The sequence below is a fragment of the Triplophysa dalaica genome, chromosome 24 (genome assembly GCF_015846415.1).
Source record: "Triplophysa dalaica isolate WHDGS20190420 chromosome 24, ASM1584641v1, whole genome shotgun sequence".
Taxonomy (NCBI): domain Eukaryota; kingdom Metazoa; phylum Chordata; class Actinopteri; order Cypriniformes; family Nemacheilidae; genus Triplophysa; species Triplophysa dalaica.
The window spans coordinates 11,376,840-11,498,735 of NC_079565.1; the positions used below are offsets into that span (position 1 = coordinate 11,376,840).

At 36.9% G+C, this 121,896-nt stretch overlaps 6 protein-coding genes and 1 long non-coding RNA gene across 9 annotated transcripts in view; 3 read left to right on the forward strand and 4 right to left on the reverse strand.

Moving 5' to 3' along the window:
* igf2b (insulin-like growth factor 2b) overlaps positions 1-3,643 on the reverse strand; it is a 6,665-nt gene extending 3,022 nt beyond the window's left edge. The window contains exons 1-3 of the mRNA XM_056740127.1: positions 3,471-3,643; positions 2,362-2,512; positions 559-737 (exon numbers count right to left, since the gene is read on the reverse strand). Coding sequence (XP_056596105.1) covers positions 559-737; positions 2,362-2,512; positions 3,471-3,536 — 396 coding nt within the window. The 5' untranslated portion in view covers positions 3,537-3,643. The remainder of the gene's footprint in view (positions 1-558; positions 738-2,361; positions 2,513-3,470) is intronic.
* A 2,140-nt stretch (positions 3,644-5,783) lies between these two features.
* th (tyrosine hydroxylase) lies at positions 5,784-13,068 on the reverse strand. 2 transcript variants are annotated; one of them, XM_056739793.1, is made up of 13 exons: positions 12,955-13,068; positions 11,736-11,939; positions 11,044-11,218; positions 10,857-10,945; positions 10,561-10,628; positions 10,422-10,472; positions 10,192-10,337; positions 8,147-8,282; positions 7,838-7,907; positions 7,701-7,757; positions 7,515-7,610; positions 7,261-7,394; positions 5,784-6,584 (listed from the first exon to the last, which is right to left on the reverse strand). In XM_056739793.1, the coding sequence occupies exons 1-13, from the start codon at positions 13,036-13,038 to the stop codon at positions 6,425-6,427; spliced, it is 1,470 nt and encodes a 489-aa protein (XP_056595771.1). In that variant the 5' UTR covers positions 13,039-13,068; the 3' UTR covers positions 5,784-6,424. The 2 variants fall into 2 exon arrangements, with proteins under 2 accessions (XP_056595771.1, XP_056595772.1); XM_056739794.1 differs by lacking the exon at positions 12,955-13,068 and adding an exon at positions 12,031-12,165.
* A 14,774-nt stretch (positions 13,069-27,842) lies between these two features.
* Positions 27,843-47,411, forward strand: si:dkeyp-19e1.3 (USP6 N-terminal-like protein). The gene is made up of 14 exons (XM_056740011.1): positions 27,843-27,971; positions 35,889-35,962; positions 37,252-37,337; positions 37,640-37,679; positions 38,217-38,297; positions 38,660-38,767; positions 39,096-39,205; positions 41,449-41,497; positions 42,947-43,067; positions 43,154-43,248; positions 43,338-43,403; positions 43,802-43,901; positions 44,033-44,185; positions 45,443-47,411. Exons 2-14 carry the CDS (start codon positions 35,897-35,899, stop codon positions 46,552-46,554), a joined length of 2,187 nt encoding a protein of 728 aa, XP_056595989.1. The 5' UTR covers positions 27,843-27,971; positions 35,889-35,896; the 3' UTR covers positions 46,555-47,411.
* uevld (UEV and lactate/malate dehyrogenase domains) lies at positions 47,384-51,571 on the reverse strand. The gene is made up of 12 exons (XM_056740012.1): positions 51,278-51,571; positions 51,022-51,106; positions 50,821-50,886; positions 50,568-50,731; positions 50,303-50,444; positions 50,136-50,224; positions 49,937-50,042; positions 49,680-49,850; positions 49,025-49,198; positions 48,455-48,542; positions 48,218-48,341; positions 47,384-48,101 (listed from the first exon to the last, which is right to left on the reverse strand). The coding sequence occupies exons 1-12, from the start codon at positions 51,314-51,316 to the stop codon at positions 47,937-47,939; spliced, it is 1,413 nt and encodes a 470-aa protein (XP_056595990.1). The 5' UTR covers positions 51,317-51,571; the 3' UTR covers positions 47,384-47,936.
* A 1,503-nt stretch (positions 51,572-53,074) lies between these two features.
* LOC130414204 (FYVE, RhoGEF and PH domain-containing protein 6-like) lies at positions 53,075-73,154 on the forward strand. 2 transcript variants are annotated; one of them, XM_056739987.1, is made up of 21 exons: positions 53,075-53,298; positions 53,969-55,781; positions 56,786-56,873; positions 59,318-59,379; positions 59,691-59,721; positions 60,839-60,894; positions 61,165-61,321; positions 61,502-61,589; positions 62,086-62,136; positions 62,247-62,305; positions 62,392-62,463; positions 62,661-62,729; positions 62,946-63,029; positions 64,198-64,274; positions 64,516-64,603; positions 65,353-65,499; positions 68,205-68,313; positions 68,677-68,774; positions 71,003-71,131; positions 72,567-72,709; positions 72,821-73,154. In XM_056739987.1, the coding sequence occupies exons 2-21, from the start codon at positions 55,108-55,110 to the stop codon at positions 72,855-72,857; spliced, it is 2,319 nt and encodes a 772-aa protein (XP_056595965.1). In that variant the 5' UTR covers positions 53,075-53,298; positions 53,969-55,107; the 3' UTR covers positions 72,858-73,154. The 2 variants fall into 2 exon arrangements, with proteins under 2 accessions (XP_056595965.1, XP_056595964.1); XM_056739986.1 differs by having other exon boundaries at positions 53,076-53,298; positions 60,743-60,894.
* Positions 73,155-73,374: 220 nt separating this feature from the next.
* On the forward strand, positions 73,375-79,254 carry hic1l (hypermethylated in cancer 1 like). Its single transcript, XM_056740546.1, has 2 exons — positions 73,375-73,478; positions 75,958-79,254. The coding sequence occupies exon 2, from the start codon at positions 75,989-75,991 to the stop codon at positions 77,375-77,377; it is 1,389 nt and encodes a 462-aa protein (XP_056596524.1). The 5' UTR covers positions 73,375-73,478; positions 75,958-75,988; the 3' UTR covers positions 77,378-79,254.
* Positions 79,255-85,708: 6,454 nt separating this feature from the next.
* On the reverse strand, positions 85,709-121,605 carry LOC130414584 (uncharacterized). Its single transcript, XR_008905627.1, has 3 exons — positions 121,413-121,605; positions 93,693-93,795; positions 85,709-86,123 (listed from the first exon to the last, which is right to left on the reverse strand). It is a non-coding gene; the product is annotated as an uncharacterized LOC130414584 (long non-coding RNA).
* Positions 121,606-121,896: the final 291 nt, after the last annotated feature.

The following is a 121,896-nucleotide window of genomic DNA, read 5'->3' on the forward strand; positions in this document are numbered from 1 at the left end:
CTCAAGACTGTGAACTCACAAAGATACATCTTCAAATAGACTGGCTCTTGCTCATTTTGCTCATCAACCTTGGAAGTTGCAAGTTCAACACGGCTCAGTGTTATCCAACAATTCCAATTATTAAGTAGCTATGCAAGGACATATATTTGAAAAGAATACTATAGTGTGATCTTAAACTTCGGGAGAAAACAATGACAACAAAACAAAACCTTGAAAAGGAACTCAAAATAGAGAACAACCAAACTGAAGATAAAGACCCAAGTGTCCAGTTACATAATCAACATCCAGGTCTCTCTGGTTGATTTTGTAACCCAACCTTATGCTGTAAATCTACAGTAAAATTTGAAACCAACAGATGACCTCTCGCTCGAATAATTTTCCACTTGATCAGCAGTTTTGGAGCGGTACTTACTTACTACATTCAACATCCTTAGGTCTGTTTTCGTTAAACCCGCATACTGGGATACGTGTGTTCAGCAGAAACTGTACAAGATGTTCAAGATGGTGAGCTTGATAAAGTGCTGGAAAGCCATTGTTTGTTTCCCAAAGCCGACATACCTGTTTTAATGCCGGCATCACTGAGATGACCTGTGGAGACGATGCTGAAACGTCCCTCTCCGACTTGGCGGGTTTGGCGCAGTACTGTTGAAGCAGAGCAAGGTTACAGCTGCTAAAACAGCACTCCTCCACAATCCCACGACGTGGTGCATGGCGGTTGTTCGACCTGCTGGGTTGACCTGCAGGCACAATCATGAATGTCATGAGTAGTCTATTGGCGACATGGCTTTAATTACCTTCCGGATAAATAGGGCGCTATGTTGTAATACAACAAACAATGCTTATGTGACATGTTAAACAAAGCAAGACGAACGGGTTAAAGATGTTTGTGCTCTAGCTTGTGTGTTTATCCCACATGTATACTAAACATGCTGTTGTAAACTTGGTTTATTGATGGCTTGTACGACAAATAGAGTGATATTTTCTTATTTGTAAATCGTTTTGGATGTAAACTTAAAGAGATCTGGATTTTCATGCAGACCTGCTGGGAAATCTATTCAAAGCTGAAACCTGGTAGCAGATTGTTGGTGGTCCAAGTTGGAAGACCATCATGGACCAACAACAAACCAAGTGGTCGACCTGCAACGGACCAACTTTGAGTATGTAATAACTCCTTTAGACAAGCCAGAAATCATCTAGCATGCTGTTTCCTAAACTGGGTTTCCCAGCAAGGAGTTGCCATCAACCAAGCAAACCTATTGAACAAAACCAGCAAACAAGTCAATGTAAATCAAGCTACACTGCCTTGAATCCATTGTCAAAGCGAGATTTGATTATCAATTCATTGTTTTTGGACCGGGGTACATCTGCGGAGTAAAATTATGCCAAAATCGCTGGCACAAAATGGAGTCTGTTTATTTGATTTCTCATCTGAGCTGACATTGTTATGCCGTCTAATAGAGCCGTCCGAACTTTAGTTTCGAAGAATTCACCAGGAACTCAGGGAACAGAGTAGAACCGAGGGCTAAACTCTTTGCGTTTGTTTGTTTGGATGAGTGAGTGAGAGATAAAAACGCTGCATATCATTTGACCTTGTCCTTTGCCAGCTCAGCAAAGATGGGATGGAAGATACCGGACACACACTGAAAAAAGGAAGGAACGATTGATTTTCAGTCAAATATTATGTGGGCGGTTCAAACTTTTCACAGCTGTGTTGATCTAAAAAAAAAGGTTCCTGATTGTAGGATGGTTAACATTAAACCGGAGTAGATCTTGTGGATGGAGGGAGGAAAATCTTTGCTGGCCCAAATTGGATAATGATCGTTCTGGGCAGTTAGGCTTCTGCGGCCAAAAGAGCACAAAGGACCTGTCTGTTTGTCCATGCTGGCTTGACGAAGACCACAAATATTTTGAAAGTTGAGTTTTTGACCCCTCAATGCATCCAGTAGGTGCACATCCAACAGTCGTATCTAGTGCAATACTACAATCAAGCATTGACGACCTCTGCATTGAAGTATTGGTTACGCTAAACTGATAATGAAGCTGTCTCAATCCATCCAGCCGTGTAAACAACTTTTTTTCAATTGAGTGTAGCCTGGGAACATTTCTGGGGAGGTGAATGGAATGCCACTTGGGTACTATTAATTTCACTGGAGGAATGTGCAAGTAAACAACCAGGCCATTGTGGCTCGGCTAGCATCCTTTTCAAATGCAATCGCAGATATAGCGCACAGTCAGCACAATTTGCCGAGACGTCGTAATGTGTGACCTCACCAGGCACATCAACATTCTCAAAGCAATACGCAGCTGAACAGGTGTGCATGCCAAAGCAAAGAAAATACAGAGATATGGAAATGTACATACTGAAATAGAAGCCTCTGTCTTCGCAGACAAACTGTAAGGCGTCCACCAGCTCTCCGCCACATAATGTTTCGGCTGAAGCCACATCGAAGGCAGACAGGGTTAAAAACAAGATGCATATGGGCATCCGTATGGACCAGTACATCTTTATGACCTGAGGAGATGAGAACATCCATTTTAGTGCATAATACACATTATGAAAAGACTGTTTGAATTATTTCTATTAGTTTCAAATCATGCTTTATGCTCTTAAGAGATATTGATCGATAAACCCATGATTGACACACATTCTGATTAAATGTATACTGTAAATGTACTGCAAATTGCATTTGATCAAAAGATCTGCCAAAGTCAAACATGCACATAAAATACATTTCTAAGATGTAGTAAATGCACAGTATCTTGAACACGAGTGCATTATAGGCATCTATAAATATCGGTTTAATATCATGTCAAACTTTATAGTATGTGCAGATCGTTACCGGCGAGAACGTACATTTTAAATGAATGTATTAATTAAATAATACTTCGAATGAGCAATGCCAAAATAAAAATAAAAACATATTTTGTTTATGCATTTTTTTTACCAGACATCATTATTAAATCTAAATATCTGTTTATCATCTCAAAAGCTATGCATTTACCAGTGAAGTCTCTGTTATTGTGCTGCATGCATCGACTTTTTAATTACACGCTTAAAGTAAGACGGACTTGCTTATCCATGCCGAAAAAAAGCTTTTATCAGCTGTGTCCCACTCTTACACAACGTTCAACAAGTTGCAAGATTCCGCTATCTCATTTCTCTTAACTCAGCATATATTTTTCCTTAAATCCCGCTCGTTTAAAGTGATGTCGCCCCCTTGCGCAAGTTCTCTCCTGCGCGCATCAACCAAAAGCGAAGTGTCAAAAAACATCTCAATTGCGTTATCACAACTGGTCGTGCAAGACAAGACCGCATGATGTGTTATCTAAAAATCTCTATCCATTTTCCATCCGCGTCTAATTTTCTTAGTCTACATTTGTAAAACGTTTCCCCATGCATGCCTTAACAAATGCATTCTGTTCAAGTCTGAAAAAACCCCCCAAAAAACATATCCCAAATAGCATTTTACCTTATTTAAGAAACTGTCTGTTCTCAAGCAGGTGTGGCAAAAAGATTGTTTTAGTTTGTCCTCCATGACAGTTTAGATGTTTAGAAAGTAATACTGTGTAGTTGTATTTGGTTGAGAATTTGCAGCTTGGATTAGTTTCTCCAGTCGGTGTTAGGATGTTGTGTGGAGCTGTCCCAAAATCAGGCGACAGGCAAAAGTTCTCTGAGAGAAGTATTATATACCCAAACCCGCCCCTTAAGAGCCCCCCCCCCCCCCTCAGCCACCCCCTGCTGGCCATCTAGTGTGCATGTCTCTAGAAGTGGTCAGAGAACCTCCAGCTGTAACTCGACCGGTGCTACATTTATTCGAAACACAGCAGAATTGCAGAGCAAACAAAGCAAAATGACCATTTACGTCACATTTCAGTTTCATATGAAGCATATGCAACATTCAAGATGTTTGAAATACATTTTGGGAAAAAAAACGATTTTAAATGAATACACTGCTACTAATAAATCTCGAAAAATCAAATGTGGATCATATTTGTATGAAACTAATTCTTAATATTTTTTTAAATACAACAATGCATATATAAAGAACAGTGAAAAATATAAATATATGATCGTTGTGTTATTGGCTTATTAAATCACTATTATTTATTAACGATTATTTTAATATATATTAGTATATTATTTTAATATCAAACCAGACAATACATAAATACATAAATGTTTCAGAAAAGACTGACGTCAACAATATCCCATTATTTCGCTACTGGGGTCCACAGGAGGATAGGCCATGTAAAAGTTTACGATGGAAAGTGCCCGGATGACTAGGGGTGAACATGAAACGCTTTCTGGCGGCATTTCCTCCTCTATGCACCTGCCTTATCGATCCTCACGCGCATAGTGGCTGTAATGATGATAATTCACTTTGCAGGCTGAGCCATTCAGAGTACTGAGAGGATATTGAACAATTAGCTGCACTTGAATTGGACTTAAATTGGTTTGATTGAATTACTTGGAAATGTCATCCATCACCTGGCAAGCAATGCGGGCCATTATTTGATGCAGATGTTATTTTTCATGGGCACCAGTCTCCACCACATCTGACATAGAGGGCCAAAAAGTCTGCTCGTCTCTTACTAAAACAACTTTTAAAACGCTTCGATAACTATTTATAATAAGTAACACACACACGTGCATCTCTACATGGCAAATATGCTTATTCTGGTTTCGTTACAATTACAGAAAACATATTTCACAGAAAGTCAAGAGAAAATGACATTAAAATGATGTAGGGAAATCTTCAATGAAAATCTAGTTTATTAGCTTTTATTTTTTAAGGTATTGTACGTAACCTTAACATCCCCAAACTGGATGAAAAAAGTACTTGTTTCATATCGCTGTGAAATGGCGCCCCTGCTGATGTAAAAAGGAATGACGCTAAAATGAAAAAAGGACCTACTGGCATGAATTATCAATGCACTCTGTTACTGGAAGCACCATTATAAAGACATTAAACCTCTCTTCCTCTGTCTCCTATTATCCATCAGATGAGGGAAGCAGGAAACCCAAAAGATCTGTTGGGTGCTGCAATAAATCACTCCTCCATGCAGTAAGGACCATTTTCATCCAGTCACAGCCACCCAGAATAATGGAAAGAACTGTTTGTGATATAGGACCAGCCTGTCCAGCACAAATCATTATCCACTTTCAGAGGCACCGTGCAGGTCAGTCTCTGCCTGTGGCATCAATAAAGGGGTCAGGTGAGGTTAATATGACAAGATAAGTGTTAGGTCGATACGGACGCTCAACAATATCTTGCTTCACTAAAACATTGTCCAATCAACTACAAATGCAATAAGCAAATACACAGATAGCTTTTGCTTTCCCTCTGAATTTGTTATTTTATGTGTTTAAATGCGTCACTACAATGATATTTTAGACACCTACTGATTTAGTGTATGATAGGGTCTATCCTTGTGGGATTGAACCTCCACTTTTGTCAGATGTGTTTAGTGGTTTCTTAAATAATCAGATGGAAGTTTTTTTTCTTCAAAAAATTCTAACCATAACCTCATGACATCATCACAGCAAAAGACCAGCCATTGTGCTGTCTATGGCTATTATAGTATACTGGATGTGCTCACTCAATAAACGTTTGGGCATTACCTTACATGTACTACTGTACACTTATACTACCATCTGGTGGTCAATTTATTATAAGGCCCATTTCAGACACTTGATCTGGTCAAAAAGTCCAACTATTCATTTAACACCTCCAGATTTGTTTTATTTTTTTCTTCTTACAGAAAGAGTCAAACTGTCCAATGCATAGATCTTGATGTCTTTCTACATATATTATGAAGTGTCCAGTACACAGTCTTCTCTCTTTGAGCTTTATTTAGGATTATAGAAATTATATTTCCACAATTATGTCACTTTTTGCAAAGATTTGGCTATTCAGACATTCATATTTCGTGTTTTCTAAAGAAACATGAACGTAAAGAGGCACCGATCAGTAGGCCCAGTGTTTACGAATGATGCAACGTTGATCAGAAGTAATAAATGATAAAATATTTAAAATCTGTAGGAGAATATTATTTATCACATTATATCACCATATTTTATGAATATATTTGAGATTCTAATACATTCTGAATTTGCACTGATTATATATTCAATGATATTCTGTACATATGTAATTCAGTGAACTACTTCATCCGGCTATATCTCATTTATAACTTTTGGCTTTAATAACTAGAATCACTTTACACTATTGTGTAAATTTATTATTGACAGACTTTCTGGTGAGTGATTCATTATGGTTTTGCAGTCACGATAAATCGCGAGGTTTGAGGTTGGCACATGACTTCTGTAGCAGCAGATGTAAAAGACGCACAGCATGAGACTGTCAAATACAGTATGTAGCACAGAGAAACAGAAGACACTGATTGGCTCATCATGACTGAATCAAGCCAACACATTAAGGGCGTCCGTGAGGACCTTCAGCTCATCTTTGATGGTCTCCAGCCCCAGCTTGACCTTTAGGGGGTTATCCAGCACCTCTATACTGTTGGTGTACGGGTCAAACCGCACAGAAAACGGCCTCTTGATCCGGGTAACATATGTTCTGTTTAACACACAAGTGTTATTTTCAATGAGAGTTATTGTAGTACAAATGAAGGTTTTTATTGTTTACTAAAACTATTAAAATATTTGTGTTAACTGAAATCAAATAAAATATCAGCCTAAATATTATTTGAAAAACAACCTGAATGGAAATTATTTACATATTAGTAAATACAGTAAAGTAGCATTTAATCAACTTTAATGAATAAGTTTAAATTAAGCTTAATTATTTATTAAAAAGAATATACTTAATATTAAAACTATTATTAATTTCAAAATTATTAACTTTAACTTTAAATAAATAAAAATTTTACTAAAATTTAAATAAATTAACATATCAAACAACAAATATATAATAAAGAGAAAATAAATAAATAATACAATGAATTGAAATAAGAATGAAATTATAAAAATGAAACTAAAATATACATAAAAATAAAAGCTAATTAAAAATAGTAATTACTAATTAGTGCTTAACTACAATAAAACTACAATAGCTCTAATTTTTTAACAGCAAAAAGTTTACATTGACATTTTAGTTTAAATAAACTGTAAATATCAAACATATTTATATAATAGATTTTATATCATAATTATAATAAAGTCTTTTTTTGTTTCTTTACGTAACAAAATATTTACTAATACATAACAATTGGTCAAACCTACTAGCAACTAACCTCAGTTTCTCTGTGGCGTCACAGAAGCTCTCAGACACAAAATAGATGGGTTGGTAATTTTGGTCTTGGTATGGCTGAACAGCTACAATGTCCGGATCGAACTCTCGTCTCTCTGGCTCGTCTGAGAGGGAATGCTAGGGCAACAGATCGCATTAATATCATTTTCATAATCAAAACTTTATTGCAGACTCGAGGTCAAATTTAAAGCAGTGGATATAGGCTGAAATCCACTTTCATAAACAACAGGCACCTACCACCAGCTCCCCGTAAGAAGAGAGCAAGCCTGCTCCGTACGCTTTGATTTTTCCTCCCTGCTTACACAGTCCAAACTCCACCGTGAACCAATACAGCTTAAAAAAACACACAAAGAGAAAGACTTTCAGTGTTATGTAGCTCGACTGCAGGATTAGTATGAAATACATGAGATGCTTTGTACTTACTGTTGACAGTTTTTCAATATCTTCATCAGAGGCTCCAAGTGATGCCAGACCAATATTCTGGGACACAACAGGAAGATTTCAAGACTTAAAGCGTTGTATAAAATATGGAGGAAATGTGCAAAATAAGTATATTTTACCTGGGAAAACTGTGCAAATGTTTTATCTGCCAGTATGGGTACGTGGCCAAGAAGTTCATGGACACAATCCCTGTTAAGAGAAACATTATGAATCAAAAAGTTTGCACAACATTACATTTACTGTATTATTTTTCATGAGCTAAAAAAGGCAACAATTAAACCTAAATTTTGTTTTGAATACTATAAAAATGTCTCTACAGACAGACAGAAGTCACTTCAGGTGTCACACATTTGTTTGTGATAGTGTAAACAGCAATTAAGGAGGAGTGGTTTACTATATTTCTGCCAATCGAGTTAGAAGTTTCTTACGGTTCAGGCGAGTGCATGGGGGAGGAGGCGTGCCGTATGTACTGCGTACACTGAAACACACGGAAGGCCAGACTAGCCAGAAAGTCTCGTGCAGAGAGAAGACCTGCCACCGGTCTCAGCTGAAATCCAGTGCGCTCTGCATGAATGAAAGCGAGAGAGAGAGAAAGAGAGAAAGAGAGAGTAAAAGTGATGTATATAAGACACCATTCAGCTTTATTAGTTTTTATATCGTAATATGTGAGTCGGATGGTAAGTTGTGGCATTCAGTGATCAAACATGTCTAATTAATAATAAGTTGTCCAAATGAGGTCCACAACATAGCATATAACTCACAAAAATAAAGTTTTGATATATTGGCATTCGGAAATGTACAAAATTTCTTCATGGAACAGGACAATCTATCATTTTGATCCATACAATGTGTTTTTGGCTATTATTAAAAATGTTCCCATACTACTACAGACTGTTTTTTTTGGTCCAGGTTCACATATGTGTATGTGAGATGGTTCTGGATGTGTAAGACGTGTAAGATGGTTCTTTGTCGATGTCAACGCTGTATAACTGAACACTTATTAGGAACACCTGTTTTATTTCCTCGTGTATGTCTAATGAATTTATCTCTGATAAATTGATTGAATGATTCATTTGATTGATTTAGTAGACATGCAGTACACAGGATAATGCAAAATCAGATCAAATTTGACATCTCCTAAAAATGTCTTCTTAATGGATTTGTAAACTGCCCTCCAGTGGATTACACTGGAATTTCAAAACAATCATCCAGCTGTGTTAGGTTGCTCGGAACAGATTTTTTTCTGTCTGGGGTTGTTTTATAATAATAAATGTATATCATGTATATGTAGAATATTATTTTACACTAGTCTCTATCTTAACATCTTTACAAATGTTGCTAATGGGTTCTAAATGGTTGGCAGCATTCTAACAACGCTGGTCCAGAACAACTTCCTGTTTCATTTTTATTAACTACAAGAACATTTGAACAAAATACAACCCTCACAACATTTAGAACGATTTAAAATGCTCAACGAATATCTTTAAAATTGTATATTATATGCACCTGGACCAAAAACACAGTCTTAAGAGTGATTTAGATTTGAAAGCCAAATAGATTGATGTATGGTTTGTTAGTACATGATTGTATTTGGCCGATATACAACTATTTGAAAATCTAGAATCTGAGGGGGCAAAAAAATCAAAATTTTGAGAAACTGCCTTTAAAGTTGTTTAACTGAAGTCCATAGCATAGCATATAACTCACAAAAATTAAGATTTATATATTTACAGTACGAAATTTTGTAAAATATCTTCATGAAACATTGATTAATGATTTTTGACATAAAAGAAAAATGGATAATTTTGACCCATAGAATGTATTTTTGGCTATTACTTAAAATGTTCCCATGCTCCTAAAGACTGGTTTTGTGGTCCAGGTTCACATATTTGTAAGATCTGGACCAGTGGTCTATAAGTAGTCTCATGCAGGAGGTCTGTATTCCACAGTAGCTTTTATTGGCCAAGGACATCACAAGAGGCCATCGGACTGACGTAAAAAGCAACCAATCACAATTTGGCTTTAATTCCAGGCAGACCGAAAACGACACACCTATTTTTTAAGTTTTAAGTTTTTATCTACCAGATGTTAAACCAACCATCTGAAACTAGTTTATGGCGGTTGCTAGTGTACGCTGAGAAATGTATACAGCAGAGCATTGCTAGTTGGTTTCTAGGGTGTTGCTATGCAGCTGCTTACCGGCCCTCCGCCAAGGTTCTATAATAAATACAGGATCAGTTACACTGTTGCTGTTTTATCCAAATCCAATCCATTCAAATCACATGTTGAATAAGATAAATTTACATTACAGTACATCCATTCATCTGGCCATCTAAAGTGATTTACAATATCTTCAATCTATACATTTTGTGTTCCCTGAATGAACACCATCATCTGTTGCGCTCCTCACATAATGATCTTTCAGTTAAGCTGCACGTTTAAGGTTCTGCTGATGATACAATCTGTTTCATACCTTTTAAGAAGCGGGACACATCCTCAAGCTGAGGGATGTTATCGGGGCTGTAGCCACAGTGTTTCTCTAGTAAATGGAAAGCCTCTAAATGTTCACTACAGGCGTGGGTCGTGTACAGATCTCTGAGGGTGGAGTAAACCTCACGCCTGTATGGACACACATTTCGGCGCAGGTGAGGTCTGATAACATTAAAGTAATGTATACGTTATATATAATAGAACTGAACTCACCATGTCCCGATTTCTTCTTCTGTGTATTCAACTCTAGGAATCGGCTCTCGGCTGGGAAGAGACAGGTGTCAATCAAAAATCTAAAGGTATATCCAATGTCCAGAAAAGCAAAGGTCAAATTGTACGGTTGTAAACATACTGTTTGAATTTGAAGGCAATGTCTCCAATCATCTTCCGCCGCTTTCTGTAAACGGGGTCAGTGAACCCCTGCAAAAAAATATTAGAAAGAATGATAAACCTTGTTGATCCTTTCCTAGTATAATATTATTTAGATTGCATGTTTGATATCTTAAAGGAGATCTAAGCCTCTGAGCATACATGTTTTTTTGGTTTGGGGCTAAATAATAAGTACATGCCTTTACGACAGAATGCAATTTCAGCAAAAAATAATTCCAATATTTTTCTATTCTTACAAGGAGCAGCTAATCCGCTTACCGGATGATCCTGATCTAAATCAGGGTCAAATTTGGTGACAAGGTGATGGCATCTATCCAGTTCAGCAATTTTTCTGGGAAACCAGAGAACTGAATAAAGAAAAATATATAAAACACAGCAAACTGTAAATTACTCTTAAAACAGAATAGGAGAATTATTAAGTAGTCCAATGGCTCCACAGATGTACATTTAACTTCTTTGGTGGTTTTGACGTCCTCTGCGCTTCTCTTTAGGGAGCTGACCAGTGTACTGACATCTGACAGATGGACTTCACATTGAACATAATATTCCAGCTCCTCTAATCCGTCCTTTGGCTTTCGACTGGGTCTTGTCTCAAGATGGTGGATCTTGGCTTCAAAGGTCTATGGTGAACAAAAATAAAATCTTTTTTTTAAATATTATGTATGTTTCATATATTATGTTGTATAGTCATATATGTTGTTCATTGTTTATTCTTATTAGTTAATTGTGCGTAAATTAATGTTAACAGATACAACATTAGAATTTAAATATAAAATTAACATGAACTAATAAATGGTGTAGATGTATTGTTATCTCTTAGTTCAATTAAGTTCAAACTAATAAATGTATTGGGAGAGTTGATATGATATAAGAAAGTAAAGTAAAAGTAATGATGTGCTTCTATCATCATTTTTGCAACAATTCTATAAAATTGATTTAACTTTCAGCTACATAAATAATTTATAACATATAAGTATTTTAAATTGAATACATGGCATATAAAGTAAAATGTTGTGTAACTCATGCAACAACTTAAGAAAAAGTATAATTGTTAATGCATTACATATTGGAGTAATATGTAACAATTATAAAATAAATAAAGGGTATTTTTTAATGAAAAAAACTCATCTGGCTTGCCTCAAAAACCTTCAGAGTGCGGGACAGCGCTGGACTCTTTGTGCTCCTCAAAGAAAAGAATAGACTGAGCAAAGCCTTTCCATCGCTCTCCTCAAACACGATCTGCTCGCTTTGTCCCGCCGCCTCCGCCGCTGCGGCCGCCGCTTCACGATCTTTACGCGCATCCTCTATCAAACTCTGTCGCCTGCCCACAAACTTTTGTGACTGCAGAAGTATAAAACAAGAGCACACGTAGTTTGACGAGGTGTGCTGTCTTCTATTGTAGGATGTAAGGTAATAACTTAGCCCTGCTTACCTTTTGGACATCGGATGGATTTGATTTACATCTCCAAAGGCGCATAAGAACGTCAATGCAGTGTATGTAAACCTGTCGTATAACTTAGACTCAGTCATATGAACTGTTGTGCAGCCGTTTTCTAAGTGCTTTTTATACCGTTTGGGTTCCAAGCATTGCGAAATGCGTGCGTAAAACGGGAACTACGTGTTATGCGGCTGGCAGGCGACACAATGTGCAAAACAATTCTGGTATAAATATTTAATAAATTACATTATTCCCTCAGATTACACTGAGAATGATATAATATATGGATTAATACATTTTTAATGCTGTTTTGCATGCGCCTATCCACTAAAGTTTTTCTGTTTCCTGTATTTTTCCCCTCGTCCAAACTTGTGACTTCAAGGACTATAATCTTAAATGAATACACGTTTATATTACTTATGTTTCTCACATCAAGTGGCATCAGCAAAGAAGGACCTGGAACTAACTTTTGACTTTTTCAAGGTGATTTGAGTTGAGGGTTCAAGTTACCCTTGAGTTAACATAGATCTCCTGTACATGTATTATTTATCAAATTACTATATGGATCTTTAAGATTGACAAAGTGTCCAACTTTCATTAGCAGTACGTATCAATTGCATTGTTGTTTTAAACCTAAATGTCTATTAAACTAATCTTAGTGTCTTTTAAAGCAAATCCAATGCATTCAAGGATTTTAAAATATTAAAAATAAAAAATAAAGAGTCGGCAAACTTTCCTTTTCCTGTTTTGGCACATTTGTATGGATTATTTGATGGTATCCAAACCCAATTAATCTTAGTAGGAACAAAATCATTAAAGTATTTCTTATTATCATAACATGTATTCACATTGCCAACGATGCTATTTAAAATGATTAACTCTTCTCCGTAGTTATAGATACGAGAAGAAAAATCTTACCGTGATGGAGTCGGAGCGCTCGAGTTCAGACGCGGCTCTTCTGATGCTCTTTGTGGATGATGTGGAGCTGCTTGAGTTCTGCATATTCAGATGATAATCGCAGTCTAAAGTCTCTTGTGGTCTCTTGGGATTCCGAGCCAATTTCTTCCATCTCCTTCTTTCTCTGTTATTTATACAGACACTTTCTCTTTGCTGACGTCAAACCGATCCCCTCCTTTTCCACCGTCAAACGTCTTGAAGCCTCTCGCATTCGTTCATAATTTGATTCAGTTCTTGCCGCGTAACTGTCTGTTCACATTTAAAACGCGTGCGTCTCGCCACTTGCCTCCTGTTTGTGTGTGAATGTTACACAGTTTGTTTCAACCACACAATTGATTTGCTTTATCACAAATGGCACGTCCCTCGCAAAAACAACTTTTAAAAGTAGGCCTAATATAAATAAATAAAAGGTTCCTTGTTGTTAGTGTAATGGTTTGTTAGATTTCTTTATCTCAAAGAAACATTAAAAAAACAACATTTTGCAGTTATAACTTTAGTAAAAGTGATAGATAGTTGTATTGCCATAGTTGTAATATCATGGGTAGATTACATTGAGAAAATGTGTGATTTGTGTATAAAACCCTATAGTTAATTTATAAATCACCCTTATTTGATTGTTCCCTTTGATTTTTAAGGGGAATTTTACCTGTGCGGGTCTAAATGTTGCACTAAACATTCAGTGGAAGTTATTTAATATGAAGTGACTTATAGTACAGTAATCAAACGTTTCTCTATTGTGCCCTGTGGTCATGATGAAAGAGCAGAATTATGAGTCATCCCGTATAGGCTTGAACCTCTGACTTTTGTTTTAGCAACCCCCTAAACATCACCTGACCACCCTGAGGGTCTGACAGCCAACAAGAGGTGAGTTAGAGATAGTTCACCCAAAAAGGAAAATCCTTTCATGAATTATTTAATCTCTGGTTGTTCCAAACCTGTAAAATTTCTTTGTTTGGTTGAACACAGAAAGATATTTGGACGGATCTTTGTAACCGAACAGTTCTTCGACCCCATTGACAACCATAGGAAAAATTACAATGGCATTCAAAGTGAGCTGTCCTGCATTCTTAAAAAATATCTTCTTTTGTGTTCAAGAGAACAAAAAAATGCAAAGCAATTTTTACTACTAGGAAATGGGGTCCAAGAACTGTTTGGTTATAAGCATCCTTCCAAATATCCTTCATCAGAACAAAGAAACGTAGGCTATAGGGATATAGAAACCACTCGAAGGTTGGTAAATGATGACAGAATTTTTATTTTTGGGTGAACTACCTTAAAGTCGGATACAATTTATTTAGCAATAGAGTTGTGTGAGTTGACTTCATGAATGTTTTATCTATCAAAAACGAACTCACAGTCCAAACATGAATTCCTTTTCAAAGATTCTCAACCAATAAAGATCTAGAATCAAAGATTCTTAATATTTCTCTAACATTTGATCAATTTTATGCGTTTTTGAACATCCACCTAACCCATTTTTTTAATAATTATAATTATCACATTATAAGTACATATCCGGTTCCTAAGTGTTGGTAATTGCCTATTGATTTCTTCATTGAGATCATTGATTTTTTAAGTTGTCAAACTGACAGGCAAGGCCACAGATGGCCTATGAGTATATATAGAGTAGGTGAGTGAACAGGTGTTTCACATCATAGCTTTTTCCACTGATCATTTTGAACGCTGTATAGACCAATCAGCATTCAGAACTGGAACTATTCATCCTTGTAACACTGCTAACTCACAACATTATGAGCATTTCACATTTCCACATCATTATTAGTTATTAATTCATATTAATTTGAATAAAATATGAATTATTAAATGAAGTCCATTTTTTCAATTCTATATATCTTTGTTTTCACAACATTGGCATAAGACTGTGGTTGGTCTATTATGACATCGAAATTGCCATCCGAACTGAAAACATTTAGGTCACACATGTAACATCTGTAAGGCCAAAAGGATGCAATATGCTCAGAGCTTAATACGATGATTTTATTTCAAACCACAGAAAACAAAAGTCTGCTGTGAAAAATGTGGTCTCTTCATCAGCTTGTTTAGAACTGAATTGCCGTCAAATCCCTACCTGAGCATCAAATGTTCCCTCCAGCCGTAAACGGTTTGATGTGTAAGACAATTAAAGTCATAATGTGAGATGCCTAAGGGGTCATGGATGTTAAAAAAAGATTACCAGCAATCTAAGCGTGTACAACTGGTCGGGCACAGAGGGGTTGCGTCTCCAGTAGGCTTGGTGGAAATGCTAAAGAGTGCTTTCGTACCCTCAGGGCTGTGAACCGAAATAGTGTCTGTCACAGGGAGGGGCAGACAACAGCAAAAGATAAAACAAACTGACAATAAAGAAAAGCTTTTTTTTAGGATGCAGATGAAATCTGACTGAACCTGTGATCTCTAATGGTTTCTCTATGGCAGATATTTTAAAGAACGATGGTAACCAAACAACATTGACCCCAACTGACACTTTTTCTCTAAATGGGTTTTAAAACCAATTGTATGTCAATCAACGTAGAGGTTTATAGGTTGTGGACTGCTAAGTACACATCAAAGAACAAAATTGGACATGAAAGATAATTATTCCATGTAATATCAAGCTAAAATGTCAGAATCAATGGTTGCTTATGAACCACCTGATGCTCTGACTCATCATGCGCTGCCTCTTTCTCACGTTCTCCACACCACAAATTGATCTTTTTGTTCTAAATGTCGTCCCGAACTGGATGGCATCGTTCGGCTATTCATCGTACTCTGTTTGTACGTTTCTCTCCCTTTTCTGTAAGTTACCGAGAAACCCACACCGGTACGAGGACAACAATTATCACAATTACGTATTGATTGGACGGTAGCCTCCTCCCGTATGGACCCGCGGCATAATTGTTAGACTTCAGACAGAGTAATTGCGGCACGCTCACAGCTGGCCGACTATTCTTCGTCCCCCACAATTCTTTATTCTTTCCTGCTTTTGCCCGTTTTCTTCATTGCATGTTACCTTTCATCTCGACGGGGGTCGTTAGATGCACAAATTGAGAGCAACAGCAAATAAATATTGCATTAAATGTAATCAACTATATTGCTTAATAACCATGACAATGAATGTTTTTAATCTAATGCTGAGACAATGGCGTACGAATGTGACACGTGTAGGGTAGTATATCAGCTCGGTGAGACCCAGAGGCGACATATTGTGTGGTGGTTTGTCTTGTTCACTGAGGAAGCAGAAATGTATGTGAAAACTATCAATTTGATGATTGTTGTTGGTATTCATTCATTCTTCTATACTCTATAGGAGAATATGTCTATTGCAAACTGATCCATCATACAGCATCATGCATTTTGCATTTATGCATTTATGGATTTATGGTAAAGGCAAACCTAAAACAAGGAATATTTGTGGAAATAAGAACGGAATTTCCATGCAAATGTCAACCTTAAGATGAAAAAATCGAAGTTTTTTGTATGCTGATGGGTCAGATTTCTATATTAGGTGGTTTGAATACCCATGTGAAGTTTTTGTTTGTTTGTTTTTGTCTTAAAGCTTAGTTTTCCATGTTTAGGTATGTCACATCTATAACAATCCATATTCCTCTTAAATAAGCACATTAAATTGGAATATATATTAAGTGGTCTGTGAAAAGCAATCCCTTCTCCATTTGTTGTATATTTTTGCTTCTGGGTTGCACATTTTAATTCACAGACATCCTGAAGTATGTCGTTTATCACAAACGCGCATCCTTTTTTGTCACATCCAAATGCATATTTTTCTCTCTTTTAAAATAGAAAACATGTGCAAAGACTGATATCTTTTGACACCTGGACTCTATCATTAGGGGTTTGTTGAAATATAATCTGATTAATCAATGTACTGGTAATAAATACATTCTGTGAGAATTTATATTTTTAATTTTGACAGAAAATGTCACATCCATAACTCTGGAGTTGCCCAGGAGCAGCACTGTAGAAACTGGGATCATTAAGTCATAGCAACATATATTTTTATTGTCACTTTAACTGTAAAAGTTAACAAATGTAATCTTATTTTTATAAGTAACAGAAACTTGTTGTATATATAAAATTGAGATCACTTGTACAGCCAATGACTATACTACCAATTTTAATCAAACAAGAATCTTTTCTACAATGAGGAATTATGTTGCATTAACCCAAAAGGTGTTTTATGTGTAAGAGGACTTTGTTGTTCATCTGTTCATCTGATGATGTTTAAATGAAAGCACACACAAAAAAATTATGTGTTAAAGAATGTTATTGTGCATGTACAGTTTGGCTATTGTACTGTGTATTATAAATATTAAGAGATGAATACAGAGAGTGGTTTTTAAACATTAATCGTTAGTCTCACAATGAGAAAAAAGTGAAAATGTAATTCCCAGCTCCTAGTAACTCTATACAACATGTATGGACAATATAACAGGTGTGTGACGTTTCTGCATATTTCAACATATTTGATGAGGGCATATTAATATAAATATAAATTTATGAAATACTTTCCATTTTACTTACTAGTATGACATTTTTAAAACAATGGCATCTCTTGTTTCCCACATCTGATGACAAAAGCCGTATCTACCTTGTGTTCCACTAATCGCTATTGCCCGTTGTAGTGTGCATGTAATTACGCGTTGGCATAATTGCGCTTTGATGTGTCAAAATACAGCTGGCAAGCAAAATGGCGAATCATTTAAAGTGCACCTCCGTCACTTTTTGCACATGTCATTTTTCTAAAATGGTTTGAGCTGTGAATGTGCTTGTGTCGTGACCGTCTAAATCTGCAGAGGGACCTTGAGGTCCACATTTGGTGTTCATGTCTCGTGACATTGAATACTCTGTTTATACTGTTGAGTTTATTGAGTAATGAATCACTCCTCATGTTGTGGCAAACATGTAAGATATTCTTATAATTTGTGGAAAAATAAAAAAAGGGTTCTGATTCCAGTTTTGTACTAGGAATTGGTCTAAATGTTTAGGTCACACAATTATTGGGTCTGGACTGATTTGGTTTTGAGATTCAGTTCATTGTTTCACAAATCAATAAAGATCAAAGAAGTGTCAACAGTTGCCAGCTCACTAAAGCTGCAGGTTATCAGTAAATGACAACTTTTATTCAAGAAAATAGAAACAAGTTTTATGGAGGAAACAAATTAGTTTTGTACAGTGTCTTTGGAAAATAAAAAAGACACATACTGAGAATATTTTAAGTGGCATTATTGACAAAAATGACTGGTTATAAAGTTTGTATCACCAAATTGAAGTAGAAACTCAATAATTCTAAAACGTGGTATATAGTAATCTGTATTTTGTAATTCTCTAAAACCTATCAATTTAAACCTCGATTACAGGTGTACATGTTTCTATTTTTGTGATTCAATTGCTGCCCATTTTGTTCACAGCCAGTTAAGAAGATTATACTTGAGTTGACTTCAGAAGGGGTGGTTAAAAACATTTAGAAATAAATGTACCATCCACTAGTTGAGATTCATAGGTCTACCAGAAAACGAACAGCATGTCCATGGCCTCATTATAGGGACAGTTCACGCAAAAAAGAAAATTGTGTCATGAATTACTTACGCTGTAGTCATTCCAAACCTATATTTCTTTGTTCGGTTAATCACAAAGAAAGACATTTATATCAATGTTAGCAACTGACAGTTCGGAGGCACCATTGACTACCATAGTAGGAAAAATTGAAAAGGTAGTCACAGGTGTCCCAGAACTGTTTGCTTTCCTAAATTCCACAAAATATCTTCTTTTGTGTTTAACACAACAAAACAATTTCACAACAGAGGAGGCATAAGAACCGTCAGTTGCTAACATTCGTCCAAATATCTTTCTTTGTGGTCAACTGAAAAAAAGAATTTATACAGATTTGCAAACAACTAGATGGTGAGCAATTCATGACAGAATTTTCATTTTCGGGTGTACTATATACCTTCAACATATTCAAATATGCCTGCCTAATAGTAAGTCAAACTAATAGCAATATGAAATCAATTCGATTTGTTACCTTTCAGAGATCATGTTTTTGATTGGCACCACATGCCTTTAGTAAACAAAAAAAAAAATTGTCATGTGTGATATAAATTTATTTTGAAGGATGTACGGTGCATGTGTCCTGAAAAGATACAGCATGTGTTCCTGATCACATATGACATTGGGCTTCCAAACAAGCAGCCATGAAGACACCAGTCTGATCAGCAGTGACAAATACAGAAAACACTGAAGGCAAAAAGGAAATCCCTTTAAATAAATATCATGATATAATACAATACACTGCCCTTCTGTTTATAAAGAAAACATAATAGAGGTTACTTATTGAGCAAAATACACCTGCTATTTTTATGACTTGGTACAATGACGATGTACTATGACAATGACGGTGGGGTTGTTGTGAAAACAAAATAATTTGATCTTAATATTTTCTAATGGTTTGACATCACTCCATGAAATCATTTAACCTTTTTGGAGAATAGAAAAATACTTTTGTTTTCATTACTCAATCAAAGCTATGACTTGTCTATACCCATTCAGTGTATAGACCTTGTTTGGCTCTTAGTAGTAGTCTAGTACATTTATGTTGTAACCAAAGCTCTCACCTGAGGGCATTTATCGGTACAGCAGCTCTATACCCCCTATCAGTCCAGAACCTTCTCAGTGTTTGAGCGTATTATTGAATTTACCTTTCGTAATGGCACCATGTGTAGCCCCTGCCGCAGGCTACGACAAAACTAGATGTGATAATTACGAAAGCTCTAACCCCACAGACGCACCTCCTAATTAAACTCTGACATTTGCTTGCCAGCGTTTTCCTGTGCCTTATCTCCATCCTTTCGCTCCTGCGTGGTACTCAAAATCGTAATACCCTTTCTACATTTTCACGAGCCGTATTAATGTTTGATCATTCACAGACACAAGACAGAATAAATTTTACGGTCCAGTTTCACCCTCGAGTCATGAATTGACAGACATTAGCTGAAACCACACATTTTTACCCTTCAAACAACATTTGTGTTCCTGCTGAAGATTAAGGGACAGTGACAACCTAATTTTGTAGCATGTGCACATCTGAGACACCACAAAATAGATTGTCAGGTGTGCATCTCTTCACAACAAACAACTGAGCAATAACCATTGATAACGCAAGTGTTTGGTAGAATATGGACGTGAGTGAAAGTTTAATAAAATACTGCATGACTAAATCAAGTCTCCGACCAGAAAGACTTATCTTATAATTGAACCGGCCTGTCTGTAATCAGTTAGTGGTGTAAAGTCACGCATTGTGTGCAAAACAACTAGCTAAAATCGATTAACATGAGTTGGTGGTTGCTATGGTGTTTGATAGAGCTTTCCATGTTGCTAGGTCACTGCATATTTACTCACACTGTAAAAAGATATTAACATAATTTTACTATTTTTTTTTTTTTTTATAAAAAACAAATTGTGTAAAAAATATCACATAACAGAAACAGACAGAAATTTTGCAAGTCGGATGTAAAATAATGTGAAAAAACGTGTAATTTTACTTTACCAAAAACATTTGCTTTGTTTTTCTTGCGCTCTAGCTGGCAGAATTGTACCTTTTTTTAATAAGTTGATCTGTTATGATTTAGCTAGTAATGTCTGTTTTGATGAGAACCAACCCTGTAAAAACTATTTGCAGCCTAACATTTTACAGTTTTTACTGTAGGTCAGTTAAGCCCACCCTCATATACAGTATAGTTATAATATTAAGTTAAGCATTGAAGTTGCATTGGATACGTTTTGCGTCTATATCACCATCCCTGTTTAAACATGAAATTACATGTTGTAAAAATTATTTTCTGCCTTAAATTTGCAAGCAGAAATCCATCTGCCTTTCCAAGTCATCCCTACTTGCTTTTGGGCAGTGGTGAGTTGCTATAACTTAATAGTTGAATGGTTGAAATTAATGTAATCTGAGAACTTAATTTGATGAGTTAAGATAATGTAGGAACAGTACAAATTATTTGTTAGCACAAGTTGACTGTAAAAAGTGTAGGCGGCAAAGAATTATTTTGAGTTTTTGTCATCAAAACTGACATTAACAGCAAAATCGTGACAGTTGAAGTGAAAGCTTATCTTTGCGAATGAGTATCAGGTGAGCGTTTTGAAAACCTATTTTTTTGTAGCCAACTTCCTGAAAAATATTTTTGTTCGTTTTTAACCCAAAAAGTTATGAAAGGCAAAAAAGTGTCTTCAGCATGTATATCACTAACAAGTTACACATCAGAAATATTGATCAGACTTCAGCTCACACCTACTAAAAGGACACTACGTCTTCAAGGTAACATGGGCTCTTCCTTTTTGCATTCGTACATTTTTGAGTGACTGAGAAATTGTGAGAAATGACAAGGTAAGAGAGATCAATTCCACAGCAGAGTGGTGTTTACATGTGCTGATAAAAGGCTTTTCTGTCATGGAATGTGTGAAACAAACCAAGACAAATAAGACGTTATGTCTGAAATTGCTTATCGGAGCAGATGCGAGTAAATTGCCTTTGAAACGTTGCGTGACCGCGGAGCTGACGGCATCATAAGGCCGGATCGATGCCATTTCGGTAAACATAGGAGGCCACGGTTGTGACGCGGGAGCGATGTGCGTGGTCGCGCACATTGGCGACGTCCACTTCCTCTTGATAATGAGCGCAGCTGTGGCACAAGTCAATGACAGCCCCATAAACTCTCACAAGTGGCTTGGCCGCTCATCAAGTCTCCTGGGCAAGCCATCACGGCAGAGTTAGGGTAAAGAGGACCTAATGGAGACCAGGGGATGCGTGGACAGACGGTCTGTGTGTGTCAATAATACGGCCTCTCATGTCGGACCTCTTCAGTCCGACTCAATTCCACCATTAGATGTACAAACAGTGAATTTACAGGGCGGGGGACAATTGTCAGACTGCTTCGATTTTCACATCCGTCAATTTCAGTTGAGTAAACATAAATTGAGCAGACAGTCAGTGCCCCCCTCCCATTTGTTTATGCACAGAGAATTGGAGGATAGTGGGTATGTTAGGACACACGTGTGCCCGGTGCTATCTCAGTCTCATCTCTGAGCAATAAAGTGGAGGGTCACGCAGACATCAGTGCTGCAGGGCGTTTGCAGCCTTTATCACATCAAGGAGTCAATGGAGCCAAATGTATTTATGTGATGTGAGAGACGTTCTTACTGCGAACCTTCTGCCCTGACCCTAGTAACCTGCCATTTCATAGAACGTCCTGCATGTTGTACACTCTGCATCGTACCCACGTGAATTATCATACAGACTAGTTTTATAAATGGTTAGATACATGAAAACAAACTATCCGTTAGCGTTAACCTGAATAATAGTTGCTTCTGAATTTTAACCAGAATTACTTAAGCCAGAGTTTTTAACTCCAGTCCTTATTTTTGAGTTTTTGTGAGCAGGGGGGCCATTGAATATTGTTGAATATAGTGGGGGGCCTTGGAGTCAAAAAAGGTTGCAAACCTTACATAATGAATGTAAGAACATAATAAATGTTTTTATTAGTTTAGAATTAGCTATTTCTGTCTAAATACAATGCGGATCCTCTTACAATTCACCATGTAGTTCCTAGAGTAAGGACAAACTGCTCTACAGAGCAAGTTTCGTAAATACATGATCTCCTTTGACAAATAAGCGAAAACACAACATCTTTGTCCTTTGCAACCACCACAGTGTTACAAAAGAGACGGATGGAGCGAGCCGTTGGTTACAATTCGCAACCTCACCACTAGATGGTGCTAAAACTTTCTTAACTTTCTAGTTAGTTCAGTGGTGGAGTGATACAAACGGTGAAGCGGTTTTCATGGTGATAATAATGCATGGCTCATAGCCAATCAGATTTGAGAACCAGAGAGAACTGTTTTAAAATTGCAGTAAGCACTTGGTTTGGTATCTGTTTAAAATACTCTATGAACTGCTTTCTCACACACGCACATACACACCTATCACTATGCTTCATAAGACATTTATCATCAATGGAATAGTTTGGATTATTTTAATGATAGATGTTGTGCGCTTTAACGTTTTTGAAACAATATGAATATTTTTTTATTGTTATTATTTGAATTCAGCTGAAGTAAGAAGTCATGGACATGTAATATGACATGAGGGTTAGTAAATTATGAGGGAAAAATTCAGATAACTATTTCTTTAAATTGTCTCAATCTTTACCATCAAACATAACCTATAACAATAGCTTCGTCGTAATATTTATTGTAATTTATTGCATTGTAATTGGTTTTCTCTCTTGCATTTTTTTTGTTCTGCAACCAGTCAAAGGCTAAACCGTAAAAGCTGATACCGGCTGCTCAACCTCCTGCTGGGGGACAAATTAAGATGCTAAGTGCTGTTATCAACCATCGCCACATGTTTCGGCAAAAAAACTAAAATGGGTTGTTTCACACAAATTATGCGTTTTGCTAATGTCTGATCAAGCAGATGTTTGCGACATGGCATGCTCGGCCACGTGTGATGCACGGGGCAAAGGAAAGACACACAGAGTGATGTGGGCTTCGCCACCGCCTGCCTTACTAAAGGGCCCATTGCCTGTTGCAGGTGTCTTCTATTGTATGACTGCCAAACACCCTGCAAATCATGCCTTCTTGCTTGGAAATTACAGCCTTCAGAGCAAACAGGCTTGTTTCTGTGGGAATGGATCCTCTGTCAACGATGAGCAGCAAGGAGGACATGTACCACTGGAGGTTTTATAGATCGTCATGTCAAAAAGAGATCGAAACGTGACATTATCATTTGAATCATCTGCGTTTTAATGTAATAGTTCTTGATGTAAATGGTAGCTCTTTTATTGTGACGTTGATGAGGCAAAAATGATACAGGTTATGGCTCATGTGTGCCATTCTGTAGGAAATGCAGTTTATCACTTTAGACACACAGACAAAATGCAAATGAAATGATGCTGTTATAGTGAACTGGAAAAAACGCAAAACATGGAAAACAACAAATATTACTGCATACATTACTATTATTTTACTTTATTCATATAACATTTGATATCAGACACAGACTTTTTCAATCACATTCTAAGATTTGCTTTGTATTTTAACACGGTTCTTGGGGAAAATTGAAAATCTGAGAATTAAGTATCTAGAAAATATATTGTTTGTTGTGTATTAAATCAACTGAAATCACCAAATTCCCAAAAAGGTTGTTTTAATAACAATAACTTTATATAAGCTAATGTGTTGATGTAGATCTTTATCAACAAAACACTGGTTATCATTTCTTCTATAAAATATTCTTTAAATATTATGTACAATGTTCAAAATTTAAAATGTAAAGTGTTTAGTTTAACAACTGAAAATGTGAATAATTCTCTTGCATAAAAGAGAAACCTCTGAGAACTAAAACAGTCATGGGGGTTGGATAAACATTACTTTTACACAATCATGTTTGATTTAACATGTAACCATATAAATGTCACTGTGTGGATGTTACCAGCTGCCAGAGATGCCACACTCTACCCCTCAGGGTATAGAGCGTGTCACTTCCTGTCCAGGGCTGGGCGAGCCTCTGTCTGACAGGCAACAGAGAGAAAGACCACAACAGCTTAGTCTTACTGTACATTCATAATCATCATCATTCTCAACAGAACAGAAAAACATTTTTACTGTCATAGTTGAGAAAAAAATAAAGCAGCTCTTCACCAGCTATTCAAAAATAAAAATTAAATATTGAATTATATTAAGAGATTTTATAAATGATATACAATAAAAATTATATAAATTCATTACAGACACTTCTGTTAATGCTAAAACACAACTCAATGCACTGCAAAAGGCAAGGCAAGGCAAGATTATTTATATAGCACATTTCATACACAAGTGCAATTCAAAGTGCTTTACATAAAATAATTGACAGAAAGAAATAAAATGTATCTTTAAAATGCAAATGATTTAAGATCACAAAAACTTTAGATTTTTAAGAAACAGTAAAAGTTTCTTAAAACTTTTACAAAAGGCAAAATACAGGTGAAACTGGAAATTTATATTACAGTTTTTCTTGATTGCTTAAAAACTTTTCTTGAAATGTTTAGTTAAACAATGAGAAACATCTGAGAACTATAACGGTCATGGGGGTGGGATAAACATTACTTTTGTCACATCACTTCCTGTCCACGGCTGGGCGGAGCCTCTGTCTGACGAGCAACAGAGATAAAAACCACAACACCTTGATATATTGAGTTGTTTTGGAATACGGTTGATCTTATGATTTTTATGATATTTTTTCCAAGCAAAATAAACTACAAGTTTGTCTTCTAGCAATTCTTTTATATTAAATGATTACCTTTTGTCACAGTAAAACTGTGTTTATACAAAGAAGATGCATGCAGTAGTGTTTTGAAATAAACATCCACATTTGTCCGAAATAGAAAGCTGTACTTTAAAATGAAAAATATCCAGACAAATTATTAAAATTGACATTTCAGGCTGTGGTTTAGTCAACAATACTCGACAACAGTTGTATCTCAGCTGAAAACATTTACCAGATAAACGAATTCTCATGGCTATTTATAATCCTCTTTGTGACACTTCAGTTTTCAAGTTTCCTTTATATTTATTTTATTTTTAAATCTACATATAATTAAAATATATTTGTTTAACATTTTGATTCGGTTATATTCTGTATATTTATGTTCTCTTGTGTGGTTGTATTTTGCTCAAACCTTTAGTGTTAAAATAATGGAAACAGGAGTTATTTTAGCCCAGTGATGGATCAGCATTGTCTGCAATAATTAGAAATTGATAGACAGGCTCAATTATCAAGAAACAAGGGATTAGTAAAATAAACACACAGCTGTGTTTAGATGGCCAGATGTTTATTACTTTCGATTATTGTCTTATTTATTGTTTGATGTACACATTTGTTCATGCCATTGATTCAGTGTAAATAACCCCAGCATCGACTTGAATGAATTCTAACCTGCTGTTGTCTGCATATGTGTTTATAAGTGAAACAATCCCTCCTGTGGTGCCACCAGGGGTGCCGCCAGAAATTCTGGGCCCTATGGAAACCAAAATTTCTGGGCCCCCTACATTTTTTACAGATAAAATTTAACCCAATAAACATGCCCTGTATACTTATGAAAAAGATAATTAGCAAATTGCATAGTTAAAATGTTTAGGATGAGTACAAAGCCTACAAAAACAAGAAAAAATATAGAAATATGTACTTGTTTACATAAAAGGGAGAACATTTATTATCTCAATTGCATTTGCAAGCACAACAGAACATTATGTACACATATTGACATATACTTTACATGAACAAGCTTTAGCTGGGTCAAACTGCTCAATCAGGAAACACCAGCTACAGTAGAGACACGTTTTATTCAATTTTATATTCTTTTTTTCTGGGGCATTTTATTCATATTAAGAACGTCAAGTTTGACAGCATCTATCGTAGCAGCAGCACTGTCACTTCACAGAACACACGACACGGCAAACTAATTTTGTCGTTTTAGAAGCGTGTAGATTACTTTTTGTTTTGGAAAGTTATCATCATGTGGCGAATACAGTAGATAAGACGTGTTTAGAGGCTAAAATCTTCGCGAAGTTTCGCGCTCAGGCTCACCTTGTTCGGCTGATTAAGACGGGGACGTGGGGGAAGGAGGACGTGGGTGTGCAGCAGCCGCTGATTCTGTGTTCATAATTCAGTAAATATTTTACTAAGCTAGCTAGATAAAAGCAGGTCATGTAGCAACAAAAATAAGTTTTGGAATACAGGAATAGGTCAAGCTACCTTTCTTTTTGAAAAACTGTGTGACATACTGTCGACTTTGGCGTTCTCTGTCTTCTCTTTCCTTCCTTTCTTTCCGTATTTGATGCCCTGACTTTTGATGTGACATGCCTGCGTGTGTCACTGTCTGCACTGCATCATAACAAGTCTAATAAGCAAGAGACGTCACACTAGCGATCGTAGCTCGGACAGCGCAGGTGGAATGAACCATTGTGAGAGGGAGCAGGGAGGGGTGTGACTGAAAGAGTAATTACATTATTTGTTTTTTAAATATTAAATCTATGGTCAAAACGGACAAAATACACATTTAGTGCACGAGGGCCCCTAGCACATTTAATGTAGGCCTATGTATTAAAAAGAGAAAAGAAATAGGAAAATAAAAAGGGGGTCTGCTCTTCTGGGCCCTGAATCAGGCTGGGCCCTTAGAATCGTCCTAACCTTCCACCCCTTTACGGCGCCCATGGGTGCCACATGGAAGAGCATCATCATGACATGCATCACCATACCCACACAAAAGATCATTTTTTTCTCTCCTTAAAATTGACTATTTGTTAAGAATATGTATACGTTTAGTTGAATTATATTTTTAAACCCATATAAATCTCAAACTATACCTATATCAGGAGGTCATATGTAAATATGCTCTTAAAGTAAACGGAAAGAGGCGCGGCCATGACCACTAGAGTGCGCAATACGATCATTCACCCATCGCCTTATAAACAGTGACGTTTACATCTCAAATTATAATACAAGAGAAATGGTCAAATGTGCAACTAAGTGGCTGAAAAAAAACTGTTGTTTTGTTTTGTTGTGACAACAACGTTATAATGATTTCCAAATAGAGAGGCGTCAGAAAGTTGTAAAATTTTAAGTCAAATCTTCTGAATCTGTAGCTGATTGTATACATCTCGCGATTCATACATAAAACATATTTAGTTGTGAATTATTTTATAAATACATTTTTTTTATAAGCTCATTCAACTCGCTCTGAACCGCAGCTGCACGTCAATCTTCCAACGTACCCAAGCATGCGCGTCGCGCGCTCTCGTGCGTAGGTTTGATCAGTCAGAGCGACGTTGAGCTGGAGTCCTGTTAGTCAATAAGCGGCAAACTATGAACACAGAGATTATTTAGTAACAGCCCGTGCAACGCAAAGCGTCCGTTTGGACAGGTGAGACCTTTTATTATGTTTTAATGCTGTTTTATTGTTGTTTTGTTTATTAGTGTCGGGTTTGGCCGCCCGTTGATGTTACTGTGGTGGAGCGCGTGCTTGAAAACAACTTTCATGTCTCGGAAGATGAAGTGATCTTTCATAAATAACAAAGTCACTTTTAAAGCGAAATAACTTGCTTTCAAGAGCAAGTTTTGAATTTATATTTAACCGGGTATTACTTTAGACGTCAAGGTTGATATCAAACAAGCATCATCTGACTTTGTGAAGTTATAAAACGTGATTGCACTAAAACTTCAAATAGGCTACTTACACATAAACAGCAGATTTTGTATAAGATTATGTCTTTGTACGCTGGTTTGATATTAATGTTATTTTTGTACTGGAAGAATATTTATATTATATTCCATAGTGTTTGTAAACCGTACTAAAGAATAGTGTTTCTAAACTTTAGTATCGTACATTTATTTAGTATAGTGTTGCAGTATACTAGACCCTTAGAGACCCACAGAGACCATTATACTGTAGTTTCCATTAAAACCAATACAATATTAGCAAATCTGATCATTTCTGGTCATATTAATACTCATGTCAATTATGCTAGACTCAAGTTTTCACTTTAAATGTTATAAATGACTGTCCATTCTCATGAGATGGGCCCTCGTGTTAAAATCTTGAACTTGAGAAGTAGCTACAGGATGCAGTGTGGTGACCCGTCTACTTCCTCACCTTGTTTCAGAGAGTGGGGTGTGGCCCACAATGCTTTCCACTTCAGCTGCTTGTGTTTTTATATAATATCAAACTCTACGCCTCTCAAAGGCTCATATCTGATGTGTGTATCTGATGTGTGGTGATGCCAGAAGTCGGTGGATTATATTTCAGTATAGAGAATTGTTTTAAAACGCATTTAACTGGGGAAGTGGACCAGTGGAATTAATGTGCTGTGTGAAACCCTTTCAGATGAACCACAATCGCACCAGCTGCTTCACACGTGTGTCACGTGTGTCTCAGTCATCGCAGACACGTTGATAGACTTGAAGTCTATACGGCCAAAATAACTTTCTGCAGGTTATTTTTACTTTTTTTTTTTAAATAAAAAATAGACAAAACATTCAACTTTTAAGTTACTTAAAGGCATAGAAAAATAAAAGCATACAGAAAAATTTGTATTGGATACAGTTTGGTCTGTTATTAATATTTCTTGATTTGATCTTTTGTAATATTCGGTAGCCATTCTCTTGGGCCTTGATTCAATGTGTTGTATGCACATTTTTGCCAAGCCTCCTTAAACATTTCCTAAAGCTGAGGTTCATTTACACTTGAACTACAGTTACACAGCTGTGCAACAAGATTGCATAGTTTAAAATAAATCTTGAATAATATATTTAAATATAATATAAATATATTGATAGAGGATTGGATGTCTCTGATATTTGCAGTACGTGCGATACTCTGTTTAATCATCCATGGAAAAACTGACATGTTGTAGCGTGTCATCTAATAATAGGTTGACACTTTCAGATGCTTTTTTTTGGTGTTGTTGTATCTAGAACTGTGTGGTTGTGGTGTTAGTCTCTTTTTTACGTTTTGTTTTTGTATTATCAGATCTTTTGATTAGAGTTTTTTATCTCCAAAAATCCCTGACTGATTCAAGTTAACACCTTCATTCTTCTGAATGTACTCTGCTAAGATATCTGCTATAGTTTAATGTTAAGACGATGTTTTACCCTAAAATAAAAATGATGTCATTTTTTTAAGTCAATGTCTATGTATATTGTAATGGAACACTAAAAGTGACTTGAAGCATTATCTCATCGCTCTTTTCAATTCAGCCATGTCTGTTGTGTTATGTTCATAGGTTTTCAAACATGCAGGTATAAAAACAAGATCGTCTTTTTTTGGGTCAATTGTTCCTTGCATATTTCTAAAACATCCGTGCAAGTTTGATGGAAAAACATTCCGGAAGGGTAGTTGGTGATCTGCCAGTATTCATTTAAGTGGAGATGATGATAAAGCTGTGAAAAGGTTGTGACATTAAGAGCCTTTAAAGCCTGCAAAAACACCTCTGTCCTTTCCGCTAGTATCTAGAGTAAAAAAGTGCATTGGAGTTTTCCCCTGGGAATTGTCCAGAAGAGCATTAGGTTCATGGGAAATGGGCTGTGCTAATATAAGACAATATTACTATTGTTGTTGATTTGCTCGAATTAGGCAAGAAACAATGAGCAGGTTTCTCATTGTTTTTACCGCCCATTTGACATTTAGTTGAGTCACAAAAATATACCTTTTTGTGTAGATTTTTTAAAGGCTGTGCTGGGTTGATATATCGTGCAATTTTTGTGCTCCGTTTCTAAAAGGATTGCGGTTGACAGCGCAACATTGGAATTGTGATTCTGAGATTTTCTCTAGCAGTATCGCCCGGTTGGCGTTACAGACGTCAATAATTACCCTTTCTTTAAAAATGTCTTTAAGCGATATCCGTTGAACTCCCAATCTCCTTGGAAGCAGTCTTATTCAGTTTAGTCATTTTGTTTCTGCCAGACAAGTTAATGCAACCAAACCATACAATGACCCAATAAGAAATAACAGATTCAAAAAACTCCTATACAACCGTGTCATTTACATTAGTAATACCTTAAAATAATAAAAAAACAAACGTTGTCGGATCATTTTACAAATGGAATCGGTATTGACATCTAAATAAAATTTCTTATCAATCTCTGTTTTCAGGTATTTATACTCATCCACGAGCTCAATATGCCTTTCACGGATATAATCAAGTCTATAATAATTTAAAGTCTATAATCATGTCTTTGGTCTTTCAAGCTATGTTCAAGTATATATTACACTTTGGACACCATGAGACAAAATCCACAGGTCCATGAGATTTCTTTTCATTGACTAGTAGGCTCACAATAACGGTGTCAACGGCAAAACTTCTGTGTATACCTATCATCAAATGTGCTCTTACAAATATAATGCACTGCAGAGGGCAAGAACACACCCCTGAGGAGAACCCCTAGAAGAACATAACGTGCAGGATAACAAGCCATTAACTCGAACACACTGGCTCTATTATATTATAAAAATGAATTTACCATCTCACCAAATTAAAATCCAAGTTAAACAATTAAATAAGCTTTTCTGCCAGCACATTTGGCCTAATTGTATTAAACGCAGATGAGAAATCAATTGAAGTCAGCTGTGCCCTTGCTTTAGGAGTCTCCACATGTTGCGGCTACTAGATGAACAAGAGTAGTAACAGAATCTTCCCCAGCACCCCCTGCTCTATACGCAAACTGGCATGGATCTAGTTTGTCTTCTACATGCTTTTAGATCTCCACTCTTACAATTTTCTCAAATGTTTTCATCACCAAAGAGGTGAGGGGTAATGGTCTAAAATCATTTAAAACCTTTGGGGCCCTATGTTTTGCCACAGGAACAGCTGTGGAATGTTTCCAAATTTGTGGGACAGTCTGCAATCTAAGAGACATCTGTTTAAATATTCTACTTAATTGCTGACTACATGCTTACAACACCTCGCCAGTTATCTGGTCCTGGGCTTTTCTTTTCTTTTGACCTTTTAAGAAACCTAGCCACTGTTGGAGCATCAATATTAAATACTGTATAACTGTGAAGAATCATAGTCTCCAATCCATTGTCATCATCCACCTTATATCTCAGATAAAAAATTGTTAGCTAGACACGCATGTACCCATTTAAAGATAACATAGTATTGTTACTTTCCTGTAGACCTGTCATTAGTCTCATCATGCTATCCCACAATGCCCTATTTTGTCCTTGTCATTATGCTTTTCCTTTGCAATGGCTGCTCTTACTTCCTTCTTAATAATAGAAGCAACTATATCAGCACATTTACAAACTACCCTTTTTACTTAAAGGAATAGTTCACCCAGAAATTCAAATTTGCTGTTTATTTACACCCCCAGGTCATACGAGATTGTGGCATTTTTTTCTTGAGTACAAACATAAAGAAGATTGTTTGGTAAATCGGCTGCCCTCTCTGCTTCATATAATGGGAGTCTAAGAGCGAGCTTTTGACTTGACCGTTAACAAGTTAGCAAAACCCTAATAGCAGTATAGCAACCAAAAAGCCTTAGCAACTGCCCTTGTAACCATATGAGCATCACTCATGTTTCCTTTAGTACATGTGTAGGGATGCACCGATATGTACATCTTGGCCGATTATGATAACCGTTCATTCTTGAACATTGGAAGGCGATAACCGATATATTGGTCGATGTACAGTACCTAAATATTTTATATACATTTTTCTGAGACTGAATTTTTTTTTCCTCCCTGAACATCATGTATCAAGCCTATTTTACGTTAATTCAAGATTCTTAAACTTTTAAAGGGGTGAAATGACACTGCTAAACCGAATATCATGGTTTGTTTTGGATGTAATGTAATGTGTATACACGATTTAAGGTTAAAAAACGCTGTATTTTCCACAAACCGTGCATGTTTGTTTCTCCTCTTTGGCAGGAACAAATTTGTTCCCGTCTCTCTGAGCTCATTGCTCTGAAAAGCGAGGTGTGCTATGATTGGCCAGTTAACCAGTGCATAGTGATTGGTCGAATGCTGCAAGAGTGAAAGGGAAATGTAACGCTTCTTACCATATTCGGAACATCATGTTTCAAGAAATTGTACTGACTGACAGGTGATAAAATGTCATTGTGCTCAAATCTGATAAGGAAAATGAAAATGATCAAGCTGATATATCCACTTTCCAGCAAGACTTGAGCAGGAAATAAAGGATTGGTAAGGTTTTATAAAAAAAATATTACGTCAAATGCTACCATGGACTGACATAGATTTGTGGGGGTGTGATTACACGAGGCGTTTCAGGCAGGTCTGGGTGAGCATTCGCTTTTAGAATTGAATGCATCTTTTGTTCCGACACATTTATTTTAGCAATTTTACGTGTTTATTAAATGAATTGGCAACTTATAACAGACCAAAGACACAGAAAAACGCCTATTCGCGCCATATGACACCTTTAATCTTTTCTGGTATAATGGATATTTATAAATTAAATAATGTTTATTCAATAAATTTTAGATGTTCTCCTAGATCAACTCAGAAAGAGGTTTTTAACAGCCACACGTCTATAAGGTCTCAAGACAGAAAGCATGCAGACAGCAGTCGGCTTTACACAATATGCTTTAGTTCCTATAATTTACATAAAATTGCATAAAAATCTACATACTACATCAAGAATGTTAGCTAATAGCAGTAAGTGAATAAACATGACAGAAAGACTTTAACTAATTTTAACTGTGAGCAACCTAACAAGTGGTTTAACCAAAGGAAATGATAAATAATAAATCAGAAAAAAAATTCTTTATCAATTCGGGATAACATTAAAAATGACTATTTATCGGCCTATGCCCCAAAATGTATCGTGCATCCTTATATATGTGTTACTAGTATTATTTTGTTTGATGCATCACATTTCTTCAGTTGTGTTTCAACTTGAAGGTGAGATTTCCTTTTTTTAACAACATGATCAGAGTTCTCTTCGTCCAACAGGAAGCACAAGCTGGATGTGAAACTTTGAAACTTCTGTCATTTATTTTCTTCACACCAGCCTTTAATCAGCAGCATTTTCCATTCATACTCTATATCTTCTCAGCTTTGTGTATTACCCAAGTCAGATGCCGCTGTTCTGGTTATCGGCTACTGCAAGAGATAACAGTTGAACTGACCACAGATCAGTGTGTAAAGGTCTCTCTCCATCAGCACCTTTTCATTGCCCGGCTGCTGCTGACCTGTGATTATTAGAAGCACCCTGCTAACAACAGCCTGTGGTGTATGGCACACCTGTATTCCTCTGACTCAACATCACAGGGCATTTTCTGCCAGAATCATGGCTGTAGTATTGGCAGTTACTTGTATTATGGTTTTGATGTTGTTGATGTACTTGTGCTGTAAAAAAATTTTTTATTAAGTAAGTATTATCTAAATATTGCATGTCGCAATGGTTTGCGATAATTAACTGATTTAATTACGTTTTACTGTAAAGCAATGGTTCTCAACTCTGGCCCGAGAGATCCATTCTCCTGCCGAGTTTAGCCCCAACTCTGATAAAACACCTGAAGAATCTAATCAGCCACTTCAGGAACAGATGCACTCAATTGAATGTGGGGCTGCGCAGATTATTTGGCATATCGCATTTAAGTACAGCATTTATTCCTAAAGCCGCTGATTAGCTTGTTGTTGTTTTTTTTAAGTTTGTATGGAGCCCTGATAATTCAAATAGACTTCTGTGTTTCTCTGGGCTGCCTCCGTGCGCGAAGTCATGGCGTTCGGCTGCTATTTTTAACCAAACCAAATAAAATAATAATCTTGTCCAAAAAGTACTAACACTTACACGACACTATGACCCTATGACATCATAAATGTGCAAATTAGTTTGTGGCATCACTAACGTCACAGGTCTGTCAAAATCCTATGGGAAACGCTTGGAGAGAATAGGCACTTGAATGTTAGTGTCGGTGTGCACAAGTGCATGCATGTGCTGTGAGATGAGGAAGATCAACAACCGAAAGTAATTAAAACGTTATGTTGGTTGTATAATTTAATTTTATTCACAAACTAAAAGCATATTTTAAAGCCTTGTATCTACTTATGTAAAGCAAAACGAAATAGTTTCACTTCAATTGGACGTGGAGCTTCTCTGGTTGGTTTGCTGAAAATTGCACCACAGGTCTTGAGTAAAACCTCAGAGACGAATGGCTGTATTGCACTTTAGTTTAGATCTGCGGTTGACCAATGGGTTTATTGTTCCGTGAGAAAATTAGAAGCCAAGCTTTATTTGTGCAGTGATGATGCATTAATATCATAATACATTGTCTTAGACAAAAATGTTTATCTTGGTTTAGGGTGAAGGACAGTGTTGTATGGATTTTAGGGTTACCAATTTGCAAGAAAACAATGCGTCTTATACTGTGTGAGCAAAATAAATGATATTGCAATACAAATAAAAAACAAATTGTGGATCCAGGTATTTTGCCTTGTTTGGTTTGGTTTTAGTCAAAGTTTTGTTTCAGGTTATATAGTTTTATAAACTACACACCGGAAAGAAAACTGTTGGTCTGTTGGTCACTTTCAATTTGGAGCAACACCAGGAAAGACCACAGTTTAGAGACTACAGGTCAAAGATCTAGTCAAAATGCAAAGGATTTTATCATCAGTTACTTTTTCCATTTTTAAATATTTTTATTTCAGTCATTTTGTTTTTAGTTTGCAATTTTTTACATCAACCACCACATCAACGTATTAAACTTTGAAAGGGAGTTTGAAAGGGAAACTTTGGCTCTAGTGTTTTCAGTTGGACAGGTGTGTAAACAGTGGACATGTTTCTCAGCTGAGCAGTTGTCTGGTGAACTGTCGACTCTTGTGTTCTGCACCTGTCGACAGTGAATGTAAACCACAGACGTCTTTAGTTTTTCACACATGCCAACAGCATTAACTATAGCAGTCCTGCAAAAACTATTTCTGGGATCACCGCAAATGTTGTTGTCAAGTGCGGTGATGATGTTATTCACATGGCTGTTTGATACTTTATGAGCTGTTAACAAAAGTCAGTTTCAAGTTTCTCCAGGTTTTTCCAGTTTAAAATGGCCCAATTCCCAACACTACAGGGAGGATCTCGATCTATACATGCTATAACTTCAATCCTGCTTTAATTCTTGAGCCAGACAAAATGTTTGCTTGACAAAGAGCTGAAGTATTAGCCGACATAACCGCACACATGATTGTGACTATGACAAAAGAGCAACCTCACTTCAACCTCCAACCTCACGGCTGGAAGTCTGTAGTAAAGCTCAGACAGAATGGATGAATGTTATAATGATATTTGAATGTTAAGAAGTAAACTTGGTTCTTTTGCAGATTTTGAAATGAAGAAGGACTTTGATACACTTATATCCGAAGAACGGTCTGAGATCATCTCTAATTATGAGAAGGCAAGTCACATCCTTTCAAATTCACTTTGGTACCATGTACTTTTTTTAAAGCTATTGATCTAAATTGTGATCCTTGGTTTAGTCAATGCTCACACAAGAGGAAACTGGATAAGAAAAGATTGAAAACACATGACACGCCATTACAGTGTCCAAATCAATTTTTGACCACTACAGCAGTGATTCCCGACCCTGTTACTGTAGGACAACCAATAGTTTGGATATTCCTCAAACCAAACACACTTGACTTGGATTATAAGAAGACACCAAGATGTTAAATAGTAGTGTCAGATAAGGTAAAATGTGTACTGTTTGAGATCTTCCAGTAACACTGCTGGAAACCATTGCCCCAAAGTGAGGTATTGTTGTGTACAGAAGAACAATAGTGATAGGTCGTGGTTTGACCTGCTTAGGGTTGAAACCAACAACCTTTTGAACATTGTCCTGGATATTTAACCACTAGGCCACACTACCCAAAAACAGGGGAGTTCATTTTTGGAGTGAAACGGCTTTCCAGATAGATCTAGAAAAGAGTGTGTTATGGAAGTGCTGCTACTTCAGCATGATTCAGAAAAATATGCCTGTCGTGGTTCAGTAAAGTGTTTAGACAGACCACAGCTGGACGTCTCGCACATATTGCTGCTAAACGGACATTGACTGCATGATAGGAATTCTCAACGCTCTTCAAATATCTTGAGATTAGTTTGTTGAGCGTCTAGAGATAAGGTGTTTAGAATAGACAATGACATATATCTGACTGGGGAAAGAGTAGATTGGAGACTTCTAATGCTGTGTTCACACCAAATGCAAGCATCGTGGTCCTGCTCTCTATTAGTCGTGGGAATAGTTTAAAATTTTTGTACGAGTGGCACAAAAACATTGTGCGACATGGAGTGTCTTTACCCGTCCATACGTGTCAAAAGTAGATGTCAATGAGCTCTGGGAATTCTTGCTTAAGTTGAATTTTTTACGGCACCTGTTTGGCAAAGCCCTGCGCGTATATAATTGAATCATGCAAATTGCTCAATCCAAGTTTGGTGTGAACGCAACAAACACAGCGTAGTACCACTAATATTTCTAAAGTTTGTTTTGGACATTAAAATTGTTCTCTTTGAAGTTTTCTTTTTATTATGTCTCCTTCAAATTTGACCCCAAAACCAATTTAGTCAATATTGACTTTTAACGAACAGTTCTTAAAAAATATTCTTTGTCAAAGTACACATCCCCTCTGGGTTGATTGGGTCCGTTGCCTTTGCTCCAGTTACTCAATTTGTTTGTTGGGCCGCTTACAGGGCAGGCAGAAGGGAGTTCGCATCAAGGACTGGGAGGATGACGAATACAACATCTGCAAGGTCACGGACCGCTTCGGTTTCCTGCAGTAAGTCATGCCGTGTTTTCTCCTGTCCCGTAACATCTGCAGGGATATTTTACCACATGGTATGTAGTGTTTACCATAGCAGGATAATGACCTCTGACCCTTGTCGAGGAAGTTGCTTGGGCTAACTTTGTTGTCTGAGCCCTGAAGAATGTAAATTTTCACGTTTGTGTTGCACAATACATAGAGCACTAACTGTGACCTCCAGAACAGTGTTATAAGTGCTACAATAATATTTCATAAAATATTTATTGAAGCTTTAAATGTCTGTACAAATCTGACTTTTTTGGTTATTGTCTTTGCAGTGAAGAGGAGCTCCCATCACCAACTGCAGTGGAGGAGAAGGTGATATTACAATATCCCTGTAAAATCTTTCATACAACTATATAAGATGAAACATGTTTTTGTTACTCGTTTAATGTTTGTGGGCCTATTGTACCCACAGCATTATGGTAATCTTGAGTCCTTACAGAATAGTATCGCACCGTTGCATCCCCCCTTTAAAATAAAACGTGTCTGTTAACATTACATGAGCTAATTACAATATTTCCAATGGTTAATGAATGCTGGAAAATTATATTGCTCATGTATAGTCCATGCCCTGCGATGGGTTGGCACTCCATCCAGGGTGTATCCTGCCTTGATGCCCGATGACTCCTGAGATAGGCGCAGGCTCCCCGTGACCCGAGGTAGTTCGGATAAGCGGTAGAAAATGGAATGGAATGGAATGTATAGTCCATGTTACCTCAAAAAATCGCATTGAATTGTTTGTCTATGGCACTCGTTCAATAATATTTTTTAACATTTAAAATATTTATTACTAACCAAAGCATGAAAAAAAGTTGTATAACAGACCAAAATCTCAACCTGCTCTTTCTTTAGTTTAAACTCCAGGAGCTTGAAAGAGTGCAGAAATGGGTGAAGATGGTGAAAAAGTGGGATAAGTACCACAGCAGCGAAAAGGTAGTTGCAAGATAAATAATTTTATGACTTATGTTTGCACATTTGTTAAATTCTGTATTAAAGGTGCCATAAGCTGATCCTGAAATCTGCTGTACGACCAAACAAACATGGTGTCAATACTTTACATGTTACTTTACAAAAATGTTTGATTATGGAACATTAAATTATCTTTTATCATACTGCTGTTGACACTTTTGTAGAGAACCAAAAGCCATTGTATTACAGTCACAGTGCTTAAAATCTTTGAATGGACTAAAGTGACTCATTGCTTTCGTAAACAGAACCCGTCGAACAGTCTCCACACATCCACACAAATAATTTCCACAATCAGTTTGTTTCCTCTTCCCTTGGGTGTTTTGCAGATGATGAAGCGCGTGTACAAGGGGATTCCCTTGCAGCTGCGTGGTCAAGCCTGGGCTCTCATGCTGGAGGTGGACCAGGTGAAACAGGCCAACTACAAGAAGTATGAGGTAGGAGCTTTGGCAGGATAGTCTGTGTGTTTGGGTTTCATGAGGTCCTTGTGATTAAATAGTCACTGATTTATGTGGAGCCATTCAAAGGCTTTTTTGTTTGGGTTTTGGTTTGTCGTGTGTGATTAGCCAGACGTGTTTTGTCTCCGATCTGCCCTTTTGCTTGTAAACATGTTTTATTGCATAGGAAAGTTGTTGTTTGTTAAGCTAATATTAGCTTATATTAGGATATGTTGGTATACAAACAGATGTTATCATATAAATTATGGTGATAGTGTCTTTTTTTAACTCTCAATGTCTTTCATTTATTTTGCTTATGTTTGTACAGACAATGAAGGAACAAGCCAAAAAGTACTCAACAGAAATCAAGCAGATAGATCTTGATGTCAACCGAACGTTTAGGAACCATATCATGTTCATGAAACGTTTTGGCGTCAAGTAAGCATCATACACACACGCACAACAGCATGATCTGGAATTTGCTAGGTTGCTTTGTCTAAATTTTTATCTTTAGCTTCTCATATCTTGTTTTATCTTAGTTTAACTTATTTGGCGTTTTTTCAACATAAAAGGGATAGCTCATCCAAAAATTAAAAACCTGTCATCATTTACTCATTGGTTTGAAACCTATATAAATGAACACAGAGAAAGATATTTGGAAGAATGTTAGCAATATTCTGTTCTGGGACATCATCCACAACCATAGAAGAAAACAATATTGTATTGTTTTTGTTCTGTTAAATACATAATGAGATATTGCTAAGAATTTTGGAAAACAAAGAAATCTCAGGCATTTTTGAATACCGTTTAATTCTTCCTACTATTATAGTCAATGATGTCCCGGAACTGAAAGTGACTAACATTCTTCCGAATATCTTTCTTTGTGTTTATTTGAACAGAGTTATTGATACAGGTATGAAATAACATGAGTGTGAGTACATTTTTTTTTTTTTGTTGCGATAGATCTGGACTGATTTGCAGAGACCTTGCAAGCCCAAAACAAGAGTTACTTCCCCTTTGTCATTTTTGTTTAACTTCCTGTTGCTGTGCGTGGCCTCAGAGGAAATGACAGAGCCGGTGACTCGTTACAATTATGCCCAGAATAAGAATATACTTTGATGTTATGCACAACAGCTGAAGCTCAGCCACAGTGAACGTTTCCTTTTATGCCGGACAATTGTTAAGACCACTTGGGATCGTATATCCTATAATGCACAACTGTCAAAAACAAAATTTTCTTGCCTTATTTGGTCAGACAGGAATCTATCATGGCACTTTGCAGAAGCCTAGCGCAGGTTCACTTCTAGTTTTCAGAAATACTCATTGTTTCACTTTAGCAGATGATTCAAACTGAAATGGTCTTTAGACTTCACCATCGTGCATGAAAGTTGACTAGAGTGCACAGAGAGGCATCATGCTCATGAGGTTTGCATTGGCGGCACACACACTATCGACAATTTTATAGTATTCAGGGTTACCCAGTGGATGGAATTTCTGGGTTATGACATTTTTATTAGCGCTGATCGACCAAGAAGAGGATGTTGGGCGGAAGTGTGTTTTAACACATCTCCTGTTTGTTTGTGTTATTTGTAACCGTTTCTACAACACACGCTATTCATAATGTGACTTTCCTCTGGACAGTACCCCGCAAACTCACACCAAATCCTTCCAAATCTTCAGACACTTTGAATTATTAACGTACATCTCCTCTGGATGTGATTTCTTATGCATAAGTAGTCAGTTGTTTAGTCTTTTGAGTTGAATGAATGCTGTATTTTTATAAGCTCAAAACATAGATGGGCCAATCCAATAAGGTAATAAAGAAGATGATTTAGTATTTGTGTTGGTTTCATGCAGTACATTTTTAGAACCTTTTTTTATTGTGGGATTCAGACTTTTTTAATAAAGAGAGTTAGAGCTTTTTAGAGCAAAATAGATATCTCCGTAAATTCCAAGTAATATCAAACAGACTGCAGTTGGGTTGTTTTGATTTAGTTAGTACTCATTTTTATGTTTAAATAACTCAGTTTTCTCAGTTTTTTTGCAAATTAACTATTTTTATTATTAAATTATTAAATATTAAATTATGTGTTCATAAGGTAAAAATGCTATAAGATGGTACGCATCCTAATATAAGTAATCATTAAATATATATGCTTCCCAAACAAGACTTTACTATTGAAAACATATCCAAACATATTTTCTGAGTTTATCTTATTTTTGTACAAAATTAATTTGGAAATCAGCTTTTCCAGCTGAACCAACATACTTGTGTATCAATGAAATGATCAAAGTATCAGATTTTTTGAAGAGATACTCACATTGACACACAGTCTGGAAGGTCATATGATGTTATCTTTGTGGTATCTCTTCCCGTTATGTATTTCTAATGTGACATGATGACAAAATGGTTGCCTTAATGTTGGTTATACCACAGCGACAATGATCTGAAGGACAGTTTATGAAATTCAGACTTTCAATGAAACTGTTTTGATACTTATTATGGTTTTGATTTTAGCACCACAAAAATATTAACATATCAAGATTCTGAATATTAAAGCTCACTATAACGGAGGCAATAAAAAAATCACATTTGTAATTGACGTCCTATGTTGGTCTCTTTCTGACGTTGAAATCTGTAAGACCGCAGTTTTGACCTAAATGTTTCTGTCTCTTTACAGACAGCAGGCCCTGTTTCATGTGCTGGCCGCTTATTCAGTCTACAACACGGTGAGTGAGCGACAGACTCTCAATGTTGTGTGAACTTGTTATATAACTCAGTACATCATGTGCTGGCCGAATCAGGATGGGGGGGAGATGTCAGACGGTGTCCCACCCTCTTAACACAGTCTACAGGCACAAACAACTATGAATGTAGCGCTATCTAAATGGAGACTTCCTATTGACTTCTATTGTTGTTTAGTGAAGCTAAATATAATGACTTCTGTATAGATTAAGTCAAATGCAAAATTGGCCATGTGTTTCAATGAATGAGGACAGGCTGCGTGCCAATTTGTATACGGCCTGCATTAGGGGTGTCACCATACAAGGTAGCAGTGTCGAAAATAACCATGATGAAAAGGAACACGATTGTAATTGTGGTGTTTAATAATTCATTTTCAGGGATGTTTTTACATCAAAGTATATAGTTCGGTCAGAAACACGTAAACTATCTAACCATCTAACTTCACAAAGACTAGATTGAAATGAGACCAGAATGTGCTTTGGAGACTCACAGGTCCAGACACAGTGATTCTGTGGTACTGCCCACAGGCTGTGAGTGACCGGGGTCTTACAACAATAACAGGCTGTTTGATGGCTGTAAATAAGATAACATGCTCTTTAAATGAGTCATTAGATGCTTTGCCAGATATCCTTTATATTTAATATCAAACCCATGGAGAGAATGGTCAGCGAAGAGTGTTTTCATGCATACGTTTTTGATGGGTTTGAACATAAATGCACAAGTCCCATTGGTTGTTCAAAAGAGGAGCATGTCATTCTCACCGAGATCAGAAAAAGCGCCACTGTTTCCTTCCTGTCGTGCCCACCAGAAAGTGGGTCAACTGGACGACATGCGAGGAAGAAAAAAACGATGTGAGTTTTACCAAAAGCACTATATTTAAAGGTCAAGCGTGTAGTTTTTTGGAGGATCAAATGACAGAAATGCTATATTATGTCTTCAGAGGTGTATAAAGACCTTACATAATGAAGCGTTTTGTTTGTATTACCTAAGAATGAGCTATTTCTATCTACATACACCACGGGTCCCCTTACATGGAATTCACTATGTTGTATCTACAGAAGCCCTAAAGGGACAAACTACTCTACAGAGCGTGTTTTGTAAATATGTTATCTTTAAATACGTAAACAAGTGAAAACATGACGACATCTTAGTCCCGTGTCGATGCAGTGATATGAAAGAGAGGTTTGGAGCGAGCTGTTGGTTGCAGTTTGCACCCTCACTGGTAGATGGTGTTAAATCTCCACATCGCTCCTTTAACCAGAAACTGTATTTGTAGTATTGTTAACAATCATTTTAGCAGAAACGTTTCAAGGATGGATGAAACATCAGTGACACATCAGCCAGCTTTTATTTATTAAGTCGATTTCCGCATTGGTAACTAATATGTTAATCAAACACTCACTTTGAGCTTCTGGTTTATGTGGTTTGTGTAGGAAGTGAGCTACTGTCAGGGCATGAGCCAGATCGCCGCTATTCTGCTCATGTACATGAATGAGGAAGATGCATTCTGGGCATTATCACAGCTGTTAACCAATCGAAAACACGCCATGCACGGTATGGATCAATACGTTTTTGATTTTTGACATGCTTGTAAGTTTATGAAACATCTATGACATGTCCCCCGTTTTGGTCTGGAACAGGGTTCTTCATCCCTGGGTTACCCAAACTGCACCGTTTCCAGAATCATCATGACCAAATACTTTCCAAGCTCCTTCCAAAACTAAAGAAACACATGGTGAGTTTGTGTTTTTAACCTCAGCTGTTTTTGTAGTAATGTAACGTAAGCACATATTTTCTCAGTTTGAAATGTCATCCTCCCCGCAGGAGAAAGAGCAGATGTCCACTCCTTTCTACTCAACCAAATGGTTCCTCCAGTGTTTTATTGACAGGGTGAGTTTTCAAAAGACTCATATTTTCTATGAACAATAAAAGTCAATGGGGGTCAATATTGTGGTTACCAATCTTCTTCAAAATATCTTCTTTTGTGTCCTGGAGAAGATAGTCCTACAGGTTTGGAATGACATAAAGGAAAAATAATGATGTCAGAATTTTTATTTTAGGCTGAACTATCCCTTACTTTCTTGCTAAATGTAAATGTGAAAATCCAGTATTCAGGGCACAGGATTACATCATTCCCCCACATTTTCTTTCCTTGAAAAAGTAATACGTCTGGGCTGAACTCCATGGAGAATGTCACAGCGATGTTTTATTGATGTCAGTGCCCTCCTTGAGCTGCTTGCATTTGATGTCTGCAAAATTTATAAATCTGTTGTATTTCTACCACATAGACACCCTTTACGCTTACCCTGCGTCTATGGGACATCTACATACTAGAGGGAGAGAAAATTCTCACTGCCATGGCCTATACTATCCTCAAACTGCACAAAAGTAAGTGATATTTCCATTGTGATGTGCTGCAGTTGGTAACTGAGCATTTGAGGGTCCAGGTCCTACAAGGGTCAATCCAATGGCTTGAGTATGATATTCAAATGAGTAATGCTCCATTATACCCCTATCAGAGCATCTTTTCAAGATGTCTTTGGAGGAACTGAGGGAGCTTCTTCAGGAGAAGATTTCTTCATCCTTCAACATGAGCGATGATTTGGTCATAGAGCACCTACAGTCATCCATGGCAGAACTCCGCAGAATGAAGCTTGACCTTCCCCCTCCAGGTACAGTAGATATCATATGTGATGTAATATACTGTTGTTATTCACATTCACACTTGGGGTGCTTTTGTTGTTGTTGAGTGTACTCTGTGCAAATTTTGACAATTAGAAACACGAGTACACTCTTAAAAAAAAGTTTCCAATTAAAATATTTCAGCCTTATGCCATGAGAAGGACGCATCTTAAAGCTGCAATCCATAACTTTTGTTGTTAAAAATAGAAATCAGTTATTAAAAAGCAATGTGGAGATTTAAGTGGCGAGGTTGTGAATTGCAGTTACTAGCTCGCTCCACCCCTCACCCCTGCCAATTTAAGGACTACAGTAGCTGACACAGGACAAAAATGTCATCATGTTTTGCCGAAGGAGATAACGTTTTTACAAAACAGCAGTTTGTCCGTTTAGGGCTACTGTAGAAACAACATGGCAAATTCCAAGCAAGTTGGGCTTGTGGTGTAAGTAGATAGAAGTAGCTCATTCTAAGGAAAAAAAATAACGCTTCATCATGTATGGTCCTTATACACCTCTGAAGACAATATAGCATTTCTTTCAGTAGATCCTCCAAAAAACCACACACTGGAGCTTTAAATATAGTGCATTTGGCAAAACTAAATGCAAAAATTAGAGACTGGACCTTTAAGCAAGCACATAATACATTTTTCTGTATCCTACGCCGAAACTTAAATTGCAATTTTACATAATTTGACTTAAACGCATGTAAAGAACAGTACATAAAATGGCGATAGAGAGGCAAAAGTTATGTATTGCAGCTTTAACCCTCTTGTTATGTTTGGAGTGTCAAATTGACTAAAAAGAACTTTGCTATCTTCTGAAAAGTATCCTGATTGTATTTTTAAAGGTTAAATCTTGAAAATAATAGTTAACATTCTTAGTGATTTTATTTTTGTTTATTTATGTTCCCATGCCTTCTGGAACTGGAGCTCGAAAGATGTGAAGTTTAAGAATTTAAAGAACTGTATAAGTAAAATATTTACAAATTGTCCTAATATTTTTTATTTTAATATATTTGGTAGGTAAATCGTAAGTCAGTGTAACAGAAGGGTTAAGAGCTCATGATCTGTTTCTTTAGAAAAGCAATTAATGCATCAAGTCTTAAACCCTATATGGTTTGACACACTTGTCTAAAATGCCCTACACAAAATGTATTAACCATGGTTTTTGCCATGAAATGTAGATATAAACCATTTTTGGAGTGCCTTCTGTGTTAAGCTAGAGAATAACATCAATGTCTGTTATCCTAGCCAAAGGAGATGAGTTCCCAAAGATCACACTGGGTGAGGAGCGTCCCATAATCCTGTGTCCAGTGAACCAAACTGAGTGCGTGTCTTTACCAGCAGCCACACAGAACAACCAAACCACAACCAAACCACACAAAGAAGACACCTCCTCCTTCAACCAAAGCAATGATGAACACATTCCCTCCATTACATTACCATCTCCTGTACCAGTGCACACACAATCCTCTTCCAACCCTTCACCCTGTCAAGCTACACCTGAGGACTCGGTGGACAACATGAAGACCCAAGACAACGTCCCTGAACGCAGGGCAACTCTTCAGCTCCCAGAACCAGCACCTTCAAGGGACACTCTCTTATTGAAGAATGTATGTGCCAGAAGGCCTCTGTCGGTGGTGTCTGATGAGTGGCCACCTCCGTACCAGGCACTGATGACAGAGTCTTCAAGTGTCCACTCCCTGAACCTTCCGGACTTGCCTCCACCACCTCTTCCCTGCGCTGAAGAAGCGCTTGGGTTTTTACCTCTAGATGAAGAAATTCCATTATGCCTTCCCCCACCACCGCCAATAGGCCAACCTCTCAATCGCATTTTGGAAGATCCATCGGCGTGCCCCTCACCGTACAGATCCCACCGGCAGCTGAGCAAGTTTCCAGTGAACCTCTACGTTCCTCCACCCACGGGTGACCGGCGACCCTCCAACACCTCGCATTATGACAACATCTGGGATGATGTGGATCATTCTGTGGAGAGGATCACTCCATTGCCACAAGACTTGGGTCTTAAGAACCCTACCCTTCTCCGTACTCCAGAAGACACTTCCTCTCTTCCTCTACCGCCTCCGTCGAAGTTCTTCTACACCCCAGACTCTTCTCCCATACAACCACCTCCTCCTTGCATTGAAGATTCAGACAATTGGGTCTCTCCAGACTGTGTTGTAGTCCCAAAGCCAGCGGCCAGCTTTACAGTAAGGCCCTTTCTCACACCTTCAGTTCAATCCCATCAGGTTGAGAGCGGACATTCACGCCCCCCGAGACTACCACCAATAAAATTACCCACAATGCTTTCCCAAGAACACACGGATTCAGATTTTTACAGAATACACGTCCCAAATCACTAGCTGACGGACACTTTTCTTTTATGGACATTTGTCAAGCAAGTCATTCTGTACATTTTGCACATAAGAATAGTCGAGCTTGTGGGATATGTTTTTGTAACCTTTAGGATATATATATTGCAGTGGAGCTTGGATGTGTTTCAGCGTGTCTCAAATTTGTTGCATTTCCGTTTTTTCAACGCAAGAGCTCTAAAGGGACTGAATGTTGGTAAATGGTTACTGTTCCTCACCGTGTCACTCATTTCAGAGGACCAACATTAACCTATGATTGTTTTTAAATGTTGAGCAAAGGCGAGTGGAATCGACTTCAAAATCGGTTTAAGTTTGCTAGTCAGATGTTGTCAATGTTATTTTTAAACTTGTTTGAAGTGAATGGACATCATTTTTAAAATACAAGATGCTTTGTTGTACCACATTTGGGAACTCAAGGTGACCCAAGACCTACTTTAAAGGGGTCCCAGAGTTGCTACAGAAGAAACTCCCTCATCCTGTTGTAGATTTTGAGCTCTAGTGCCACCTTGTGGAAAATGTAAAGCACAGCATGGTCAACAATTTTCATGGAAAGGTTACTTGCCACATACCAGTGAATTTTAAAAAATGAAGAAAATTTAATTGAAGGTGATGTTACAGCTTTATAGTGTGATGATTGTAAATAGGGCTGTTTTGCACTGCTGTTTGTATTAAGAGACAATATTATTTAATTGCTTTTATAGAGTGTGGTTTATACCCAATTTTAAATTTGATGTTTATTTGAGAATTGATTTTATTTCAATAACACCTGCTTAAAGAAAACCTGTATGCTCATCATTGAAAAGTCACAAGACGCTACAAATAAAGTGGCATGTTCAGTTTAATATTTACATTATTGCCATTTCTTGCACATAAAATATGTCACAGTGAAGTATTGCTTTAAAAATCACAATGTACATTCAATTTGCAAAACAGCACACATGTCCTTTAGGTGCTCATTCAATATTAATATTACTCAGGCAAATCGGTCATGTGGATTGGAAAATTGTCAATAAATTATATTAGAGACATAACTGCATTTGCATAGTTTATAAACAATATCTTTAAAGCGCTGTATAACAATCAATTGCATATTGCTTGAGGATACATAGAAGAGCATATAATAAACAAACATGTGTGCCAGGACATGTCACATATAGTACACATACAGAAAGTGCTATTGCTGTCGGGTGGAAGAATTTCACTTCACAGTACTCGCTGAAGATTCGGGGTCAGTGCAAGGATGATGACATTTACCTTCAATACGCCACCCCTCTAAATGTAACAAAAAAGGGTATATCCCAGAGCTGCAAGCCTGCAAAGAACATGGGTAAGCACTTGTGAAGGTGAATTTCCAGGCTGTTCAGGTCCTGAACCTACAATCTGAGCTGCATAAAAAGGTTGATCTGAGACGCCACGCTCTCCCTCAGCCTCGATTCGTCCTCTGAACCCACAGGCACGCCTGCTAATCTGGTTGAGCCATTTTCTCCGAGGACACATGGCAAGCTGAGGAACACCTTGGACCCGATTCCACCCCATCCCTGAATGAATGCAGATTGATTTAAGACGAGGAAACATGCTACTGTGAAGATGTTTGCAATAAAATGGTTTCAGAAATTGTTTTTTAGTTACTAAGTAGACAATCTAAGCAGCAAACCTCGGCCAGTGTCGTGACTGAGTGTATTTTCTTCTGGTCTGTTATGATGCTGTGAGTGATGTCAGCAATGGACAATCCAACTGACCATGACCTCTGACCTCGGCCCTTCAACATCTCTAACGCCCTGTGAACATAATATAAACATACTTCATAATTGTAATCTAAATGTAACAGTATGGATTAACGGTACAGCATCATTAATACAGTATGTATGCATATTTATACTAAAATGAATACCTGTCCATCAAGGGTTTGGTGGAGTTGGACACTGGGGTTAATGATTGCAGCTGGTCAATCCCTGGACCCACATTACCCCACACGGCCACTGATATACAACATACAATAATCAATGTATTATTGAAAACCAATTGGTAAGTAATGATTACAGAATCCAGTCAACTAGAATTTTCTTCCTGCACTGCATTAGTGAAAATGAATAGCTAGAATGCACTAAAAGGCTGGAAAAATGTAAAAACTAGACATACACTTGCAGACTTTTTGAACGTTTGCATAGAAAACAATACATGATCAAATCTGCAGACTAGCGCATACTCTGTGCAACAACTCCAGACTGAAAATCAGGGCAAAAATCTTGTAGTGTATTCCTGCTATAAGTTTCTTTGTATAAAAGTGTCGGCTAAATTCATAAATATGCATTTGATAAAACACCAAAAATGGCATAAACGAAGAATTGAATGAATGAATGTACAGAACAGTATATATGCCAATTATTAACTAGTTAGTCCTAATCCACAGACCTATGAATTGTAAATATAAAAGATGCCAGGCAAGTGTTGATCGACTCACCTTTGTTCTCCGAAAGCTCTCCGATGACCCAGGCCTGCATGCCTGTGTTGTTGGCCAACAGTGAAATGTTAATGATTTGAGACAGACGTTCCGAGTCGAGATTACAGCCCACCCCGATGACTTGAGTTGGCAACAGATGACTCTGTCTCCATGCCACATGTGTCATAATGTCCACTGTTTTAAAAGACATCAAACAAATGGTCAGCAAAATAAGACAATCATTATCACCATATGGTCAAAAAAGGTCATACGGTCATTTTGACCCCCATTGCATGAACACGAAACCTCATTTCTCAAATCTATCTTTTGTGTCTCAGAGAAGAACGTGTCATTTACAGGTTTTCGTCCACATGATGGAGAATAAATTAAGACATTTTTATTTTGCTTTTATTAGAGCAGAGCAGAAAAGCAAAGAAATGTTTAAAATGTGTTAGAGAAATAGTTAATAGGATATTATAAAGACTAGAAAGATTCAAATATAAACGATTCTGGAAACTATCCATAGCAAAAAAAGCAGATAAACCCTGTGGAGTTTTATTTGGGTTTTTTTGCAACCTTCTGGAGGCCCCGGACCCCATCTGAAAACCCCGGTCCAGAAAACACACTTCCCCTTAAAGCCCTGGTCACCGGTCACTGATACTTTTTATTTGCTTACCTGGTTGAGAAGCGATAAGCAGCACAGCTTTTGGACTCAGCTGGGCAAGCCGATGGATCATCCCACGATACAAGTCCACATTAGTCTGAACCACACTCGCATACGACTGCTCATCACTCCAGGCGTTCGCTGTGACGATCACCACCTTTGAACCCTCCGAGGCGGACAGGTCTATGAAAGAGGGGCCACACGCACACACACTCAGCATCTGAGGTATCATTTATTGAAGTGTTAATGAATGTAATCATGAAAAGCACCTTTTGAAACCTCAACCTTTGGTAAACTGAAAATCTCTAAATCAATCGCGCCACCTTTGGTAGAACTCTCAGGGACGTCAATCAAAACCAGTTTGTCCACACTGCTCTATGATGAAAAGTATGACATGCCAGCTTAGTTTAAAAATGCGCTCGCTTAAAAGCTATTTTTGCTCTTCAAACAAACGAAACAAATACTTACTTTTGCCATAATACTCAACACGGCGGCTACTCCTAAATCTCCCCCACCAATCACAGAGACTTTAACCGCTTGATCAGATCGATGCCCACCTATAAGAAAAGGTCATAAATTACAATTAAATAATAATAATTGATTTTAAACAACTGAGGACAGCATCCCAGACAAACCTTCATCAACTGTGAGATTCGACACATAGGCCAGTAGATCATTGGGATTTTCAAAGTGTCCAGAGGATTTGGCGCCCAAAGGAGGATCTTCTTCGAATTTAGCGATCATCTCCGCTAGAAGCCCATTTAAAGATGACTTGGGCTACAGTGACATTAATTTCCATCATTATAGATCAGCAAATTATCTCAGTGATGTCACAAAAACTGCAGCTTGGCATCATCTTCTTTGAAACTACTCCATTGACTGAATTTGAAGTTCTCTTACATGATCCCAGTTGTGCAGACCCGGCAGGTGAATTCTTCCCTTTGAATCGACATGTTTACCCTCCCGTATGACCATGCTGGAGGTTGGTCTCAGGAAGCAGATGGGCGGCGTGAAGGGAAAAGAATCCACCAGCCAAAGCAGGATGGGCAGGTTATATAAGCGCCCTGTAAATACAGTATCATCAACATATTGACACATTGTTTAAATCAACATATAGTTTGGACTGGCAAGTATAACAGTACTGTACTCTCACCTTGGTATCTGACTGGGATGTTTCCAACAACCTTGAGCAGATCCTTCTGTGAACTGTCACTAAATGCTGAATCGGAAGATGAAGTAATGACTCAGCAGATTAAAATGTATATATTTGATTGGATCAAATATCCTGAATTAAGTATTATTTTAAATATGGAAAATGTTAAATACATCACAATAAATGATAAGAATGACTCACTGTATGTCCCATATAAAACTTTTATATCAGGGTGAAGGCGAGACACTTTCTGCAGCTCCTCAATGGCGACATCGCGAAATTTATACTAGACAAGTAACATGGTCAAATAAAAGAAGACATTTAAAGTTAAAGTTGATCAGTGGCATCATTTCTCATTCAATGACTGAACATTCAAACAGGTTTAGCCAGTGTCTACGCCTGAACATTTTAACGATATATGACTGAATCATTAAGAAAGCTTATTAAGAAAACCAACCTTGAAAAGGATTTTCTTAACGGATTCGGAGAAGTCCATGATCTGTGTTTAAAAACAGCAAGACAGGGGTAAGAAAACACCGATGTCTTCAATCTCAACAAAGCAATAACGACACAGAACTTCCGCACATATGGTGAAAGTCCCTTTAAGGGAAGTCATTCCACTCGGTGGCTATATTTGTAATGTCTCCCGGCACCTATACAAGTATTTTTACTTGAATAAGGGAAGTCTGCTTTCGCTACAATTTTGATAAATTGCCAAAAACAACATATTTTAACGTAACATAATGAAACCTGATATAAAGTGCTACATACTTTTGTTTCTTAAATTCAACTACAAAACGCCTTTCCGTGTTGCTGCCGCTACTGCGCAGGAGTAAAGGTTCGCGTGTTAGTCTTTGGCGATTTTTGATTGGCTGCTTTACCTTGAAGGCGGGACTTCTTTCGCTTTCTTTCCTAATTCATAGTAACAGAAGTGCGGCGTCTTGTTAGTCTCGACAATCTTTGATACATTTCAGGTGATTTCAGCAACGGAAAGCCGGTAGGAAGCGTTTTATTAAAAGTGTATGTCCAAAAATAATTTCTCTTTTATATAATAAATACAAAGAAAATGGTCTACATACATTTTTAAGTTATCACTTTTTAAAGCTATCAAATATTCAGATGGATTTTTATGCAAAAACTGTCTAAGGACTGCTTGTTGTGGCTTTTATTAAAGGTATAATAAATGTATAGTCAAAAAATCAAATACTATTTACTAAATAAAATTGTATCTTATATGAATGAATCTATCAACTAAAAATGGCATTTTATTTTTTATAATCAATTTTTTTTGTAGCTTTTTAGTACTGTTTACACATGCAGAATGAAGCAGTCAGTCAGCTTAACAACAGTTCATTTATATAGAAAATCATAATAATAAATAAAATAATAATATTATTAATATTAATAATACAAATAATAATAAAATGTAATAGTGAAGAGTGAATGGCAGAAATATGCAAAGCCTAAAAACGCATTTCTATGTAAAAAAATCATATTTTCTTACACATTGCTTATTTAGATATTCCCTTAAAATAACATTTTTAATTATTTCCCCTTTTGTTTTTACTATTTTAATGGGAGTTCTGGAAGGGTTATGTATGGGTTAGACATTTCTTTTTATTAATAAATTGTCTTCCATGATCCACATTTGCAATCATTTTAGAATAATTTAATAAAAAAGTATAGAATAATACAACAATAATCCAACATAATACAAAACTAAACATAGTTCCCAATAGGACTATGATCAAATATATCATTTTTAAATAATCTCTCTCTCGCTTGCTCGCTTTATAATAATATTAACTTTTTATTTGTATTTAAGGTACTGTCAAGTAGCATTCAAATATCCAGGAGGATTCTCAAATAAGATCCCGTCGAATAAAATAACTTTCTCAGAATGTTTTCTTCTTTCCTACACACGGGGGCGCAGTTGATCCACATATATGGCTACAAAATGTAAACGCAAGCTCGTAACAGAGTTTGTGTTTCCTGCTTTCTAAAATCCACTAAAGTTAGTTTAAGTTTAATTATTCATCAGTCAAATAAAGAGATCAATCGGAATATAGTTTAGTTTGAAACTGTATTTAATGTGTGAATGGTCAGTCAGTGGTTTAGTTTGTTTACCTGCACGCATTCAGTCGAGTGCATGAGGTAAAACAATGTTCTCTCTATTTATATTTATATTTATTTATAATGTTTTTTTAAGTCTGATCCACACACATAAGGGATTACTGTAAACAGGCAGTGCTTGGGATTGTGTATGTGCGCGCGCTGACGTGTGTTTCAGTATAACCCGCCCTCTCCTTGTCTGTAGTTTGATCACAACCTTTCTTTAAACCGCACTGATAATATCAGCTTGAAAATGGCTTTAAAGTTAAGAAAACATGTACTGGAAAATACACGCACAAAGGGGAACTTGTGTTGGTCACGTATGCCTTATGAATAAGTAAACATCACAGACGATGAAGAGGACAGGTGAGTCATTTTTATGTTTTTTAAAGAAGACACAACAATCTAGCACAACCTTTCAGTATATGTAACTAATATAAGCTGGTATTTATTTCAAATGTGATTTTAATGAAGTCGTTTGACAATTTGTGTCAATGATATCACAAAAATCTAACTTATTTTCTTATCTGTTGTCATTTGCTTTTGAAGCTCAGTGTGATGCATGTCTGGTATGCAAATATGTATTTTATTCAGAACAGACATATTGGATAAGTTTTGGTTTAGTGATGTGGTGTTTTGTTAAATTTGGGGACTTTCAGTGCAATTTTTATCTACTTCTAAATATTGAAGATGAAAATTGCAGACTCTTTGAAGTCTTTGATGAATTGAAAACCCGCTTGTTTTTTGTATTTTTAAAAATGTGTTTTTTCTGAGGTTCATATTTATCCCAAACATTAACAACATTACTTTTCAGCAAATATAAAATACAAAAACTACAAATGAAATGTACTTTTATGAAAAACATTTAACATGGTTAAATCTTTAATAATATCTATTTACACCAAACAGCATCGCATTCCCACAGTAAAGGGAAGTTGACATATTGTTGTCATTTTTACATTATTTGAATACAAATGCTCCTATCCTCAGCTTCCTATTTTTCTTCTTATCTCTCGACATCCTTTTTGTCTCCTAGTGAGCTGTCAGAAACCACCTCTGGCCCCAAAGCCGAGCATGAAGCCAGCATCGTTGCAAACACATCTTGCTTCAAGATTCGTTTATCAGCGTACCTCACTGGCTGGCGAGAATAAAGTGAAACCTGCTATGGCACCCAAGCCGGGCCTCTCGAAAATTCCCTCTCCTGCATTTAACTCCAAGTCCAAGCTTGAACCCCAAGCTCACTTTCAACCAAAGCCCGACCGGAACATTGGACTTCTTAATTTTAGGCATGAAGCGCAAGCGGAGAACAACAAGTGGGATTACGTCATTCCTATTTGTGTTTGCAATCATGGGAATTGTGCGGATTGCGTAGCGCCAAAGGACGGAAACCAAAAAGTTTTTCAACTCGAAAGATCGTCTGATACATATAAGGAAATTTCTGGAAATGTCTCTTCCAATAAACCTCAGACAATAAACCGGATTCAGAACACAAATCCTTTAAAGACAAATCAGAGCATTATTCTCAATGAAAAAAGTGACTGTGAGGCCCAAATGCCCTCGAAACATCAGAAAAACATTATTTCTGGTATTATTGCATCTGTTGAAAGTATTCCAGAACACAATGAATGTCAGCAAATCTCAAGTAATGTTGTACACCACAGTCAAATGCCAGACCAAATCCATGCTGTCTCCATGCCTCCAAGGAAAAACGCACCTGTAACTTTGCAGCGTAAAGTTAAGACCGAAAAACCCAACGTTGCCCTTCGGGAGTCAACAGGACTTACCAGAACTGAGCTAACTGTCCTTCCTGTCGATGTTAACAATTCAGATCTGTCTATGAGAGAAAATACAAACAGGTTAACCATTAACACTGATGGACATTATAGGGCACTCAACGGTACCCAAAACGAAATCCGGATTCGCCCTGTACCCACCCCCCGAAAAAAGATCCCTCGGATACAACAAAATAAAAACCAGGACACGTGGCAAAGCGTAGATGAACAGTAGACTGAAATAAAATCACAAAATCTGGATTCATGTGTCGATGCTTCTGCGAACTCAACATACAAACAATATCCCATATGGAGGAGGATAGTCCTAAAACCCAGACCTGAAATCTCTGGACAAGGTGGAACTACGGAAGTTTCAGTAGATGTACTTCTTAAAAAGACTAAGATGTTCAGATCTCCACAGTGTAAAATCAAAAATGAAGATTGCTTTGATATAACAGATCCAGAGCAAAAACCCCAACCTGCTTCTGAAGATAACAGCGAGTTGGCCAAACAGAGTCAACCGAACAGGAAGGCCGTCTTGAATCTCAAACCCAAATCCAAGTCTTTATCCTCGGTTGACATGAGTAGACCAGACGGTCTGAAGAAACCCTCCTTGCTACGGATCATGGACCTTGACATTAGTGTTAAAAAAGTGCCCAGGCTTGTCCAAAATGAGCACCTTGATTTTACCGGAGTTAAGAACGAACAGTCGGTGGACACTGAGTGTTATTTGGAAGAAACTCAAAATCAGCTCTGCTCTGAAGGACTGACATCACTGCACAACGGTCACAGTGACCGACTGAATATGAAAGGAGTAGGACATTTTAAAAACATTGGAATTGAGCAAAGTGTTGACGGAGACGACCTTGAGATTGATGCTAAACATGTTTATGATCACGTATATGAAGAAATCGTAGAATATGAAAACCTGCCTCCTTTCAGCACTTCAAACGTAGAGGTTGCCAATAATTTTCAAAACCAGACGTTCATGTGTGAGGACGACGGGCTTTATGAATATCCAGATGTTTACACCGAAGAGCCCACAAATGCTAAAGAGCGCCAGGATATTCTTCAAAGGTACTCTAACTTTATATTTATAGTCAAGGAAGTAAACAAGTATTAAATGTAGACTTAACTCTGGTCATAGATTTGGATTTGAGCGTTTTACAAGTATCATTTTGCTGATAGTTCACCCAAAAATAAAAACTTTCATTACTTGTTCACCCTTGTGTCATTCACAACTTGTTTATGAGTCTTCTGTGTAACACATAATATGTTATTTTGAGAAGTGTCTCAGTGGTTTTGTGGTCATATTATGGAAGTCAATTGGGGTCAATGTTGTTTGGTAACCGACATTCTTTGAAATGTATTTCTTGTGTTCTGCAGAAAAACTCATACAGGTTTAACAATGACATGAGGGTGAATACAAATAAAATAATTTTCATTTCTAAGTGAACTATCCCTTAAAATATAATGTTGAAAACGAAACATTTTGAACACTTTCTACTTGACAAACTTTATGGAACCACTAAACAATACCTAAACGTTATATTTTGTTCTCAAATGCGATTAAATGATTAGTAAATGTGACTTAAATAAGCAAATAAGAAGCAACTTAAATAAGCAAATAGTTTTTAAGCTGAGACTGTACTGATGTTACTGAAATATGTTGAACAGCTGTTGTTTTGTTCACTTTGTTGGTTTAACCGCAGTTTTTATAAACCTTCAGGCTTATTATAAGAAGCACAGAGAAAACACTGGATCAGAGCCTAATACATTTTTTTAAAACTTTGCGACACACTCGTTTGACAAAGAATTGAAAGCAATTCTGAACGTATAATAAAATACGTATAGTATAGTTCTACAATTGACTTGCATTTGATTTACATTACCATCTGGATCATTGGAGTTATTGATTTTGGAATATGGCATTTAAGGATGTAAAACGCTCATGACAACCTTTCATTTTCCATGAGATGCCTCCATGTGTCATGTCAGAAATATGCTTGAAGAAATGCAAGGCGACACACATTCAGATGAAGATGAAAGCAGCTCCGTGAGATCCTTATGTGTCATTTCAGAAATATGCTTGAAGAAATGCATGGCGACACACATTCAGATGAAGATGAATGCAGCTCGGAGGAAGATGAAGAGAACATCAACAATACAGTGAGAAGGGTGTATTTTTGGGGGGGATATTTGTCATGCTTAAATGATTCGGATCATCAAACTACTTTTGATATTACACAAAGAAAACCAGAGTAAATTCAAAATGCGGTTTTAAATGATGGTCTTATTTATTTAGGTAAATAACAATCCTACATTTCTGACCTTATGTGAAAAAGTATTTGCCCCCTAAACCTAAAAACTAGTTGTGCCACCCTTGGCGACAACGACTGCAAACAAGCTTTTGCGAAAGCTCGCAATGAGTCTTTCACATCGGTGTGGAAGAATTTTGGCCCACTCTTCTTAGCAGAATCGTTTTAATTCAGCCACATTGGAGGGTCTTGGAGTATGAACAGCCTTTTTAACTCTTTCACCGCCATTGACGAGTGATCTAGTCAATAAAAAAAACGCTTCCCCGCCAAAGACGAGTTTTTACGGCAATCAGTGTTGGTACTGTTTTACAGCAGGTGGCGCTATTACACACCTTTGGGAAAAAGTACAGAATCCCAGAACCTAGAACGTATATGTTTTAGCATTTTTTAATGATTGTTCTGAGTGTAATCTGGGCGGAATCTTTGACAAAAAAACGTTAATTATCTCAGCTGTTTAATCAGATGCATTTTTGAAGAAACCGACCCTCATCTACGAGTGATAAAAAACGAACAAATGAAGATAGAAGATTACGGTTTCTTTTGTTTGACACATTGACATATTGTTTGTCCATATATTCTTTACAGAAAATTGACTGTGAGCCATTAAAGTTGGGTGAAAAGGTTCAAAAACGCTGTCGCAGGCTGGCAACTTTTTTAATAGGCTGGCGGCGAATGAGTTAAAGTCATGCCACAGCATTTCAATTGGATTTAAGTCCAGCCTTTAACTAGGCCACACCAAAACCTTTATTTTGATTTTTTTAGCCATTCAGAGGTGGAATTGCTGCTGTGTTTTGGATCATTGTCCTGCTGCGTCACCCAAGTGCGTTTAAGCTTCACAAACCGATGGCCGGACATTCTCTTTTAGGATTTTCTGGTAGAGTGCAGAATTCATGGTTCCATCAATTATGGCCAGTCGTCCAGGTCCTGAAGCTGCAAAGCAGCCCCAGACCATCAGACTACCTCCATCATGTTTGACTGTTAGTATGATGTTCTTTTTATGAATACTGTGTTAGTTATACGCCAGATTGAACGGGAAGCACACCTTCCAAAAAGTTCAAACTTCGTGTCATCAGTCCACAGAATATTCACCCAAAAGTTTTGGGGATCATGAAAATTTTTTTTAGCAAATGTGAGACGAGCCTTTGTGTTCATTTTGGTCAGCAGTGGTTTTCGCCTTGGAACTCTCCCAAGGATGCCATTTTTGCACAGTCTCTTTCTTAGTGTAGAATCATGAAAACTCACCATAACTGAAGCAAGATAGGCCTGCAGATCTTTAGATGTTGTTCTGGGATCTTTTATGTCCTCCTGGACGAGTCGTCGTTGTGCTCTTGGAGTAATTTTGTTAGGCCGGCAACACCTGGGATGGTTAACCACTGTTCCATGCTTTCTCCAATTGTGGATAATGGCTCTCACTGTGTGAGCTCTTCATACTTTCTGACATAAAGACAAAAAAAATTGGCTTGTCGTGTAGCTGGTGCGCGAGGTTAAAGTGTGCGAGCAGATGCGCCCAGTCTTTGCTCTCTCGAAAACTGCCGTTTAAAATTGAATCTGCCATGGCACGAACGCAACTGGTTCTTAAAGGGGATGGGAGATGATACTTTTAGGTTTACTGCAGGTTTTCCCCAAAACACACCCGTGACTCATTAAGAGAATAGGGCAACCCGTTTAGACCATGCACCTGCCGCGCTGACCGTTTTCCCATCCTTTATCTAGCAAAAGTGTTTTCAAACACGCCCTAAGCGCACTTAGGCTCTGCGCTTTAGAACATGTGCTTGGATCGTTAAAATGGAACCCTCAGTCTGTTCACATTAGAAAAAATGCTAAATTACATTATGGGTTGTTTTTTATTACATTTTAATGAATATATATACATATATATATATACAATTATATATATAATATAATGCTACTATCCCCTGTTATGCGGTCAGTAAAAAATTTGACTTTGTTTGTTCAAGAATAAATTGTGTGTATACTATCATACATATGCAAGTTCCAGTAATGTGGGCGGGTAGTTGACAGAAGGGGGTTTAACATATTCAAATTTTCTCGTTCCAATAAAAACAGAAAGTGTTGCAACCGTTCCCACTCTCCCCTGCAATAATGCAGCATGAATACAAAGTTATTAAAGCAACTTTTGATTTGAAATAGATTTGAATAAAATACAAATGCTTACCACTTGGACACCATATTTGACCATGACTGTGTATCCCATGAATTCTTTTTCAAAATTGTAACACCTTCAATGTTTTGTTAAAAACAAAGAAATATATGTTAATGTTTAAATCTCTTTAGATTAACTCCGAGAAGACCAAGGCTTCGCACATTGTCAATGAAATATTGTCTTCAGAGAAAATGTAAGTTACAGTTTAATATTTAAAATATTCTCATCAGTCATTCCACACATGTATGCTTTCTTCTTTCTGTAAAACACAAAAGGAGAGTTTTGAAGAATCTTTGATCAAATTTGATCAAATGTGTCTGGATGACTTGTGCATTATACAATCAATTATTATGATATGTCAAACGATGCCGTATTTGGGGTTGTAAAGGTAGAAGCATATGGGTTTGGTAAAATTGATGAATTACAACAGCAGTTAATAATGGTTTTGACTATTTCTGTAATCTGTGTTCTCTTTAAATGTTTGGTATGTATATTTGTTTGCAGATTTGTAAATGTCCTGAAGCTGCTGCATATTGTAAGTGTTCCGCATATCTTGTTTAACTGATTTACCGTCAGTCACATTAAGTAGATGTTACATAATATCCTACATAATGCCTGGACTATGCGCTTGTTTACAGTAATATGAGTAAATCACAGTCACATGGGCTCTTTCCAAATCTGCTCCTTATGCTTCGCTTGCTTCACATGCAGCACAAAAAAAATATTTACTGCCATTCATAATTTCTTTCTGGCGGTTTTCATTAAGTGTAAAAATGGAATCACCACAAGTGACAAAGCAATCTGTATAGCTACCTTTTCTGTTCTTTAAAGATACAACTAACTGTTTTTTATTTTCCAGTGAAGTATGAAAAATCTGTGGTTATGACTATGTTACCCTAATTCATAACTGTAAGCCTAAAGCAGTCAAAACAATTTCACAAGAAATGTCAGTTTGATGCCAATTGTAATGATAAGTACGTAGAGTAATCTGCAATGTTATGTGTCCAATGTTTTGGCGATGTTGAAGCAAAAGATAAGAATTACAGCTATAAATAATGTAGTTTAATAGCAAAGTAGTAAGATATAACAAGCGTCGAGGAAAGAGTATAATGTAGTAGTCTAGTTTAAGAGTCTGACAAACTTTTTAGATCAGGTTCAAGATGACAAAGTTTCAAAGTGCAAGAACGCAGTATAAAATGTTTTTAAAATATGTAATACAGCTTTGTGTAAGGACAAGACTGAAATTTGCTTTATTGTGCGTCATGGTGTGAAATCAACTACAATGCCACACATTTAACGGAAGATTTTCAGTCTGTTTCTTGCACAGCACTACTGTTTAGCTTTAGAAGACTTGCAGATCACTTTTATGGTGGTTTGTCATAATTTTGGAGCTTGACAGGCATAGCTGAAAAAATTGCATTCACTTTTTATGAAATTAAGAATGTGAAATTGGTATTCATTGGAATGTAAAAATTCAAACAGGGTGAGTAAATGATGACAGAATTTCCTCTTTAAGATCTTGCTTGCTCATAGTTTTCTTAACCTGTATGCCGCAGGACTTTCGTGAAGCAGTACTGAAAGCACCCTGTCAGGCGGGTAAAGTCGTGATTGACGAGCGAGTCCTGAAGCAGATCTTGTGTTCTTTGCCGCAGCTTTACCAGTTAAATCGTGACCTGCTGAAAGAGCTGGAAGAACGAGTCGCTCACTGGTAAAGCAACTACAACCTCCATACCTTCATATTCACATTTAACAATGGAAAGTCACGAACTTTGAACTTTTAGGTCCGACTTAATTTGATGGACAACATCGTACTTAACACGTAAAATTGCCCCAAATGTATGTAGAAAATTAGGCCACATAACAATATTGAAATGTCATTCTGAGTTTAGAAACTTTCTTCTTGAAACAAAGGGATGAAATCTAACCAATCACCTTTAATTTTTTATAGAAATCGCAATGATATTTTCTTGTCCAACAGGGACGAGCATCGTGCCGTAGCGGACATCTTTGTGAAAAGAGGACCGTATCTCAAGATGTACTCTACTTATATTCGCGAGTTCGACAAGAATGTGACTCTTCTGGAAGAGCACTGCCGCAAGAACGCAGCCTTTGCCAAAGTCGTCCGGGAATTCGAGGTAGCCAAATAAAACCACTCCGACCTGTTTTTTCTGTTTCGTTTCTAATAGTTGCCTAGTTTTTCTAGTTTGTGTGGACCATTGTAAAGATGTGAATAGTATCTCTGTTTGTTTTCTTTTTGCATTCTTTAAGTGCTGACAAAAATTACCCTCGGGCATCTTTTTGACTTTCTTATACAGAGCGACGCACGCTGTGCAAACCTTGCAGTGAAGCATTACATGCTAAAACCCATTCAGAGAATACCACAGTATCAGCTCCTTTTGACTGGTGAGGGTTTTTAAAATTGAAATAATTTTGTATATTTATATTTAATATATAAGAGAGTGTGAGTAGTGCTGGGGATGGATGCCAGGGAATTTCAGCTAAATTTGGAATGTGATGTTCCGTGTCCCTCTTTTCATTTAAAAATCTTTTTTTGTCAGCAGGATTCAACTTTTCAATTTTTTTGACATAATATCACAAATCTCCCCATAGTCCAAATTTTTAGATTTTTTAAATGTTGTCCACAAAAAGCAAGTGCCTAGAGATGTGTTTGCATTAATGCGCCTGCACATTAGAACAGTGACCATATAATCAGATTTACGAAAGAAAGACTAAATCCGATTTGTTGAGTTGACCAAACGTACGAAACAATGTCGGTGCATCGATTACATAAGATTGTTTCAACTAAGGATTATTTTGTTAAATATTTTGATGAATTTATGTTCAAATGTTTATCAAACATGCAAATTGTTACCTTTTCAAATACTTGTTTTCTCTCCAGCTTATCTAAACAATATTGATGAAAGTTCTCCAGACTACAAAGATGCTGAAGGTAAAATGAATAATTCCACATGAACTGTATTATATTTGTGTAAATATATACAACAGATGCTTAATCTAAATTGTTTACGGTGTATAAAAAATATATCTTCATCTTATCAGCTGCTTTGGTGATAGTAAAGGAGGTGGCTAACCATGCAAATGAAATCGTAAGACAAGAGGTAATAAGGAATCAAGAACTAAATTGTTCATTCTGCACTATTTATGTCTTCTATTGATTGAAATGTGAAATGTTATTTTTAAACAGGATAACTTCCAGAAGCTCTTTGAGGTTCAGTGTCGTCTCATTGGACAACATGTGATTATCCAGCCTGGAAGAGTACGTCCATAATAAATCACATGAAATGTCACACAATCTTATAATTTTAAGATTCACATTTGACAATTCATGGATGTGTCACAATGTCAGCGGAAACTCACAAATCAGACATTTTACAAGCATCTTTAGGTTTCTTTGTAAGTTCAGTGATTTCCCAGAGGAAGTATCCTGAAGTAATCCTACGTATTTGTGTTTAGATTTTGTTGAAAGAAGGAATCCTGATGAAGTCCTCAAGGAAAGTGATGCACCCTCGAATGTTCTTCTTAGTGAGTGATAATCAATCCACTTCTCATTAGTTTTCATTTAAAACTACGTAAACCGACATGTTTAATAATTTGTCCTTCATATTGCGTTTTCATGTAAACTCATTCATTTTTGAGAACGGCAATCTCCTCTATGATTTTTATAAGGCTTTGTTTTATTAAAACTTCAAAATCATAAGTTCTTTGCTCTAAAACGCTGTTTTTTTTATTCATCAACAGTTTAATGACAGTCTTCTGTATAGCACACCATTACCATCAGGAAATTTCAGAGTGAACAACATGCTCTCATTGGCAGTGATGAAGGTAAAAGTTGTATTGCTTAAAGACTGAAATAGTTTTTTAACAACCAACAGGCTTTAATTTCATCACCGCGTTGAATTGCTATTTGTCAGGTGGTTTCAAGTTTAGAAGGATCTATCGATTTTGTATCGTGATTAATCTTGAGGACATCCACAATCTACTTTTAAAGCGAATCGTAAAGATTGTGATCTCTTCTGAAGCACATTTTTCTAGGCGCATCGGCGCCGCATCGAGATGGAAATAGTTTAACTTTTTGGAGTGCTCGCGTTTTCCGCACGTTTTTAGACGCAAAATGTAAATCGGGCCTTATAAACACTGTCATCATAAAAAAAATCATGTTTAGGAATTGTAACATGCCTGGATGAAATGTCTATTTACGATAACATTGTAAAGTTCAAGATTCAGAATTTAAAATGAAATTCACTGATATTTGACTATTTTGATATATTCTAATTTCTAAAAAGTGTTCAACACTTCTTTCTACTTCATCAATCATCAAATCTAGTAACTCTGTTCCAGTTATATTATATTTTCTGATACTCAAAATCTCTTAAAGTGTAATAAAAAATAGGCAAAAAAAAGGAAAGTTTCATCGGACGCGTGTACGCACCTGACCCACTGTTAACTTCCGGTCTGTGTTTTGCTAGTGTCTTAAGATTTTTAATTATTTATGTTTATATTAATTTGTATTGTTGTCTTACTGTAAAATAATTGTCTTCAATAAACGACTTGTTGAATGGGTCATGTAGTTCGGTCGCATTTAAACAAACCGAAAGGTTCATTGACATCTAGCGGTTGAGCTTAGTATTGCAGTCTAAATTTAAAATATTGAATGGACAAGTTTAGCAAAGTGACTGTTCTTCTCGGTTTCTTTTGATTGTTATCAGAAATAATCTACAGGCACTCTATTGTTTGCAAATGCGTACCAGAAGTTCAGTTGGGTTCACAAAGGTGTGAATGCTCAGTAACGTTTGTTCATGTTGTTAAAATGAAACCGTCCCTAAGTGCAAGATGACAAATTTTTGCATAGTTTAGATTTTTATGGGGTCTTTAACAAGATGAATAGTTTTTTGAAGATGAATTATTTTCTTAAATATTATTAGACTTTTCTTATATTAGGTGTAATATTATATTAGTGTAATATTTTTTACCTAATCCTTGTTTTCTTCAGGTCAGTAAACGTTATCAGGAGGGCTATCACGAGCTGAACATTGAGAGTACTGAACGATCTTTCATTCTGTCTGCCAGGTAATAAATCATTCTTTATTTAACATTATTAAACATTTCCAAGTATTTTTATTTATTATAATAAAGCTGACACTGCTAAGATATAAAAGATGTGTATTATGGCTGCATCCAAACTCCTGATAACCTCACATATTAGTCAGCAATGATGTATTTTATATAACTGTTCATTTTTAAGTGCCTTGGAACTGTATCTAAACATCTCGTAACAAAAATATAATACCCAAACTCTTTTTCCTCAAAGCTCTGCCACATGTAGAGATGAGTGGCTGCAGGCGATTTCCACAGCAATTGAAGATTACAACAAGAATTCAATTAGAAACCCTGAGACGGTAAAACAACTGATTCAAATGACCAATTATATAGTTTAAATCTAAAAGGAAAAATTACGCTTCAGGAATTTGCTGTTTATGTAGAGATATAGACAATATGTTTATGTAAGAATATCATTCTTTAACATTGCAAGCATTTAGCATTAATCTGATAGAATTGCTTTATGTGCCTAAAGACATCATACGTTCATACTTTTAAACGTAAGAGTTTGTTATGTATCTGTTTACTCCGTAAAGCATTTTTTTAGGAAGCAAACTTTATTTGTTGGTAAAATATAACTTCCATTTCCCTAAAACATAGTCCTACCTCAAAAGAACTATTCAAACACGTTTGTGTTGAGAATAAACAGCATGCCACAGATGCTCTTAAAGGTTTAAGTTAATAAATGATAATGTTTTAAGGTGTTAACTGACAACTTCTATAAAAACAAAAAATTACTTGCCCTCATGCTATCCCAAAATGTATTCAGCTAAAGACGTTATTTTATGATATATATTCATCACGTTATTGACGTATAAAGGTCCCAAAATGACTAGTTATTCATATGATATTTCAATATGAGACACATTTTGAATATAATTTGTGCACAAAATATTTTATTCTTCTCTTATTATTCTTCTTTATTTTATTATAAGAAAAAAACGTTGTGTTCAATTGAAGGAAGTCTGATACATCTGGGATGGCATAAAATATTCATGATTGTTCTTCTTTTTGGGTGAACGCTTTTTTAATGACACATTTTCTGCAGGTAACTCAAGATGAAACCGATAATGACGCTCAGCTGGGAACCAAAGCCCCAATATGGATCCCAGACCAGAGGGCCACTATGTGTATGATCTGCACCTGTGAGTTCACCCTCACCTGGAGACGTCACCACTGCAGAGCCTGTGGAAAGGTGAGACCATCTTGTGGCATTTAGTCATTTAATATTTATCAAATTGACAGAAATTATCAGACATTAATTTTTTACAAGATCTACAGCATGTTTTGGTCATCATTCTAAAAATGGCAAATGAAGATAAAATGTGTTCATTTATTCACAGAACAAAATATTCTGAGGTTATTCAAGTTTAGTAAAAAAAAATTGTTTGAAAATGCCAGCGCTTATCTTTCTAAAGAGCACATAACATGAGATCATAAAAATGACATTTCATGTAGTGTGTTATGTTGCCATGTTTGAAAGTAAGAAGTCTGCCAAGTTGTAGATCCGAAGGTGAATGAATAACAAAGTTATTGGCTTGCAAACAAGTCGCCCCTAGTCCTATTCTCGAACCCCCGCGGATTTACGTCAGTACATATAGTCCCTGCCTCCGCTTTGCTAGGACTGCCCACAAACACTGTTGCTCGCAAACGTCATTTGCGGTAGACCAATCACAAGTAGTCTCAGCCACAGACGTCACGCCCATGATCCGTTGGCTTGACGTCTGATGCATATGGAACACTTTTTTGGAAACACTTCAGCACGTTCGAAGTCGTCATCTGATTGGTAACAACAAAAAGTCATCTGAGGTAAGCTGTCGTGTTTACAATAGTAACTATAAGATTCCATCACGATCGACTAAACGGTTAATTCTTAAAAGTATGTGAGGTTCACGGCATTAGCTTATAATCATTTTGTTGCTGTACATTTTTTACTCGTTCTTGAATTAACACCGGTCTGTTACTACGGGGACATTTCCACGCCTCTAAACATTAACGCAGCTCAAGACGAAACATGATTGGTCGCTTTACCTGTCAGTCATATCACCTATTGGGTGGGCCTCGGCCAAAGAAAGCGGTGATAAGTTGGCTTTGCTAGGGTTATCATATGAGCCATTTATCCTTGATGCGTCCTTGCCAGGATTTGGGTGCGTCTTCCAGTTTCGAGGTTCTCACATTTCAGTAAAATAAAGCATTTTAAAATTCAGTATAGAATTTATTTAACATCGCTTGGAGAAATGGCTCATATGGTCACCCTAGGCTACGCAAGAATAATCACAAGAGACTACACCATCTGACCATTCACATCAGACTAGGCTAGCGGATAGGAGTGGATTAGACAGATGAATCGCGGAACGAATCATTTGAGAGTCAGTCATGAAGTAAGGTGAGAATAACTGCCTATTATTATGAAATAATAGTGTTTTTACTAGTGGTGGGCATAGATTAATTTTTTTAATATAGATTAATCTAGATTAATTCCAAAATTAATCTAGATTAATCTAGATTAAAATGGCTCATTTGAATTCTTCCGAAGTCATTCAGAATATGTGTGCTACCCAAATAATGACTAAAAGTAAGTCTTTGAGAACGGGTTTCTCAAGCCAGGTGGCGCATTAGACCAGGGGCTCATCTCCTGTTTCCAAAATGCATCACAAACTGCTTGAGAAAGCTGTTCTACTATGATAATTGGTGATGAAAATTAAATTATGTTCAATAAGATGAACTTGTGTTTACTTCCGCATTAGCTAAGGGATGATTTCCGTGTGGTACTTGAGACTGGAAGAGCTCCTACAGTACATCTACATTTAGTCATTTAGCAGACGCTTTTATCCAAAGCGACTTACAAAGAGTGAGGGAGCAACAAGCGATATGTCATACAGGAGCCATAATACATTAGATCTCAATACAAAGTTACTGGTTTCAACTAAAGCTAGACCAGAACCTGTTGAGAGAAAGTTTTTTTTTTAAACCAATTCCGCATTGCACAAGGTGCAAACAACCTTAGTCTTGTCGATGTTTCTATTGGGAAGCTTCTTAAAAATTAATATTCCCTGAAGCAAACCCGGCGGCTTCATAGCTGCATCCATGTTAGCACGTCACGTTTGATGCGGTAATTTCACAGTAACGTTATGTTGTGTTCAGACCAAACGCGAATGGCGTGTCAAGCGCGAGTGATTTATATGTTAATGCAAAGAGCCAATAGACCTACTTGCTGCGCGAATCGCGCGAATGAAGCCCTGGTTATGAGATGATGAGGCGGCTTCTGCTTCCGCGAATGACACGAATCACGCGAGTTGAAAAATCTCGTTCTCGCCCCGGACAGTGCAGTTAAGCTGGTATACATCCGCGCTAAAATATCAAGGAGAAAATCATCATAGCTTGCGTAGTATAGACCCAGTTCCCAACCCAACTTTGAGAATAGATTAACGGCGACATTTTTTTTATCGCGCGATAAGAGTCTCACTGCGTTAACGGCCCACCACTAGTTTTTACACTTTCTATGTACATAAATTTTTTTCGTTGGACACTCCATAAACCAAAGTAGGACCTTAAAAATCTCTAGTTATGTACTCTTTAAACACGGGCAGGGAAAGAGTTAGCAAAGACTCTCCTTACACCTTGTATTACTCCATCCTTGTTAATGTGATCACAAATGCGAAGAGCTAAAAACAGCTTTAAAGAGAATGCAGAGAATGGCAAGACTTTGAATGAATACAGACTCCTGGTCACTTTTAACTATCTTTGTAACACATTTGTCAGTAAATATGGCAGATTTCTCTTTTGTAATGAAATATATTTAATACCAGGTGTTAATCATAATTATTTTGTATAATAATTGTTTGCCACATGGTTTAGAGTGCTTTGAACATGTATCCATGATTTTCTCTGGCCGTCCAGGTTGTGTGTCAATCTTGCTCAAATAAAAAATATCAACTAAAATATCAGAAGAATCAGCTGGCACGAGTATGTGATCGGTGTTTCCCTGTCCTGCAGAAGAACTGTTCAGGTTCATAAATCACTCACACATACATACAGTATATGCTCTCATTCTGGGCCTATTTAGTAAAAAGCAACACAAAGCAACACAAAGCTTAAAGCAGACAGACAGATCAGTGTCTATCTAATAACAGGTATATTCATGTTTTCTTCTTTCGCTGTCTATTGTGGGAAGAAGCCAGCGGTCCCTATTAGGGACCCTGATATACTAAATGATACTTATTAATAATATAAAGGTGAACAAAGCTCTCTGTGAGTTAAGTTTGGGGAGTTGTTGGGTTGGGAACATAAAGGTCAGAATAAAAGCAATATAAGTCTAAGGCAAGTCCTCACAAAGATACTAAACAAACATGCATTTCTTTCATAATAATAGGTGAAAATGGACCCAGCAATACACCGCAGTCACCTTCTGGCAAATCTTCTGGTGCTTTGAATAAAAGAGCCAAGAAAATACCATCAGCACTCAAAGAGGTGATAATACAACAACTTTTATTCACGGGAAGAACTACCCATCCTGGCTTTAAGTCAAATGTTTTTTTTTGCATATCTGACTCAAATTCAAGAGAATCTAAGAATTGTTTGAGTTTTCTGTCCTTTCTTTCTACTTGCAGTTGTGATATGAGAAAGTCTGTTGATGGTCTCTTGACATGTATACATCATTACTATAGCCACTATTACATATCTAGTTTCATCACTGAAAGAAAAACAAAGTGGACAGACAGGACAATGAGTTTGGGGTCTATGTTAGGATCAGAGTTCTGTCTGTCCAAAAGTAATGATAAGTTCACTAACAAAAACCTAAGAAGAATATACGATTCTGCTTTTGAATACATTATCTACTTTGCTTTAACTCTATGCTCTTTGATTTCAAGGAGGGGTTCACTGAAATATAAAAATTCTCTCCGAATTTACTTACCTCATGCCCTCTGATATGTATGACTTTGTTTCTTTAGTTCAGTGGTTGTCAAACTTTTTTTGCTTAAAACCGCTTTTTATGATTTTTTCAACCCAAGTACCCCTTGACCAGACCGCAACATTTTGCATTAAAATACAGTGAAATGAGAGTCAGACAGTTATTTATCTGATGCCCCCAAAGCAGGTTTATTGCTTTTCTTTTAATTTCTGTATGTAGCTTTACGCAAGTATGTAAATCTCTTAAGTATTAGGCATAACAGTTAAAGGTAAATCAACATTTCTTTAACATTTAACCGCAACCTCTCCTAACTTGCATTATTTCTCACCCAGACACTGCTCCTGATTCCGGGTCCGGGTCTCAAAAAATAACTCTTATAAATTGAAATGCGTTTTAAATGTATGAATTAATTTTTTATGCATATTTATGTAGTCCTCATTTCTTATAACAATACTATTATCAACATTATTGCTTTATTGATGTTCATTATTTATTCCTAAATTTCAGTTTCTCTCACGTACCCCCTGCAGTACCCCTGCAGTACCCCTGGGGGTGCGCGTACCCCCATTTGGGAACCACTGCTTTAGTTGATCACAAACAAATAATTTTATATTAAAATACCCTGATGTTATCTTAATATACAGGAGTCAACATCGCAAAGCCCGAAAATGCACAAACATCTATAATTAAAGTATTAAGATCATTATAAGATAAAGTCTGACTGGATTGAATAATTACAATGCCTATTTTTTCATGAAATATTGCAGCGTTTATTGTATATATTTTATCAATGTGGCTCATTCTCTTTTTTTAAATCATGTGCCCTCATCATTTCCAGTTAAAATCTGAAAATGCACTTCCGCCCTGAAATAACTATCCAGCTAAGGCTGCGTTTATGTTTGTCATTAACCAGCGATCTCTGTGATCCGAACAAGTAGATTGAATCTTCATACAATGAGGACAAAGCACGTTTACTCTTGTCCACATCTGGATATCTGATCCGATCTCTATAGTTTCCTGGCCCAAATTTGAAAAAGTCTGCGATTTTAAAACAGCCCCTGTGTGGGGAGATTTCACACAACACGTATAACATGGAGGACGAGCATGTTACAGATTTGATTCACTGGATAGTATCCACCGCCATGTTTAAATTGAGGCAGCGGTGGGAGGTAAACCATGGTCAAAATCAGATACAGAAACTTTCTGCTGCATTTGTCATCTTCTCCGCAGTCTGACAGACTTCGGACAGACGATAGAATAATGAAAGCGGGCGGGGATAAACTGGCTGGATTGCATTTACTAGGCTTGGGTGGAGCATCCGTAAACTCCTCCCCTTTAACTGTCAGTCTGCTGAAAAATGCAATGGCTGTTTTTGTACATCCAATCAAATCGCAGAGAAAGACGAAAGCCACACCCACCACTTTTATTGAAAATTTCATTTCAATCTCAACTTCCGGTTCACATGGACTTTAAATATGAATCATATGTGGGTTCACCAACGCATCGTTTAGAAGCAGAAAAAAAACAAAGACATTTATTTGGGATGGCGTGAGGATGACAGCATTTTCATATTTCTGAGAACTATTCCTGTAATACAACAAACAAACATCATTCATCCTGGTTTCATCCAGGCAATCAGATTGGAGCTTTTTAATAGTGCCTGACAGTTTTGTACACGGTATGAATCAGACAATCAAAACAGATTGGGCGCGGCCATCTGAGGCTTGGTCTGACTGCTTTATTCATTCTGTGTCATTCATTGAAGTCTGCTTATTGATTTTTTTAGGTTTCGGCTAACACGGGCGCATCCTCGATGAGCGGCTACCTAGAGAGGACGAAAGGCAATAAGAAACAATGGAGAAGATTCTGGTTTATTATCTTGAACAAGGTTTTGTACACATATGCTGCCAGTGAGGTAATAGTTTATAAATGCAGCAATTTAAAGAGGTCTTAACATTTTTGTAGATTCACTGTTAGGGGAAAAACAGATCCTAAAATATTTTTTAATACATAAACCAAATTGAAATTGCTTAACACTTCACACTGTTCAAAGTCACCTTCAAAGGGTTCTCAACCCACTTTATTTAATAATCTGGTTGATTCCTAAAATATATCAATAAGAAATTACTGAAACACTTTGGGACTTATGGCTGGAGTAGTTGTGGTATTAAGAAACATTCGGTTTGTCAGGTATCCCATATTTTCCACATTACCTTCTGTGACTGGGCGGGCCGAGTTTCTGAACACTGAAGGTGATTGACATGTAAATGCAACCAATCATGTGTAAATGTATTTCTTGATTACAGAATGAGTTGTTTTCTATGGGGTTTCGGTAATGTTTTATTAAGCAGGGGGATTAAGTTTCAACGTACAATAATCTTTAGTTTTCAATTTGAGTTTTTATGAACCAACATTTGAATTATTGAAGACACTGTCTGTCAAATGCCAAATTCAAAATGTTGTTTTTATTTTGTCAATGTAAAATTTTATGAGGCGTTATGACATTTGTCTCTTGGTTTAAACAAATTACAAATCTACACTGTGAAACTTTTTTTGCCAGTAACTTACTGTAGATTTACTTACTATTTAATATACTTTCCAATCAGTACTGTTTTCAATTAAAACACTTCGACTTTTGAGATTCAAAATGAGCATGAAATGACTGGCATTAGCAACACTGCAAAAAATGACATTCTTCCTAAGCATTTTTCTCTTGAATAATAAAATATGGGTAACACTTTCCTTGAAGCATGTATGTATAATGCATTATAAAGAGTTATTTAAGTGTAAAATGCTTTATAATTCTTCATAATGTGTGTTGTAATGCATTATATGGAATGGTATAGAGTTATAACCAATTTAAAATGTGTAGTGAAACAATGAATTGCCAAGTGTTATAATATGTAACTGTATAACTGTAATATCATCAATTATTTATAAGACATTACAATGCATTAAAAGGTGCATTACAATGCTTTAAACTACTTTTATAATGCATCATACATACATGCTTCAAGAAAAGTGTTACCATACGGGTATAAACTAGGTAAGTTTATGCTTTTAATAAAAGTGTACATTAAATCTACAGTAAGCTACTGGCAAACCTGCTGCGAAGTTACAGCAAAACTTAACAATGTACACATACCGGAAAATTCCATGGAAATTTTCTGCAAGTACTTTATCTGTTAATTTAACATACAATTGTGTTAATGTTAAAATACAACGCAATTTTTGGAATACAGGTCAATCAATTGTAAAGCTTAATACACACTATTCTTTGATATACAGTTGTTAATGATTTTTTGACAGTGTAGCAATTTACCCTGGCTTTCCCCCTCATTTTTCTCCAGGATGTAGCTGCTTTGGAAAGTCAACCGCTTCTGGGATTCTCTCTCAAGCCAGAGAACTCAGAGTCTTCACTGCAATTTCAAGTTTACCACAAAAAAACTCTTTACTACATGTTCAGGGCGAATGACAGACAGACCTTTCAAAAGTACATTTCTGCATATTAAAATATATTGTAGAGATATGATAAATACCTATTCATCATTATCTAACATTCATAAGCAATAGACAAAGTTTCATATGCTTTTTGTCCTCATAGGTGGATTGAAGCTTTCCAGGAAGCCACTGTGCTGTAAATTTCCTGAAAAGTGACGTGTCCATAAGCATCAGACTGAAGCCCCCAAGCCCCTTATCAAAGTTATCTCATGACTGTCATGAGTTGCTTTCATGTGTCTCATTGCATTTGTTGATGGGGTTAAAATAATTTTACTCCTGTTTTTTAGTTATTTAATATTTTACTCTTAAATATATTTTTGTGAAATCTTTTCAACATGCTGATTTGTTTATAGCCGCAGATTTAGTATTTAAAAATCAAATGATGCATTCAAGTGTCGATTCTTCATTACACTCTAAATAAATGTATTTTCATAAAACATTTTTCAGCGTAGTATTTCACACCTATATTCACAAATAAATAACATTTTAATTTAATTGAAATATACTAAAACAAATCATTCTTATTTACAAAAAAAACATGCATATGTGTGGATAAAAACACTTGGAGTGAAAACACTTGGAGCATTATTACATGTGTTTCTCCGAGAGGGTAAAACCATGGTAACACCTCGAACAGGACAGGTAAGGGGGGTGAGACCGATCTCAACTGGGTCAGGGGTCATGCTGGCTACGTCACAGGCTCCTAAGATGGCGTTTTGATGACGACGGGAGAAGTGAGGACCCCTGCCCTTGTTTAAAAGGTATTTCCAACGTACATACACGTTTGTTTTCGCATATATACGATTTAAAAAACAGAAATATGTGAAATACATGAAATGTTCGTCATTGGGACGTTTTACTCTACCAGCACTGGCATTAAATGCGTTACACGATCTGTTCGTTTCTGCCCAGCTTACCTAACCATACCAGCCTGGCAAGGTATCATTTCCTGTTGTTTCCTTAAACGGTCTTTTAATCGTTAAAAGCTCGCGAATTCGTAATGGTCGATGTCATCACGTTGAAATGCAAAAAGACGGATAAAATGGTTTATTTGATGTATACACATGTTACTGTTAATCGCTTTGTGTGCCCGCAGTTCCGCATTTATTGAGACGCGGATACGTGTGCTTTACCCCCGAGTGTTTTCACAAGCCCGGGCTTGTGGTTTCGTCTTGACGAGCATATTTGAGTGTTTATCTTAACAAACCAAATAAAACCTCGCGGTTGATTCTGTGGATCGAGCGGGTTGTGTTGTCCATATCACGGTTTGTGCGGTTAATCGGGGTTTTCTTAATTAATTCGCACATGCGCAGTTTTTGGCTTTTCACCGTGTATGGTTTATAATCAATAAGCCGTGATCAGTAACACTTTACACGGATATTTCCGTGGTTAGCATTAGTTAACTATATTAGTTAGCATAAACTAACCAGGAGCAGTCATTAGGGAAGTTAACCATGGTTTTATTATAGTAAAAGTAAAATCATGTTTTTGGTAGGTTGATCGTGAAACCAGTGTTTTACTTTAATTATAGTTGAAGACTAAGACTAATTTTGGTTACTATGAATGCGTCATATTTAAACTACGGTTTTCAAAATTAAATGTTTAGTTATTTAATGAACTTACTGGTATTGTATTAACTAACACAAAGGCTAATACATGCTGTAAAATGATGTTGCTCATTGCTAGTTCGTGTTAGCTAATGCATTGACTAATGTTTATGAATGAAACCTTATTGTATGTGTAACCGCATGATCTTCAGTTCTTTAAATGTATATTTAATGTATTTTAAAGCTCAACGCTATAGAAAAACCTTAAATTCTAACATGGGTAATTGTTAATATACTACCTAATTAGTCGTTTTAAAAATATGATGGTGAGTTCTGCAAAAATAAAAATGTACTTTCTGCTATTATCGATACAATAAAACCATATTTTAAAATATACAATATAAAAAGTGTTTCATGATCGGACATATCAACGCTCAAAGAATGTGTTTGTTACAAATATACAGAACCATTTGTTTATATTTTACTAAACTCTTGTTAATAGAGTTTAACCATCAGAAACATTTCAGTCTATGCACAAGGTTTCTATAAAAAAAAGGGGAATAAACGTGCAATATGGATGTGACAAAATATTGAGACGGTTTTAAGGAGACAAACTTTGTAGGGTTTCCGTGAATTAAAATGCACAAACCAGAAGCAATAATACTCAAAAAAAATAGAGAAGGGATACCTCTTCATATGACAAAAAATACTTTATTTTCATGTTTCCATTTGAGAGGAATATGTACTGTTATAAATGTAACAAAACTGAAAATTGCACTTACCTGACTCTGACCAATCATAAAAATCTAAATAAAACTAATGCCTCACATGGGTATTTGAACCACCAAATGCTGGTAGCTGTGCTGTTAGTGTTGTAAAATTCTTTTTGGTATAAACGAAAGTTTACATTTTCACAGAATTGCTCATCTACAACTTGATTTTGAATGGTGCTAAAACTTTGTTAGCATAATTTTTAATGTGGTTTTAATTAAGTTTTAATTACTGTAGTAACCATGTTATATAGGTGAAAACTATGGTTGTCAAGTTGATTTTGTTTTGGTTCTTTCATGACCAGCTTTAAGGTCTATTCACACCGAGTCTGATAGTTTTTAAATTTAAAAAAATTGATTGAAATTTAAGAGAATAGATGAGTCCACACCACAACTATAACACGCGAATGAATCGAATTAAGTGTTTTGCGCGAGTCAATTATATACAAAGTCAATGCATAGACGTGTATAGGCACAAACTTGCAGCAGGTGGTGCGAATGACGTAAATCAGGCGAAGCGTTTTGCATCTCACCTTAGCAAAATTTTAACATTTCTTTCAGATTACGTCACTCACGCGAAAATAACGAACTTTCCTGTGATTAATAAAAGAAACATAAACATAACAATAAAGATACACAGGAGCGATGATGTTGAAATCATTTCACAGTGGGGTTTTTCAGCGGGTAAACAATAAAACATTGACCAAAATACATTTCAGTTTAAAGAACCTTACTAATAAATGTGAAACTGAACCAATCAAGCTAACAATTAACTTAATTTTATCCTCTCTTGGTGTGTATACTGTATAGACTACAGTAACAGTCGTGTTAAACTTTTGTTTGTCATATTTTTTTATTCGCAATACATGTTGACTTAAACCGTCTGTGTTGAGCCAAAATAACCATGTCCTCCTGCTTTACAGTGACACCAATGCAAGACATCAAGGGTAGGCGATGGAGCTCCCCAACTACGCCAGTCAACTGCTTCTCCAGCTCAACCAACAGCGTTCCAAGGGCTTCCTGTGCGACGTCATCATCATGGTGGAAAACACGCTCTTTCGCGCCCACAAAAGCGTCCTCGCCGCCACCAGCCACTACTTCAAATCCCTCGTTCTTCACGACAACCTCATCCACCTTGACCCCGATATGGTGGACCCTGTTGTTTTTCAACAGATACTGGACTTCATTTACACTGGAAATTTCGCAGACGAGGCCCTTGAGGGTCTGGATTTGAGTTCTCTGCTCACCACGGCTAACTATCTCCAGCTCAATGACCTCGCCAACCTGTGCTCCGCTAAGATCAACCAAAATGGCTCTCTCTGTAACCTAGCTCGTGGGGGTTCCTTACGTGTGCCGCGGTATTCTTCTCCTACCTCGAAGAAATTGCACGACAGGGGGATTGAGGAGCATTCATCGGACACTGAAACGTACACATGCATGACCCCTCCCAAAAAGAGGCATCACGCCGAAAGCAGGTATATTTCGAGGAAAAAGCAAGAGTTGGGCTTGGATTTGTCCAAGAAGACATCTAATTTCGAGACCAATGTGAATGAGGTTTTTGTACCCAGAACGGTCTCCAATAACATCCAGCTAGGAATGAACGGAAAGTGTATTCCAAAAGAAGAAAAGTGGATAATTCCTTTAGACGGAGCTCAGGAAAGAAAACGGGAGGGATCCCGCCGGAAATCCAAGGTCAATGGTTACATTCCCATTAGCAGAGGAAATCAGCTAAGTCAGAATCAAACGTTCACTGTCCAGCTGTCTGTAAAGAAAGAAAAAACGCAAGACGAAAGCCAAAAGCCAAACAACGGTAGCGCTCATTTTGTTTATCAAAAGGAGACGTTTATCAAAGAAGCCGAGGGGGAAAACCCTTACGTTTGCATACCGTGCGAAAAGGGTTTTCCATCTTCCGAAAGCCTCAAATCCCATGTGGAGACCCATATGGATGAAGACATGGATGTGAAGGTTGAGGAGGAGGAGGAAGACGAAGGTGACGGAGACACCGGAGTCACCAGAGCCTCGCAAGAAACTCCTGAGAACGTGGAGAAATGTCCACCAAAGTCCCTAAAAGATGTCGACACCTTGCGCCCATTCCCCTGCAACATCTGCGGTAAGATGTTCACGCAGCGCGGGACGATGACACGCCACATGCGCAGTCACCTCGGCCTCAAGCCGTTCGCGTGCGAGGAGTGCGGCATGCGCTTCACCAGGCAGTACCGGCTCACCGAGCACATGCGGGTCCATTCGGGGGAGAAACCGTACAAGTGCCAGGTGTGCGGGGGCAAGTTTACGCAACAGAGAAACCTCATCAGTCACATGCGGATGCATACCTCGCCGTCTTAGAAACTTCAATGATACCTCAAGTCATATCTTTATATTGTGTTGGTGTGAGTGGAGCGAATCTCCGTTTCACCCTCAGATGAATGCTGTGAAGATTCCTCCAGATCTTCGGAGAAGAAGGGCGATGCCATTCTCCATAATACCAACTCCTGCTGTTATACCTCCTGTCTTTATTACATTCTTTAATATTCTTGTGCATGAATTATCGTTATTGTTAGTGTGTAGTTAAAACATAACGTTTATCCACTTAGAGGTGTAGTTACCTCAGCGTGTAATCCTCTCATAATTGAACGAATGTTCCTGGCGATACAGGCTCTTTATTAGAGTTTTTTACAGCAGTGACTTGCGATACCTCTCGAATGTAATGAACAATGAATTTAGTTTATGCTTCAGAAACAGACTTCTATAATAAAAGCTATTTGGATTGTTTACTTGAATACACAAACTTGCTACCTCAGATTAAACCAAACCCTCTGATTAGCCTGTACGAGATTATGTAAAATACATGTTAGACAAGAACTGCTCGCTGTCTTCCGCTTTTCAGTCAGGATTTTGACATCGCAAGCTTAACCTGACATACAGGACAGAGGAAACACACTGCCTGTTTAACATACACTTTTCAGGGGGAACGCTTTTACTTCACTGTAGAGTTGGGATTCGAGCTAGTGATGCGTTATCGCTCGAGCATTTAGGGTGTTTTCATGTACAGTTCCAAAGAGATATTGAATGTTGAAATGCTACAGAAATACTGTAAAACTATAACCAAATCTATATTCTTGCTAAATATTTAAGTCTAATTTATGCTTCTTTCGATTCAGGTTTATATTTGAGTCTTCTTCTTTCTTTCTTTCGGGGGTTTTTCATTTGAATTTCTTTTCAATGCTTCAACCAATGGCTTTATTTATATAGCATGTTGTGCGTATTTGCTTTACCGATGTGGCATGTGCATTGTCCTTATAAAATGAAAACGTTCGATTTAGCATTCATGCATTTAGTGTTGATATGAGACCAAAAGCGAAACCTGCTGTAAATATTTTTAATGTAACTGATATCGGTTGATATATTGCTGATACTTTCACTTGTTTAGATATGGAAATCATTTTCTTAGCGTGTTTTAATTTCTCTACAAGATGTTTATTTTAAACTACCTCTGGTTGGGTCTTTTGTACGTTGTACCCACGTTTTGCATGCTGGAGGGGTCTGTAAACAATACGTACATTTGAGGCTGTATGAACAGTTTTTTAGCTTTTGCCTATTACGGTTACTATCAAAAGGGTACATTTAATAATAGATCAACTATCTTGAGATTTTTTTAATTTGTTAAAGTGTCATTTAATTTTGTGTGGTTTCTTTTCATCTTTTGTTTTTATCTTTTTTTACACTGTCTGTAAATCATTAAATTCTAGAATATTCAGGAACTTTTTAATACTTAATGGGACTTGAAACTGAACTTCAAAACTGTGACAATACTTACATTTGCATCCTTTGCAAACCTCAGGGAACATTTTAGGGACCCACGTCCCACCCAATAAACATTTTGAACCATAAAGCGCCATTTAACCGATGTTTGTTTCAGCTGTATTTGTCTGTGTTTGTTTAAATGTGTTTCAATATTCTCTAAAACAAACCCAGCGAGCCTTCAGAAGCTTTCGGCAGCTCCTTCTACCACTTGCAATTTGTGTGTATTTTTATGGTTTGATGTGGTTTTAAATGCTTTCGAGAAATGTCAAGTACTTTTTTCTGAATATACAGATTCTATAGTATTTGCAAGCTGTTTGTTAAAACCAAAGCACACTCTTTGAAGAATTTAAGGTCCTATGTATTGTACACAATGTTCTCGGTTATGACATGAAAATAAAAATTATTGCTGATCAATTAAACTTATTGTATTTATTTATACTATTTGAACTTTACAATGTTACCATAATAAAAGAAACTCTTTAGTAAAAAGCAAGAGACCATGGAATTATAGTGAGCTTTAAAAAATATATGATGCAAAGCTAGTTTTTTTAACAAAATGTGTATACCTGGCAAGGTTTCATCAATTGAACACAGCAGATGGAAACGTTCAATGATGTTGATACAGAATATTATTCTACCGCCAACAGTAAAATGTTTTTCAGAAGTTTTTTGTATCTATAATTTTTTTATTAAAAACACGAAGGAACAGTAATGCATTACAAAATATAAAGAACAAGAATCGAAGAGAACCGAGGTTGATAATTACAAATGAACCAAACATCTTAATATGTAATGTAAGAATTAAAACAGGAAAGTATATACTTTTTATTCAGCTCTGTGAGGAATGTAATCATATGAATTTGTATATGCTCTGTATGCACACAGTCCATCTCTGCATTCAATGAGACTTAAAGGTATAAATAACATTAGAATAAGCAGTTGGATATTAATCCAATATAAATAGACTCTGTACGTATATGGCGTACGTAAACGAGGCACTTCGACGCATGCGCAATCGGCAGACGCTGTTCAGACTGACAACCCGGAAGCGCAACTCTTGTTTACAAGCCTCGGATAATTGTTTTTCAAGAGGAGTTTTCTTTATATGTTAAATGATACAAAGAGGTGAATAGTACAACAGCTAAATACTTTTTGTTGATCGATTTTGGTTTCACAGTGTTATGTAATGTGGGAATTTATGGCGTACAACTCACTACAGATTATGGAGGATTAATGTAGTTATTGTCTTTTTGTTGATAATCATAAATCAAAATAAATGCTTGTAAAAAAAGCAGATGCACGATGTTCTATATAAACTGATCTACGCAAAATGTCTGATTTCGGGTTTTTTCCCAACTGAATGCGCATGCGTCGATGTGCTCTCGTAAACGCGCACCCTAGACTGATAATGAGAATACATCGATTATAATTTGTATTCTCTTCGCTTAGAAAAAATATCAATTGAGCCACATGAGCGGATGGATCAAATTAACAATGTCTTAAGTACTTTTCTAGAGCTTTACAACAACTATAACCAGGATGTCTCACATGGAAATCTTTGGGATGTCCCCTAAAATGTCTTTATTTGTGTTCCGAAGACACCGGGGGGGGGGGGGGGGGGGACTGCTTATGTGACATACCCTGTTAAATTAAAAGGTTAGTAGCTGATAACCTCAACTTTATGACCAACTTTATGAACAACTTTATAACAAAAAATGATGACCAATGTAGTAGTTTCTAGAATTAAAAGAGTCTCCATTAACATCAGCAATTGTTGCAAATAAAGTTGATACAACGCTAAGTCAGTTTTCAGAAAACCAAATAAAGGTAGATTTTTTAAGGAAAAATACAGAGAAGGAACAAAAAAGATGCTTATACTTCCTTCAAAATTAGCAATGTGAACAAATACATATACACAACATAATTTGGGTAAAATTGAGTGGTTGACATGTTAAAATAACAGTTACCAACACCTCAACAAATCAACACTTTATGTAACACTTTAATAGCCATGATGAGTAGGTTATATATGTAACCGCACGGCAATTCACTAGCTTGCCTCCATTACATATATTTAAAATATTATAGTATTAAAAAATTGCATATATTTAAAATAATTAAATAATTAATTGATAGCGTTTATAGTTTACACACATAATACACATAATAATTTAATTTGATTATCTTTATCACACACTTTATACACTCAAGTCTTCTGTGAAAAAAATAACATTTCGTGGAGGAGTAGGATACGTCTCTGTCATCCTTCCCCGAGGATGGTACTCCGCTGGTGGTACACGGAGACTTCAATATCCACCTTGAAAAATCGCAGGCTGCTGACTTCAACAACATCATTAGACTTAATACTACTATGCTAAAATCAACAACTTTCTTAGCTCTCGTACTCTCTTTAAAAACTTCTCTGCTCTTCTTTGCCTGCTTCCCCCTCACCTGCATCGGACTTAACAGCTGATAAGTTTGCATCTTTCTTGGTAAAGAAAACTTCCACTATTTGCAGTCAGTTCTCTGTGCTGCCGCCTCATGATCACTCCCTAACCCCAGACACATGCTCGCTCCCCTCTTTCTCCCTCCTATCTGAAGATGATGTTTCCAAGGTCATATCTTCGAACCAGCCAACGACCTGCCCGCTAGATCCCATCCCCAATGATCTCCTCCAGGCCATCTCTCCATCGGTTGTTTCCTTTCTGACCCACATTATCAACTCGTCTCTCATCACTGGTACATTTCCCGCAGTCTTCAAAGAAGCCTGTATCACCCCACTACTGAAGAAACCCACTCTTAATCCTGCACTTTTAGATAACTACAGACTGGTATAGCTCCTCCCCTTCATTGCTAAATCTCTTGAGCGCGTTGTAGGTAACCAGCTCTGCTCCTTTCTTACACAGAATAACTTCCTGGACAGCAACCAGTCAGGTTTCAAGAGTGGTCATTCCACTGAGACTGCACTGCTCTCTGTAATTGAAGCCCTGAGACTGGCAAGAGCTGCTTCGAATTCATCTGTACTCATCCTGCAGGATCTATCTGCTGCCTTTGACATCGTTTACCACCACATCCTCCTGTCGACCCTCAAGGCTATGGGTGTCTCTGGAATGGTGCTTCAGTGGCTCAGGTCTTACCTTTCAGGTAGGTCATTAAGAGTATCCTGGAGAGGTGAGGTCTCAGACTCCCAACATCCTGATACAAGGGTTCCTCAAGGCTCAGTGCTTGGGCCGTTGCTCTTTTCTGTATACATGACATCCCTTGGGTCTGTCATTCAGAAACATGGCTTTTCCTACCAGTGCTATGCAGATGAAACACAACTCCACCTGTCATTTCAGCCTGGCGATCTGACTGTTTCTGCACGCATTTCAGCATGCCTGAGTGACAATTCGCTCTGGATGAAAGACCATCACCTGCAGATGAACCTTTCAAAAACGACCCTAAACTCCATCACAACCTTTCCATTCAACTGGGCTCATCAACCATCACATCTTCCAGAACGGCCAGAAACCTGGGTGTGGTGATCGATGATCAGCTAAACTTCACTGATCAGGTTGCCAGCACCACCCACAATATCAGGAAAATTAGACCTTTCATATCCAAGCATGCTACGCAGGTCCTAGTCCAGGCTCTTGTTCTGTCCAGACTGGACTATTGCAATGCGCTACTAGCTGGACTTCCTGCTTGCACGACCAAACCTCTACAGATGATCAAGAATGCAGCAGTAAGTGGTCTTCAATGAACCGAGTAAAGTAAAAATGAGTAAAAAAAGACACAATAATGATTTGGAGGTGAACGTTTCCCTTAAAGTGCCTGGATGGTGCACTCATTCAAGCGAAAACATGATGAAGTGTAATACTCTGGTCTGGACGAATCGTTATTTTAAACCGGTTCCCAGTGAACTGGTCGAACTTAATCTTTCAGTTCGCGTCTCAACTAGCGCTTAATAAAAAAATTACTTTAATTACTCACTTTCTGATGTGTCAGTACCTCAGTACCAATTTTATTCACTGAACAGTTAGGTAAAGAGAGAGCCAATGAGCACAAGCAGCTGATACTGAGAGCGGTTCTCGACTGTTGCAGACTTGCAGCAGCAGCTTTCAGATCACCACACACTGAACCGGGAGCTGTTTCTCTAGGACACGTCCACTTCAGAACAGATGATACTGCGCATGTGTGCACTTTAAAATGGCGACGGCCGGCTCCGCCCACTTTAAGCTTCAAAACAGCTCCTCAGAAAGGCTCTCACTAAATCCTTGGTGTGAAATCATCACCCAAACGTGTTTTTTCATCAATTTTAACAATCATAGGTAGTTTAGATGGTTTGGGTGTGGGTTAGGGTAAAGGTTTGGTAAAACTTGAAGGACCAAAGATTTATTCATAACCAAGAAGCCATGCCCACGGATCTTACTCGAAACACCAAGGATTTAGTGAGAGCCCCTCAGAAATCAACTGGTGAAGTCACGGACACTACGTTCAGATTCTATGCATTCTATAAATTTAGATCAGTGCGACGCAGACCACAACATTGACAGTGTGCAACATGCCAATGCTCAACACGGCTCACAGTGAATTGAAGAAATTGAAGAAAAGCAGCTGGTGTTTCGTGTATTGATTTCATTTCAGTGCGTCTGGGAAATTATTTTATTCGAGATTAAGAAAAACTTCCACAGGAATTCAAAAACAAAAACGGCAATTTCTTGCATTATTAAAGCAGACTTGTTAAGACCACGGGTGGGAAAATCGAAGTTCACTGAAAGTCTAGCCTTGAACTGTCCCGAACATAAAAATACAGCTTTTCTTTAAATTAAACTATTTAACAAAATGTCATGTTTTCAGGTTATTTGAACTGTTTATAGGTGATATAGGCGATTAACCATGGCAGAAATCTTTAAGGAATAAATGATTATCCCAAAATCCTCATTGTATTTTATTAAAGCAGTTTTTATGTTATGTAATTTGTTTATAGTATCAGTAAAGTATAGTTTTAGTAAAGTTATAGTAAAGTTTCACTTTAATGCACAAATAATAGCTGTATATTAAAAGTTGTGTCTAGACCGCACAACAAAAATGTATTTGGTCAGTGAAAACGCCCATTAGTGTTGATGGAGCTGTCAACCTTCTGCTGATTTCCCTGAATGCTTTTTATTTCAATACTGACAGGCACATCAGTGTTAACAGCTGTCATTATTCTAGGCTGATAGGTTCCTATTTTCACCTAGTTCATTATGGTGATATCTTAAGCTGTCATGTAAATTGCCTTTCAAAACAAATGTTTGTGTTTTGAATAGGCTCTGGTAAATGCCGAATTTGATATCTGTCATTTAAAGCAAACCATTCAGCTACATGGAAAGTTAGTAAACCCCTTAGTTTTAGGGGTTTTATTTATAGCTTTTGCTAAAATCTGATTGGAAACAGGGGCCTAGTTGGAATTGTTCAAATCTACTGAATTTAGTTACTAAATTGAATTGTTAAACTTACTATATTTATTTTGTATATTTACTGCTGTCATATACACGGCTGTCTAGTTCCGAAATGTGTCCGAAAGTGGTTATGAACTCTTTCCTTGCTAAATCCTGAAATTGCTAAATCCTGGTCCTCATCTGAATGTCCTGCTAAATGCCATAATAGTTTGTGTAAAAAGGGACCTTAATGACTGCAGTTGCTTGATATCATTCTTTGCGCCCTGTTGGTGACCTTTGCAACTGTTCATAAAAAACTTACTGAAGCTCAAGGTTAAAAATACAGCCTTTAAAGATGTTCATTATTTCATTTTCACAGTTTAAACAATAATATAAAAGTAATAATTTTCTTATTGTTATGTGAGAAAAATATTTTTTTTCGATTTCTTTTTTGATCCGAAAACATATATCGAATAGATGTAAGATACGCTGATTACAAACATTAGGCTAAATTAATTCAAACTAATTTCTATAGGACTTTTCACAAGTTTGCATTATTGTACGGCTCTTACTTAATCCTTGGTGTCTGGAGTCAGATCTGTGGGCGTGGGTTGATAGTTTTGGATACATTCTTGGTGTTTCAAGTCTTATGAAACCTTTACCCAAACCTTACTCTGACCATCTAAACTGCCTATGATTGTTAAAATTGCCAAAAAAAAACACGTTTGGGTGATGACGTCAGACTTGAAACACCAAGGATTTATTAAGAAGCTTGTTGCACATCGGATTTGTAGTGATAGACATTATTAAAGACATAATGAAAAAAACGTATAGAAATAGGGGAAAGAAGGAATAGAAAAAAAGTGAAGGAAATTGTTAAATATATGGAATACGTGGTATATTGTTGCAATTGTATTGATAGAATGTACAAGATGTGCTTGTAAAACTAATCGCGCTTTCATATTGCGTCCAGTGGGTGGCAGCATAATTCCACAATATAAACCATGAAGCATTCGCAGTGATTTTTCCTATTTATTTTTTGTAGCATTTTGTGATTTTCTTTTGAGCTTTCTAAATAACACAATAAGACAATACACACCATCACAGAAATTCTATTGGACTTAACGGTCATAATGGAAATGTATTGGTTTAAATAGAAACTATAGTGTCTTTGGGTCTGTGTGGTCTTTTTTGGGTCTATATTGATAATGTGTTGGGATCTGTTGGTGAGATATTATCCGATGAATACCATTAAATGTTGCGGGAATAAAACCCAAAACAATATATCAGTAATGGAATTTTGTAATGGTTTAAATGATAATCGTGGTTCATAACGGTACAATGATGGAAACCATTAGAATTTCTATTGTTTTATTTCAGCAGGGGAAAAACAGTTTGTTCTTTTAAATATTCCTAAAAGTTTTTTTGTCCCGCAATATTTTTATTCACTTAAATACTGTCATGTGAGATAGTGAAAGCTTACAATGGTGACAAATTATGAGACCTCTAAGCTTAACTTTGTTGCATATATTCTTACAAAAATATATATTAAACAAAACTTATATATATATCATTTCAACATTAAAAATGTTTTGCTTTATTAACTAAAAGTCTGTTATTGCAGGTCTACCTGTTAAGCCACACACACGCAAATTGAGTCCTTCTGCCTCAGTTTCAGTATACTTAAGATAAGACGTTGTGTTGTTTTCACATGTAAATGATGCCCAGGCAGTGGTGAGTGTGGTGTATTGTTGCCACAGAGTGGCTCAGAGGGGTTCTGCGGTCCATTCTTACGGTCTCCAGGATCTTATCTGATTCTGTGCAGGCCCTGTGTCAGACACAGATCCAACAGAATAGAACAGCTGGCAGCGTCCCACGTGCGCACCCTAAACACAGAGAGCAGACACTTTGAGCAGGGTGGGAACTTGCGGACTAAGACATCTACAAACACAGAAATCCTCTTTTGTGGTATTATCAGAAAGCAGCCAGCTTGTGGTATGCACACACAGACAGCGAGTGCGCACAGAAAAAAAACATTCAGACGAGGAGAGTTTGAATAAGAAAACTTTGCTCTCTGCAGTCTTGCGTTATCTCACTTTTGCATAGTGTTTGCATAGGTAATGTTTTGGTCGTCCCACGTTGTTTGGCGTCTTATTTAAAATAATGTCGTTGAGAAACTTATTAAGTTGAATGGATACACTGCTGCTCAATAATTAGGGTTGATTATTTTTTAACATCTTTGAATAATAGCAATTTATCAAAACTAGAAAATAACACAAATGTAATAATAGAAAAAGTTGTGAATGCAGAAAATTTGAAAAACTGTTATATTTTACCGTCATCAGTGGAGTTACCCTTTGCCTTGAATTTGTAAAAACGAAAGTAATTAACTTTTTTTGTTGAAAATACAGTATTGGGATCACATATATTCTGAGCTCCTATTGGCTGCTCTTTTTATTAGGCTGTGGTTTATTCATTTCCAAAATATATTTTTAAATACTTCAATGTTTAATCATTTCAATATCTAAACATTCAAAATAAAAATGAAAATTTAGCAATAGAAGAAACTTTATGTTTATGTTATGTTATATATGTTTAAATTATATTACATTTCTAGAAATTCAGATAAAAAGATTTGTTAAATCATGAGAAACATTTCAGTCAATTAAATCTAATTTTGCATTTATTCCCCTCTTCGCATCTCTAAGTCATTCAGTGGTGTTAAAAAACAATAAAAAAAACAGAAAAAGAGCCTTTATCAAATCAGGAGAACTTTTCAATCCTTTACTTAAATTTACTATCTCAATGATCAAGAAATCAACACATTTCTCGAAATAGTTCTTCTGACATCATAAATCTACACATTCACGTCATTCTTAACCTCTAACCTGGTCAGTTATGAATGATTGAACTTTTTTAACACACACAATGTCTAATTCCTTATATAAACAAAGAATTTCTTTGTACACATATGAAAACAACCAAAACACACGTACAAACAAAATAGACATCCAATAAAGAAATGAATACATTTCATTTGCTGTCACGTTGCATCTAACCCCACCAGCTGATTTCATGTGATAGGCGCTGCTCAGTTCAAGTAATCCAAGATATCACAGACCTCTTGGAAAGCAACCAAAGAGGAATGTGACTTTTGTCTTGTACATTCCAGCTCGCAAGGTGGAAACCAAGCGAAACAGATGAAAACGATGCTGTTGTCTGCTGGTACAATAGAGGGCAGTGGGGATATTGGTTAAAGGTCAACGGGTGTAATTGTACAACACAAAACCAAAGCACATTACACTAGTAAAAATAACGCAGTGTATAGCTGTTGGCTGTACAATCAGTATGTGTGTGGTCTCAAATGACCAGCATTACTTTATCAAGATACTGTTGTTGTCTGTTTATGATGTATGAGTTTCCCTTTTAGTAACAAATGTGGAGTGCTGCGTGCGCACTCGCTGGGAACGCTCACACGCATTTATCAAAAACACCTAGCCTGATCAGCATATTACACAGTGTTTGTCTCTTATAAATATTACTACGGTCTCAGATGGACCATCACATTATAAAGTCTGAAACAAGAGCGGAAGCAAGTTGATTTCATAGATTTCTATTGTTTTTATACACTGCTTGTTATAAACACTACCTAACCCACACTTGACCCCTTACCCTTAATGAACATTTTTGCATTTTTAAAATAAAAAATAAACTTTATTTACTATATTTTTATTGTGTTTCAAATGAGGGTTTTGCTCAGATTTGGAAACAAATGTTATGAATTGATTGTATATATAATAAAATATATAGTGGGTACCCATACAATGTTCATTTTGTATGTGTTTAGCTTTTTTAATGATGATGATGGCAATTATTATCATTATTAGATAATGATGAACCATTGGTCTGAAAATTTCAGCAAATTGTCCTCGAAGAGTAAGCTACGTACACACATACTGTACATAAAACTTACGTAACACTAACGTAAAAGTAACGTAAAACTAAAATGAAAAGATGAACAAATGATGAACTACACTCCCTACTAGACATCCTTCAGTTTTATCTAGGTCAGAAACATAAACACAAAGAAATATTGAGAATAAAGGGCAGAAAGTAGCTGTTAAGAGTCGTGATGTGGTTTTGAGTTTGGCTTTTGTTCCCGGTTCAGGCCCGGTCTCTGCCTGGGACAGCCTCCCCTTCAGCAGGACAACAGCTCAGAATGGAGAGCTATTGAACGGTGGGCGTCGCTCTCCTTCACCTCCGTGAACACCCCCCGCATCTCCACACCCTCCGAGCGCTCTGGTCACCAGCAACTCTCTGTGTTCGTGCCTGTCAAAGGGGTCGGAGGGACCCACCCCTGAACTCAGCCATCACTCCAACACTGTGTCTACACCGCGACTGACACTGCGTGACAAAACTAGAACGCTCACATATCATCGATAAACCTAAACCAATCCGCCAAAATATTTTACTTTTTTAGTGTTTGTTGGTGTTTAAAATGTGTTTAGAAATACAACGGCAATTTCATTCTCAAGCAAGTAAAGACTAAAATCTAGCTATAATGTATTATAGAATTAAAGTAAATATTTCCTATTTCAGTTAAAGCACATATATTACTCATTCTTTATACAAATGTGTGTTATTTTATCAGCAAAATGCCTGATATATTCTTTAAATGATTTGACTGCTGTTCAAGCCCGACATACCACTGGATATTCATTACTGATACTACACATCTCAATAGATTTGTATTTGTTTATATGGCTTTATATGACCGTTTAAATATTGGCCATAATATTGCACAGACAACATCAAAAATGAAATCATGCAGTTCTCACGTTAGGTCATGTGAAATAGCATGTATTGTTTATACTGGTGCAGCGCTTTGCCCCATAGACTTCCTTTGTAAGTGCATTACTGTAAACAAAAATGATGTCTGAGTCTGTTCCCATTCAACTTTTGTTTGCTAAATGTATCCTGATCTTTGATGTTATCAAATAGAAATCGCAGGAAAAAGGGGCAAAACGTATAACAGGATGTTGTGATGTCGGCCCTTTGATCAGTTTCTTAAGTATGAACAAACCAACATGGTTCATTCTGTAGGTCACAGGTAAAAACCATCATCTCATATCATTGCCACTATGAGAGGCTCTTCTGTGTTTGTGTGTTTTCTACACCTTTGATGAATGAGCCGATGGGGTGGAAGATGGGAACGATTCTAGGGGCCAACAGGTCCTGGGGGGGCGCAGCCAAAAAGGCCAAGTGTCAAGAATTACTAACTACAGATCGGAATATTTGTAATTACTAACAAATACTTTTACATGTACTTTTGGTTAGTTATGAAAGTTAGCTATTAAAACCCATACCAGGGTTATTATAGTTTACTGCAAATTTAAACTTTGAAAACGATTCCGTTCAATGAAATAACAAAAACTATTGATCCTAAAATAATTGGAAAAACTTAAGCTTAATGAAAAATTGAAGTAATGTGTCAAAATAAACTGAAATAAGTTAAGAGCAGTAAAACTTTGATAAAATAAAATAAAAATTAATCTTAATTAGCAACGTAAAAAAAAAAAAATCGCCAAAATCGCTAAAACTAACAAAAATGTACATAAAAACAATATATACAGGATATATTTATATATTATCAAAAATGTTTATATTTATTTATAATATTTATATAAGATAATGTATTATTTATTAAGTATTGTTCATATTTAATAAATTCTTCAATATTATTTTATGTGATCTGTTAAGAATACTACTATAAAATCTCACTTTTGCTCAAAAGCATGCAATATATAAATCAACATAAGAATTTATGTCTTTTGATGGCATTTAAGAGATAAACTCGCCAGTTCGCACTAGAGTCTTATAACTTCAATGCTGACTGCTAAATTTCACATTTGTTGCTGAATCATGATATATTTTTAGCCCAAACTTTGCCACGTTTCCCCCAAAGGAGGTATATACTCTTCCATGGTTAATAAATCATCTATTCTGACTCCTCTATCCCACAGGTATGAGGATGAATATGCACTCAGATGAGAAAGGGTAGAGAAAGGGTAGAGAAAGGGGAACCAGGGTGGATATTTTTAGCATATATGTGTTATCTCTGGTTCATAACCATGGGAAGTAATCTTTTAATATCTCAGCAGTGGCGGCTGGTGGACCCTTAGGGAGGGCAACAAACCATTTGACACATGATGTAAACGCTTCATCACTAAAAAGTATGTATTGGTGTTTATTAACAATAATAACGTGCAAGTCCAAATATTGCTTTATATTTAATTATTTATTATATTAAACTGTAGTAAAATTCCTATATGCTACAGTGTTTTGAACCGTACCATGGTAAATATTAAGTTATTATAATGTATTTTCTACAGTTTGTCAATTCCCTTTTGTAATGTATGGAGTGTTCAGGACACTCTGGAATTGTTGATAATGATCATAGAGAGATTGACTCTTTTTAGTGTTAAGGTTGGCCATCCATCTCTACTGTAACAAAATACGAGAGTAACTTTTCAGTTAACTTTAGTTCTTTAGTCCATCGGGTGTCTCGTCATTTATTTGTGTTAAGCTATATACGCACAAAAACTATAGTAAGTAGGCCTACTACTGAAAACGTTTATAAAATCTTTATGTAGCTGTAAAATACAACAGCACCTTACAATTTACTAAAGTTTACTAGTGTATAAACCAAAAAGTGTACTACAGAGAGCAAACATTCACACGAACACCATATAAGTGTCTCATTACATCTTTTATTGACACAAGGCCAAGTGAACCCCAGGTTCTGGGATGCACCTATCTATGATGACATTAATAGGTTGAACACCACCCCCACAGAAAGAATATCAATGACTGCTTCTGTAGCCCCCCCTACTGGTTCGGGCATGATAGAACTGAAAGTGGTGCGGAACCAGATCAAGCAATAAACAAACATGCAGTTAAAGAAAGCTAAATTTGTGCCATCCCTGGTTGTGGAAGAATACAGTCGCTGCATAACCTTCTTTCGGATTCCGATTTTAAGAATGCAGGGTAAAAGTATATTTTTAAAGACTTTCCAGCTCATGTTGGAAAATTTTTTTTGGTTTTCAAACAGCGTTTGTTTCGTTTCGTTTCTCAGAGGATTCCTTTGTGAACAAGGCACAGGTCGACACTGGATGAGAGACAAAAATTAAAAAGCAGTGCTGTGCCCTCAATATTGGATCTGATATGAATGGTGCAGAAATCTTATGTGATTAAAACATTTTTGTACTATGCGTCACTATTGCTATGTTAGAGATCGCTTGATGTGCCCTGAGCACTATTCACATAGATTACTATTACCGAGGGACATCTAGTCATTTGTATTAATTGCAGAGGTTGTCTGTGATCTTAAACCCGTGCAAATCGGCATCTCTGTGAATTGGCGGGCTCATATATAATTTTCAATTAGAGAGCAGCATCAGGTCACCTGCCTGGCAAAAATTGGTGTATCTACATAAACACTCATTTGTCTGGTGCCCTGCACGTAGAATATATACAGCGGGGAAAATAAGTATGTGACACATCAGCATTTTTATCAGTAAGGGGATTTCTAAGTGGGCTATTAACACAAAATTTCAACCAGATGTAGCCATCAAGCCAAATAGTGAATTCATACAAAGAAATCAGAACATTTAAGTATACAAGTTCAGTCATAATAAATAAAGTGAAATGACACAGGGAAAAAGTATTGAACACACTTTATTTAATACTTTGTAGAAAGCCTTTGTTGGTGATTACAGCTTCTAGACGCCTCTTGTATGGAGAGACCAGTCGTCTGCATTGCTCAGGAGTGATTCTGGCCCATTCTTCCACATTCTTCTAATTGGTCTTTAAATCTTGAAGGTTCCTTGGGCCCCTTTTATGAACTTTGATCTTCAGTTCTCTCAATAGATTTTCTATGAGATGTAGGTCAGGTGATTGACTGGGACATTCAAGCAGCTTGATTTTCTTTCTTTGAAACCACTTAATTGTGTCTTTGGCCTTGTGTTTGGGATCATTGTCTTGCTGAAATGTCCAGCCTCTTTTCATTTTCAGCTTCCGTGTAGACAGCAGAATTTTATCCAGAATGTCCAGGTACATTTCTCCATTCATCCTGCCTTCAATAATATGAAGTCTGCCAGTACCCCTTGCTGAAAAGCAGCCCCAAACCATGATGCTTTCACCCCCAAACTTAACTGTTGGTATGGTGTTCTTGGGGTGGTGGGCAGTGCCATTTCTTCTCCAAACATGGTGTGTAGAATGACTGCCTAAAAGTTCAATTTTGCTTTCATCTGACCATACTATAGTCTCCCATTAATCCACAGGCTTCTCCAAATTCTCTTTTGCAAACTTTAACTGAGCCTCAACATGCTTTTTGTTCAGCAATGGAGTCTTGAGTGGTGAGCGTGCATGGATGCCATGGCGGTTCGGCACATTGCTTATAGTTTTCTTTGGAACAACAGTACCTGCTGATGAAAGGTCTTCCTGAAGTTCTGCCCGAGTCGTTCTTGGCTCTTGGAGAACTCTCCTGATTATACTTTGGACACCTTGGACAGGGATCTTACGTGGAGCACCTGATAGTGGCAGGTTTATGGTGAACTGATGCTCTTTCCATTTCCGGATAATGGCCCCCACAGTGCTCACAGGAACATTCAGCATTCTGGAAATTCGCCTATAACCATTCCCATCAAAATGCTTTTCAACGATAAGATTACGAAGATCTACAAAGAGTTCTGTGCTTTTACCCATCATGAAGTCTTTCCTGTGTGCCTCCTAGGTAATGAGAAGCCTTTATAGGCCATCAATTAGGACCAAAGCAGCTGATATCAATTAGTACTGATAGGGGGCAGGGTTTCTTTCTCAATACTGACAGATTTCAGAGGATCTCCTGGCTTTCTATGCCGTTTTGCACCTTGTTACCTTCATGTGTTCAATAGATTCCCTGTGTAATTTCACTTTATTTATTATGACTGAACTTGTATACTTAAATGTTCAGATTTCTTTGTATGAATTCAATATTTGGCTTGATGGCTACATCTGGTGGACATTTTGTGTCAATAGCCCACTTAGAAATCCCCTTACTGATAAAAATGCTGATGTGTCAAATAGTTATTTTCCCCGCTGTATGTATTGTCGCATAAATTAACCAAATACAATTTAATTTGAAATAATACTTTTAATGAATGCTAACACAACTACCAGATGAACATAGTGTGTATAAATCTGTTTATTTCCTAATTGTTTTGCAATTTATAATTTATCTTGTACGTATGTTAAACAGTCTTCTTCTCTGGATAATTTGGTAGGGCTGCACCCCTGCGTAGTAGCGCGAGTCAACAAAGAGTGAAGAAATCTACAATTCAAACCCTGAAATACCTTCTTTTCAAAAGTTAGTCCAGTTAGCCGGCATCTTTTGTGAAATATAAAGTTCAACAAACCTTTGTTGCCTTGCCCGACAGTTCTTTGTCACTCTGATTTCGGTTGCCTTCCTGTAACTGTACTTTAAGTACAGGTTGCTATAGAGATTCGTGCAGCTATTTCCTAGAGACAAAAGCAGAACAATGCATCACTTAACCAAGATGTCTTGCTCAAGCTTTGACCTGCCTTCTACCCCTAAGAGGAAGAGACACTACTTACAGACACAAGGAGGAAAACAATGAAGTCATAAAATATCACAGGGTTATACACATGCACCCACACACACTCATATACAGACCAAAACAAAGCGGCAAGCCTAGACACAAAAGCATCGGTAAATATTGCCAGTCAGAGCAGCAGTGTGTTGAACTTTTCACCTCATTGATAACCCCAGATGTCGCTGTTACAGAACAATTTGGAGATTATCTGTGCGTTACTGACGCGTTATGAAGACATACGTTATGTCCCCTTGTAGCAAATCACATACTACCTGTATGAAATTGAACACAAGTAATCTTAATTCTTTGAAAATAACTTGCCTAGGTGAAATAAATTATAATGAAATAAATTAAAATTAAATTGTACAGAATTGAATTGAATTAATTTCTCATTTTTCATTGCACCTTATTTTGTCACCTTGGAATTATAAGATTCTGACATAAGTTTTTTTTGGTCAAAATTGAGTTATTAACATATTGTTATGCTGTGACAATTTATTTACATTATGACAGGGGTGTTTAAAGTCAGTACTGGTGGGTGAGTGTCCTGCAGGGTTTAGCTTCAACCCTTATCAAACACACCTCAACAGCTGATAAAGGTCTCATAAGACAGACTAGAAACTTCCAGACAGGTGTGTTGAGCCAAGTTGAAGATAAACTCTAGCCCTCTAGAACCGACACCCAGGCATTATGAGATATATAAATATTTTTTTCTTTACATTGTGTGCATTTCAGGGAATTGTTTAGAAAAAAAAATGAATGTATCTACAAAATCAAACAAAACTTTGGAGCTGAATATCTCAAAACTGTTCAGAATGCGGATAGAATCTACATAGATTCAGACAATAGAGACAGAGATATTTGCTTGTCTTTGGATCTGTAGATGCTGTACCCTTTCAGAAGATTTGTAACAGCATCCTCTACAGTATAGCACTGAAAACATGGATTTCCGTCAAATGTGAGGAAATGCTGAGTAACCGTTGAAGTTGAAGTAAACTTGGAATAATTTTCTTATCTGGCCAAATGTTTCTGAGCAAAAAAACATACTCGGTCCCATTATCTAACCTAGTGGCACTCCTCTAAGATAGCAACAATAATTGATTTAATGTTGAGTTTCTGTTGAATCAATATTGAAAATACAATTAATTTAGTTATTTATAGGACATGGCAACTCATGACCATCTATTGAGTTGTCTCAATAGATGGCTAAATGTGTCATTTTAACCAAGAGAAGAACTCAACTGGAAAAATATATAATGCTTTTGGCAATGTAGTAGCAATCATTTTCCTTGCATTTTAATTCCGATAGTAGAAAATGATTTGTATTTTGTAGATGTGTCTGTGGATTGCATTGTAACCCCACAGAGATAAGAAGTATTTGTAGCATCTGCTAGATCATCTAATACCATTCATCAGCACATCAAACCCGCTCAGAAAAGACAGAGGAGATGAGAGATTTGCTGAGAGCATTCTTATAACCCAGACAAAACAAATGCTACTTGTGTCTCTCTAAACCAGAGAGCCATGAGGTGGAGGGGGTTTACATAGCTCTGCCCAGCTCATCCTCTTAATTTGCAGGACCAAGAAAGTTTATGAAAAGGGGGAAATCTAACTGCTGGGGGCTTAGGACAGCGGCAACTCAATGGATCAGTTTAGTCATCACAGCAGGACTGTGGTTTTGTCATGGATCCTATTAATACTCATCCCTCAGTGATACTGAACCGCATGCAATCGCTGCGAGATTTTTTCCGCTGACCACCTACGACATCTTAGATCAACAGAACCACCTTCCAGGCCTTTTTGTTTGCATACTGGTGCATTAATCTATGCCTCCAAAGTCTCTCGCCTCAAACGCTCGTAGACCACCACTCCTCTCGCTCTCCACCCAAGGCAGCGATGCCAAACCGAGTCTCTTTCTCATGGTAATCACACACTTTGTCCCAGGGTGGATTACCCTGCCGTGGCTTTTGTTCCAGCCCCTAGCTGAGCCCCGCGAGGGCGACCTCTGCCTCCGCCTCAGACACAAAGATCCTTCGCGCACGCAGCCCAGTTCCGAGCACGTCCCTCTACGCACAAATTAGTCGGGCACAATTCCGCCACTCACGAAGAATAGGCCCCTCGCTCATTTAAAATGACTGCACATGCTTCCCAACTGCCAGCGCAGGACGCCATCATAAGAGTTTGTTATGGCTACGCTTGTAGCTGATGTTGCATCCCATAATGCATTGGGAAGGTTAGTTATACACAAATTTCTTAGATCAATTTTGATAGATACATCTCAAGGTCATTATACAAACAATACTGGAGCAACTCAATTTAAAGTCATAGGTGTTACATTTAAATTCCAAAGTCTGAAACATTAACCTTTTAACTTTTAACAACTTTTGTAGCATGTAGCATCTTAATTATGGTTCTTAGCGTTTGAGTGTCTGCACTATTTTGTCACAATTTTCTTGTGAGTCTCTTTTTCTTGCTGTCTAACAATCTATCTAATCTTCTCCTCTCAACCCTGCGGTGCCCGAGAACTGCACAAGCTATCACAGGTTTGTTAATTAGAGACAAGCAGAGCCCTGGGGTGGCACAACAAGAACAAGATTCAAAGTAGCCATAACCTTGTTTTAGCCAACCTGCATGAGTTAAGAATGAGGTAGCCGGGCAGCAACTTTTGAGTTCCATGTGTAAAAATTCCTTTATAGGCCTACTGAAAATTGGTCCAAAAATCTAAAAACTATACTTTCAGGGAAGTTGAGTATAACATTACATAATGCTGACAGACATCACTAAAGTGAAATGAAAATGAGAAGACAATAAAATGACTCCCTTTCACAGCGTTGATCTCTTAATGATGTAAAGGTATTTCGCCTAAAAATAATTGGCCACCCAGGATTTACCCCATTGGGGTGTTCTTTCTTTTTCGCACACGTGGATGTCTTTCTTTTGCCAACAGTAACCCTCTCGCATGTCCGGCCTTTATACTGACAGATACCAGAGTTACCATGGAGAGCTGCCAAAGACCCTGGAATAAAAACAAGGGTGCCAGAAAGACTTATTTTGATTGGCTTTAAAATTGCCTTTTTTATTAGGGCAATGAATAAATAAATTGATCGAATGATGTCTTTGCAAATACAGCTTTTACATAATAGCATTTCCCAAATATTACATCAAAAATGCATTATATTACCACTAAAATAATCACACTGCGGTAATTTGACATCAGTTATATTTCAGAAATATTTCTGTAATATATTTAAATCTAAATACAATTATAATACTAACTTAATATTTCCCTTATTAGATGATGGGTGAAGGAACCCCATATACATACATTAAAGAAGGGATCAGAACAATATAAAGACAGCAATAACTTATTGGTAAGTTTTTTATACTTTAGCCAGTATAAGTAACCAGCTAGAAACACCTTTAACAACACTTAGAAATGCCTTAGCAACCCTGAATATCATAGCAACCACCTAGAAATCCCTTAGCAACCCCAAAGATTACCCCAGAAACCACAAATATGCCTTAGCAACCCCATAGATCACCAAAGAAACCTAGAAATGCCTTAGCAACCACCCAGATCCCCTTAGCAACCACCCAGAATACCCTAGCAACAACACAGCAGCATGCTAAAAGCACTCTGGTTACCTTAGCGAGTGCTAAGCAACACCCTGGAAACCAGCCAAGCATCTCTCTTTTTTGAAAGAACAACATCTAGAACACAGAAAACTGCAATGCAACAAGCTTAGGGGATTTTGTGTGGTTGGTGGTCTTAGATTTTCTTCTGTTAGGAAAAATTTTCAATCTCATTTTTTTAATTAAATCCGGAACAAAAGCTGCAAGAATCTTCCTTTTAAGTCTCAGACACCCCAACAGTGCAGCAGCAAGATGGATGAGGCAGGAGCCGGTCTCATAATTGCGTTAGTTAATTAGAGAAATTACATAATTCGGTCACCCCAAGACCCCTTAAAGTGCAAACTTTACCAGGTCACCATTATTTTTTTTCAAGCTACTGCGTTTGGAGGAAATTAAACAACAACGTGGAGACTAATTTGATTGGGCGGCAGGTCCATATGGCATTTGGTTTGAATGCTAAGATGCTATTGGTCCATCAGAACACAGCAAACCTTGTCTTAATGCCAACTAACCTCCCCCAAACCCATAAAAACATACATGACGAATCTGGTTAGGGAATAAAAGATGGCGAGAACAATACTGGGTGAAAAACTTGAGGATTGGCGTGGGGCGAGAGAGGGGGTGTCAGGCGATCCACAAAAACCATAGTATCCCACTATGGGACGCACACAAAAAGCTCAGGGACTTCTTTTCTGTTCCGCACGACTGAATGGGCAAGATAAGGGAATTCTCAACTGCATGGACGGGCAGCGATTGTTGTGTTTTTAGCACGCTGGCATTATGCATATGTGTTGGAGAGTTTAGGCTAATAATGCAGCACTTTGTTTGACAAGACTTACTCTTTTTGGGGAACACTCTGTCTTTTCTGTGGCGTGTATTGTGATGCAAGGCATTAGTCCGGCTTGTCTGTGCAAAGACATGGAGGTCAAGGTCTAACTGTCACAGCCTCGGGGATCTTACAAGTAAACAAGCACAGCAACCGTTGGTTATTTAAAATACAGAGAGCATTGAGGAAGGAGATTTACATCTATTTTTTGTTAGATTTGTTTGCTTTGTTTCATTTTATTCATGACTAGTATAATTGAATTGTTGTGTTGTTTATTGCAGTAAGGCGTGCTTTCTCTTTTTATATGTTTTAAATATGTTTTTACCTGATGGACAATAAAACTAAAATAAAAAGCCCATAGACTTACTTTAAAGGAGAGACCCAAGACTTACTATATCTAGAGACCATTTATAAACTTTAAAAAAATATTTTTTTCATAGTTATCGTCCTTGGTGTGAGTGGGCCTCATTTCATTTCATTTCATTTAGGCATTTGGCAGACGCTTTTATCCAAAGCGACTTACATTGCTTTATCCTATACATTTTACATAGGTACTTGCAATCCCCTGGGATCGAACCCACAACCTTGCGCTCTTACCACTGAGCTACAGGAAAGATAAGGATGGGCCTTTAGGCTCATCCTTAGAAAAAATAAGAATACCTGTATAGAAATATGTACATAAGTAAAAATTCATATTATAAACTGTACTTAAGTAGTTCAAGCATTCTTTTAAGTTTGCATTATTTAGTAAGTATACTAATATATACTAGCAGTAGGGTGACCATACGTGCTTTTTCAGGGACACGTCCTGGCCAGGATTTCGGGTGCGTCCTCCGGAGATCACATTTGTCAACCACATACATCATTGAGGCTCTCACATTTCAGAAAAAAAACCTAAATTCATTTTTATAGTGCTTTTTAAACAGATATTCTAGTATATTTAACAGTATACATATATCTATTTTCTTTTGATTGAGATATACTTAAATGTATCAATGAGTACAAGTGCAGGCAAAATCTAATTTATAATTTCAAGTATATTTCTGAGAAGTGTGAAAAAGTACACTAAAATAATTTGAAAACAAAGCAAATTTGAATAAACGTACTCTCTTAGTAAGGGCCCTGAAAACATTAATCTGACAATGCCCAAAAACCCTCCAGGACCCTCAAACAACCACCCTGCAGTCATCAAGAACACACTAGCCTAGCCTAGCAATCGTACAGCCATGCCCTTTCAACCACACAACACTTTAGCATATCACAGCAATAAGCATCATGGAAACGTGCCACTTCAATAACATTAAACTGCTAGTTTGCAATCCCTTTTCATTACTACGCATTTAGTCATAAGAGCAATATTGTTCATGCACCATAATAAAGGCCGGATTTACCATATGGGCAACTGGGCAATTTCCCAGGGGCCCACGACCTCTTAAGGGCCCAGGGCGGTGACGCCAATCAACGTGCACTGAGCCGGTCGCGTGAGGGCAAGCGCCGCCACAAAATACGACTCAAAAAATGCAAACATGGAGAAAGCTAAGTGGGAGCGCTAAACGGAAATTAAAAAGGCAGAAGGATATCAGGAACGCAGAGATTAATAAAAATATATACTGAGAATAGGGAATTTCTACACACTAGCAAATGTTAGAAACTGTTCTGCTAAGGCATCATCCGTCAACGAGGACAGCTCTGCTAGCCAGGACATTTCTTCACTGCCGGCGCTAGCTAATAATCTTCAACCGACGGCCCGGATTCTGCTGCTAGTGCGACCTTTGAGGGAAGCGGTGATGGGTCTTGAGGCTCACCGCCATCTGAACCGTTCATCAAGTCTACGAGCAGCCCCTGTACCACAGACACGGCTCTCGGCACTTTCTCTCATACACCAGTTTGCACATTCAAAGTCCAGAAAAATGCCAATGTGTTTGCCAAATGAAATTAAGTTTGAACATGCTCTTCCCCATCATATAGGATTAAAATTGTGTATTATGCCAGATTATTTAGCATTTCTTTTTGTCTTGTCTAATTGAGAGATAAATGCTGTTTGATTCTAGGATATTATGGATTTTTGTTTGTGTTTTGTCTGTGGACTTCCTCTGTGATGGCTCTATCAATTTAATATATTTGTGCTGGGAGTAGGTGTTGTTAAATAAATACTGGATTCTTTGAAATCGGTTGCGTATTATTTATTTGTGAAAATGGAGGACACTTCCTTCACTCTCTATGTAGTGGGTCAATTTTGCCAGATTATACTGATGCCGATGCGTTTTGTTTTCATAACATCATAAATGAGTGGCCTTGACAAGAGAACATAGTGGTGCATTTGTAGTTCAATGAGCATTTGCACATCTGTACATCAAAATCCACTTTATGACAGTTAGTTATTGTAATTTTGAGTATATTTACTGTATTACTGTCATTTATTCTGTATTTTGCCAGATTGTGGTGATCCTGGGGTCGTCATGATGGGGTACTTGAATATTGTTGCCCAGGGTACATCAAAGTGTTAATCTGGCCCTGACCATAATTGGGAGGGTAATGTTTTAGCAGCGTAAAGGTTGTGGGTGTAATTCCCCTACATATTAATAAAATATGTAGTTTGTAATGCACTTTAAATTGCTTTGGAGACAAAGCGTTAATGTAAATGTTAACAGCAAGCATAGCATCTGCTGAAACTAATAATAGCTAATGCTATCTGTGTATCTACAAAAGGGGTGTAAAGCGGTACTGACAATTTTCGTGATATGAAAACTCTGTATATTTACACATATCATAATATTGGGCACACAATTGGATTTTGAGTGTGATTCATTGACCAAATAAAATACAAAACAGAAAATAAACAACACTTAAGATGGATTTGGCTGATGACATTATGTATTTACTTATAAGGCAATTAAAATTGTTAGGTTGAATTCTTTAATATTGTTGCAGTAAGTGTTGGGAATCGAAAATCAATTCCAATTTGGAATCGGAAGGGTAGGAATCGGATCGGAAAACAAAACAAAACGAATAGGAATCGGATACTTGTGATTAAAATTTGAAATCCTTTTATCAATTCCTGTGTGCATATTTTCAAAAAAGTACACGCTGCTGATCTCTCAATAAAACCCCTTATGAAAATAAACAATATTCTTACTATATTTAATACTAATATTTGCATTTAAAACACAGGAACCACAAATTAACCCTCATTTCATTATGGTTACAACAGTTTAACAATGATGTAGTTTAACTGAAATGCAAATTTGAGTAAATCAGAAAAAACATGGTTCTATGTGTATACACAAAATGGGTATCATAAATATATACATTTTTTGCAAACAGGTTGACAAATATATGTTTTACTTCAACTGTGGGAAACTGGGAATCAATAGGAATCGAAATGGATAAGCAGAATCGGAATCAATAAAATTCAAACGATTCCCAAACGTAGTTGCAGTCGCAGAAGTGAGAATCTGATATCGTGACAGCCCTAATCTGAATTTACGTGTCAAACCAAAACATTCTTGTCTTATAAACAAATGCAGTTTGTGACAGCTATGTAACTAACATGTAGCTGAAGGGATACAGCGGCCTCATTTCTGAGCTAATGAGCTTTCAGCTGCCAGTTATCTGTCAAAGCAGAAATGTTTCTTCCTTTATATCTTCCATATTGTGCTTAAACATAATTACTGAACCCTAGGCTAGTCGTAGACGTCGAAGCGTAAGCTGATATGAAGATATACCATTAGCTCTATAGATCCCACCTGAACCCCTTCAGGTAAACTTTTTTTATTTTATCCTGGATACTTTCCAACTGCAGTTTTATTAGTGCCTTTGTAAAGAGTAATAACATAAATCATAAAAGACTCATTGCTTGGATATTTAAGGGCAAAGAGATTAATCAGAATGTGCTTTTCAAGGCTCCGTCCATGTGTGCCTGTGTTTGGAAAATTCCAGCGTGAGGTGAACTCAAGGTAGCTTGGATGGGTTTACTTGGGAAAATATGGGTTTAACTCTTTGCTTGTTAGCGGTATGAATTTAATTTTGAGGGGCATTGGAAATTCAAAAGGATTTAGGTGGACTATTAAAACTACAAATAGCATTTATAATATGTCGCTCTCTGGAATACTTGATTCTGATTGGTCAATTTAAGCATTTTGCAGCTCGACATCTTTTTGATCACTAAACTGTACAATGTACAATATAGATGAAAAATACTGTAAAAATATTTTTTTGCAGAGTAAAATGACATGTCTCATGTTATTTTACACCTGACTTTGCAGTCCATGTTTGCCTTTTGTCAGTTTTAGTATCGTATTTCAAAAACACTTGAAAATTCTGTAAAATAGTAAAATTCCATAAAATTACAGCTTTTTATAGCATAAGTGGGGTCTCCAATCTCCTGCAAATCATTCTGTAGCCTCTTTTTCAGTCATTTAAATGTCAAATTATTGATTTATTTAGTATGTAACAGCGTAATACTTGTAATATTGTACAGTCAAATGGACAGAGATCTCCAAAACTCAAATGCACAAATTATAACTGTGCCGTTGACTGTACATTATATACATTTACCATTGCCTTTTCTTGTCTTTTTGCTCTTTATACATTAATAAAATACTTTTATATATGTGCATTGCTTCTTATCCATGTCCTTATTTTACAGTAAAAGATGACAGGACGTGGTAGAGAGAAAGACAGGTCATTGTTGATTTATGTAGACATTTATGAAAGTCAACAGGATGTAAAATCTTTAAGAGAGATTTTCCCTGTCCTGTATAACAATTAGCTTTATCGATGGCGGACAATATAAACATAAGATAAGTGTTAATGAAAACCTAAAGGATGCCTTTAGGTTATCATAACCCCAACTTTAAAGGGGTCATATGACACGGCTGAAACGAATATTATCATTAGTTTTAGATGTAATGCAATGTGTAAACATGATTTAAGGTTCAAAAACGCTGTATTTTCCACATACAGTCCATGTTTGTATCTCCTCTTTGCCCCGCCTCTCTGAAATGCTTAGATTTTGAACAAAGCTCATCGCTCTGAAAAGCGAGGTGTTCTATGATTGGCCAGTTAACCAGTGCATAGTGATTGGTGGAATACTGCAAGCGTGTGACGGAAATGTAACGCCCTTTACCATATTTGGACATCAAGTTCCAACGCAATTTTGCTGACAGGTACACCCATCTTTCTTTTTGGGCGGCCTTTACATTTGCATTAAGCGAGACTGATTTACATGTTAAGTCAATGCAAAGACGGGATAGGACATCCTGTGGCGCGAATTGAGCTATTCGGGCGTTTGATGCGCGTAAAGCGTGATTCGGGCGAGATGAAAATTTGCGCCGCGTGAACCAATCAGGAGCTTGCTCTAGTAGTGAAGTGATTATGACGTAGCGAGCGGAGGTAGAAATCCGAAACAACAATGGAGGACAAATTATCGTTGGTGTATGTGGATACCCAGAACTGTACAATACATCTTTCTTTTATCGAAACAGGAATAAAAAGGATCTTGCTTGGTGAGAAAAGTGAATGAGAAAGAGAGAGAGGAGGTCTGACAATCTGGTAAACTGTAAAAAACACTCTTTACTCAATTTGAGCTATAAATATATATATATATATATATACTGTATATATACGAGACTGGAGCCGCCTGGCAGAAGCCCCTCCCGTGACGCGAATTCGCGTCTGTTGTGAAGCAAGTAAACTCAAAGTGTCCAAGCGTCCAACTACGCGCGAATAGCACGATTTATTCGCACAAGTCGTGTTTGGTGGGAACGCTCTAGAAGTCAACTCATACCACGATCTGACGTAGATTTGTGGGGGTGTGGTTACACGAGGCATTTCAGGCAGGTCTGGGTGAGCATTCGCTTTTAGAAAGAATGAATCTTTTGTTTCCACACCTCAATTTTTACATGTCTAATACATGCATGGGCAACTTATGACACACCAAAGACACAGAAAACACGTATTCACGCTATATGACCCCTTCAATAAGGGGAACTATGAATGCAGACCTTAAATGATTGTAAGTGATTTAACACACTAATAAAAAAGGAAAATGTTTTTTCTCCAAAGCATAATTAACATTATATAACTTTTAATATGGTTTTATTTAAAGTAAATTTTAATACAATATAAACTATGATGTAAATATAATTCCAAACAAGTCGACGGTGATGTGATTATAAATACAATCTTGTCTAAAAGGGGATTAAAACAATCACAGAAAATGTTTAGAAAATGTTTTCCATCTGAAGAGGTTTGGTTTAAAGATTATGGATTTGTGGTGGAAGTACACATACTGTGATCTTGGATACGCACGTTCATTCTTATTTCCCAGATGTGTTTATGCAGTGAAGAAATTGGCCAAGCTGTTTTAAACTCTCAATGAAGCAAAGTTTACTGAATTAACAATTTGTGGATTCAAGCTGATTGTGCTTATTTTCACAGTCTGGGACTGTCGTCGAAACAACATTCTTTGTTTGCTGAATAAATACTTCCTTAATTACTCAATTAAATATTGAGATTGAGGCTTTATAGACGTACTTATACAATGCCAAATCTCTTTATATTTGAATAACAGATTACTGTATATTCATGACTGTCTTTAAGGTTTTCTGCAGCACACTTCTCATTGTTTTACCTTTCTAAGACTAGAAGCTTTTCCTCATCGCACACCGAGCTATTTAAATAAGCACTTCCCATTGCCACTTCCTATTGACTTCCATTAATCGAAATCGCTGAGAAATTATATACGTCACAAAAACAAAACGCAACAGATCGCATACTTTATTTTTTTCCTTTCACAGCATCCCTAAAATAACTGATTTGTCTATCCTCAAATTACATTTCTCATTTATTGTATCACCACACGCATAGTCAGAAATACACACATCCTCAGTACGACCTCTGACATCCTCAAATTCAGATTTCTGCTTTCCAAAAACTTCTTCATTTGGAGTGTGAGAGAAAGCGGTCTGCCGCCTTTGTGTGTGTGACATCCCACAGAGCCACAATATGGCCAGTCAGGGATCAATGGGGCCAAACAATTGATGTAACCCAAAGGGGTCCACTGGGAGGGCCCTCGGGGGCAATGCCTGGCCGGGTACCATCCCGACTGTCTCAATCTCTTGGCAGAAGAGCATGTGCCTGTGAAGGTCTCTTCCAGAGATCGGGGTTGGGAGGGCAACAGGCAAGGGTGGAGGAGCTGAATGCTTGTCCACATACTGAACTTGATTTTTTCACTTCAGTTGGCACATATTGCGTGTTCACACACACATACGCATATCTAGACTCTAGGCCATATGTAGCCAACAGATGGTTGAATGGGACACGGCTTAAAACTTATGGCTGTAAGTAGTATAATAGACCAGAGGAAGTTTGTTGTTCCTTAGTAGCTCAAAAGAGAGTTAATTCACAATTTAAAATTTAAAATATAAAGTCTACTTCAATGTAATTTAAGAAAGATATACAATCAACGCGAGATATACATGAAGGCATATTTACTTTGCTTTTATGAACATTTCGGCATAAAACTTTACTGAGGAAACTTTTTTGCTTTATTAGTATTTCATAGCACTTTTTTAGAACATTAAACATACAAAGTGAATTATTACGAAATGTTCATTTGTGTAACGCAAGGGATTGTGGGAAATATTCATTTAAAAAAGAAAAACTAGCCTGTATAATCTTGGCAACTTTGGCTTTAGTATTTTCAGCACATTGTGATTTTGAAGACACCAATTCTTAACTCTCCATTTCTCTTACCTCACTTCCCCTGAGCTTTCCTCTATATACACAACCTAAAGTCTCATTCTGACTGGAAATTATGCACCTCTACAGACTTGCAGTTGCCTCCAAACCATGAATGAGAGATCTTGAGAGAAGTGATGATAAATTGTCCGATATTTGGTCACTGTAATTGATCATTTTAACCATGTACACTTTGGCCAATTAACAGAAGCGCAAACCTTCGTAATAATCATTCTTATTATATTATTGTGCAAAAATATATAGATCAACCCAAAGCAGACACAACGGGTCAAAAGATCACTTGAGTAAATGTTTCTTGTGATCTTAACAATATTTTATTCTCAATGTTTATGTTTCAATGTTTGAAATTCGTATGTTTCATTTGTAGAAAAAATTTAATTGTGCCAACAAATTAATTATATTTTTCGAAAAACTATTTTTTATGTCTTTGAAATGGATTGCTGGAATCTAATAATGAATACAAGCAGCCAGTAAGAGTCCAGCATAGCATCTTTAAATAATGCAATGTAAAAAAAACGGTAATATTCCGTCAGGTGGGACCCCAGAAAAAAAAGTAAATATTTGTTTTGTGTAGTAAAATTACATGTTTTACATGTTATTTTACCTACGTTGTAAAAATGCTGTCTATGTTCGGAATTTTAAACATTTTTAATAGGAATATTTTTACCGCATTTCAAAAATATATGGAATTTTCTAAAAATCTAATTCTGTAACAAATGTTACACCCAAGTTTTACATTTGACGAAATATTAAAAATAGTCTACAAGAAATTTCTGTTAAATAAAAAAGAAAATGAGGTAATGAGAATTACAGTGTGTTTCAAAAGCTTCCTAGGTTGAGATTTCAAGAAGCTGGATGATAAATTGCCCAGAGAACAATCTTGCAAATTCTAGTCTAAGGGTGGCTACTTTGAATATGCTAAAATACAACATAGAGTTCATTTATTTTAAAAAATCTTAACAGAAAATAAGTTAGAGATCCTAAACTTTTCCCCATTGGGTAATCTGTAAAATTTTATTTTGGAACTCCAATCTGACCGCAAGAGACATTTTACAAGACTGCTAATATACTGTTTTATATCACCCCATTCTGAATATACATTCTGTTATTACGCATGTACAGTATGCTTATGTGATTTTACTTTATTACATCACATATTTACTCTTAAAGATAACAGTACTGGTATCGCAATTTTTATATGTATTGAGAAAAGGCCTTTTTGCTTCCAATCCCGAGAAACCCTGTTGCGTTGCAGATGAGTGTTAACACAGTCTAGCTGAATTTAATAGCATCAATAGGAACTCAACAGGAGGGGATTCCTCTATGTTTAAGACCATCTGTTACACACGTAATGAAAAAAGTCTGTGATACAGTTGCACACACATGCTCCGCTACAACCCTACCCACACACATGTGTGTGTCACTTTATGCACGATAAATAATACACTTGTCCAAATGTGCAGTATGAACTGTCATTGTATAGCAAAGGCTAATTGTGTAGTGAAGAAATTCTTGCATATGGTTTTGTGGTGACATAAGTATAACTAAATAATGACAATATTTTCATTTCCGGTTAAACACGGCTATGCCTTTTTCTAGATATATTGCTTAAATTAGATCCATGAACTGACTTACAACTCAAGAACTAATTGCCTTTATATGTTGTTTTTCATTTCTAATGACTTTGTTTTTCCATCTCTTGAGCTTGACCTTCATAGGTCAAGGGAGCATTTGTTACAAGCTGCCATGCGCACAGTCTGACTCACGTAATCGACATTTAATGGAGGCAAACTTTAGATCTGTTCTTCCCATGCAAACAACAGGCCAGAAGGGGTGTGGAGAGGGGTCAGTTGTCTTTCTGCCAAGCCCATCTGTCCAACATTCCACATCAGGACCATCTATCCATCCACCCACAGCAAAGGGGTGGGCCAAGATTCAGCTCCGCCCCCTGATGCATGCGTGACCTTACTTTGCTTTGACTACGCTCAAATGCCCATCACTGACAAAGTACTTACTGACACGCACAATGTGTTCCTTCTGTGACATAATGCAAAACAAATTGTCCTGTGCATACTGAAGTAGTTGTGGGATTGTGGGTAAGTTTCAATGGGTGTTTAGTGGATTCTTACTTTTAAGGCATTAAACGAAAAAGGCGGAGACGTGTGCAGGAACATTCTGAATGATTCTGAAGGAGATCATGTGGGCAATTCCATGCAAATGTCAATCTTAAAATAAAAAAATCTAGTTTTACCAAAGGTTGTCATCATACTGAGGTCAATTATTTGGTGTTTAAAAACTCTAATTTTTTTAACGCTTAAGCATTTTCATAGTGAGGTCACTATATTGTTACATCCCTAACGGTCCATATTCCTTATAAATGGGCACATGAAAATTCAAATAAATATATAAACTATTTTATGTTCTATGAAGAGTCATCACTTCTCCATTTGTTGGGTATTATTGCTTCTGGTTTGTACATTTTAATTCAATAAAATTCTACAAAGTTTTTATCACCTCCGTAATGTAAACATTTTCCCTCTTTTAAAATAGAAAACTTGTGCATAGACTAACATTTTTCTGATGTCTGCCGCTATCATCAGGGGTTAAATTAAATATAAATTGATGATTCAATGTTTTAGTAATAATAAATGCATTCTCTGACCATTTTGATTTCAAGATTTGACCCACATCCAAAATGTTTTTTGATGTCACATCCAAAATGATCGTATCGCCCAAATAGAATGTAGAAATTATCATTAAAATGTTCATTTCTTTTATATATTATATGAGGTTTGCAATTTTGAAACCCTGTTGACAGGTCTAGCGATTGAAATGTCATAAAAACTGTACAGTCGACCCCAGAAATCATGCAAAGGTTGAAATAAATAACACGTCACACGTTTGTAATAAAAGGTCATCCTGTGTACGCCTGAAAATGCAAATCATTTTTAGGTATTTGCCTCTAGTAATTCCTACATTATAACAGACACCTATTGAAAGTCATTCTGTTTTTAGGGCAAGTGTGATTTTCAAACACACATTTAGTGCGCTGTGTCTCCACCCAACTAGTTGTTTGTCAGAGGAAGGCCAGAGGGGTTGAATTTAATGAGCAAGGCTGCACAACGTAGCCCTAAACCTACACCTTTCCTAACACATTCTCATGAACGTCCAGCATTCTCACCCTCTGCACATGCTATTTAATGTCATATACAAAACAAACTGTATGTGCTTCAAAACAATGCAACGTTGGGTTAAATGTCATCAATAGGATGTCATCACCGAGATGACAATGCATGCTCAGAGGAAATATTAAAGAAGAAAGTTAACAAGTTAACAACAGCCACTTCTCTTTGACATACTATTACTGATTGATAACTACAGATGAGAAGACGCCTCAGGGTGTCATACCTAAAGTAATGCTGATCCTTACTTTAATGAGGAATTTGACGCATCTTGAGGGTCACGAATAAGAATCCGGGAGCGAATCTCACTGTTTGAACTATGCATGTAATGACTATTTTTGACTGTTATGAGTATTTTGATTAAGAGATAAGTTATGTGTGTATCCGCAAGACTCTTTAAAACAGTTCAAAGCGTGCTTGGGCAATTTGAGGCAAATTGTCTAAAATTACACTTGCCAACCAGTTCAGTCTAGTTGTTGTTTGCCTGAGATTGACTTTTTAATAAAAAACAGGCTTCTTAAAGGAATGCTACACATACCCTAAAAATTTGTATTTTTTTATTTACTTTCTAACTCTGCATGATTTTCTTTCTTCAGTGGAACACCAACTCACTTGTTTGCAGAATGCATCAATGCCTTTATTCAATAAACGTAGACAGGTTGCACTGGGGATCTCAAGCTACAAGAATGCCAAAAGTATGCCATCTGCATAAATAGCACAGAATAACTAATACTTTTTTGTTTACATGTTTTTTATGTTTACACATTTTATATTAACAGTAAATTGGTTGTATTTCCAACTTTCTATTTGTTTACTGGTAACCAGGTCAAGTCTCATTCAATGTCCCGTCAGTTTCTAATGACAGGACAGTTATGAGCTACTGTAGAGATAATATCTGCTCTCTAATCAAACAGCCATCAGCACTGTGAATACCATTAAATTTGAGAGGGGTGGCAATGTTCATTAGGGAACTGTTCAACAGTTCAGTATTCATTTTCATTCAAATTTAAAGTTTTGAAGATGAGCTTTCTGTTTATTTCTTGGTATAATTCATTATAAGTGGTGTTAGATTAGGCACCCATCATTATTACAACTGCATACAATTAGGATGAACTTTGGTGAGTAACTTGTTATGGTATGCTAGGACATAAATTATTATTATGATTTTGTCAGTACATCTTGAAGGAGCACAGTGTACAATTCCCATCATCTTCCCACCGGAGTCCCTCAAGGCTCAGTGCTCTGTACCCTCTCTTTTCAGCATATACACAATGCTGGGAGCGATCACTCAGCCACATTGCTTTCTTATAACACAAATGAATCTCTTGTGTCAGACAGATAATCTCACATTGTACCACATATTTCTTTGTACCCGCCTAAAATCTCAGCATGGATGAAAGAACATCATCTCAAGCTTGTGAAAACTAAACTCCTTACATCACATTAAGTAGAAAACCACCCAGAACAACTACGCAACTGCATTGCAACACCCTGACAACCACACAGAATCCATTATCATCTTGGTGGCATATTTGTATGTTCTGTAATGTATATACTGTATCTAGTTGCATGTGGTTTATTATTTATTCCTCCTTTAGTTCTTTGCTTTCTTTTTCTTTTTGCAAGCTGATAAATAAATGGAGAGCTATTTGTACACACAGTTATCATCATTACATATTTTTGTTGTAATATAACGTTATACTACGTAATGAACTCACACCAAAGCTGTCAACACCCGGAATAAAATAGAAATTGGCTTGGGAGAGAATGTTCTCAATGTTAAGCAACTGCTCAAAGCCTGAATTTAAACAACAACAACACACACACTATAAGGCGCACTTCAGTTCGTGGTGTGTAGCAATAAATAACAGAAGGGGTGTCCTGTCAGTGTTAAACAGTCATCAGCCCTCAGGTATGTATCAAAGGAGTATAGATCTAAGGAGATACCGGAATAAATGGAGTTCAAGGTTCCGAGTTCAAACATAGATTATCAGAGATACATAAAATCAAATAGACCAATTTAATAATGAAGACGTTCACAATTTGCATAGTACATATTATTATTGTCGTAGATTGCATTTTATAAAATAGCATAGTAGATGTTCATGTTAACAAACACAATAACAACATTCTGAATGATGGGCTTGCTTTACGTTCATGAGTTATAGCCATGTGACAACATTAGCAGAGGTCTTTCCCACAGTTTGAAGATGGAGTACAGTTGTAGCCTGAAGGGTGTGGAGTGAAGGGGTGGTACCGCTTTAGCCTTAAGCGTTTGTTTTATTACGCTTACCGCAGGCATCCTGACATTTTTATGTTTTGTAAACCGTGTATGGCAGATACATTTCCCATATTCTGCCTTTGTTTGTCTTCTATAATACATTTCTTGTGTAAGTACCTCAATACACATGCTTATCTAACGCTACTACATTCAGGATATACATTTAATCAGATAACTTCTTTTCTGTGAGGTGTACCCATCCTGGGGTTGCCAGCACCATGCTTTAGTCTAGTCAAATCCCAATTCTCTTCAATAAGCACACAACTCTTCAAAACACAAATCTGTTCTACAATTTGAGCTATTATTTACTATTTGTAGATCAATTGGTATTAGAGGAGTTACGCATCAGAATTGAATACTTCAGTTTGAATGTTTTTCAAACCCCTTTCAGACATCAGCCCTGTTTGCCAAGCTTTGTTAAGCGATTTGTCACAACGGTATGACAGTAAGACAGCAAGGCTCGCCGCGAGCTCCCTTTTGCTTGACAAAGCTGTCAGAATGCATCATACGGAGATGCTTAGTAGGGTTGACGGGAACAAATTTCTACTTGAGAAAAGAGTTCGCCGGGGTGTATCGTGGCAAACAGTGAGGAAGGTGTGGGTTTTGTTTGATTGTTAGCGCAGTGAACTGTTCTTTTTGTTAGTCATGCTAATGCATAGCTCTGGGCTAACAAACACCCAGACACACCAACCATCAACCCAGAGCGCTGACACCTTGACCTGTACGCAGAGTACACACTCTTTGTAAACTTTAAAGAATACTGGCGTTTCATTAAAATCTATGTTTACTTTTCATGCTTACCATGGTCAACTTGTCAAAAAAAAACAGTTGGACGTATGAGGTTGTAATCTCTGTGTTTGAACCACCCCCCTAGGGTTCGTGTATGTTTTGGAAAGTTTTTTTCGAACATGAAATCCCCTACTGTAAGAACTTTTCTTATTCCCTGATTGGATATTTTTTCTGGAAAAGAGAATCAATGCACTTTGTTTATTGAAATGGAGAAACTGATAGATGGAGCGGTCCCAGCGCTAAAGGTGGCCTGACATGAACTGGACGCAGTAAGTAAAACTGTGTAAAATGTCTGTTTTGTTGGCAATCGCCACATATGTGCATTATGTAAACAACACAAACTTATAGTGAATCAACTGAACACGTTTATCCCCCAGAACTCTTCAGGGCTCGCCTGTTTTTGGAAATAATCGTACAGCTGTTTCTATCTTTTATAAATGTGATCAAACTAAATACTCTTCGAAGATATGAAGTATGCAAAACTACTCTATAGGTACTTAAGAATAATTTGAGATTAACAATTAGCAGGATGGGGAACAATGTCTGTAGATCAGAACAAAGAAAATGTTACAAACATATGCTTACATTTTAATAAAAGAAGTGCAATGCATGTACTAAAATCTCATTACTTTAATTTTTCCACATTTTAAAATTAGAGTAAACATGTCAAATCCATAGAATTTCATTTTGGGGGGATATTATATAGTCACTTGTAACTGATGAAAATATTAAATAAGTAAAACTCATGATTTATCATTTAGACTGTAGTGAACCTTTGCCTACTTTAATCATTTTATCAAGCAGCATCTTGACGTCTCACCCGGACATTCCTTTAAAATAATATTGTTTGTTATTCTGATCTTTTTTTTGGTTTCTTTCAAAAATCTTTTTTTACTTTTCTGAAGAAAGAACTGAATATGTTTACAGAACTACATATTCGACTGAAAATATTTTCAAACCTTTATTTCTCTGTTTTGTATCAACAAAATGCCTTATTTATCTGAAATATTCATGTCGTAAAATTATTTTAAAAATATTTGATTTCCCCCTCCAGCGACACGTCACTGAGAATTTAAGGTAGAGACGGCGAGTTACCTGCAGACACGAAAGCAGGACTCCAGAAACGCTTTTCATCCCATAAATACCTCCCCACCAACTTTAATACCATGCACAAAACAAGAGAAAACCTGCCCGCCACATCAACATGAACAGACTGCAGTGAGAAGAGACCAAAGTAATGTATATGCGTGTGAACTTTATTTTACAGTTATTAGCTAGCTCAGTTATTTAGACTGCTGATGATTTTGCATTGGCATTTTACTAATAGTTCACTTATTCACTTAAAAATATAATCCTGTCATAAATTTTTTACCCTTTTTACCCCTTACCATTCAAAACCTGTATAAGAATTTGTTTTCTGTGAAACGTTTGTGTTCATACAATGGAAGTGAGTAGAACCAATGTCGTTTGGTTACCAATATTCTTCAAAATATCTTCTTTTGTTGGCATGTCTATACTTTAATACTTATTAAATCTTTATGTTGTACCTTAAATTCTGCATTTATTATCTAAAATAGACAAGATACCTCTACAAGATGTTTCTTGTATCATATTAGGAATCTATTTTGTCTTTTGTCAAAAACAGCCTTGAATGAATAAGATCATTGTGTCTTTGTCGCGAAACGCCAAAGCCCCCCCCAAAAAAACATCCCCCTAAACAAACTGAAAAGAGTCCAAATTCGCGCTCTACAGCAAGCCCCGAAAACTCTCTGTCTCGGCGCAAAAGGCTGATGTTTTTATCCTGTTTGGGCATTCAAGAAAAAAGAAAACTTCTACTTTCACCCATTTACTGAAAAAGGGAATTAAAATCTTTGGTGTAAAGACCCTATTAGTAGCACCACTCGTCATTTGCATAACAGAAGCCTTATCCTTCAGTTTATAAGAGAGACGCGGTCTCACAACTCAGAGGAAAAAGGACTCTTTGGAAGCGAGGAGAGCTCATGAGGAGCGCTGCGCCTTTAAAGCAAAGAGGGAAAATGCAAATGATGTGCGGGTCAGCGTGGTTGTCTACATGACGATGGAAGCAAAACGGGCGAAAAAACGGTAAACCGACGACACAAAGCGATGAACACACAGGGAGATTAAAGATGCAGATGTGTGAGATTGTTAAGCATTGAGTCTGTTGGAGTCTGACTGACCTGATGTATTAAAGTGCAAAATTCCAATGCAGAGGTAGAAAATGTTAATAGGATTAAATTGTTTGATTGAGTTCGATTTGAGTTATTTGACTGTTTGAACATCACGTGGAATGATTGGTACCCTGAAATCTCTTTAATATCACAAGTGAGTTTTTATTGTTTGATAAAAAAAGATCATTGTAATTTTATATAATTTAGTAATCAAGTGTCTCAATACTGTCTCGAAATGTGCTGAGATTTCCAGAGATCAGAGGGACTGCATTTTAAAATCAAGTAAAACCTTATTTTTCAAAATAAACTTTACTTTTACTTTGTAAAGTGTTTATGTTTATATAAAGCTAACTATTGTAAATATTATCATATAAATATAGAATCACAGCTTTTACTCTAGTGAACAGTATAGTTAAAAATATTATTTACAATAGTGAATAGTTTTAAACTTTTAACTATGGTGAACACTATTGTATATTGCCTCACTTATAACAATTAATAAGCTTACTATAGTTAAGCTACGGTAATTATACTATATTATCAGTATAATATTTTGTAGAACACTGTGACTTACTACAGTAAATAATACATTTTCTGGCACACAATAGTATTTATGAACAGTACAGTAAATACTACAGTAGTTATCAAACTCTATTAAATGTATGATGTTAATACTACATAATACTATGGGATACCATTGTTGTAATTATACTACACTACAGTATGATTACTGTTTTTACAGTTTATTACACATTACAATAATAAAAATGTATACTATGCTTTTTTGCGTGTGTTTGTATTATTAACATTTAGCATACGCTTTTATCCAAAGCAATTTACAAATGAGTAACAAGGTTATCTGAGCTATGCTTCCTTAAAACATGTCTTCATTATTTTACTGCATAAGTTTCTCATTTAATTTCATTATATAAGGAGTTTTGGGAAAAACATAAAAGACAACAGTGTGAAGCTCAAGAGCATTGCATGTGCAAAGGATGCAGGTTTTAACATGCATACTGATAGAATGCATCCTGTAGTGTGAATGCATTGTGAGAAACTTTGCTTAAAAGCGTCATACAAATACATAAATCTACATGTACGGTAAATGCTGAAAGAGCTATTAAATCTTAAAAGAATAAGGATAACTTTCAAGCACACCTTCATTAAAAATAACTGTCACTTTGCATATTTCGCAAACGATTTTATCAAAAGTCTTCATGATTTAAATGATCTGCAGTGACTAATGCAAACCGCTCGTAGTTACTACTGCCAAATATGATTGTTCCCCTTTTTTGTGAAGTAACAGAAAGTCATTACACATAAAGCAGTTAAGATCTATATGTAAATGGGGTTTATCAAGGGTTTGGCACAGAAAGGCAATTATTTGACTTTTATACACTCTTATTATGTCTGCATTCAAGACACAGAGCTCTTGTTTGTTTTGCTGTGGGCCAGATTGCCATGGTAACTGCAGGTGTCATTCACCACCTCTGTTGTCAGAAATTATGGCCGTGGAGTTTGTTTTGTGTCTGAAGTTAGTTGGCCCTTCACTACTGACAATACTTTTTATATGACTCTAATGCCACATAAATGTATGTCATTGTTTAAAGGGAACCCAGTGTATTAGAGAGATGTATGGCTTAATACGTTAACTTGCACTACTAGAATTTGTCATTAGAAACAGATAAAATATTTTCAATTCTTTAAAAAACTTAATGTATACTCATTTTAACCTGAGGAGGCCGCCATGTTCTTTTTCAATTACGAATAATGGTTGCACGCACTTCATTGATTATTACGCCAGAATAGGAGTTTAGTTCCTAATCAAACTGGCCTAGAAATCAGATACTTTTAATTTTCCGACTGTTTTAGCTTACGATATTATTACAGGCGTTTATTGAAACTCTTTGGTCATTTTCGAACGCGATGCTACTGGTCGTATTGGATTCAATGATCTGTGCTAAGCTATGCTAAAAATGCTATCACCAGAACCGGAGATCGGCAGAATACATTCCAAAACCGTAAAACTCAACCTATTAACTCTTGGGGAGTTGGAAAATGAGCATATTTCCAAAAAAAGATGAGTGTTCCTTTTTTAAAACTTATTTTTAATAAAAGAAAAAAAGAATAATTTTGAGTTTACTTGGGCTTTAAGTTGCTTACGGGCCATTGACGTTAAGGTTAGTGATGGATTATATGTATTTATATAAATAATGCTAAAATAATAAAGAAAGAAAATATAGACGCTATTTTGTACATTTTCATACATTTTAATATTGTTGGTCAGAAAAAATACTGTAGTGGAGTAGGCGGGGCGAGACCGTGAGTCAAGGCCGGTGAGTGAGTGTTAATGAGCGTCAGCCATTGTGGGCCGCCAAAGCCTCGGTGGGAAGAGGACCTTTGCTGCCACGCTCCTGGGTGGAGGTGGGGCGGCTATTGTCCAAGCGGGTGCGGGGGAGTTGCCACCGTCCGCCAGAGGGCGGAGCCTGGGTCTGTCTGCACAAGGGGGAGGAGCAGGGGACGGGGAACTCGCCGCTGCCCACTAAAGGAGGAGCCACCGCCGGCCAGCAGGAGGTGGACGGTTGAGCCGTCCACCGAGAGCACAGGGGCACTGCAAGGCACCGCCAAGAAGAGTACTGGTACCGGCTGGTTGAGGACCGAGCGGCAGCATGTGGGGGAACCGGACTAAAAATTTTTTTCCTCTCTCCCCTCTCTCTTTCCGGTCGCACCGAGGGCTCCCGTCTCCATTGTCTCGTCTCGTCGCTGCATACCCCAGGGGAATGGTACACCGAGACTGGGAGCCCTCCCGAGAGAGGGATACCCCGGCCTGTGAGGGGCGATGGGGGTATGTAGTGGAGTAGGCCGTGCGAGACCGTGAGTCGAGGCCGTTGAGTGAGTGTTAATGAGCGTCAATTGTGCGCGCACCGGTCTCGTGTCACGGAGGAGATCGGGAGCATAAGAGAACGACTGACGGGACCATCGATGAGAGAGGACCAGGCCTGGGTTTTAGTTGTGGTTTGTGTCTATGTACTGTGTAATTCCCCGGCAGTCGGCCGTGAGGGGCTTTCTTGTTTCTATACTTTCTTGTTATTTATCAAATGTTTGCCGGTTCCCATCTTCTTCCTTACTTTTACATTGATAAGAAGCTGAAGAGTAGTGTGATATCATGGAATTTCAACGTTCGACGTTGCTGCTTATATCTTCTTAATGGGAATTTTGTCAGTGCGTAGGAGCATATCAGTTTATTGGGCTCCTTAAAGGAAAATACCACTTTTATGCTGCTGTAACATGGCCGCAGCAGGCACAGTGTTATCACGCAGCGCATGTGGAAATAGGCTAACTTCAGTCAACATATTCAAGTTACCTAGCTTAGGACTAATTTCAGGTGCTGCGTGATAACACTGCGCCTGCTGCGGGCATGTTACGACAGCAAACTTCATTGATTATTATGCCAGAATAGGAGTATAGTTCCTAATCAAATCGGCCTAGAAATCGGATACTTTAAATTTTCCAACTGTCTCAGCTCACGATATAATTACAGGCGAGTCAAGTTTTAAACAGGAAAAATATTGAAACTCTTTGGTCATTTTCGTACGCGATGCCACTGGTCTTATTGGATTCAATGATCTGTGCTCAGCTATGCTAAAAGTGCTATCGCCAGAACCGGAGATCGGCAGAATACATTCCAAAACCGTAAAACTCAACCTATTAACTCTTTGGGAGTTGGAAAATGAGCATATTTCCAAAAAAAGATGAGTGTTCCATTAAAACTTATTTTTAATAAAAGAAAAAAACAATAATTTTGATTTCACTGGGGCTTTAAGTTGCTTACGGGCCATTGACGTTAAGGTGAGTGATGGAGTTTCAGTATTGCTTTTGCCAGTAATTGTACGTTTTTGTACGATTTACAATCCACGAATTCATACGAACAAACCACCTAAAAATTCCTGTGAGATCAGTTTGAACCTTCCAGCAGCTGTAAAAAACATTTTAGTTACGTAAAACAAGATCTTTTCATGTAACTTTAATTTGACATTTACTTTGCTTCAGAAGTTTCTGCCAGCAAAACCTTCAGATTTAGCACAAATACTCAACTCACAAGTCTACGTGGAATATAAAATACAGCCTTATTGCGCGCTGGTTCATTTGCATTTTAGAAATAGGAAAGATTCACCTAAAATGCACTTTTCTGGAGAAATCAATGAAGAATGAGGAATGATGGAGATATAGGATGTGTTCAAATGAATGTTAACGCATATATGCAACATCACTAATGTTACTACGATACTACCGTTGATTTTTTTTTTAAGATTCTACCCTATCTTTGACATGTGTTATTCTGTAATATGTATTATTATTAAGTATTGTTATTATTATTACTATCCTTATTATTCTCTTTATTATTGTTGTTGTTGTTTTTTTAGTTATTACTATCATAATTACATTTCTATTAGGCTGGTCAAACTGGCATCTACGTTAAGTTATTTTTGTTATTTACAGTATGTATCAGGGGACGTTTATGAGGTGTGTGTCTGTGTGTGTGTGCATGCGTATGTGTGTAATAACCTGTGGCTGGGATGCCATCACACTGTCACAGAGTGAAGCTATCCCGAGCTAATCAGAAATATGCCCAGCCGCCCATTGCTTCACTGAAAGAGACTGAGCTATTGTCCCACAATAGCCCTCACTTCATTACTGTCACACTGAGCAGATGGTCCCTTTCAGAGTACTACACACATACACACACAACCTGAACCCACTACACACACGGCCACTCAAACACACCATCCACATAAGAGTGAATGTCTTTTTCACAAACACGCACATACGGGCAATATGGCTGCTTAATGAATTCTGGGCCATGATCTTTGTTCAATGCAGTCAGAGTCATTAGCATAATTTGCTTTGGTGAGAGCTTCCTAGAATGTGATTTCAATTATGAAAACCTAAATAAACGAAACCTCGGGTAATTGAATACGCAGTGAAATAAACAAGGGTTTCGGTTTTATTTGCGGAACTCAAATTCATTTTGATATTTGTCATTCATTTTGTGCATGCGTCTAAAGTTTGCATAACAGGGAGTTTGTGTGAGCATAATGCATTTGAATTAAACTGAAGACTGCAAATAACTCCACGCAGACAGCAAGGAGAAAGTCAGTCAATATTAGCATACAGAGATTTGTGATTGCTGTTATACCGATTTGCATGATCAAGATAAGAATATGGAAATATATTTATTCGGTAGCTTTTGAGGTGAACGTACTGATAGGGAGTAATAAAATGTCGACATTTCTCATGCACAGTAAGTGCAAGTATGAAGGGTGTCACATTTTTTGGGAAGCTTTGTTAGGTTGTTTTTGTGAAGTGTAAATACTGACTTTTTGGTGCTGCTTGTTTGGTCCAAGATTCATTTCTGGCTCAACTAATGACATGGGCAAGGAATGCCTGTTTGTCCAAATCATGGAGGACAGCCTTGTTGAAAAAACAGCACATGACCAGCTTGAATCAGCACATGACCAGCTAAGGACCATTTTAAACAAGCATGTGACCATCTTAAAACAGCACAAACCAGCAAACCAGCATGAAAACATACCTAACATAGCATATTCTGTTTTTCAAACAGGGAGGAAAGTGTCTATCATATGAAATGTCAGCTCCTGCCAATTTTAAAGCACGCTTCCATTGCAAACAATTAAGAAGTCTTTGGTGGACACACAGATTTAAGATTTAAGCCATTCGGTCAGCTTTGTTCTTGGAGTATGCTCTGCATTGTTTTGACATCTGTACCGTCAGCATTTTTTGGACATTTCAGCATCAGAGCTCATAGGAAAGTCTAAGTTGTGCAACAACTTTCATCTCACATATGTGATCCTGGACAACAAAACCAGTCTTATGGGTCAATTTTTCGATATTGAGTTTTTTTACACAATCTGAAAGCTGAAGAATAACGCTTTCTATTGATGAATGAGTTGTTAGGATATGACAATATGTGACTGAGATACAACCATGAAAAACTATGGAATCTGAGAGTGCGAAAAAAGCAAAATATTGAGAAAATTGTCTTAGAAGTTGCTAATGAGAGTCGCTGTTGCAGGCCATCCACTCACAAACATATATTTTTTATATATTTAAGGTAGGAAATTTACTAAATATCTTCATGGAACATGATCTTTACTTAATATCCTAAATATTTTTGGAATAAAAGAAAAATCAATCATTTTGACCCATACACTCATTTTTGGCTTTTACTAAAAATGTTCACGTGCTACTTAAGACTGGTTTTGTGATCCAGGGTCACTTATTTTCTTTATATTTTATAAAGCTTTACAAGTCAATAGTAAATAGTAATTGGTGTGGAAACGAAAAGCAAGCTCTGCTTTGTTTCCGGTTTGTGTATCTTTAACTTCCAGATCAGTACCGGAAACACGATTTGTACTACACTTGTGCGAAAATGCTTCTACTTCCGGTCGAAAACAAACCATTTACAGCAGTTTTGAACGTTCTGTTGACTGTTGTAGTTTGACACTACACGATCCGTACTGGAAATAAATTTTTCCTCATAATTATTTTGTCATAAACACACTTTTTTGGCAAGCAAACATACGTCAAGGTTAATGCGGGACGTGTATGCGTTTCCTGTTCTTAATATCGAATATGCCGACTACTGCCACCTGCTGTATGGGAAAGTTATTTCCTCTCACGCAGGTGGAGAAAGTAATTTTGTTGTTTGGTTAACTTTTCAGAAAACTTTTAAAATTAAATCTAGACCAAAACTCGCAGCATTTCTCTCAAAGCATCAACTTCTTAAACCTCGTCTTGTGAATTCCACCAGACATTATACGGCACCCAGCTGCTCACCTGCCGACTGCCAACAGACGAGTAGGAATCAGCAGGTCACTGGACATCCACATAAAACAGAGCACCTGTTATAGACATACAGCAAACGAAATCTGCCATCACTCACAGAGATATTTATCTCAACGAAAATCAGGCCAGTAGATAAAGGAGCGCTCGCAAAGTGAATAATCACTGTGTTATCTCAGCGCACGCGTGGCGCACGGAGCACGCCGGTACGCGTGTGACGCAAGTTTATCATCTCTGTTTACCCAACCTCACTTAACAGCATGAGGTATTAAAGGAAGTTTGTGGGGGTGCAGACAAATGTAATATGTGATGATAAGGACTGTATTAGTTATCTTGCTTTTAAACAAAAAGCTTAAAACTCAAATGATAAATTGTAGAACAATGAACAGAGTTAAGTTATCTTAAGTTAATAAATTTTAATTTTAACCATCAGAGGATTATACTGTACAAATACTGTACACATGTTTTATTTAATTTA

Bases quoted from the DNA above. Each gene is read 5' to 3' on its own strand.
- si:dkeyp-19e1.3 (XM_056740011.1), top strand. From the start codon at position 35,897: ATGAAGAAGGACTTTGATACACTTATATCCGAAGAACGGTCTGAGATC. The intron at 41,498-42,946 runs GTGAGTGAGCGA...TGGTTTGTGTAG, and splicing joins CTTATTCAGTCTACAACACG to GAAGTGAGCTACTGTCAGGG. The intron at 43,902-44,032 runs GTAAGTGATATT...TACCCCTATCAG, and splicing joins TATCCTCAAACTGCACAAAA to AGCATCTTTTCAAGATGTCT.
- LOC130414204 (XM_056739986.1), top strand. From the start codon at position 55,108: ATGTTCAGATCTCCACAGTGTAAAATCAAAAATGAAGATTGCTTTGAT. The intron at 64,275-64,515 runs GTAATAAATCAT...TTTTCCTCAAAG, and splicing joins TCTTTCATTCTGTCTGCCAG to CTCTGCCACATGTAGAGATG. The intron at 71,132-72,566 runs GTAATAGTTTAT...ATTTTTCTCCAG, and splicing joins ACACATATGCTGCCAGTGAG to GATGTAGCTGCTTTGGAAAG.
- uevld (XM_056740012.1), bottom strand. From the start codon at position 51,316: ATGGACTTCTCCGAATCCGTTAAGAAAATCCTTTTCAAG. The intron at 49,851-49,936 runs GTGCTTTTCATG...CCTCTTTCATAG, and splicing joins AAAGGTTGAGGTTTCAAAAG to ACCTGTCCGCCTCGGAGGGT. The intron at 49,199-49,679 runs GTAAGCAAATAA...CTTTTAAAACAG, and splicing joins GCTTATCGCTTCTCAACCAG to TGGACATTATGACACATGTG.
- hic1l (XM_056740546.1), top strand. From the start codon at position 75,989: ATGGAGCTCCCCAACTACGCCAGTCAACTGCTTCTCCAGCTCAACCAA.
- th (XM_056739793.1), bottom strand. From the start codon at position 13,038: ATGCAGAACTCAAGCAGCTCCACATCATCCACAAAGAGCATCAGAAGA. The intron at 7,395-7,514 runs GTAGGTGCCTGT...CTGTTGCCCTAG, and splicing joins CTTCTTACGGGGAGCTGGTG to CATTCCCTCTCAGACGAGCC. The intron at 6,585-7,260 runs GTTAGTTGCTAG...TGTGTTAAACAG, and splicing joins GACGCCACAGAGAAACTGAG to AACATATGTTACCCGGATCA.